Source organism: Ceratotherium simum, chromosome 11, assembly GCF_057802395.1.
Source record: "Ceratotherium simum simum isolate JZ-2026a chromosome 11, ASM5780239v1, whole genome shotgun sequence".
Classification (NCBI taxonomy): Eukaryota; Metazoa; Chordata; class Mammalia; order Perissodactyla; family Rhinocerotidae; genus Ceratotherium; species Ceratotherium simum.
In genome coordinates, this window is record NC_141910.1 from 53700337 (window position 1) to 53811617 (window position 111281).

The 111281-nt window shown below is 46.7% G+C and overlaps 4 protein-coding genes, 2 non-coding genes and 1 pseudogene across 16 annotated transcripts; 1 reads left to right on the forward strand and 6 right to left on the reverse strand.

Moving 5' to 3' along the window:
• Positions 1–288: 288 nt before the first annotated feature.
• On the reverse strand, positions 289–2021 carry LOC147916003 (uncharacterized; annotated as a pseudogene).
• A 499-nt stretch (positions 2022–2520) lies between these two features.
• Positions 2521–3551, forward strand: OST4 (oligosaccharyltransferase complex subunit 4, non-catalytic). Its single transcript, XM_004418246.3, has 2 exons — positions 2521–2658; positions 3310–3551. Exon 1 carries the CDS (start codon positions 2522–2524, stop codon positions 2633–2635), a length of 114 nt encoding a protein of 37 aa, XP_004418303.1. The 5' UTR covers position 2521; the 3' UTR covers positions 2636–2658; positions 3310–3551.
• On the reverse strand, positions 3503–24134 carry AGBL5 (AGBL carboxypeptidase 5). 7 transcript variants are annotated; one of them, XM_087437019.1, is made up of 15 exons: positions 23779–24134; positions 20540–20800; positions 20133–20304; positions 19650–19813; positions 18678–18855; positions 18213–18391; positions 17349–17805; positions 16685–16794; positions 16217–16352; positions 15344–15546; positions 14477–14691; positions 6664–6819; positions 5278–5390; positions 4314–4444; positions 3503–3942 (listed from the first exon to the last, which is right to left on the reverse strand). In XM_087437019.1, exons 1-15 carry the CDS (start codon positions 23811–23813, stop codon positions 3744–3746), a joined length of 2709 nt encoding a protein of 902 aa, XP_087293145.1. In that variant the 5' UTR covers positions 23814–24134; the 3' UTR covers positions 3503–3743. The 7 variants fall into 7 exon arrangements, with proteins under 7 accessions (XP_087293145.1, XP_087293143.1, XP_087293146.1 ...); XM_087437017.1 differs by having other exon boundaries at positions 16685–16854; positions 23779–24131; XM_087437020.1 differs by lacking the exon at positions 23779–24134 and adding an exon at positions 23420–23759 and having other exon boundaries at positions 16685–16854.
• TRNAA-AGC (transfer RNA alanine (anticodon AGC)) lies at positions 22476–22548 on the reverse strand. The gene has a single exon. It is a non-coding gene; the product is annotated as a tRNA-Ala (tRNA).
• TRNAY-GUA (transfer RNA tyrosine (anticodon GUA)) lies at positions 22894–22982 on the reverse strand. The gene is given in 2 exon segments: positions 22894–22929; positions 22946–22982. It is a non-coding gene; the product is annotated as a tRNA-Tyr (tRNA).
• A 4117-nt stretch (positions 24135–28251) lies between the features above and the next one.
• TMEM214 (transmembrane protein 214) lies at positions 28252–36730 on the reverse strand. 2 transcript variants are annotated; one of them, XM_014781751.1, is made up of 17 exons: positions 36571–36730; positions 35406–35605; positions 34691–34841; positions 34253–34387; positions 33922–34004; positions 33366–33471; positions 33173–33254; positions 32797–32898; positions 32275–32416; positions 31745–31836; positions 31400–31448; positions 31103–31216; positions 30750–30867; positions 30090–30186; positions 29720–29888; positions 29423–29568; positions 28252–29202 (listed from the first exon to the last, which is right to left on the reverse strand). In XM_014781751.1, exons 1-17 carry the CDS (start codon positions 36713–36715, stop codon positions 29076–29078), a joined length of 2058 nt encoding a protein of 685 aa, XP_014637237.1. In that variant the 5' UTR covers positions 36716–36730; the 3' UTR covers positions 28252–29075. The 2 variants fall into 2 exon arrangements, with proteins under 2 accessions (XP_014637237.1, XP_087293150.1); XM_087437024.1 differs by lacking the exon at positions 36571–36730 and adding an exon at positions 36335–36545.
• Positions 36731–41252: 4522 nt separating this feature from the next.
• Positions 41253–93364, reverse strand: MAPRE3 (microtubule associated protein RP/EB family member 3). 4 transcript variants are annotated; one of them, XM_004418249.3, is made up of 7 exons: positions 93245–93364; positions 45868–45995; positions 45056–45201; positions 44231–44432; positions 42765–42919; positions 42485–42637; positions 41253–42210 (listed from the first exon to the last, which is right to left on the reverse strand). In XM_004418249.3, the coding sequence occupies exons 2-7, from the start codon at positions 45986–45988 to the stop codon at positions 42142–42144; spliced, it is 846 nt and encodes a 281-aa protein (XP_004418306.1). In that variant the 5' UTR covers positions 45989–45995; positions 93245–93364; the 3' UTR covers positions 41253–42141. The 4 variants fall into 4 exon arrangements, with proteins under 4 accessions (XP_004418306.1, XP_087293153.1, XP_087293154.1 ...); XM_087437027.1 differs by lacking the exon at positions 93245–93364 and adding an exon at positions 58399–58492; XM_087437028.1 differs by lacking the exon at positions 93245–93364 and adding an exon at positions 55028–55127 and having other exon boundaries at positions 44276–44432.
• Positions 93365–111281: the final 17917 nt, after the last annotated feature.

The following is a 111281-nucleotide window of genomic DNA, read 5'->3' on the forward strand; positions in this document are numbered from 1 at the left end:
GATGGTAATTCAAGCTTGCAGAGACTCTTGAGCAAAGGTCCACTCCTGCTCAAATGCACACATTTTCCTTTTCCTTCCAACCCCTCCCACAGGGACAGTACTTTAGGAACCAACCTCCTTGGACTCAGGGCCCAGTCCCCTTTTCCCAGGTCAGGTTGCTTTTTCACTCCTGAACCTAATCCTGACCTCATGTCTTCTCCTTGACAATGTCACACTAATCACAGAGATTAGGCTCCACACGTGTCCCTGTCCCCCCCTCATCCTCTCTCTCCCCCAATTCCCCCCAGGATGAGGCTTGCCTGTCTCACTTCCCACATACTTCTCCACCCAAGCTTTGTTCAAGCTTTGTTAATTCTTAACTGAGTCTAGTTTAGTCCTGGAGACCATTTTTAATCTCAGTTCCTCCAGGCACTAGGCCAAATGACCCATTCAAGGCTGATAAAGACTGGCTGACCTAGGCACAGGAAGTTCTGGGACCTAGGCACAGGAAGTTCTGGGAGGTGAAGGACGTTTCAGGATGGTTCCAAAACAAATCCTGTTCCTCTTGTCCCTGACCTTAGGACAACCTGTTGAGTCCACAGTCTGTCGGGGAGTACGGAACAGAGAAAAGAGGACAAAGTGACACTGTCTCTAACCAGTTGTAGAACGTTGGTCAAATCAATTACTGCTGGGCCTCAGTTTCTTTCTTTATAAAATGATCTTGAAGGCCCCCTTCAGCTATAACAGTCTAGGGTACTTCATACCTGGGTCAGTTGGTTTCGGGACAACCTAGGAAATCTGAAGCACTTCCAAGGCCTTCCCTCATGTCATTTGCAGCCTAGAAATCTACTTTCCAGGGTCTAGTATTAGAGGTGTAGTTCTGTTTCAACAGCAAATCTAAGTGTCTGGTTGGACTTGGATCTGCTTCAAATTTCTGTGAGACACGAAGCACAATGTGTGTAATCCTTTAAGACCTAGACCCTCATTTTCCCAGAGCAGAGCTGGGAACAGACTGCTGGCTGAGGGACACATGAGGAAGACATGAGGGAGTCTGGGGATTCACCATCTAGAGGGGACATGGGCTTGGGATTCCAAATTTTGGGGAAATACTGGGTGGGGGCTGGGGGGTGAGGTGGGGGAGGCCAGGGGACTACAGACTGCTGAAGGCTGAGACTGAGCTTCAGGCACTGGGCTGGGGCATGGAAGACAAACTGCTGACGGTTCCGGGGCAGGGAAGCCCATTCTGGGCTAGTGCACCCCTAGCTCACGGTGCACACAGGCGGCAAGTTGGTCCCCCGACCCAGCTGTTCCAGCCCCATAGCAGCTCCTGTAGTTTTTTTTGGCTCAGAGAAGCAGAGGCGTCCCCTGAGCCCTGGCCCCCCTCTACCGCAAAGCAACTGGCTTCCATTACCCCTGACAGCTCCAGAGGAACAGCCCAGCCCCTGGCCCCAGCCTGGCTCAGTGCCGTTCCCTTTTATGGTGAAGCTGAGGGAAAGCAAGGAGTGAGCGGGGAGTAGGTTATGGCTGGGCAGAGGGTTGTAGAGCCCCAGAGTGCCTCTCCCCTCACCAGAGACCCTCGGACATCTACCCACAGTCATCTTTCTTCTTTCTCCTCGGTACCACACCCAGATCCGAAACCACGACCCCTCTTGCTTGTCCCAGTCCCTCCCCTCCCTCACATCCGGGGGGTGATTTCCCACTTGGCCCAGGTCCCACGGTTTGGGTTTTGATTCCGGGAGGGTCCGCCCAATTTCCGACGCCCACCTCCGGGGGTGGGGTGGAGGGAGGGAGCCCGGGTAAGGCAGGCACCAGTCAGATCACAGGCGGGATCGTTCTACTTGGCGGGTGTCGGGCAGAAAGGCTGGCGCCGAGGAGAGGAGCGCCCGGCCGCCCTAGCCCTGTCCCCATTCTGCACTGCCTCTCACCCCCTCCCCGCCGCTCCGGCCAGGGAGGCGACCCTGAGGGCAGGGCCCAGAGGAAGCACCTGGCTGGGCCGGGTCGGGAAGCGAAGGGTGGGCAGCAGCGCAGAGGGCCGGGGCAGGAAGAGGGGTCGGAGTCTAGGGGTCACGCCGAGCCTCCCGCCCGGTCCCGCACCCTCGCCCTAGCCCACTCTGCGGCTCCCGGGAGGCGGCCACAACGCTGCTAACCGCGTACGCGGCCGCGCCAGCTGCGGCCAGCTGCGCCTAGCCCGCCCCCCACGGCGGGCCTTGCCACCGCAGCCCCGCCCGAGACCCCGCCCCTTACGAGCGCGCGGCGGGGAGCAGGCGAGACGGCGCGGCTAGAGAGCCCGTTCCGGCCGAGCCGCACGGCCGGAAGTGCCTGGTTTGGGCCTGAGCTGGCCCTACAAACTTCCGGCCCAGGTCTCCTACCTCGAGCTGGTGCGCAGACCGTGGCGGAGCTGAGCCCAGCTGATCAGGTGAGAGGCACGCAGGCGCGGTCCACGGCCCACCCGGCAGTGGCTGGACCAGCGGGGCGAGGACCAGTCTCGGTCTGGGCGAGCAGGGCGCCGGCCCGAGGCTCAGTCCCTCCTCTTCTCTGCAGGATGATCACAGACGTACAGCTCGCCATCTTCGCCAACATGCTGGGCGTGTCGCTCTTCCTGCTTGTCGTTCTCTATCACTACGTGGCCGTCAACAATCCCAAGAAGCAGGAATGAAAGTGGCGCTTTCTCCGCCCCAGGTAACGGTCCGGGGCTGTAGCGCCCAGTCCCCGGACAGTGCAGTGGCGAGGCCGCGCCAGGGCCTGCAGGGTCAAAACTTCAAATCAGAAAGTGTCGGGCCAAGCATGATACAGTCCAGAACTGGGCCCCTTTATCCGCACAAAGTAGGGAGTGCCTTGCCTCCTCCCCCTTAGACTGCTGCCTGCTAGAATGGGGGTGGGTTTCCTAAATCCTCTTAGGTCCATCTTCATGTGGTGCCCAGATGCCCAAGTCCGGGATGTGGGTACAAGGAGGCACTGACACCGGTAGGAATAAAGTACTGAGGATGTCATCCAAGTATCAGGATTTGGGCTATCCACTTAAATAGTCTTCACTTTTCCGAGGTTGTTTAGGCTTTTATTTAGGCAGAATTTTTCTTGTGAGGGGTTGTAAAGATACAGAATTCTATTTCCACGTTCCGGGGCAAGGGGCACTGATTTAGGGGTTGGCTACTGTAGACCCAAGTCATAGAGAAAAAAGGGGTGGGGGTTGAAGGGCTTGGAAACCAACCTTAAGGGTGGGTCAAAAATGTAAAGGGGGAGCAGGCTGGATGGGAGTTGATTCCTGAAGGATTTCCCCTGAGGAAAGCTGCAGCATTTTCCTTACCTCAGGTCTTTCCCCCTCTTTTCTAGGGTTCCAGGACATAGTCTGAGGCAAGATGGAGGGTGTGAGGGGCCTTCACACTTCACTTCATCCCTTCTACCCATCACAACATACAAAGCAACTACACCTGGATTTTTCCAAACAACTTTTATTTCCTCAAAGTCTTCCTTAACCCTATGGAACAAGAAGCTGCCACTGAGTAGGGCCCAGCACAGGGGCTGCTTTCTTTTCTACTCCCTCCCCCCAGTATAAAAATATAGATTTTTCTTTTTGTGGTCCCAAAATCTTGTGCTGTGGAGGGAGGGAAGGGGTGGCAGGTCCCTGCTTTGTCCTTTCTCAAGGTGATGCTCTGCGATGCCTCAGAACAGTGTGGTTGGCATTCCAAGGAGTTATGGTTGTCACATGGAATCAGCAGCTGAAGGAGGGGACTAGCACATTTCTCACTGTGTTCCCCATCTTGGGGTTATATCCTGGGCATGAAGGTCAAGGCATCAGACCCGGGGAGAAACAGTGAGGGGGGAGATTTAGGGACAAAACAAACCTCAGGATGGCCCAGGGGCCCCCCGCTGTAACAAATCCAGGACTGGGAGTTAGAGAGACTACAGGAAATAGGAAAAAAGGCAGGGGCAGAGCGGGGCCGTGGGGGCCCAGCCTGAGGCAGCCTGCAACAGAGAAGAGAGAGGAGTTGGGGTTGTGCAAACTCTGCCCCTCTTCTGGTCTGTCAGCCAGGGGCTGGGAGATGAGAGGTGAGATGGGTAAGGATAGGAAGCTTGAGTACTGCACAAGTCTGATGGTGGAACCAGCCAGCTCCCAGACCTTAGGCCCTAACTAGAAGTTGTTTTCTTGCCTATTGGAGTGAAGACTGAGGCCATGATGGGGGAAAAAAATCAGGGACTAGATTCTTAATGAAAGTACATTTAGTCTTTTTGGGTCAAAGGAAGTAGGGAAGGAAGAAAATGATCCTGAATGGCAGAAATGGGAATGAGGGGATAGAAGTGAGAGGTAGGGTGAGGGACTGGACCTCGGTGCTCACCCTGGTGCAGAGCAGGGTCCCGGCTCCAGCTTACTGCTCTCCCTGGTCCAGGGGATAGGGGATGTGGGGCCTGAAGAGCCTCTCATCCCTCTGCAAGTCGGCGGTGAGCCCTGGCCCAACCTGGGCCTAGCCTGTGTGAATAGGGGGTGGGCTAAGAGGCTGGATTCTTCCATGAACCTTTTTGCTTCCACAGTTTCCATACATAAGAGGGTATTATAGGTGTCAACACAGGTACTGGGACCTTGAATTCCCTGAGCACTGTCCCCAGCTGAGAGAGTAAGGCAGAATAATAGCTAGAGAACTCTTGGTTTCAGTCTATGACTGTACACTCCAAGTCTTACTTAATTAAAGGAGGCAAAAGGATCCAGCATTTAATCTCCATGGTTATACCATGGCCAAGATCTGGCTGAGGAGAGAAGCACTGTGTGGAAAGATGCTGGAGGATTGGGAGATTTCCCTCAGAGCCTTCTGTGCCTCAGCCCCTGTCAGAGCAGCTTAAGCTTCACCCATCCAGTCATCTTCTGCCTGTACCCAACTTCAGCCAACCTAGCATAGGGATCTGGACTGAATCAGGGTTGGTGGCATAGCTGTTCCTAGGAGCAGCAACCAGATGTGTTACCTGGGGAATCCGGGACCCCTCCTGGCAGGAACTCTCCTCAGGCAGGTCTGGGCAGAAAGAGAGGAGAAGCTAAGGGCAGGGCAGGAAAAGCCAAAGCTAGCAGGCTGAGGTTGGGGTATATCTGGCAGGGACACGGGTTGGAAGCAAGCAAGAGACCTGGCTGAAGGGGATCGGGGACACTGGGCAGACAGGGACTCAGGCACCAGAGCAGCTCTCATATAGTTGGGGGGAGAGATTGTAAAGCAGTGCTGGGCATTTTTCCTCCCACTACCCAGATGAACAGTGCCTTGTTGGGCTCTGCCAGAGTTGTTATGCCGGGGACTAGGCAAGACCCAAAAATGTTACCTGCAGTCGGGTCCTGAAACAGGGACTGCGAGGTCCAGTCCCTAGCAGACCTTTCCCAATCACCATGACAGCCTCAGGCTTGTCCCCTGAGGATAAGAGTGAGCAACTGCTCCCTAGGGAACAAAGGACACTGGTATCAGGGTAGGGGCCATGGAGAAGAGGAGGTAGCTTCCTTTTTAAAATCAGGGTTTCTTGGTATTGGCAATATTGACATTTTGGGCTGGATAATTCTTTGTTGTGGGAGGGCTGTCTTGTGCACTATAGGATGTTTAGCAGCACCTTGGCCTCTACCCACTAGATGGCGTTTTTTCCCGTCCCCTCCCCATTGTAACAACCAAAAATGTCTCCAGGCATTGCCAAATGTCCCCTGATGGGCAAAATCGCCCCTGGTTGAGAAACGCAGCATGCTCTGCTCTGGTCCCAGGGGTGGAGCAGCAACTTGGACCTTGAATCAGAACCCACTCAAGCTGAAGTACTCTGAATTGATGGAGCTCAGAGCTATCCCAATCAAATGTGTAAGCATTTAAGGATTAAGTCAGCAGTACCAAGACTGGTGGATTGAGGGCTACCCACTGAAGAGAGTTAACAGGTTGGGAGTAGTGGGCTCTGAGGGAGGTAGAAGATGTTGGACTGGAGTCTTAGAAATCAATCTCATCCAGTCCTTTACACAGCTAGGTCTATAACTTAAAAGGGGAGCAGACGGCCTAGGTTTTATGTGGATGATATGGTCACACAACATTTGTACTGATGACAGGTAAAGGCCTATGCTTTTCATTCTTCAATTTTGTCTAATGTTTCCCAGCTCCTACAGTCAGGGAGCCTAAATAAGTAGCAGACAGGAAAAGTCCTCAGGTTTATCAACTATAAAAATGAGGATTAGGGGCCGGCTGGTGGCACAGCGGTTAAATGCCCGCGCTCCGCTTCGTTCAGATCCTGGGCGCGCACCGATGCGCCGCTTGTCAAGCCATGCCGTGGCGGCATCCCACATAAAGCAGAGGAAGATGGGCATGGATGTTAGCCCAGGGCCGATCTTCCTCAGCAAAAAAAAAAAAAGGATTAAATGAGATAATGTGCTTAGAGCAGTGCCTGCCACATAGTAAATGCTCAATAAATGGTAACATTTTATTAAACAAAGGCATTCATTAAATTCCAGCTTTCTGTACAAGGGCATGGGTGTTGGGCTTTAGGACAATCCAGGAGGATAACTGATGATGCCCCTGGTCTGGAGTGGTCTGTAATACATCAAGTCAAGAAGGAAGTCCAGGTCAGGTGGCAGCAGAGCTGAAGGGATTTCTTCAAGCCTAGTTGGGAGCCTGGGCTGCGCCCTGGGTGGTAGGGAAGGAAGGAGGTTGGCCAACCCAGATTTCAGTGGCCGCAGGTACAGACCTGATATGCTGAGTGAGTTGGGCAGTAGGCAGGAGCCCATGTTGCGTGAGGAGGCTGGGCTAGAACTAGCAGGAGTTGGGGATGGGGCCAGGCTGCTTGAAGTAGGGCGATGGGTCAGTGGCTGTTGCCGCCGTCTCCTGTCCTGGCTTCGGGGCTCTGAGTGGAAGGGACACAAGCAGATAAAAGGGCAAATGAGTGAGGCACAGTCACTCCACTGCCCTGCGGGCTCTCCTTGGTCAGGAGATTCCTGTTTTCAAGCTTGTCATCACACCAGCATCCCTCTTCTGAAGTAAATCTAAGATGGGTAGAAAGACCTCTAATATTTATTCCAGTTATCTGATTCTCAGCCAGCCCTCATCCTACTTCACCTCTCTGTACCTAACCAACCCACTCACCCACCAGTTCATTCTTCTGGCAAAGAAGTTATTGAGCTTGGTTTCTAAAACAGCTTTCCTAAGTTCTCCTCTTACCTCTAACTACTCCTCTTCCACTACTCCTCCTGCCCCTTAAATGTCAGAGTCCCCACCACTCTGTCCTTGGCCCTCTCCTGCTCTCCATACTCTAAACTCCCAAATCTGCCTCCTGCCCTTTCTTCCTGAACTGCAGTTCTCATTGTCTGCTGGACATTTCTACCTGGCAGTCTCTCATGACCCAAAAAAACTCATTTCCTCCCACCTTCCTTTTGTTCTCCCTGTCTTGGTGAAGGATCTGCTAGAAACCCTGTTTCATCTTTCGACTCCTCCCTCACATTTAGATTTATGTTTAACCAAATCTGGACTATTCTACCTCTGCCTTCACTTGAATTCCTCCTTTATTCTCCCTTGCCATTGCCGGTGTCCAGATACAGGTCTTGATCTCTCATTCAGGCTTTTGAAAAATATTCCCCATTGATCTCCCTAGTGGAATCTTTTTCCTTTTACAAGCCATCCTTCACACAGATGCCAGAAATTATTATTCTAAAACAGAGACCTGATCAAAAATCATTTTGGCTCAGGCAAGGGGGAGGTACTGAAGGTCTTTTAAAGGATAAAGTCTAATCCTTTTAATGTGGCCTTCAAAGCCCCGCCCACTGTCGTTCCAGTCTACACATCCTTATTAGGATGCCAACTTGACCCTCCCAACTTCACACCCTCTGCTATAGCCCCTGTGGCTTCTAGCTGTGTGGTTCCTCTGCAGTGTCTCTTTCTTCTAGTGAAACCTTGGTCATCTTACATGTCCCATCTCAAACATCACCTCTTTGAAGCCTCTTTGACCATTATAGGTAGAATTAATTGTTCTCCCTTCCTTCATTGTCCTTTGTTCACTTGGCTAGTAATTGTTTATGGTTTCTGACTCCTTAATTAAATAAGTTAGTACATGCAAAGTACCTGTAACAGTGCCTGGCACACAGTAAGTACTTCATAAATGTTAGCTAATATTCTAAGTGGGACTTAAGTCTCTTGAGGGTAGGGACCTTGTCTTCTCCAATACAATAGACCCCAGTGCCTATAAAATACTGCATAGAAAACCTGAGACCTTAATAAACGTTTTGTTTACCTGAATAGCAGACACCCACTACAGACCATGAGCTGGTTCACTAATGTCTATCTAAGGGCATATGGTTATAACCTGTGGGGGCAGCTCTCTCTGGCCCATTCCTTGTGGCTAGAGCCTCGATGCTGCATGTTCTGAAAGGTGGGTCCCAGTGGGGTAAAAGGGACTAGATGGGGTAGGGAGGCTTTCCGGTTTGGCGGGTCCTTATCACAGAGGGATAGCAGGTGCCAAATGCTCTCAAACCAAATGAGCTATTAACCTTCATGGAGCTGAATTCAATGGAGGTTCCAGGATGCCAGTTGACTCCTAACAAAGCAACATGTGTTACATGTGAAAAGCCTCTAACTGAGGAAGTAGGTGACAATAACTTCGTCTTGTCTAGCTACACTGAGCAGTAGCCAGCAGTAACAGGGCTACTTCTGGAAGGTCCCAAACCAAACTTTAAAAAATTGATACTTACATGAATATGGTTAGAAGAAAGGGAGAGATCTAAGGATGGAAGCTACTCTAGCTTTGAGGAGTTTGCTGAGATGCTGGGTACCAATAGAGTCTAAGACCATAGCAAAAATTCAAAAACAACCAGACCTTAGGGGGCTAGTAAGAGTTGGCATAGCAATGCCAGAAGACAACAGAAGTCAGAGACTCATGGCCACAATCAAATAACCTGAAACATTACCCACCACCAATGACTTAGAGATACTGTAGAGCCCAGACTTGGGTAATTCTTTGGTTAAAACAGGGATGTCAGGATGCTGTCCAAGTGACAGTGCACAGTATGCAGAAATAATTTGATAAAGGGAGAAATAGGTTGCCAGATGATATGAGAAACATCTGTACACAGAGGCACACTGAAACCATGTTAAAGGATGAATCTTCACCCCACTCCAGGAAATGATAAGGGAGAACAAGTAAGAAAGCAAATGAAAGCCTTTGGGACATTTGTAGGTTCTAGTGAGAAACTGAGTGACACTCAAGAAGGTATGAAGCGGGCCAGCTCTGGCGTAGTGGCTAAGTTCACACACTCTGCTTTGGTGGTCTGAGGTTCACAGGTTCGAATCTTGGGCACAGACCTATGCACCACTCATCAAGCCATGCTGTGGTGGCATCCCACATACAAAATAGAGGAGGATGGGCACAGATGTTAACTCAGAGCCAATCTTCCTCACCAAAAAAATAAACTAATTAAAAGTTTTGAAAAAAAGAAGGTATGAAGCAAAACAGGCAAATGATGCAAAAACGGTCAATGTGAAATGTAGGAAGCATGGGACAGATACTAAGGATACAACCCAGGAATCCTGCCCCTAAAGAGAGTTTCAGGATAGGAGACAAGGTCTGGTTTAGGAGAGAGGCCTGACCTAGAAAGTATAAGGCATTTAAAGATGGCATTTCAGTCACTTAAAGACCGTCTTAAGATCTGGCCAGGCTTGCCTGTAAATTTGGTGATATGAGCATACAGCTCAGTTTTTCACATTGACTTTTGGCCGCTGGTAGAATCCAGGCCTACTCAGTCCCCAGTGAGACAAGAATTAAATGGATTATTATATCTTGGTTCTGAGCTACAGAAACAGTGGCTTAAGGCTGAGTGCAAGAGTGATATGTGATCAGCTCTGCTTCCAGAGGTTACAAGATGATGTTTGATTGTAATCAGCCATAGGTACCATTTTGGGAGTGGCCTGGGGCAAAGGTCTGAGTGTAGAGCCAGGCGGACCTCACCACTGTATGAGTTAGAGTGAATATACTAAGGCCTCACAATTTAGAGGAGCAGTTATGTGACTTGTGCCTAGATCTTGCAACACCCTCCCAAAACATTTTTGGAACTGTCCCTACATATAACACCCAGATCTTACTGAATCCCTAGGATGATCACAGACCTGATTTCTGCCCTCTGAGGGGTGGAAAGGTGAGAAAAGCATTCATTCAGCTCTGAACTTCTTGCCTTTTATGAATTCAGTACCTATTTGCTGATGATTTAGTAAGTGCCAGGCACCGTGCTAGGTGCTAAGGGAATAAATGTGTTAGGAGACATTTCTTGCCATCAAATAAGTGTTAATCTGCTATTTAACATGCAACTGGTTTGCAGTGGAAAAATTAAACATGGTGATGGTGCTGGATTTACTCTTCGTATGTCCTGAGACTCACTACTCAGAGGAACCTCCACTCACCACTGGACTTGAGCTGCTCTACCAAAAGCTGCCTGTCAGCTGAGCCAAGGCACTGCAGAGGCCAGGAAAGAGTTCTGGTAACCTCAGGTTTAAGTGCCAGAGCTGGGAGGGATGCCAGTGGCGGTGGTAGGACAATAGCTGAAGGCTCCCACCTTTACACTTAAGTCCCTTGTCCTTTATACCAGCATCTCACTGGATAGGCTGGAGGGCCAGGAGGTATGTTTCTGGTATTGAGTGAAACCTGCTTGAATCTAGCGCCAGGACCAGCAGGAAGCGAGTGATGCCCCTAGGGTACGCAATTTAAGGAGGCCCTCACCTGACCCTGAGAGGGAGTGCCTTCTTAAATTGTGTGTCCTGGGCGCCTCACTGGCCTCAGCCTAGTCCTTGCCCTGCTTTCATCAGGAGAGAACCCACAGAAGGAGAAGCTGGTTTACTTATCCGCCCTTTCCCCAGTAGGCCCTCCTTTGAGCTCTGTTTGCATCTGCTTTTGCAGTTGTGTCGCACACTTCTGACTCCCTCACTCCGTCATTGTATTAGCTATTCCCCAGTGATCTCTCCTTCCTCCTCCGCAGCTGCTGATAGTGCTGTCTGCGCTTCTGAACCCAGTTGACAGGAACCTGACCACAAGCCTGGGAAGGCGGTGCTCAGGGCCTGTTTTGCAGAGGTAAAGAAGATCCTGGCACTATGCTCAGGGGGTGCTGGGAGTCAAGACTTAGAGGCTCCTCCAGCCTCTTGCCCCAGGAACATTCCTGTTCACCCCAAGTTGGCTACTTTTTTGGCCTTTTAAAATGTCATCACCCAGTGTCAGAGGACAGAACCTATCAGACTAGTTCCCTGAACCTCTGCCTTAAGCTTCCAGCTGGGCTGTCTAGATCTGTTCTGAAGTTTTCTGGATAGCCTAAGCTCATGTTTTGTTCTAGCCAACAAGGGATAGTCATTAATTAAATGTATAGTTAAATGTGACATAATTTTAATACATTAGTGGAAGTTTTCTTATAAGTTTACAAGTGAAAAAAAAAATCCTCTGTCAAATCACAATCCCAGTTTTAGGTTTGTAAAGTATAGCTGCTTTATAGTTAGGTCTCAGAGATACGGGGGTCGTGTTCTTCCTATCTCGGAAGATGAAGTATGCCTAGATGTGGCAGGGGCCAAAGAGTTAGATGTGTGGAACCAGGAAATGTCACAAAGTTACAGCACAGGACAGATGACTCTAAACAAAAAAACGAAAAAACAAAAAAAGTTTTTCCAAGAGTTGTTTGAAGATGCGAAATCCAATTACCACAGTCTGCATGATAGATCCCTGTCCCAAGCAGGGCCAGTCTCCCATCTTGGAGTCATATCAGGGACTTAAAGTCCCTGATGAAGTCCCTGATGAAGCAGCAAAAATTGTAGCACCAGCAAATGCCCAGGAGAACATAGGGGTCAAGATTCCCGGGATCTGACATTTCAACTCCTTACAGTATTCCTGTTTGATATTATTAGTGACCCTCTTCTTAACCCCTTGATTTTAGAGACATAGTTTCTTAGTTCTTAAAAATATTTATCCAAGTCCCTGGGGTGTCTCTGTACTCAAAACAGCTCTCTTTTTCTGCTTCTAAGCTCATTCAACTGGGGGAACATAGCTTCTCACTTGGCTGTACCTGAACCTGTATGTGGATGACTCCTAGATCCAACCCTGATGTCACCTTTTCTACAGGGTGGCCCTTTTTCTGCCTACAGGAGAACTGCATATAGATAGCCCATGACATCCAAGCATCTCTAAAATAGATAAACTCATCACTTTTTCTTTCAACAATGTCAATGTCACTATGATGTTTTCCTTTAGCTTGTAGCCTTGAAACTCTCTTAGTTCATTTCTCTTCCACCATCACTGAATCCTGCCATTTCCATTTCTAATATGTTTATTCATCTCTCCTTTTCAGACCCTGGTACAGGCACTAGTCATCTCATGTAAAAACTACTGCAAGAATCTCACCTTCCCTTCCCTGCCTTATATATACAGTTCCCAGACAGCTCTCTTAAATAAGTCTTTTGTTCCCATCATGCTCAGAAGCACAGTCGGGGCCATATGTCTCATTAACTCATAATCTTTGTTTTCAGGACATTTCAACTTCTTCCTCCCACCTCCTTCCACCTGATCTCCGTGGTGAAGGGCTTGGCCCTTTGAGCCAGCTAGTACACTTGCTTTTTGTCCTCTCTATGCAGCAGCTCTGGTCCTATCATTCCCACCTCGGGAATGTTTCTGTCAAACCACACACACTCATTCTTCAAAACCATTTCTCAATGGAATATTCTTTGGTTAATTACTCTGGTGTTTATCTATGACAGTGGCTCCGCAAGTCCCCTGTTTGTTTATAATATGTGTGCTTTTATGTTGTGTTTACTGTCCTGTGTCCCCTATTAAGTTTCAAGTCAATCGACCAGGAATTACTTTGTACTGACTATGCCTATTTTCTATTAGTTATTTGGGATAGTAACAAAGAAACAGAATACATGTCCCTCACTCAAGGAGCTTAATACAGCACTCTGCTTGTGAGTGGGGGTAGGGAAGATGTTAATAAAATATTGACTAAAAACTTCCTAGAATCTTCCAGTGAGGACCTAGAAAAGGCTCTTTACTATTTCCCTTTCATAGTCAGGGAAGGAGAATTTGTGATGCTGATATTCCTTCCCAGAAACTATGAGTTAAGAGGAAAAGAAATTAGAGGAAGGAAAAGTTTACCAGATATAAGTTGGGAAACTCAAGTATACTGAAGGATGAAAAGACGTAAGTTTGAATAACTCTGCCACTTAATATAATAGCTTTGCAGTCTTGGACAATTCACCCTTAAACAGCCTCAGTTTCTTCATCAGAAAAATGGAAATACCATCCATCCTGTGCACAGGGTCCTTGTGAGGATTAAATGAAATATATATGTGATACCGTTTTGTTCACTGTTTTATACTATTTAAATATAAGGCATTGTTACTTTAATACTCTCCTTCAAACACAGTGTGCAAAAGTGTCCTTTCCTGATGAACACAGAATCTCAAAGAATGGAGCTTAGAATATAAGCAGAGATAACTACGTTGCATATCAGGGATAGAACATCTTACTGGTCAAAGCTGGTAAGGACCATTGTTCTCTCCTCTGTGGCTACTCTAACCAGTACAGTCAGATTTCCATAGCCACTGACCCAGTGCATGTTTCTGGTCTGCACCAAAAGCTTTGTTGCAAGCTGAGTAGCAGGAAGTACGAACAAGGATGAGTGCAGCTTGAAGACCAGCAAAGTGCTTAGTTCCAGTTTACAACCCTCCATACTCTGGCACAATTTCGGTAGCCCAGAAGCCACATACAATATTGATTTGTGGTTTAGTGTATTTCCAGAAGTGGCAACGTAACAATTTCTCCCCATGACAATCTGGGTCACTCCCAAGGAATGGCTCCGTAGTCCCTTCTGCTTCTTTTTCCCTGAAGACCCATCTGTTTCTAGTATACGTTTTGACTCACAATCTCTTGTCTTATCAGGCAGGGTCTCATCAGGCCAAACCTAGGGGTACTGATGCACAGTTGAGCAACTGTGGCCACTGATGCAGAGGCCAGACTGTTGCTTTGGAAGCCTAGAACAGAAAGCTGTCTATAGTTGTTCCATTTTCCTTTGGAAAAGTTAGAATCCTTCTGCCATCACTTTCTGAATAGGCTCTGAAGCCGGAACAATTTTAGCCCCTAGAGACCTTGGAGAGGATTCTCCATCCTACAGTGCTCCCATTTGGATTGTGAGGAATTTCCTTATACTGGCCCGACAAGACAGACCAACCCTGTCCTTGATGTGGAGGCTCCAGGTCTCAGTGTGGCCCTGCTTTGGCTAGTGTTGCGTCCTTGGAAACCCCCCTGCCTCCCAGAATGTGCCGAAGCCCAGAGACCCAGAACTCCCGCCTGTGTCACACACAGTACTGCTCTGGAGCTCATGCCGCAGGGAACACCAAGGTCGCAGGAGAGGCTGAAGATTCTGCTATAAACTAACTTTATTGAGTCACCCCTTTGTCCCAGGCCAAGTGTATATCTTCAAGCTCTCACTTCCCCCAGCAATGCCCCAAACAACTGAACACCTGTTGCAGGGGCTCCCAGACTAGCTTACCTCTGACAGGGCCCAGCACCCGGTGGCTGACCTTTTGGGTGCTAGAGCCCAGGCCTGGCAGCCCTGCAGGCCGACTGCCATGAAAAGGAAAGCTGGGGGAGTTCTTCATCTGTGGAGAATTTTGTTGGCTGCTGCTGCTACCACCAGCACTTGTGCCAGTGCTAAAACTTCGGGCGCGGCTCAAGGTATTTTCAGAGCAGGAGACAGGCAATCCACTGCAAAGAAGCAGATGCCAGTTAACTCTGGGCCAGGGAGGTTGTGTCCCAAGTCCTTCCCCATGATTTGATGCTCAGTAGAGCTTCACCTCTGAGGTCAAAAGGCATAGGGACTCATTCCAAGGAAGAAGGGAGGAATCTGCGCACATGGATGAGGTGTCTAACCTGGGGCATACCAGCTGACCTTGGAATGCCAAGGAGCCCTTGTTCACACATACATGCTCCTGCAGAAAATACACTAAGAGCCATAAGGGCTGTCCCCGGGCAGCTTTAACTCCCAGGGAATTCCCCCCATATTGCCTTGGTGCCAGCCCCTGGGCCCCTCAATCGGTCACTCACAACCACTGGAAGCTGAGACCTGCCCCCACCTACATGCCCACCCCAATTATATTTGATTTTATGGAGGGCTCTGGAGCCGGGAGTCTCCTAGCCTGATTTTCAGATAGCTAGGAAGTATGTAGCTCCAGGTAAAAGGGAAGAGGATCCCATTCCCAGAAAATGAACTATTCTTACTAATTTTAATTTACCCTGAAAATATTCACCATGTGGTCCTTTTGGAAGTAGAGAAGGAACACAAATCCCTCGGAACTCCTCACTCCAGAGCCCTGTTTCACCTTCATACCCTTTCTCCCCTCCACTCTGCTGGTCTTACTTGTTACTTTTGGGTGGAGTTTGAGAGCCTCTCTTCTTGTTGACACCCACATTCGCAGTGCTGCTCAGGCCTCGGCTGCTGCGCACATGTTTTAGCATCCAGGCCCGGAGGTTCGTGAGGCTGCTGTGCTCTGACAGCACAATTCGGGGCCATGGATTGCATTCTGCCATGTCCAGAGCTGCAATGGCCATAGCGCGTCCCACCTGTGGGGGAGCCCGGGTTGGCTGAGTGTCTTGGGTCTTCCCACCCAGGCTACTGTGTTGGGGTGGGGTGCACAGCACAGTGGAAGGAAAGGAGAGGCCAGGCTTCAAATTTTCTCAATGGGTACCCCAACTTTTGTGCCCAGGCTATTTATCACAAGTGGATTTAGAGCTGTTCCCTAAACCCCTGCCCATTTTGAGGCCTTCACCCATTATGCAGAGGTGGGTGTGCTTTCTTGACTGGCGCCAGGATGGAGTTCTCCCAGCAGGAGAAGGCATCTGGATCTCTTCTACAACCCACAGCTCGTTCTACTCCTCATGTGCCCTAGGACACCGGGGATCATCAAGACCACTGTAGAGGGGGTGCTTTTAGCCCAGGAGTGAACAAACCCAACAGGAGGAGGAGACAAGCTCAGAGGCAAAGAACCTGACTCTGACTCAGATGTGCTAGCAGATTCTCTGTGGCGAGGGGTTAGAAATAGTGCCTGTTCATCCTCTCAACACCATTTTAGTCAGCAGCCTGTGCCTGTTGGCTGAGGAAAATAACCACAGTGGTGAGCTGGCAGCAGTGGGGAACCTCTGTTCAGAGGACCTTAAGAGTCAGGCGACAGGAGTGAAGGCCTTTCCAGACTTTGAGGTTCCCCTTTTCCCCACTAACCCCATGTATTCATACCTGCTCAAACAGTTCCACAGTGTATCTGGAGGGGAAAGCCGGCGGGGGAGGGGGGCTGGCACGCCCGTTGTCATGGCAGGCGGCAGGGATGCTGTTTACCGAGCGTCCAGTGTTGTAGTTGCATTCAAGTGTGTAGCTAAGACACAGAAATCTTTATTAGTGTCCTGCCTGGACAGAATCAGGACAGAACCATGGGAGACAGCCTAGGTGGTCTAAGAAGGTAATCACTTGGAAAAAAGTAGACACAAATAGAAAGTGCTAATCCCCAGCAACTAGCAACTGACCTCGGCATTTTACCATATATCCAAGAAGTCCCAAAGATAGAGTCCTGGACTAAAGACAGTAACACTAATTGTGAGTCTGTCTTTTGAGAAGATCTAGGTGGTCCCCTGCCCCTCAAACACCCTAGACTGGGTAGTTTTCTTTAGGGAAACTATTTCATCAACTATAGCCTAGTTTCCACCCAACCTGTGGATTATCCCTGAGGCTTTGTAGATTGCAACCCGGCCGCTTCCCTCCTTAGACTGGCCATCTCTGCGGTCTCGGGCATACATGTTCTTCTCTGAGAAATTGCAGCCCTGGAAGTCAAAGTGGGCTGAGTTCAAGGAGATGAGCTTTGGATACAGCATATTTTCCACCTGTTTGGGGAGGAAATAGGCAACTCAGAAGGAGAGACAGAGAGAAAGAAAGGACCAGGGCAAAGAAGAGATGGCAAGCATGGGGCCATGTGACGATACATGGCAGATACCTTCACAACCATCAGCAGTAGTCAGAGCTTAACTCTCACTGAATGTTTGACATTATTTCTAGGTGTAGGAAAGGTACAAGTCTCCCTCTTTTTAAGCTCTTAGCTTCTTCTCTCCAATAATGCAAAATTTTCCTTCTCCCCTGGTTTCCCAAACTCTAGAAAAGACTATGATGCTGACGGCTTGACTCTCTTTCAAAGGTCATGATGACGACTGAGACATAAGGGGCCCCAGTGCCATCCCTTGTTGGCCCTTTGAGGCTCATTCAGAAGTATTCTAGCTCTTGCAGCCACAGGCCTTCCTGCCTGAAGGCCACCTTCTCTCTGTTCATGGCCTAACCTTTTTGTAAGACTTCCCACACTCATATGACATTCTGCAATTCCTACCTGGGTGCTCTCATCACTAAAGCTGTTTCCATACATGAAGCAGCCCCTTTTGGAAGCATGTCCATGCAGATCCACATAGTAGGCAACACCACTCTCTCTGGGTGGGATGGTGTCAGGGGCTGGCTGCTCAACCTCAGGGGACTGTTGTGGCATAATCCACACCCTGTTGGGCTTCTGTTCTGCTGGCTCAGTCTGTGTCCACACCTTAGGGTTATCCCTGTCAGATGCATGCCCAAGGTGACCTTCATTTTGGAGATTGTTAGCTTTCTCAAGATCAGAGAGGGGAGCATCAGGAGGGAGATGAGGACTGTGCTGGTGCTCAGAGGGACTCTGGAAGTTCAGCCGGGAGTGCACGTGGTGGTAAAGAAGCACAGCTTTAGCCCCGTAGATGGCCGGGTGCAGAACCGCATCAGGCTTCAGGTACTGCCGGTTCAGGTTCACTCCACGAGAGTCTGTGCTGTAGGGAAACAAGGACGGAAGCAGGGTCTAGAGGGCTGGAGACACCAGAGTCGATGAAAAAGAGAGTGACTTATAAAATGAGAGGCTGAAGTTGCATTAGGAAAGAAAGAATTGACAACAGGCCCTCTCCTTGACTTGCTGTCACCCCTACCGTAGAAACCTAAGGATAGCTCCCTCTACCCAGATGGACCTGCAGTTATTCTAGCTCTGCTCCTTCTAGGGAGTGCCACTAGAGGGGATCACATTCCTTCTTGGGTCACTGGACAATTAGACGGGCTTGCCCTTGTTAGGGTGCAAGAGGACTGGGAACACAGGAGAAGTCAGGTGAGAGGCTGATAGTATTTCAGTGAGATCCACGGCATGAGGAGGATGGAGACAATCCAGACAGGCTGGGGAGCTTCTTACCGGTAGTGGCCCCGGACCACACCATCAGGGTTCAACATAGGAATCAGCTTAAAGACAAAGAGACGACGTAGGGTTTGGGCCCGGGGGTCATCAGGTCGAAGGATGAAGTCCAGAAAGCCATTGAAGACAAAGCTAGATGGTGTCTCCCCAGGGTGAACCCTACTGCTTAGAAAGAATATCTGGGTGGAGAGGAGAGCAGTCATTAGGTCAGTTACTCCATAGTTCCACTCTAACAGTAGATGGGCGGGGCGGGGTGGTGGTGGTGCGGGGGGCCAATGAGGTGGGACTAGCCACTGGATTTCCAGATGGCTGAATTTGCGAGTGGAGTAGGAGCTGTCACACTTGCCTCAGAATGCAGGCTGAGGCTGTGTCCAAGATGCCTAGAGATAGCATGGCCTTAAGCTACTAACAGTGCCTGGAGCTAAGGAAAGGCCAAGGTACTACCTTTATGCTATTCCCACTCACCCTCTTGCCTGTGAAACAGAATGGTCGGGGGGTGCCGGTATCAGGAAACAGCTGCTCGAGACGGGGCTCTCGATCTTCTCGAAGCCCATGGCAGGAACTGATTGTTAGCAGATCCACACGAAGTCCATCCAGAGAATAGCAAAGGATCTCCCGGTGGTAATAGATGGTATCCCGGGGGCTGTAGGGATAAAAATTATTAAGGGAGAAGTCTCTGAAGACCTAGCAAGAGGTGGGCCTTGCCCAGGATTTGGAGGATCTGGTCCTTCACCCTAACCTTTGGGGTCTTACAGTCTTACAGTCCCTCACAGTCTTAAATGAGGCTGAGGATTTGGGTGGGTCTGCATTGCCAGAATGCAGAGTACAGGACAAGATGACCTTACTGTTTTTTACCCAGTTTATGGCTCCCTAGTATAGATTACTTTGCATAGACAGAGAGAGTTGCCCTCTGTTGGGACAGAAAAAAAGGTGTGCTGAACAAAGGCAGTGCTGGCTAAATTCTGGATAATTGATGGGAGCTGGGATATTGAGGTCTGACCTGGGCAGGTGGATGAGTGGAGTGTAGGTGGTGGTATGCTGAGATCAAGGTCACATAGAAACATATTTGTCAGGGCCGGCCCTGTGGCTTGGTGGTTAAGTGCGCGCGCTGCAATGCTGGTGGCCCGGGTTCGGATCCCGGGTGCGCATCGAGGCACCACTTCTCCGTCCATCCTGAGGCCAAGTCCCACATACAGCAACTAGAAGGATGTGCAGCTATGACATACAACTATCTACTGGGGCTTTGGGGGGAAAAATTAAATAAATAAAATCTTTAAAAAAGAAACATATTTGTCAAAGGTACCCAAAGTCCCACATTCTGCACAGAGAAAAGAACTGATGAAGTTTTGGTTCAGGGCTCTTAGGGCAAGTTCCAGAAGCAGCAGAGGTACTGTCTGGTCCAAGATTGTGTGGCAGGAGTAAGAACGGTGTTGGCACCTGCTATGGGTAGGGTGGTTCTCCAGAAAGCGTTGGTCTAGCTGGTTTAGCAAATCCTGGCAGTCATGGTAGGAGAAGGGGTAGCAGAAGGCGAAGAAGGTGGTGGCCCCACGGCCCTCCACGAAACGGTGAACAAACGACAACACAAACTGCGTCTCTGTCATCTGAGGAGGAAGAAGAGGGAGGGTGACATGCCATCAGTGTCAGAGCTAAAAGCCTACTGGGCTCACCAGGAACTGACCTCATACCGTCATCACTTTGAGATGACCAACTTCCCTCCCTCTAAGACTTTCCCTATGACAGCCAGCTTCTCCTAGGTTTCCTGAGGCAGGGGCTTATCATGGACTCCAGCTAGTGCTGGAGGGAAAGCTGGTGGCACCAATGCTGCCTGCCTAGTCCTCTGTATCGAGGGTAACTCCTCTTTCCTGTCCCTCCTCTATGCTTAGCACCCAAGTCTTTCTTTTCTCCTCAAGGAGAACTTACCTCAAAGGTGGGCCGGTCTCGAATGCGTTCCCAGCGTGGCCGGGTGGGCAGTGTGCGCACAAAGGGGGCCATGCCCTGGGAATACAGCTTGCTTTGCTTGTTCATGTTCATAATGTTGATCTTGATGAGTTTCCCTGGAGTTCCTCCCCGGACACTGAAGTAGAACCATGACCTGAGGGCCAGAGTAGGAGAGACAGGTCATTACATATGGGAGGGTTGGAGCAAGGCAAAACTGTGAAAAGGCTATTTAGTAAGGAGAGAAGGAAGGAGAGAGGGAGGGTGGGTAGGGAGAGGAAGGGCAGTGTGCTGGTATGAACTGTAAGTCAAAGGGCTAACTGAAGAATGGACTTGGGGACGGGACATCCCCTCTCTTTTCCTTCTTCCACCCTCCACTACTTTCCTCTTACCTGTTCCCATTCTCAAATTCCGTTTCAGCACAGTCTGGTCGGGTCCACACGTTGAACTCGTAGTCAGGGGAAGAGGCAATGCTGCTGGTCGGGGCTGATGCCCCACCTGCCACTCCTTCCCCATCATTAGACACAGATTCCACCTTCTCCACGTGGGCTAGGTTCCCTGAATCAAAGCGAGAACTGAACAGCAATCCCCCACAGCGCAGCTCCATGGTGGGGCTGGGAAAGCATCCTCCTGCCCCACTCTGGCCCTGAGAGCTGGGGAAAAGTGGGAGGTGGGGTAGGGAGGAGAGGGAAGAAAAATGAGAATCAGTTTTTTTGGGTATCTCTGGATAAATGAGAGCTACTCTTAGGGAATGCCCTAAGAAGCAAGAGGCTCTCTCCCCCTTAGAAGGTAGAAGTGGCCTTCCAGCAAAGGTCAAGAGAAAGCAGTATTCTGTCCCCACAGTAAGGGTTATAAGTGACCTAAAAGGACCCCATTTTACTACAGCTTGCCTATTCCAAAATGAAATACTCAGTGGCTTAACTATGTTGAAATATTGGACTCTAAGCTTCTTTGCAGCCCAAAGATTAGAGAATATACTGAGGTCAGATTGGCCAAACCTAGCCCAGATACACCCACCACCACACACGGCCATCGGCCATCTTGAAAAATGGGCCATTCAGGAATTTTAGTTCCTCGATTGGCTGCCCACTCTCCAGCAGAGCAGAGCGGAGAGAACCATGTTTCTAAGTTTAAATGGGCAGCTTCCTCTCTCCACTCCTCTGTCCTCACAAGTACTGACCAGGCAGTCTTCTTTTGCTCCCCTGAGCCCTGGAAAGGCTGGTTCTTTCTTTTTTGTCATACCTTATGCCTATTACGGAAGACAACTAGAAAAGTGTGGCCTTTGCCCAGCCAAAGGCAACTGGGCAGAAGCCACCTGCTCACCTAGAGACTGCAGCTCAATTCCAGTTAGGGCACGGGTCTGTCCCCACCCCGCTCCCGCCCTGTAAGCACTGGAGCCCCTGAAAAAGCTACCCTGGTAGCTGTGGGTGAGTAATGGGTGTTCTAATCACCCCTAAAAAAAGTGGCTGGTAGAGACCCACTTGGGGGCCGGAGGGTGGCTTCTCGACTTTCCACTCTGAAGGACCCTCACACTGACGAGCTTGCCCTGGGCAGGGTGGGGTTTGGAGGCATGGCGTGGGTCGAGACAGACTCACACTCGAGGGAGGTCAGGAAGGCAGGGAGCAGGGGTCAGAGGTGAGGCCACAGGAGTGGGGGCAGGGCGGGAAAGCCCGGGCTGAGGGGCAGGGTGGGCCAGCCGGGCCTGGCCCTGGGGCGGGGTGGGATTCCAGAGGGGCTCCGGGCTGAAAGGGGCTGAGAAGGGGGCGGGGCCGGCGAGGCCCGCACTCCACGCAAAGCCCCTCACCTCTCTCCGGGCCGGTGATCCCGCTCCCTCTCCCGCTAGCGAGGCGCCACCTCGGGCCCCGGCACCCGGCCCTCCACCCAGGACCCAAACAAAACCCGAGCGCCGAACGCCGCGGTGCCGGGACCCCGCTCTGCCAGGAAACAACAAGTCTCTCGCCTATTGGCCGCGGGTACAGCTGGCTACCCGCCCAGTAAAGCTCGCTGCCATTGGTCAGCACGGAGGGGTTCCCTCGCACGTTAGCGGCTAGCTGAGCCAGTGCGGTTTAGGGGCTTGGCTGGCGGGCCGGGCTAGGGGGTTCCACCCGTGTTGTCTCAGAAGACGGTTAACGGCCTGCCGGCCGGGAGGAGAAAAAGACAAAGTGACCAAGAAGTAAACTGGAAAAATTCACCTGCAAAATAAAAGGATAACGTGTGAAGCTAATCATTGCTTGCCATGCTCCTCTGTGTATTACAGAACACTCACCCAGTTCAGCAGATTCTCGGCTGTTTAGGGATCGTGTAATGCGTGGGGCAAAAAAAACCGAGTGGAGGATGCGGGCATCGATCCCGCTACCTCTCGCATGCTAAGCGAGCGCTCTACCATTTGAGCTAATCCCCCAGCTGCTCCTGATTTCCTTCCCTTTGCCTTACAGGTTGTTCTGGGCAGTCCGCTGACCAGCGGACCAACCGCAATTCAGGACATTTATTCAGCACTTGAGTACAGTGGGACCAGGGGCAGGATTTTTAAAAGCAGGCATATAATAACTACACTTAAGCAATAGTAATAAAACCCTATTTAAAAACACATAGCATCTTGGTATCTAACCCACAAGAGAGCTGTATTGTACCTGACTACTTATTGCAGATGTGTTTAACCGAACATCGGTAGTGCTCAAGCATATTCTCTGAGTAAACCTTTCTCCCCATGGGGTAATTAAGAGAGGGCTAAAAATATTGCACGAAGTCCTTCGAGCCGGAATCGAACCAGCGACCTAAGGATTGCCACGGCTTATCCACTACAGTCCTCCGCTCTACCAACTGAGCTATCGAAGGCCTCGCTGGCTCTGGTTCCTACCGATTCCCCTCTAATGCTGACAGAGGCCGCACTCCGCCAAGACCTGAGAGGCTTTTGGTGAGCCTCGCTCCCCACTTTTTAAAGACGCTCGCCCCGGCCGAGCTCTTCTAGGCCGCACAAAACAGAGGAAGCGGGCGACAGAAGTGCGAGCAAAGGACTCTGCCGCAGGACCCACTTCCTAACCCTGGACGAAGGGAACAGGGGCAATACACTTCCCTTCCGTTTCCCTACTTTTAAAAAACAATACAACCCGCCCCATCCCCCCACTCCTTGGCGGCTTCTATAGGATTGCGGACGCTTAGAGATCCGGCCCACAACCCGGACCTTCTGGGCAGCATTTCCCCGGCGGGGCGGGTACGCACACGTGCTCTACAATTGCAAGGCGCAAGCCGGGCTTGCAAAGCCGATGGCTTACTTTTGCTATTTCGACTCCACATTTCCCTTCGGTTTCTCCGGGGGCGCCAATGAAATCCTACTGCTCTTCTGATGTGAAGGATATTCATTCAGTTTTGTCAGAATCTGTTCGTCCTGACTAGAGCAGAAAAAATACAAACCACAGAGCTGCTCGAAGCGAGCAGGAGGCCCAGGATCCGGCGGCGCCGAAACCCGGCGATTCACGACTGGCCGGCGGGGCCTGAGCAGGGCCACGCCCTTCCACCGGGCCCTGCCCCTATCCCGCTCACATCTTTACCTCTCTTTCCAGGGGCCTGGAATGCTGGCCCACAATCCTTTGCCCACCAGAAGCTCTCCGGGTTTTAAAACAAAGAAACAAACCTAAAACCCATCTCGTCTGTGAAACCTTGCTTCATAGTCTGGCGAGGTGGGCGTGCAGGGAGACCTGGCCTCCGTTTCCACCTCTGCGGCCAACTGCTTGTGCTACCTGGAGTCACAATCGCCCTGGGCAAATCCAGGTCAGGTGATGGTTTCGAGCCCCTCGCGGTTCCGGCATTTTATGGGTACTCTCAGGCTGCGCTTTCAATCCGAGGTCTCTGATGTCAAGCACAACACGACTTTACGCCCATCCACAAAGCGGGAGGTTAACATCTTGGTTTAACTTCACTCTGCTGCTGCTAATGCTACCACTGTGTCCAAGAGCGGCAGTTTGGGATAGTTTTCTTGGCACGGCATTTAGCGCGCGCTCTCTCTCTCTGTCTTGAGGGGAGGGGGGCGGGGAAGCAGAATATGTTTAATTATGTTGCTTTTTTTTTTTGAGGCGAAATTCACATAACATACAATTAACCATTTTAAAGTATGAACAATTCACTGGCATTTAGTGCATTTACAATGTTGTGCAAATTATCACCTCTCTAGTTTCAGAACTTTTTTTATTACCCTAGAAAAACACCTCCCACCCTTTAAGTAATCAATCCCCACTACTACTGCCCCCCGCCACGTCCGCTCCTGGAAACCATTAATCTGCTTTCTGTCTCTATGGATTTGCCTATTCTGGAGGTTTCATATAAAAGAAATCATAAAATAGGTGACCTTCTGTGTCTGATTTCTTTCACATCATTTTTTTGAGACTCATCCAAGTAGCATGTATGGGTACTTCCTCCCTTTTTATGGCTGAATAATATTCCATTGTATGGATATAACACTTTGTTTATCCATTCATCTCTGGCTGGACATTTGGGCTATTTCCACCTTTTGGCTTTTATGAATAATGGTGCTGTAAACATTGTATACAAGTTTCTGTGTGGATATATGTTTTCATTTCTCTTGGGTATATACATAGGTATGGAATTGCAGGGTTTTATGGTAATTACTTGTTTAACTCAGGAACCACCAAACTGTTTTCCAGTGGCTGAACCATTTTACATTTCCACTAGCAATGTAAGAGCGTTCCAATTTCTCCACATCCTTGCCAACACTTTTCTGTATTTTTCATTAGAGCCAACATTTCAATAAATTGAGCTCAGTTGATTAATTATAAGCATTTTCCTATGTCATTAAAGATTCTTTGAAATGACCATTTGAATAGCCATTTCCCATCATTTTGTTTTACAATTTATTGAAATATTCATCGTACTGTTAGACACAGTTTTATCCAAATTTTCACTATTAATACTGCTACAATAAGTATTCTTGTATATAAATCTTTGTCCATTTTTCTGTTTACTTCTCTATTATCTAGAATATATTTTTAAGAGCGGAATTACTTGGTAAAATAGTATGAAACTTTTAAGCCTTTTGATAAATACTACCAAATTACTTCCCAGAAAGAGTCTATCAATTTCTGTCATAGAATTCAGAGTATATTATCTCTTTTAAAATATCTTTGTTAATATGATAAGCAAAAGTATCTTATTTTAAATTTGTACTTCACCAATGAAATGCACTTTTTTCAACTCTACTGTTCACTTGCATTTCTTTCAGGAATTATGCCTTTTATCCATATTTTTATTATTGTGTTTAGTGCTTTTCTTATTGATTTGTAAGGGTTAACATTATTTATGATAAGCTCAGTAAGGAAACAGAGGCCTTGATCAACACACCAACTAGACCTAACAGACATACACAGAGCATTCCACCCAACAGCAGCAGAATACACATTCTTCTCACGCACACATGGCACATTCTCCAGGATAGCCCACGTTAGGCAACAAAACAAGTCTGAAAAAATTTAAGAAGACTGAAATCATACTAAGTATGATCAATGTAAACTATGGACTTTGGGTGATAGTGATGTGTCAGTGTAGGTTCACTGATGTTGACAGTGGGACAAGCTGTGAGAGGGTAGGGGTAAGGTGTATGTATGTACTTTTTGCTCAATTTTGATGTGAGCCTAAAACTGTTCTAAAAAACAAGTCCTAAAACATTAATAACTGGTGTGCTAACATACTAAAAAATTATATCAGAGCACACCCAACAACACATCTGAATTCAGTGTTTTTATTAATAGGCAGAATATTCAATATTCAGTAAATATTCACTCATATCCTGAATGGTGGAAGCTTCCCCCCATCCTCCACCCCCTGCCTCCAAATTCCTTGTTATACCACAAGTTTGGGGCAATGAAACTGCCCAGTAAAAATGGAATACCACATGGGGAAAGCAAGGTCCTTTGTCCCCTCAAGCCCTTTTGGGAGCAGACCCACAAAGAGTATGCAGAAAAACAGTGGATCACTCTACGTGTTCACTTAAATCCAAACTCTTTTAGGAGAGATAAGACATATGAAAATGCTCAGAGGTCATCCAACCATTGAAATTTCTGTGTAACTGACAACTGGGTCATTCTGGAATAGGGCAGGGCAGGCAGGGCAGGGGGAAACACTCCACCATTAAGGGTGGTGCCATTTGAAAACGGACCGGCAATGCCACAGGTGTGAGCCCAGCAACATTATCTATACGTAGTAAATCAGGCTACCCATCAAGCTGCCCCGCTCTAAAGCTGAAGCTGTAGATTGGGTACAAGCAACCAGAGGAATCCGGAAACGTGCTCTAAGACTTAGGAAAATCCTAAGAAGTGGTTCACATGAGTCACGTGATATAATTTGCAGGTCCATACAAGAATTGGTAATAACTAAAGTTAGTAAGATAACCATACTCAAAGTGTCCTTCAGTTTTACGGCATATTATCTGTAGAACTCCAGCTGTGTGAGACAAGTAAAGTTACCATGTCCAGGTGTGACACTCTGAGGTCAGTTTACTTCTGTTATTCCAATAACACCAATAGTCATGGTGTGATCGCCCATCTGCCAGCATCAGAGTGTTCTCTACTAGTCCACACTGGTTCAACTCACTGGCTCAGCTTAGATTCCTGTTTGTTGACAATTCTGCAAAAATGAAATATCTTGATGTCTGGCTTAGCTTTTGGACAGCAGATGCAATGTTGGACTACTCCTCTGACAGAGGAAAAATCTGGACAATTCCAATATTGGGTCAAAAAACTGTGTTTATCAAATAAAGCCAATTAAGGTGTTAGTGTCCCTGAGAGGCCCTGGAGACCCCAGTTAACCAAAGTTGATGAAGAGGAATGTACCCCAGCATTATACGTCAGGAATTACATGAACCCAAGGTAAATATAGTGGACATATTAGAAACCAATGCAGCACTTATAAGTGGCATCCTCTGAGTTGCTGGATTGAAAAAAAGCCAGCAGCCTCGGTGGGACTCCATGTCACTAGAGTCCCATCGGAGAATGGAGTGACATCATTTTACTTGTCCTGTTGCCAACCCAGGTTCCCACCAGCCCCCTTTCTTCAACTTGTCTTGAATACAGGCCAGTTACAAGGATTCACTATTCTTAAGAATTGAACCTGTTTGTTTCTAATTGGCATGGAAGAATCGAGGAAATGGAGCATGTCTTGGGACCCTTGGACAGTCCTGCCTAGCAGTCCTAGACCTTGGCCCTTTGCCAGGCAGGGTTTCTATTTTTCTGGCAAAAATAGCCATGGCTAACTGCCACTAGGAGACCCCAACGCAGGCGGTTTAATTTCTAAGAGGTAACATAATTATATCGTAACAAGGAAAGGGAACAAAAATGTGAGATGCTATAGTCCTCATGACCTCACTTTGTGTCAAGATTTTTCTACGCTTGCTACTTTATAATCTCATCACTGAAAAACTAAGGCAGCATTTCACAGCAGCATGTGAAAGGGAAAGTGGTAGCTGGCGATCATCACTGCCGGCCACCTCAGGCATTTATGATGGAAGCAGAAACCAGCCTGTGGAAGTGGGAGTGGGCAGCACACATCTAGTACTGTTTATATTTTGAAACATTCAAGGAAGGAAACCTGAGGTGAGAAATGAAAATGTGCGCAGTTCTCCAACTTATTATACTCTCAAGTCAAAAATAAAAAGGGACTTTGGTAATAAACCCTTGACTCATGTGTCTCTTGGAGTTCTAAATCTTTCACTCACTACCTTATAAAATGACCCAATTAATAAATTAAGGTCCTGGCAAGGAAGAGGATACCTCCTGATCACTGGCCAAGAATAACCCAAGGAGACTCCTGCTTTTCCAAGTAAAAAACATTCAAGCTATCAAGGCAAATCTTGGGACATGAATCACAGTAATAAGTGAGACAACATGATTAGGTGAGCAAGAGGAGGAGTGTGTCTAGAACCCTCAACAGGCCCAACTTTAGAATGATGGGTGGGCTTTCCCTGTAGAAGCTCAATTACAGCCAGTGGCTACCACCCACAGGAAGGCAGAGGCCCAAATGAAAACATGCAGATACCCTATATTTTGTTGTGTTGTCCACAACTATGGGACTTCCTAAACGAGGATGCAGAGAGGAAAGCTAGAAATCAAATCTGTGTCCTTTATTCCACCAGTAGGCATATCCTGTAGGCATATGCATATTCTACCAGCATAGCCATGCTGAATCCTGTCTTAACAGGCTACTGGAAGGTTCCCTGGGCCAGAGGCAAACAACTACCTAGGCTCTGCTCTCCAGATGGATAGTAGGAGTGGGCAGCAGAGAGAAGCTGAACCTTGAGGCAGAGCCCCCAGCATGGAGAGTGAGCAAGTAGGACCACCCATGGAGGGGGCAGTGAGGGGCCTCGAAGGACCTATGTTGGGCATTGTGAGGTGAGAGGCCTTTCCGCCCAGCTCTCCATGTCCACAGCCACACCCAGGTTGAGGGTAGAGGTGAAGCTGCTGTTGTCCACTGTGATGCTAGATTCTTCTGGAGGTCCCTTTCCTTTTTCTGCTGTGGTGCAAGTCTGGGAGCAGGAACCATTCGTCAGAATGCAGAAGCCACTTGCTGGAGTCCCACCTTTTTGGAGATGAGCTATTTGGGGCTTCAGGAATGAGATGGAAGGAAGTGGAGAGGACGAGACAGGAGAGGAGGCGAGATAGGCTACCAGCCCAAGGACAGAGGCTGGGAGCCACGTGCAACAGGGCAGAGAAGTGTTAGTGGAATGGTGGGTGGGAGGCTGAAATACCTCTGGGCTCAGCTGCCACCAAAGATGGAAGAACTGAGGCAGAGATAACCGGCCACTTGCCCAGGAAACAGAACTCAGGCACCAAGTAAAAAGACCCCCATGCAGAACTGCCACCCTCTACCCCCAGCAGTCTCAGATGGCCTGCCCCAGACAGAACTCAGTGGCCAGGGAGGCAGGGCCTATTGTTGGGATATCACGGCAAGTGCCCAGTCCAAGAAAGCCACTGTGATGTCCTGTAGGCGGAGCCAGGTCCAGCGGGCAGCCTCACTGAGCTGTGTCTTCATGCAGTCCCAGGTCACCTCACCTCTGAAAGGAAAGCAGACAATTTGTCAGGGTTGGGGAGTAGTGGTGTGCAGCTGCGTCAAGTCATAGGGCTGCAGCTTAGACCCACAAACCGCATCCTGGAGGGACCAAGGGATGAGCAAGGGGCAGGGCAGAGGGAGAGACTGAACAGAGGAGACTCGTCCCTGGAGAAAGGGCGTGGGGCCACTGGAGCTCCTGTAGGAGCCCTGAGTGAGGGTCTCACCTGCACGCCTCGTGGCAGTGCTCCTGGGCCCGGGCCAGGGTCTCAAGCAGCATGTGCCACAATGGCAGCAGCACGTTCTGGTAGAGAAGCAGGAGCAGCTCCCTTAGAGAATGGAGCAGCTGGTTCAGGGCATCAGGGAGCTGGATCTGTAGTGGGACCATGGAGAATGGATGGGGTTAGAAGGCCCAGGGAATGAATACTGGCCCTGAGGACCCAGTACACGTGGGGTTGTACCTTCCCAAGAACTCAGCCCCTGGGAAGACTAGACCTTCTCTGACCTCCTTGTCTCTGGCTTACCCTCTGGGAAAGGCTGGTGAGGCTGTCACTGAACCAGGCAAGGTGGGAGGTACAGTGGGCAGAAAGAAAGCTGACTATGGCATTGGTGCGGGCCCAGGCCACCTGCAAGCTGGGCCTCACCACGGTCAGCAGGTGGGAGCCCCAGGCTAGCACTGTCTCCTCTAGCCAGCTGTAGGAGAAGACAGAGGTGAGAAAGGATGGCTCTGAGTTTCCTCAGGCAGCTTGGCTCCCCAAGAATACTTGGGGGAAGGGAGGCCTTGGGAAAGGAAAACCACAATCACTTCCCACTGATTGTCAATGCTGTGACTACCCTGAACACCCAAGCCCGCCCTCTCACACCTCCCCTCTCCTTCCCCCGGGAGGTGCTCACCTGTAGCCTTGCAAGCTGTAGGAGTAGATCTTGGCACACGCTTGTTGGCCAGCAGGCAAGAAACCAGATGACTGAAGCAACCGGCCAGAAATGGAGGCTGAGTAAAGGGGGCCTCTGGTGAGCTGGGAGGTGAGGGGGCAGGGACTGGGGAGACAGACACTACAGGCCCCAGAGCAGGCCTGTTAGGGAGGCCGGGGCAGAACCGCATGTGCTCACAGGGCCTCAGAGCTGGCTCCAGTCTGCTCTAAGCACTCTTAGAGGGAGGGAAGCAGGCCCAGAGAGCTGCGCCCATTTCTCCTGCTGGGCCAGGTGAGCAAGACTGCTGCAGCCAGGTGGACTTCGGCGTCAGAAAGCCCTGGGTTTGAGAGTCTGCCCTTCTACTTACCAGTTCTGATCTTAAGCTAATTGGTAAATCTTTCTGAGCCTCGATTTCCTCAGGAGGTAAAAAGGAGATAACACCTACTCAAATGAGACCATGAATATACAAGCATTTCTATACTGCAGAGCACTAGTCAGATCTGAAGTGGTAATGTCATAGCTGTGGGCAGAAAAATCTGTCTGAAAAGTGTTTGTTCTGCAGCATCAGGGCAAAGCTGTGTGTGTCGGGGGCAGGGTGCCCCACCCCCATGCTATCTTCTTTGCCTGCCTATCGCTGCTTACCCTGGAAAGAGCTGTGTGACCGGAAGTCGTGGCACAGAAAACCTATGGCAAAGACCAGCATCAACAGGAGTAACCGTGTCCAGGGCAGCCGGCAGCCCCGTGCCTCCTGCAACAGAGTCTAGGAGGAGAGGGGGCAGGAAGCAGTGGTTAGAAGGGAGAGGGGCTGGTCCTCACCTCCTAGGCAGGCCTCAAGCTAGGCCTTCCATGAAGAGGAACAAGCCCTTACATTACCTCAGAGGTAGTGGGGGTTCCAGGGACAGGTGGGGCAGGAATGTGATAAAGGCCCAAACCAGGGTGTGCTGAGACAGAGATGCAGAGCAGTGTGTGGGCTGGGGAGGGCTGGGTGTCAGCACCTTGCAGGCCACATCACAGCTGGCGACATCCTGGTTGTTACAGCTACCCTTCCTTAGCAGGTCCTGGTTGGTAAGCTTGAAGGACTGAATGGTTTCTTGCAAAGACTTCTGCGTCTATAGGATAAGAAAAGTCTGGGTTGAGAACATAAGATTTGGCCCTGAGGAAACCCTGAGCCTCCATCCTGCTTCATTTTCCATGCCAAAAGCACTAACAGAACACCTTCTCAGAGAAGGGGGACAGTGGCTGAGGGGTACAAACCCAGCACCCAGACCAGACTCAGCCTGCTAGCTCCTCACCTTCTTGGGAATCCGCTCCCAGGACCTGAGCAAGTGCTCCAGTAGCAGGCTGTGGGGAAAGCACAACCCCTTCCAGTTAGGGGGCCCACTTGGCCCCTCCCATCCTCCTGTTCTCCATTAGGCTCCAGCTCCTTCAGGCTGAAAGACTCTTCACCCCCCCCCCCAACAAAGGGACTGCTTCCTCGAGGCCATCAAGCAGTGTTCCCACTCAACTTGAGAGGCACAGGCCCAAACAACAGTGACAAATGTTCCCCTTCTGCTCCTAAGACAGGGACGGGCTGGAAAGCATGAACTAAGGCTTCTCTGTGTGAATCAGAGGCAGGTGACCCCCTCACCCCCACCTGCCTGGATTGTGACAGGTGCTTAGGGTACAGCTGCCTCCAGACACTGGCACTGAGGGGGTCGACCGTCAGGCACTCAGTCAGGCTGCTCAGGAGCTGCACAGGGTACAGGAGAAGGGAGAGACTGCTGGCGCACAGGGCTAGTGGAAGGGGCGAGTGCTGAGAAGGAATCCCCCTCCCCTCAGTGAGGCCACCCAAGCAACACATCCACCCTAAAGGGTAGAGAAATCATGCCCGGACCCCAGAAATCTCTGAGAGCCTGTAAAGGGGGAGGCTGGGGCTCCCAAGCTACATCTTGAGCTCAACGATCACTTATCTACAAGGGGCAGGACATCAGAGACCAGCCAGACCTGAACGTGCTGTCCCTTCAGCTCTGTTCTTCTGAGAGGAGAGCATGAGGGAGTGGGCTGTCAGGAGAGAGCTACAGGGATGCCCAGGAAACGGGTTCCTTGAAGGCAGGGCCTTTGTCAGTAGATAGGGACCTCTGCAGCAGACCCCTGGAAAGGCAAAAGGAGCCTCCCACCACTTCCTCACCTCTTTCTTCATCTCAGGAGGGCAGCTAGGGGTGGCTCTGGACAGGAAGGAGGGGAAGTAGGTATGCAGGGTGGATTCCGGCTTTGCCCCAAATGCCAGCACCTTCAGTCGGGGGTAGAGCTGACACAGCTGCTCCTGCAGGCTGTGGTGGGAGTGGGGAGGAGAGCCAGGCATAAGCTCTAACTGGAGGCATGTGCTGTGTCCCTTTTGCCTGCCTCAGAGTCCATGCCCTGCCCGAGGGTGGAAGTCACTAAGGGCCTTGTAATGGCTCTGAATCTTTTTAGACTCAGAGACTCCTTGGAAAATCTGCTGAAGGTCATGGATCCTCTCCCCAGGAAAATGCCCATATGCCAATCACACTCAAGGGTCCATATAATTTCAGGGGGTTCACTGATCCCTTGAACTTGCAGGTTGATAATCTCAGATCTAGGGTGGCCAGGGAAGAAGGGACAGGAATATATTGCCTGCTTCTAACCCTCCGCCGGGATCCCTCACAGCAGGTATGCCCCGGGGCAGCCCTACCTGGGTGTCAGGGAGTTGTTGGGCATATAGGCAAAGTCCAGAAGTGGGAAGAAGTCCTTGGGGCCAATCATGCCAAAGCCCTTGGTGAGGTTGGGGTGCATCCTGTGGGGGAAGAAAGAAACAGGTTTGATGGTGACCACCACCCAGGCCATGATCCCAGCTAAGACCAATATCCAGGAAAAAGGGCATAAACTCTACCCTATCCCCACCCTTTAATGGCTCCCTCCCTTTCCTTCATCATGACATTCTGAGTTGGGAGGAGTGGTCCTAATTTTCCTCACATCTACGGAGACCAGGATCACAGCATCCCATTTTGCTGAAACAGCCACTTGTAGCACCCCCAGGCCTTCCCCTTGATGTCCCCCCCATTACTCACAGGAGCAGCCGATCCAGGTATGCAATGGCAAAGGGAGACAGAGACTTGATGCCTAGCACAGGCAGCATGATCCCCAGCCACACTGTGGAGACAAAGGTCAGGGAGAAAGCCTCAGGCTTGGACTCCCTGGGACATCAAATAGGAGCTTCCTGGCTCCGAGACCATCCCTCTTTCTTCCCCATTTCTTTGTTACCTTTCAGTCCCTCAGTGAGGTTGGCAAAACCTGCTTGACCCAGGGCCCACATGATGGTCAGACACTTTGCTGGTCGGCTTTGGTGGGACCTCAGAAGTTCCAGGAACTGAGAAGACCAGTGGGGGAGGCAGGTTGGGACAGGGCAAGGCACTAGGAGCAGCCCCAAAGCCAGGTAGGAAGAGAGATGTCAACTGGGAGAGAGGGACAGGCCGAGGGACAGTGGAGCACTATGGTAGTACAGTATAGTGATTCAGAGCATGGGCTCTGGCACCAGACTGTGGCCTTCGCCCATACTTGCCACTTACTAGTTGACTGACTCTAGGAAAGCTACTGAACCCCTCTGTGGTTCATTCTTCTCATCTATAAAATGGGAATAACAGGAGTACCTGCCTCGCGTACATACAAAGCAGACACACAGCAAGCACTAATAGCGTTAGCTATTTTTACTGGTCTTACAGGGTCTTCCACTATCCCTTAATTGGGTCCAACAGTGTAGATTCTACCCAGCCTCCCCAGCCCTGGAAGCCTGGTGTCCCCACCACCACCCTGAGCTCACCTTGCCCAGGTTCATGGTGGCAATCCTGGGCTTGTCTTGCAGAATTGCCTGGATACAGATGCGGTAACCGTGTAGTGACTCCCCTGGAGAGATACATGTTCTCAGACCTACACACACCACTCAGCGTCCCAAACCTGAAATCTCCCTTTTGGCAGCTATGAGCCCAGAACCCAGGCCCAGTGAGTCCTAACCTCCTCCTCCCTTTCCAACAGAGTGTTGGAATTAGCACATTTTTCTGCTGGAAACAGAACCACCCAGCCACTCTGGAAGCAGGAAAAAGGGAGTGGGCTCCCCAGATGGGGCTGGGCTATCCCTGACAGGCCCTTCTCACCTGGCGTCTTATCCAGCTCTTGCAGCATGGTGAACAGACAGTGGTCAAAAAAGAGCTCCAGAGACCCCGGTGCCTTTGCCAGTAGCCCTCGGATGATCCCGCGCAGCTCTCGGCTCACCAGGCTGTAGGGATAATCTGGGGCCATAGGCCTCCACATAAGTGCTAGGACCAGAAGCTTCTGCCAGCTCTGACAGCACTGGTGCTCTCCCTGAGAACGATGAGCAGAGGCAGAGGTCCCTGCAGTGAGGCTGGCATCCTGCCTATCCCAAGGAGGCCCAGAAACCTTCACAGCTGTGATGATTTGAGAACAGCTCAAATCACTCACATAAAATAGGACAGTGGTGGGCATTGGGCTCTGTTACTAAGTAATGAGCTTACACACAGCCCTTTCAGAATTTTCTTGAACTTGTCTGAGCTTGAGGAATTTGGGGAACTAACCGTGAGTATGCTGGCTTAGTGTGGGTTCACTTAGAGGTGCTTGGAGCTTGTAGTTGAGATAACTGGCTAGGTCTTTCAACCACACGGATGGGTTCCCAGAGAACACGCTCTGGCTCTTGTCCAGTTCCTTCTGCAGAGCTGCCACGTCCAGCTGCCAGGGACACAGGCCCCTCACGGTGAGTTGTGAGTTAGCATAGGGAAAGAGGGTAGAGGTGGGAAAATGATGCAACGAGGTGGTGGTAGGAAGAACAAAGGGCTTCTGCTTTTAAACCTAAGTACTCTATGGACTACCACAATTTTGCTACATCTAGATCTTTACGAAATATAGAATAGGACAGCTGGAATTGCTGATCTCAAGGCCCAATACCCTTAGGCCCTTCAAATGTTCAAGGGGAAAACCAAAGGACAAGATAGGAAATGAAAGATCACTTTTCCCATGGGGCAATGAACCAGTTTCTCTAACCCCTCCCTGCTATCCCTGGGTTTTCAAGGCTCTCCTCTCACTAATCTGCTTCCCTGTGAACTTATTTCCTATCTATCCTAAGCGCAAATGTACTATCCCTTGGGGTTTCCATCCTTTCCTGAACGCCTCCTCTCAACCAACAGTGTTCCAAATTCCACAGGTCTGTGAGCTGCCCGTCCCCGTCCCACTCCTTTCATCTTCTCTACACCTCAAGGCCTTGTTCTTTCCCACCTAAAGTACAGGCACACTCACAGCTTTCAGTGCCTCCTCCAGGCTGCGGAAGCGGCCGTGCTTCTGGTTTTGGTTGGTGACAGTCGCCACCTTCTTAGTCTGCTTCTTGTTCCCTGGTTTCTTAGGCTCCACAGCAGGGGGTGGGACCTGCTCCTTATTCTGCCGCTTCATGATTCTCTCAAAGCCCCGCTCATAAAGGGTGCTTGTCGTCTGGATTGGAGCTGGGGTAACGATAGGCAGAGAAAGGGGGCCATCCTTGAGTCATGAGGGCCTCACAGGAAGGGTAGTCCCTTCCCCCTCACTGTCACCTAATTCAACTCCAGGGAGGAATCTGCCTCAAAGCCCTTTCTTGCTGTCCTGCTTATGGAGCAGGGCCGGTGGCCCTCCTGGTTGCTTCTTTCAGTCATCACAGCTCTTGAGTTCATGGGCTCTTTCACAGATATGAGGCATTTCTTTATTAGTACATCAGAGTATGTCAGAACTAGTGGAGAGGTCTCATACAGAGGGCTGGCTTCTTTGGTGAGTGGTTACTGGTCTGGGAGGTCTGGATTTCTCCATCTTGGTTCTACCCCAGTTCCTCCTGGTTCAGATGTGACAACTCTATAAGCAACAAGTGGCAAGCTTTCTCCTGAGAGAGCCTCTGAGCAAACAGGCGCCACTTAGAATAATACCTGGTGGGTGTCGGGAGTGTGTGGTGGGTCATTTCTCCCACTGCTGGGTCTCCTGTCCGCCTCCCTTCCTGCTGGTTACTTAAGGAGGGGGCACCGTGTATAATGAACCAGGATGCCTCTTCCCAGCTCTCAGACACCTGCCCAGAGAGGCCAGGCTAGGGCCCGGGGACAGCTGGTAGAGTGTGCGGCTGTGAGCTGAGCATCCGAAGGCCGGAATCCTAGTCCTCTCTGACATGTGATCCTGGGAAAGGCATCTCACTTCACTGGGCCTCAGCTTACTCATCTGCGAGGCGAAGACAGCAACCTCCCTGGCGCTGTCTTCCTCTTGTGAGGCTCAAAGAGACACCGCGAAGGTAGCGCAGCTGAACTGGGAGGTACTGATCGGCAGGAGAGCTCGCGCCTCGAGGAGCGGGGGGTGCTCTGACTCTCTGGGCTCGGGCAGCTGCTCGCTCCCACCTGAAGGGGCAGGCCCGGGGTCGGGCGGCGGCGCTAGCGGCGGGCCGGTGGGTACTCACGGGTCAGGTCGTATTTCCACACTCCGTTCGCCTCCCCGAGCGCCCGGCGGTCCCCTCCGCCGCCTCTACCACTGCCGCCGGCCCCAGGCCGCCGCCCCCTCTTCACCACCTCCCAGCGCCCCCCACCCGCCGCCCTGGCCGCCATGGCTCCGACCCTCCCGCCAGTGCCACCTCCCTAGCCTTTCCGGTTCGGTGCGGTGGCGCCGCACTCTGCCACGTCTCCTCGCAGGGACTCGCGGCGCGTGACGCCACCCGCAAGGCAGCCTGGGACTTGTAGTCTTCCGTTTTTGCCAGGTTATAGCTAGCGACGAGTCGGAGCCTTAGTAGCAAAAAACATGCAGGCAAGGATGTTGAGATGAGAGGCTATTACATTCTGAAAACTTTTATTGAACACCTACTGCGTGAAGGCCACTGCACTGGGTGACTTCGTGGAAAAACTTTCAGTTTTTCTTTTTTTCTAGTAGTGCTAGAAGGATGAAACGGGAGTAGTTCTCCTTACCTCTGGGGAGAGTTTGAAGATTAAATGCTTCCTTCCTATTAGGAAAGTGCTAGTTTTTGTGTCGCTAGTGAGTAAACTTTGGGTGTAATGGGCTATAAAAATCTATCGTGAAAGAACAAGGAAGGGGGGCCAGCCCCATGGCTTAGCGGTTAAGTGTGCGCGCTCCGCTGCTGGGGGCCCAGGGTTTGGATCCCAGGCGCGCACGAACGCGCCGCTTGCCAGGCCGTGCTGTGGTGGCGTCCCATATAAAGTGGAGGAAGATAGGCACAGATGTTAGCTCAGGGCCAGTCTTCCTCAGCAAAAAGAGGAGGATTGGCATGGATGTTAGCTCAGGGCTGACCTTCCTCACAAGAAAAAAAAAAGAACAAGGAAGAGAATGGAACTTGAGGGAAGAGGCAGGGTTTGGAGGGCAGGGAGTGGAGAGTGGGGAGTCCTGATAGGAGGCAGAGAAAAGTCTGGGGTCTGGGACAGCCAGCGCTGTGTTTCCCCTTCCAGGCAATGGGAAAGAAATGGCTCTGGCTCCCACTGCAAGTGTCAGTCCCAAGTCCCAGATGTGGCAGGGAAGTGATCAAGAGCCCCAGACTTGAGGAACCACTCAAACAGGTTACTGTTCAGACATTCACTATCCCTGGAGGGCCTTCCACTATGCTTGTAGTACCACGTGAGACCTCAAAACGTGAAGCATCCCAGCAGGGGAAGATACAATGAAAGAGAAGGTGAAATGAAAGTAATTTATCACAATTAAGGAAATGTGCTATTTTGTGTACTCTCCTCCATTTGAGGATGAAATTCACACCTGCCCTGCTGACGTACAAGACAGGCAAGCCCTTATAGTAAGAACTAATAAAGTCCAAATTCCTACAGGATGAACGGCTTAGAGAGTGATGAATTCCTTAGGCAGGAGATTAGAGAAGGCTTCCTAAAGGAGATGGTATTTGAGATAAGTCGTGAGGAATGGGGGTATTTTCATTGGTTAGGGATCAGGACAGGTGGAGAGAATAGGCCAGTTGTACGGATTTATTGATTTAGGTAAAGACCTAGAGGTGGAACACGGTGGGGCAAGGCTGGGAAACTGGAAGTAGTTCAATGTGACAGTGCTTAATGGGATTTTGGAGGTGATGAGATTGGAAAGGGATCTGAGTCACTATGCCATGGGCCTTACCTGCCAAATTTGGACTTTATCCTGCAGACCCTGGGAAGCCAGTGGGAAAATGGCATGATCTAATATTTTGGAAAGGTAAATGGGGATATGTGAAGGAAGGGTTGGGGTGGGGGAAAGGCAGGAGGTGGGAGATGACCAGCTCTTGTTGCTTCCTTCGCCTCTCCTCCAGCCCCGTCAGGCCTGACCATGGCTGACTTTGCCTCAGGTAGCTCTGAGATGGAGCGCTTTTGCCAAGGACCATATCTGAGCTGATCATTAATCAATTCATTTTTCAGATCATTGGTTTAGCTCTACTCAGAGTCAAATAGCAATATCCCCTCTTTGCTCCACCCCTTCTGTGTCACATGTATGGTCAGAGAAGACATTGTTTTTGGAAGAGAAACAGAATGGGCCTTCCATAGAAGCAAAGGAGGGGGCTGCTCCATGGTGGAGACACATAGAAGGGTGGAGAGGGGCTTTCTTTCCTATCTTTCTTTAGAATAGTCTGGCAGGCTATCTGTTGTAACTTGGAATCGAGGGGATAGAAGTCATTCACTTGCTTTTCCTGCAGCATTTCCTAAGCATCTTCTCTACCTAAGCACCTAGCACTGTGCTAGATGGAGGTGGAGGATACATCTCACTTGCTTGCGAGGAACTCAGAGCTTGTGTGGGAGACAAGTATGTAAACAGAAAATTACAGTTCACCATCTTAAGTGTTCCATGAGAAAGACACACTTAGTTTGAAGTACTGGGAAGAGGTGGGGGAGGAGGCAGTGCCTTTACACCCTTGAGCTCTGGGTGTTTGAAGAGCCGCCTTGGACACTAGCCATGGAGGTGGGCTTGGGCAGGTAACCACATGGGGGTTGAGGGAAGAATCAAAGGATGTTGGGTCAAGGGGAACAGGTTGGTGTCTGTGTGGGGCTAAGAAGAAGGGGGAGCTCACTGGCACACTGTTTGAACCACTGTATTAGTTTTCTATTGCTGCTGTAACAAATTACCACAAACTTAGTGGCTTAAAACAACACAAATTTGGGGCCAGTCCCGTGGCTTAGCGGTTAAGTGCGCACGCTCCGCTACTGGCGGCCTGGGTCCAGATCCCAGGTGCGCACCGATGCACCGCTTGTCCAGCCATGCTGAGGCGGCGTCCCACATACAGCAACTAGAAGGATGTGCAGCTATGACATACAACTATCTACTGTGGCCTTGGGGAGAAAAAGGGGGAAAAAAAAAGGAGAAGGATTGGCAATAGATGTTAGCTCAGGGCCGGTCTTCCTCAGCAAAAAAAAGGAGGATTGGCATGGATGTTAGCTCACGGCTGATCTTCCTCACACACAAAAAAACACAAATTATCTTACAGTTCTGGAAGGAGCAAGTCTGACACGGGTCTCATTGGGCTAAAATAGGTGTCTGTAGCTTGTGTTCCTTTCTGGAGAATCTAGGGGAGAATCTGTTTCCTTGCCTTTTTTAGCATCAAGGCTGCCTGCATTCCTGGGTTCATGGTCCCCTTCCATCTTCAAAGCCAGCAATAGCAGATCTAGTCTTTCTCACATTGCATCACTCTGACCTCCTCTTCTGCCCCTCCTTCCACTTTTGGGGACCCTTGTGATTACATTGGGTCCACCTGGATAACCCATGATCCTTCCTATTTTAAGGTCGACTGATTAGCAACTTAATTCCATCTGCAACCTTCATTCTCCTCTGCCATATAACCTAACATAGTCACGGGTTCCAGGGATTATGATATAGACATTTTTAGGGGGAGGCATTATTCTGCCTGCCACATTCACTGTACCAGTAAGGTGAGGTCTTGGCCTGAAGATAAACATTGGGCAGTGCAGAACAACTACCTTATTCTTTTATGATATCTACCTGGAATAATGGAGGAAAAGCCTTTTAAAATTAGATATAGGCATTAAAAATCATAAAGATAAATAAAAGCAGGCAAGGAACTTGTTTGAGGAGAAAAACAGAATAAGGCCACAAATATCTGTATGTGGGGGTGGGAGTCAAAAGTAGGAGGTGAAGTGAAAGAGGAATGAACAGACATGAGTTGCTCATTTAAGGCTTATATCTGGGGTCATTGGAGAAATGGTGGTGGTCTGGAAGGAGGGCCACAGAGCAGGGCCACAGAAGAAAAACAATGCCAACTGTATCTGGGTCACACTCAAAATGGCAAGGAAACATCTACCAGGGGTAGCCTGAAGCTAGAGGGACATTCTGGGGGTCACCTCTCTGTGGTCTTTGGGGATGAGCGCTGAACCATGAGTCAGGGAGTCTGAATTCTAGTCCAGGTTTTTACCACTTTGAGCGAGTCATGTCACATGTGGGCCTCAGTGCCTTCACCAGTAAGTGGGGGGGCTGCTCTAGACGACCGCCAAGGCTGTCTCAATGGGCCTGGTACTCATATTCACTTTAGCACCCCAGGTCCCTGTTGGGCTTCGAGGACGCTGGTTGTCATGGCTCTTTGTCAGGGCACACCCAGGAATGCAGGGCTGTGTGAATGATATGAGAGGCTTCCTGACTCCCCGTTCCCATCAGAGCTTGTTTTCTACAGAAGGCACCATGCAGACACTGCCGTCCTGGGCTTAAGCACTCAGAGCTGCGTGCTCTTTGTAAACCCACTCAGCTCTCTCTGTCACGAGCCCTTGTTCCCAGCTGGATCACTGCTGTGAGGTGTGTGAGCTGTGACGAGGGGTAGGGACAACATGCAGTCTAAGTGGCCCAAAGGAGACTGAAACTGCCTCTTGGCCAGGCCACTGTTAGCCCACAGCCACTTCACTGGGCTGCCTATCACCACAGCTGTGGCCCTGAACTTTGTTCCCCCTCGGGGAATGGGGGTCGGGGCTTCCTGCCTTCCCTTAGCGCCTCGGCACCGGTGCTGGGAGATGGAGCTAGGCCAGAGCTGGGCTCTGAGGCCAAGTGCCCATGGCATGGCGGTTCCTGGGCATGAGGGAGGATGGCAATGGTGCTGAGCTCCGTGGCTATCACCTCTGGAGAGGGGAACACTCAGGAGGAGAAAAGCATTGAGACCCAGGCTGTGGCTCAGTTTAGGGAGACATGGCATGGACTTTTACCACACAAGTTTATTTAAATAAAAGTGAACACATATGCAGGCTGGGTGGCCCGTTGGGGCAGGGGTTGGGGGGGCGGGCGGATGGGAGGCAGACGTACTGGAGGGTCCAGGCAGAGTCTGTGTGGTATGAACCAAGCTGCAGAGGGAATGGCTGGGGGCCTCGGGGCAGTGCTGGCTTCGGTGCTGGGGGCGGGGGGCCGAGGGTGGGTGAGCCTGGTGTCAGGAGGTCATTTTCATCCCTCGCATGCTCCCCTCCCTCTTCCTGACCACCGGGGCGTAAGGCACCCCCCTCCTCAGTCCCCCTCTCCCTCTCCTGACATCAGCTTTCCCCTCAACTACTGGGAAATTAAAAGACAAAATAAATAAGAATTGGTGAGTCCTGCCACGGCCCCCGGCAACAGGGAAGGGAAGCCAAGCCAGGCACACTGCCCCGGAGCCCGTGCTGTCAGCCCTGGGAAAAGAACAGGTAAAGTGCAAGGAAAATCCAGTCAGTAAAAATATACCAATGACTTTGTCAAATATACAGCTGCTGGCTGTCAGGGGAGCAGGCGGCTGGCTGGGGCGGGTGGCAGCAGCACCCTGGGAAGTGCTGGCCGACACAGCATAGAGACAACGGAAATAAATAGGGGTGGGGAGTGGGCAGGGGTCCCACCCACTGGGCCAGTGCCACAGGAGGACAGGGCCTCTGCCTGCTCACCTGCCCCATCCCCCCAAGCCCTGCTTGCCGGGTTCCCCAATGCTGCGGCACTGACACAAAGCACCCGGCCGACAGGCTGTCAGGAAAGGATTATAATGTGGGGGTGGGAGCGGGGTGGGGAGGCACGGAAGCCGTGCAGTCAGCCAGGGCTGGAGCCGCCCTCAGTACTCGTCCTGGTCTTCTTGTTGGTGTTCCTCAATCTCATCGTCCTCAGGGGGTGCAAATCCTTCCTGGAGGGTGGGAAGGGAGAGGGAAGAGGTAAGCCAGGCAGGCCAGGCTGAGGGTGTGGACATCTACAGGTGATGGGAGCAAGGGCCCGAGTTCTAGTCCTGCTTTCCCTGCTAAGGCTCTATGTGACCTTGGACTCGTGACTTCAGCTCACTCTCTTCATCAGTCTGTGTTCTCTGAGGCCCCTCTGGTCCTACCCCTTCTGGTCTGAGGGCCAGGCTGGAATGGGGGAGGGCCCAGAGAGCATGGGACATTAGGGGTGAAGGCAGAGCTCACCTCAGTGGCATAGAGAATGCCAATGATGCCCGAGATGACAGGGCTGTTCTCGCTTTCATGTTCCTGGCAGATGAGCTCAATGTCTCGAAGTTTGCTGAAGTAGAAGTCACGTTCCTTCTCCAGCCCATCCACTGTCAGCTTCAAATCCAACAGCTGCTTGGGGAGAAGATGGTGATCAAGCCAGAGATCCCTGCCTCAGACTCCCCTTCCCGCCCTGACACCCCAAGGGCCTGGCTTTTGTGGCAGGGCTATCTCAGCTACCCTTGCCCACCCCACTCACCTGCTGGTTGAGTTCAAGAATTTGGGCATCAGTCTCATGGCCACCATTTCGGGCTGATGGAGGATTCTTCCGGAGGATGCAGGGTGGGGCCACGTTGCTCAGTCGGCCAGAGGTCTGCATATTTTTGGGGCCTGTGGGGGACGTCCTCTGTGGAACTGCCCAGAGGAGAAAAGTCAGATGGGGCCACGTAAGCCCATAGCTCACGTGGCATGAGACAGCCTGGTATGACAACTGCGGGGACAGGCCCATGCGAAAAGCAGGCATTCTTGCCCTCCCCTCCAGTCCCACTCAGAAGGGGCATCTACATCTAGGCCTCAAGCCATGGCCACACGTGACAGCACAGCAGCTGGGCAGCCCTTTGGCAAGGCTGGGAGAGCAGGGACTATAGGGACTAAAGAGAGTGTGAGCTGTGGGGAGGGAGGAGAGCTGGCCTGAGGGAGAGATGAGAGGAAAGTTTGGGAAGGGGGGCTGGAGGGGTTGGGGGCCCTCCTGTACTGACAGCTGGAGCCTGAGGAAAAGCAGCTGGTGCAGGGTCTCAGGTCTGGCTCTTGCTGGGTCTTTCTTAACAGAAGCCCCAGGCCAAAGTCACCCTCCCTGTGGGTGACCTCAGAGTCTCAGGCCTGGAGGGTACATAAGAAACCTGCCCCTGCCCCTGCTCCTCCTGGGCCCGCTACCTCAGGGTGGGCTCTGTGCCCTCTGCTGGGCCTGACTCAGGGACTCCAGCTCCTCCCCCACACACCCGGCATGCTGTGGCTACTTGTTCTCTAGCTACTGCAGCTCCCTAGACAGAGCTGGCTGCTTCTGATGCAAAGCAAGCAGGTGATGGAGGCAGGCCCAGGTGGGGCAGCAGCGCAAACAGAGGAGGGCTCTGCTATGACGGGTTCAGATGCGGGCTGGGGCTGCTCCTCTCTCCTTTTCTTCCTGACCCTCTCATCCCCCAAAGGCCCTACTGCTTCCTTCCCTTCTCTAGAACCCAGACAAAACCTAGTTTCCAGAGACTCATCTCTTGAGGACTTAGAGCTATGGGCCTTTGGAATGGGGGAAGATATGATCAAGCTTGGCAAACTCCTGTCCCTGGGTGTCCAGTGGGCAGGGGGCAAGAAAGGTGTGTAGTGCTGGCACCAGGCCCTTGGCCTGGATGGAGGAACCATGTCACGTGCTGCCCCATCATCTTGAGGCAAACAAGTTAGCTCATGCTATGGAAGGAAGTGCCCTGGGTCTCCCACTGCCAGCTGCCACCTTGCTGGTGCCAGTGGCTCTCCTCTTACAGCAATCTTTGGAGCCCTCTCCTCCCCACTGTGACTCCCCCTGGTCTGGGCAGGCAGCAGGTGGCGTCATCTGAACTCCGTGATAACAGTCTCCTCTAGGCTGGCAGGGCCGGGCCGGGTGGCCCAGGGGACACTCCTGGCTGTAGAGCCCTGCCGGCCCGGCCCCCCACACTCCCTCCCCCGGCTCGGGCACGTTACCTGCTGTGCCAATGAGTTTCTTGGATTTGTTGAAGATCTGATCACCTGGGTTAGGAGGTGGCGCTACGTCCTGGCCCTGCCGCGCCAGCAGAGGGTTGTAATCCTTTCCATCATAGTTTGCGTCAAAGAATTTCTTAAACCACTGAATAAACTCAAAATTATCTTGGAATTTTCCTTTCACTAATTTCTCTACAGGAATTATCTGAAATAGACCACATAAGCAGAGAACTTTAACCACCTGCTGCTGTGGGGCTGTCTTCCTCTGTGAGAGGGCCACTGCTCTCAGGAAAAGCCAGCTCTGGGCACAGCATCCTCCACCTTCTCCACCTGGCCCCCCTCCCATGGCACCAGAGCAGATGGGGAGGCTCCAGGCCCCCGCCTGGGATTCAGAGACAGTCCTTTCCTCTAGGCACAAGAGGAATTATGTGGGGCGGTATCCTTCGGTGCCACTGCATGAGTGTGGGGTGGGGACTGCTGGAACCACAGGCCTGGGGCTATCGAGGCAGTAGAGTGAGCCAAGAGACTTGTCTTGGCCCTTCAGAGAAGAAACAGTATATAGAGCAGTATACTGAGCCTCAATTGCTGGGATGGATAGGGTCCAAAGAGGAGGAGGGGACAGGAATGTTGTCAGGAAGGGATGTCAAGTGTGGGGTTTTCCACTGTGCCTTGAGCTGGGGGAACATTCCCTCTGGAGAGTCGAGGGGTGGAGAGAGAGGCAAGAGAGCTGGAATGCCCCCAGCAGCCCCTGTTGCCCCGGCTGGTAGACCATCTTCTTCCCCTGGGGTCACACAGCTCCTCAGGGCCCCCCGGAGCGCAAGCACCTACTTTGTCAACACCCATCTTCTTGAAAGCTGCTTGCAGCACCTTGAAGTTGTGGATGTATTCGTGCTCTAGCTTGGCCTGGAACTTCACCTTCCTCAAGTGCACACAGCCAGGGAAGAGCATGTCCATGAACTGGCAGTAGGCTGCCCCTGTGGAGAGCAGGCTGACTGAGGGGGCCTAGGCCACTCCCTTGCCTCGGCTGCTCGCCTTCACTGCCCCAGGCCCTCTGCTGGCCTACTCACTAAACTACCCCACCTCCTATTTTCTTTCCTTGTCCCAGAGCCTGGGCTAGTCATACTTGCAGGATAGACACGGCCAGAATCTCCCCACCTTTCCAAAAGTTAGAGCAATTACTATTTATCGTTGCAATTATGTACCAGCACCATACCAAACACTGCATGTATGTAATTTAACCCTAATAGCAACCCTCGTTAGATAGGTGATGTGATCTCCATTTTATGGATGGGAAAACTGAGACCTAGAAAAGTGGAGTGACTTGCCCAGGGTTGCACTATAAGAAGAGCTCAGATGTGGACCCAGAGTGGCTTCACTGCCTGTCCCAGCTCTTGATACCCCGCTGCCCTCCCCTGCTGCAGCCCTTCACTGTGCCTCTCCTGCTCTTCACTTTTTACTCTTCCAGTCCGTGGAGACCCCTATTCCTTACTTCAACTCCAAACACTGACTACTTTAGGGCTCTGCAGCTCTCCTCCTTAATCCTAATTACGAGCTGCATTCTCTGCTGTGGCTGTTCTGCCTCCCGCTTTCCTTCCCTATCCCTCCAGCAGGGCCCACTCCCCCCATTCCCAGCCTCCTACCTGAACAGAGCTGTTCTATCTTGGTATAGTTGAGGTGCAGGGAGTCATTGACCCATGCAAGCATATCATGGCGACTCAGATTCTCACTGGTCACGGATGTGGAGTACACATTGACGGCCATACCCCAGCTGCAAAGAAGGAAGAAAGGCTAGGTGAGCACCCGGCCCTCGTGTGTTCTGCAGCTGTAAGGAGGGGAGGGTCGGGAAGACCCCTGGGAAGTGAGAAGCATCTTCCTCCAGCCCAGCCTTACAGTTTACCCTCCTGGAGAAGGGGTACTGATTCATACTTTAAACATTTAATGAGTGTCTGCCATATGCTGGACGTGTGCTAAGAACTGGCAATACAAAGTTAACTAAGATGTGTTCTCTGCCTTTGAGGAGTTTATAGACAGGCAAGTCCCCACGGAAGGGGGTGACAGGGCAGTAAAAGCAGCACATACAAGTTAAAGGATGGCACAAGAAGGGAGTGATCTCTTCTGCTTGATAGGGCCAGCGAAGGCTTCAGAGCAGAGATGCTGGGGCCTGAAAGGAGCATGTACAAAGGGAGGGGGTAGGAGGGCGCTGCAGGACCCCAGGACTAGCAAGAACAAAGGCAGGGCTGATTCTGGGACTCTGAGGGGTTCAGCAGCCCGGGGAGCCAGCTTTTGTGTTGGGGTGTGGTGCAATGAAGCAGGTGGGGACAGACTGCCAAAGGCTTAGTTTACCATGAGGAGGAGTCTGGACTTTCTGTTTAGACAACGGGAAGCCATTAGAGGATTTTAAGCAGACAGTAACCTGACTAGATTTGTGTTTTAGAAAGCCGACTACCCTTCACCTCTCCTCTGACTTCAGACCCCACATTCCTGTGGCCTGCTGGCTGACCCACAAGCTTGTCCAGAAACTTCCCTTAAAACAGGCTTCTGCTCGTGTATTCATTATCCCAGTGAATGTCACCAGCAGTCACCCAATCACCCACGTTAGAAACCTGCGGGGTCACCCTAGACAGCCTACTCTCCCTCATCCTCATATCTAGATAATCAAGTCCTACACCTCTACCTTCCCAATATGCCCTGCTCTCTGCCACCTCTCCTGCTACCTCGGAGTTTATGCATACATTCTCTCTGGCCAAGGCTAGCAGAAACCTCCTAGAAGGCCTTCCACCCTCCAGTCTCTCTCTCCCCCTAGTCCATCCTTGACACTGCTGGGTCAGAATCTATCTAAAAGCAGCCCTGGCCACACCACTCCCCAGCTGAAAGCCCTTTCAGCCAGCAGTCATAAATGAGACACCCATTGGCTGAATTTGCCTTGCAGACTTGAATTATTTAGCACTCACAGTGTTGGAAACATTTTTTAATTAGTGCCTAATATTCTAAAGTTGGAATGTTTCACACAAACAAGTTGGGATTTCTGGCTTCTTTTGGCAACCATGGGCCTGTTCCTGCAAAACAACCTATGGCTGGAGCTGAGCAGAGGCGCCCCCCTCTGGCCAGCAGGTGTGAGCGCCTCTTTCCCCTGCCCGCTCCCCACACAGAGGCCAAGTGTCAGCCCCTGTTTATCACTGACTTGCACTGTTAAGAGAAGAGGGAAGTATTTCTTGTAACTAGTTCTTTATCAGAAACGGAGAAACAGAAGATAAATCAAAAGCATGTATTTCGAGACTATGAGAGTGCATATTTCTGGACTGAAGAATATTTCTCCAGGTTTAATCTACAAAGTGTCTCTGTGAAGAAAAAGTACACCCAGCCGACTTCCCTGTCCCCTGTAGGTATCTGCCTTTATAATGTGACCCCTCCCCATCACTTACCAAACTCCTAACTGGGCCCTACCTCTCCATCCCTATCTCTCATTTGCGCCCCCAGTCGGGAGCCACGGGCAGCTTCCTACTCACCCTCTGTCTGGAATGCTGCCCCCACCCCCAAGTCCACTCATTCTCTACTCCAGTGGTTCTCAAACTGTGGTCCCTGGAGCAGCAGCACTGGTTAGAAATTCCAATTCTTGAGCCCCACCCCAGATCTACTGAGTCAGAGTTTGCACTTGACCAAGATGCCCAGAGGGTCTGCAGGCACAGTCAAATTGGAGAAGCTGCTTTAAAGAGGAGGCTCCGCTGGCATCGCTCGGCTGTGCTCCCCCACGCCCCCCACTCCACGTATATATAATGGAACCTTATTGGATACATGCTTAACTTCAATGAAGTTTTTGAGAAAAATGGAGAGAGAAATCCTCTTGTTTATTTCTAGTCCTTCCTCCTTTTAAAAATAGACCTTGTCTTTCATTGCCCAAGGAAAGGGAGGCTAGGCAAAAAAGCCAAGAGAAACAAAAATTGTTGTCTTGGGGGCTTCTAAGGACTCAGGAGCTGGCAATTCCAGAGATTTCTGAGGATAATTTTGATTGCACTTGATCCTCCTCTTACATAATGGTTTTGAACCCTCTGCCTTGTAATCTGACCCTTGCACTAGCCACTGGACTTATTTAAATGCCTGCTTCCCTTTTCAGCAAGCACCTTGAAGCCAGGAGTAGTATTTCCAGGCCTGTCACAGGCAAGGTATTCAGCAAATTTGTTCAATGACTGAGTGACACCTCCTCACATCCTCTCCTCTTTCTGAATCATCTTTCATCACCTTCTGGCCTGGACCCCTCCACCTCAACCTCTATGACTCAGCTTTAGCAGCATCTCCTCCAGGAAACTTTCTCTGAACCCCTGCACAGGGAGACATGCCCCTCCTCTGTGTTTCTACAGCACCCTGAGCGTACTCAATCATGGCATTGATCACATTCTCTTGAAATCACCTATGCGTCTGTCCCTCCCACCTGACTATAAGCTCCTCAATGGCCAAGCTATGTTTCATTCACCTTTGGTTCCAGACCAATTCTCAGTGAACAATAATTGCAGAGACTGGAGTTAGGGGAGTGCTTCAGAGTTTCCAGGGAACTCACCTAAAGTAGCATCACTAGAAGTGGACGGGAGTAGATGGACACCAAACTTGATAAAGAGGCAGAACGGGTAGGGTCAAGCAAAGTGCACTGCATTTTGAAGAGTATTTATTTTGTTAGAGACTATGAGAAATATAAAAGATTTGCCCCTGTCCTCAAGGAGTTTATAGTCTTATTGGGGAGACAAACACACAGGAGAAGAGTATAACCAAATGCCCAGAAGTGTGATGAAAACAGTAAGTGCCACAGGCAGTCAGGAAAGAGAGAGCAGCGGAGTTAGAGAGAGGAGGATTCCAATGGCCCCAATATGAGTGGGCAGACCCTGCCAGGCCTCAGGGGTCTGCAGAGGACTGCTGGGAGCTGAGTACAGAGTACAAGCTATTCTGGTCACTGGCCTTCCACAGGCTCAGGACTCATTTCTCCCTGAGGCCGTGGGGCCCTCTGTCTCCAGGCCCCTGGGCAGGGTGATTCCTGGCCAGCTGGCTGCGGCTCTGTGCTCTGCTAGGCCTCAGAGGGTCTGGGCTGGTCTGGGCTGGTTCTCAGAGGTGTAGGGTGGTCTTAGCTTGGCCCTGGGAGTTCCTGAGCCACGTTAGGGTTTTTTTTTTCTGTTTACTGTGCATGAGTTTCAGGGGATGATTACTGAAGAAAAGCAGAGGCATTGGTCCTAGTCTAAACCAGTCCTCCAGTTTTTGACTGAAATCATTTGAGCTTCAAGAGCCTTTCAGCCTGAGAGCAGCCTTCCTGGGGTTCCACAGGAGAAGTGCTGAAGGTTCGGGCCTGCTCCGTGCACTCCAGAGGTTCTTTACTAGGAGAGCGCATCAGATTCTGCTGCAGAGACCTTCCAACAGGCTGGAGTGAAGCCCAAACACGTGTGCATGTGTGTATGTGTATAACTATACACATAATACACTCTATACAATATGTAACGCACTGTATAGAATATATACAGTGTGTTATATACAGTCATACACACACATATACACACACATATATTATATATGTAATTTAGAAAACTACTGCAGGCGATTGTGGTGCACAGTCAGGAATTAGAACACAGTCCTCATCTGATACTAGGGACAGAGCCCTTGTCTCCACTCAGGATTGGCTCAGGTTCTTCAGGTGATGCTACTTTCTGCCTCAGTTGGGGTCCATTTTGGCTCAGGAGGACTCATCCAAGGCACCCAGGAGTCTCTGCAAGGATTCTCTGTCACACTTGCCAGAGGGTCACAAAGAAACCAGCCTCCTAGTTCCCTTATCCCTCATCGATGGTAGGGCAGGATGCCCTTCTTTTAATTTTCCTCTTGTAGATTTGGCCCTGTAAATACAATTAAATTATGGCCAGCAGGTGGCACCCAGGTCCTGAGCAAAGACTCCTCTAAATGGTTCCCCCATTCCCAAATCCCCCTCTCTCTAGCTCAATTTAGAAAAGGAAAGCCCCAAACTTTGATCTGGTTCCCCAAAGAGGAAGCCTGGTTTGGTCAAAAGCTCGTGATGTCAAGGCAGGGGGTTGAGTGGAGTGCTTATTCCTGACCCGGATGTCCTCTAAGACCTGGACCAGCTGGAGTGGCCTGTGGCATTGGGTCTGCTCCAAGATTCTGACCTGAACTAAACCAACCTCCAAACCAACCCCCCAAGTGCACAAGTTAAACTCATCAACGGGTCCAACTTTTGATGACTTTTTGTGTTGGGGGTTCACTCAGGCCTAGACTCAAACCAGTCCAGCTTCTGGGGGGCAGAGGTATTATAAAGCATTTGCTAAATGGACCAGTCGCCTCCAATTACAGCAGAGACATCGTCTGAGAAAACTCTTAAAATTAACACATCTATTACTAAGGGGGGCTTCATCTCCGCTGAGAGAATGGTAGGCAACCACCCAGAGTGGGCAGGCTCTGTTCCAAGGGCTACAATAGCGGGGTCTCCCAACCCAGACTCCAGGTTTCTACCATCATCTTTGGCACATGGTAACTATCAGGAGAAACAGCCCCTGACTGGGTTGTGGCATGTCACCCTCCAGGTCAGCTGGAAACCCTATTTGAGAATCAGAATGAGGACATGGCCTTGGGAAAAGACTGCTCTGCAGGGTCTTGACTCCTGCTACCAGCTCTGAAGTCATGGGAAAGAAAAGTTGAGGAGATTTAATCTGGTGATTTTGCTAGATCACTTCCTAAGTTAGGACCATAAGGTTCATGGTGCATTCACTGGTAACAGGAAAGGCAGTTACAGCTCTCTCATCAGGAGAGGTAGAGCTGATGGTCATGCTGCAGGCTGAGGCCTTGAAAATGGTCATTATGACCACATCTCAACATGCCATGGTCAGAAGAGTTTCCAGAGACCATCCAGTTCCTTCCCAGATACCTAGGACTGCACTTAGATCTAGGCAATTATATTCCTAAATCATAAATAAGTCTGCATAACTCTGAAACCTCACATTTTTTTATTTTTATTTTTTGTGAGGAAGACCAGCCCTGAGCTAACATCCAATGCCAATCCTCCTCTTTTTTTTTTTTTTTTTTTTTGCTGAGGAAGACTGGCCCTGGGCCAACATCTGTGCCCATCTTCCTCTACTTTATATGGGACACCGCCACAGCATGGCTTAAACATGCGGTGTGTTGGTGCGTGCCCGGGATCCAAACCGGCGAACTCCGGGCTGCCGCAGCGAAGCGCGTGCACTTAACTGCTTGTGCCACCGGGCCGGCCCCTGAAATCTCACATTTTAATATTTAAAAACCTTATTACCAGCCTGAATCTAATTTTGGCTTTTTGTTTTTAAGTCTTCAGTGGAAATCTATCTTCCATATATATGTTTTGAAGATAATTCAAGGGTCTCCAGTCTTCTCTAATTCTCTGATCCCTAGAAGAACCCCCTGCAGTTCCCAGGCTTCTACCCTCTGCCCATCATTGCTATCAAAGACACATCAGGTCTTTCAGGCCTGCAGTGGGTATTGGGTCTGCTCCAGCAGGCTCCAAAAAGGTGCTGCTTTAAGACTATGGATCTCCAGTCAGACCACTTGGGTTTGAATCCTGGTTCTACCATTTCCTAGCTGTTTGACTTCGGGCCTCAGTTTCCTCATCTATAAAATGGGAACAGTAGCAGTCCCCACCTCATACAGCTGTTATGAGGATTAAGTGAGCCATGTATACAGAGTGCCGAGCAGAGCTTGGCACACAGTAAGTATCTGGTAAGTGTTATCAGCGTTACTGGGGCAGATATCAAGAATCCAAGGGCACTTGTTTGAGAAGAGGTGTCCAACACACATCACATCCAGCTTCAGGTCTCCTAGAAACCAGTGCAGGAGGGAGACAGACTACAAAACTGTGCTTTCTCTGCCCCTTCTGCTGGGGACAGCCATCTGGGCTTTCTGAAGCTGGGCCTCCAACCACGGTCCCTCCCCAACTCCAGATTTCCCATATACAGTCATGCACTGCATAATGACGTTTCAGTCAACAACAGACCGCATATATGACGGTGGTCTCATAAGAGTAGCACCACATAGCCTAGAGGTATAGTAGGCTATACCATCTAGGTTTGTGTAAGTACACTCTATGATGTTTGCACAATGACAGAAACACCTAATGCTGCATTTCTCAGAATGTATCTCCATCATTAAGCGACACATGACTGTATTCTGCTTTGTAGATGCCATCCTACCGGCCAGGAAAACTGGAACAGATGCTGTGGGATCAGAGGAGAGAGAACTCTGCGGAGCCTGCCAAAACGTTCCTGTTCCTGACGTGAGGCTATGCCCATTGTCACTGGGCTGCCCTTTCCTGCCCAGGCCCAGGGGGGCTGAAGTCACCTGTTTGGAAAATCTGCAAAATTGCTACCCCTTGACCCCTTGCATCACATATCCAGGTTATTCTGGGGTTGCATGAGGCAATATGTGCAGGCAGGGATGAAGGGTTGTGAGGGACGGGAGGAGTCCTGCTGGCGGGTCACAAAGCCCTGGCAGCACCAGCCAATCACCTTCTGCTCATGGCTGAGCAAGGAGCTGCCTCATAGGGAGGCTCAGCCTCTCAAAGCTGAATCAGTCAAAGGTAGAGATGGGGCAGGTGGAGTGGTGGGGCTGGCGGGGAACCAGCACGCACCCATGCCAGCAGATCCAGGACAGGGATCTAGATGGTGTAGGTTCGGGTAGGGACTGAAGCTTCTTCCCCAGAATTCTGTTCTCAACACTTTTAAGTCATGTAGCTCTTCCCGAAGATCCTGAATCCTGCTGAGGTCCCAGCCACTGGAGTCCTGGACAGATCCTGCTGAACAACGATCTGAACTCTTAAAGAGGCTTTCCCCAGGCTGGTCTAGATAATGCTGCCATACGTTTGCAGCTGCTGTCCAGGGAAGGAGCTCCTCAGGGAGTTCTGGCCAGATTGCTCTGTCTGACCATAACTAAAAGGTTAAAAGAAACCCAGGAGGGGAGTAAACAGAACTCCTCACATGCTAAAATTAATCCATTTTAGTAGGATGCATCTAGGTGGGCAGATAGGAAGGTAAACCTTTCTTTCTAAAGATTCTCCACTGGAGATTTTTAAGTTCCTCAAACATCTACTTTTTAAGCCAATAAACTTCCATGATGGGAGCCACCCCTCAATCACGGCTACCAGCAGCAGACTGCTGGAAGCTGTGCGGTGCGGTGAAGCGAGGTTTAATGGCCGAAGATGTGGACGGCTGCTCTTACTGCCTGTGAGACTTTGAGCAAGCAGTGTGAGGTATCCAAGCCTCAGTTTTCATGTCTAAAGAATCAGAATGACGATACTATTGAGCATGGCGTTGTTGTGAGGTTAATGAAGGACCCGTCTGTGGGAAGCAGAGGTTCATCACACTGCCTTTGGGGGCTCGGCAATCCATGCTATCCTGTGCTCTTTCCACACCACCACACTGTGGCAGGAAGAGTGACTTGATTTTTTTTTTTTTATAATTATTATTATTATTTTTTCCCCCCTCAAAGCCCCAGTAGATAGTTGTATGTCATAGCACATCCTTCTAGCTGCTGTATGTGGGATGCGGCCTCAGCGTGGCCGGAGAAGTGGTGCGTTGGTGCACGCCCGGGATCCGGGCCGCCAGCAGCGGAGCACGTGCACTTAACCGCTAAGCCACGGGGCCGGCCCAAGAGTGACTTGATTTTGCACAGCACTAGTGCATGATGACTTTCTCTGATATAGGCCCCTGGAAGGACTGGGAGGGAGAGTGAGGATTACAAACAGTTCACCCCAGAATGCACGTTGGGGGCAAAAGGAGATGTGGTTAAAAAGGTAGACAGAAGCTATACACCAGGAGCTCTGTAGGAGGTTAGGAGTTATTTCAACTTGGGGGAAACTCACCAAGGGATTTTTTTTCATGTATATAATACAGCATAGGAGAAGGGAAAGGAAATTTCAAAGGTTTTCTTCTTTATATTTTTCTTTCCAAGCTACTGCAACATTGCCTTGATCTCAATCAGCAAGTTTACTGACCACTGACACAATGTGCTAAACACTCCACGAGGCACCATGAGGACATGGGATCATTTTAAGGCATGGGTCTTGTCCTTAAGGAGCCTCTGGTTGAAGAAATAAGAGTAATTCCTAAAACAACAGGGGATCCCACAAATCAGAATATGTGAAGTACTAAATAGTGAAAGTACATTTGGCTTTTAAGAGCTCCAGGAGAGGATAAAAGGATGAGTGGGGGCTCAGCAGTTAGATGGTTTCTGGGGGAAGAGGGCACCTAATTTGGGCCTCTAAGGATGACAGGATGTCAGAAAGCAGAAAGAGAAAACGGGGAAATTTGGGACATGAAACATGTTTATTATTGCTTTTATTTTTAAAAATGAGCATAAGAACAATGATTAAATCTTAGAGGAATGTTAGGGGACTCGATCAAGAGAGGAGGTAGGAGAGGTAGGTGGTGTCTCAGGAGCCAAGGGAGGGACCAGTTTCAAGGAGGAGGTTATCTGCCCTGTTTAATGAAGTTACCAGAACTTGGATGGAGAAATGGTCATTAGTTTGTGCAAGAAGAAATGATGAAACTCTGAGTCATTTTGTTGGAGTGTGAGGACAGAAGCTCGACCTGCAGACAATTATGGAGTCCCAGATCATATCTGCCCATGAGAGGATGATTAGGGGGGAAATCAGGAGAGTTTGTCATCAAGGCCATTTATGCTCTGTTGCAGCATGGCAGGTACACTAGAGAGCGACCGCTTGCAAGGTGGAGAACACCTTATTTCTTTTAGTAAAATTTTGAAGCGATATACAGATTTCATGTAGGTTTGTGTTACCTTGATATCCCATCTCGTCCTCCTTCAGAATCCATATCTTATGCCTACGTTCTTATCTGTCCAAGGAGGCTCACGAGAGCAACCTCACAGGTTTTCTAAAGCTTCTTACAACACTGTGTCATGAATGAAAAGAAAGAATGGCAACAATTTTACATATAATAAAGTCTCAAGTAAGTTGAATGTTTGGAAAATGTTTTAAATATTAATTTACTATTCTGTTTAACTGTGGTTAATCAAAACCCCTTTTGATCTTTAGTTTTGTTCAAAATTACTCTATTAAGGCAGGGCAGAATAAACAAAATTTATTACTAAGGACTGTCCAGAGCCTCAGATTCACTCACTCGCTTATCACCATTTATGGTGTATTCCAGGCACTGAGCCAGGTATGGGGCCTATAGGAAGGAATGGGACCCAGTGTGGGCCCTCGAGGAATTCACAGACTAGGGTGGGAACCAGACAAGTGAACAAAATAACCAAAGGGCAACACATTACACTACAACCTCCAGATGCAGGAATGGCGTGCCGTTGGAGGGACTCTGCTTCTTGGGTCAGGGAAGGCTTCGTAGAGGAAGCAGAGTTTGAGTTGGGTCTTGAAAGAGAAGCTCATCAACCAAATAAGAGAAGCTCATCAACCAAATAAGAGCCAACAGGAAAGAGGAATGATGGACTGGGAGGAGGGCGAAGATTATAAATAGTTCACCTCAGAATGCATGTTGGGGGCAGAAGGAGACGTGGCTAAAAAGGTAGACAGAAGCCACGCACCAGGAGCTCTGTAAGGAGGTTAGGAGTTATTTCATCCTAGGGGAAACTCACCGAGGGATTTTTTTTTCATATATACAATATATTTGTATGAACATAAACATATTTGTAATAATACTATGGTTAAAACAACTGAGCATAATTTCCAAATGAAAATTACAGCAAATGAAATTACAATGCTTAGAAACTGCATTAAATTTATAATTCTTGAGGCTTTATATTACCTTTTCTAGTAAAAATTCAAGAGATTCCCAAGTGCTGCTTGCAGAAATCAGTGCCCCTCCAAATTTTTGTAAACTCTTTATTTTGAAATAATTTTATACTCACAATTGCAAAATAGGACAAAAAATTCCCATGTATCCTCATCCAGCTTCCCCAATAACATCTTACATAACAATTGTTAAGGCCAGGAAATTGAAATTGGTACATTATTAACGAAGCTACAGACCTTATTTGAAGTTCATCAGTTTTTACATGCACTCTTTTTTAAAGTCTATGAAATTTTATCACATCTATCGATTCATGTAGTCACCACCCTACTAGGACACAGAACTATTCTGTAACCTCAAAGAAGCTCCCTCGTGCTACCCCTTTGTAGCCATGCCCTCCCCCAACTCTAACCCCTGGCAACCACAGGTCTGTTTTCCATCACTATAACTCTGTAATCTTAAGAACGTTATATAAATGGAACCATACAAGTAACCTTTTGAAATTGGCTTTTTTTCCCCCTCAACATAATGCCTTTGAATTCCATCCAAGTTGTTGCATGGATTAATAGTTCTTTTTTATTGCTGAGTAGTATTCCAAACAACAGTACAAGTATGGATGTACCACAATTTATCCATTCACCCATTGAGGGACATCTGAGTTGTTTCCAGTTTTTGGCAATTACAAAAACCCTATGAGAACTTTCCTCAGGCTTCTCTTGCTTTGTCCATGAAAGTCTGGCTCTGGGAGAGATCTCTCCATACTCTTCTGTCCTCTGGAACTACAAATCTGGTTGGGGTCTACAGTTGGAAGGCCAAGGCATTAGGTTTGGCAGATAGGCTGAGACCCAGGTGCACGAGCAACTCTTTGGACTGACTATTCTCAAAATTATGGGTTTGTCTCAGTCTAAACCTAAGTCTGTGCCCCTCCAGGCCAGACTCCTGCTTCTTACATGCATTTACTATAATGCATTACTATATTACTATAACCCCAATTTGTGAACTTATTTTTCTAGATGGTACAATTTCACCAACGATAATTCAGAACTATAGTGGCCAGTGTGGGGAGCCTTCAATATGAACAAAATTGAGAAGCACTTTAGAACAAAAAGGAGACAAAGTTTCAAACATTCAATTGTTTGCAGGATTACTGGAGCTGAATACATTAAGGTTCAGAATGACCTGTCTAAATTTCTACCCAAACTTGCACAATACCTTCTTAAAGCCAAAGAAGGACTAAAATAAATCAACAAAAGCATAATAGAGAAAGGACTCAGCACACCTTGAACAGTCCTTGTAAGACCCCTACCCTCCCAGTCAAAAAACCCAATGGGTCTCCACCCATCTAAATATAGATTTACCCGGGACCTTGGGGCCATAAATAGAATAGTCATTCCTTGACCAGAACCAAATACTCTTTTATCTCTAGTGCCTCCTGAGGCTGCTTATTTTACAGTTGTAGATATATGTTCTGCTTTCTTTAGTGTTCCTTTAGATCAAAATAGTCGATATTTATTTGCCTTCTTCTGGGAAAATCAACATATACTGGACTGTTATGCCCCAAAGCTTTACTGAGGCCCACCCTACTTTTTATAATAAAAGTCCTTAACCACAACCTCAAGGACCTCAAATTTCCCTGTGATTATTCATGTGGAAGACCTTTTGTTGTGTTCTAGAGACAGGTAAGCTCTAAGACTGATTCCAGCTATCTATTGTTTTCTTTCAGAAAGGACACAAGGTTTTCAAAGAGAAGTTACAATTTTGTCAAAGTAAAGTTCATCATCCAGGACATGTTTTATCCCAAGGTGGTAAATCCTTTACTTCTGACAGACTATAAGCCAATCAAAACTTTCCAGCCGGGCTGGCCTGGTGGTGTAGTGGTTAAGTTCGCACGCTCCGCTTCAACAGCTTGGGGTTCGTAGGTTCAGATTGCCAGGGGTTCACAGGTTCGGATCCCAGGCGCAGACCTACACACCACTCATCAAGCCATGCTGTTGCGGCATCCCACATACAAAATAGAGGAAGACTGGGACAGATGTTAGCTCGGGGACAATCTTCCTTAGCAAAAAGAGGAAGATTGGCAACAGATGTTAGCTCAGGGCTAATCCTCCTCACCAAAACAAAACAAAATGAAACAAAAAAGCTTTCGAACTTTTCTGAAATTGTCACACTTATAACTTAACCAAGTCCTCAGTATGCAAACTTCTTCCTTAGGAATCTTTTGGGAGTTAAATTAGCCCTTCAACGACCTCCCACTTGGGGCTTACCTAATTATCACAAACCTTTCTATCTATTGTACATGGGAGATCTGGAAAAACCTTTGGTGATATGACTCAACTTCATGGGAATCATCAGACATCAACAGTATACTGCAGTCTCTCTTGATCTGTGGCAAAGCCTACTCACCTCTCCTAATGGCAATAGCCCAGCAGCTAAGCTAGTGGAGGCTTCTGCACACTTGGTTTTAGGGCTTCCTTTAAATGTGATGGTCCTTCATGGTGTACAATATTTGCAGCTCACTGAAAATACACAACATTTCTCAGTAAGTAGGCTTACCACCGTGAAGTCCTTTCTCCTCCACGTATATTCACTGCAGTAACACTCTGAATCCTGCTACCCTACTTTCAGATGCCGTGTTCTCAATGAGGTTATTTTGGCCCATTGGTTTCAGCTCTAGGAAAGAGATTCAAGAAGGAGAAAAACTGGGCCTTGATTTAAGAACCAAAACCCTAGCCACTCAAGGGGAGTCAGGGTTGCTTTCTTTTCTCCTTAAGCCTTTTCAGTTCATGCTTTACAAGAAGCCTGGAAAGTAGGGAAAATCCTACTGAAGGTGGAACTGAATGGTTGTGGGATGTGAAAGAGAGAGGTCAAGGATGACCCCAAGGTTTCTGGCCCAAGCCCTTGGAAGGATGGAGAAAACTACCAGAGGAGCAGGTTTGAGGGTGAGGTAAAGATCAGGAGCTCACTTAATATCATACTTTACACACCTCAAAGAATGGGTAAGGATAACAGTAAACATCATATTTAATGGGGAGTAATATTCCATGCTATTATTAAATCATTCTCCAATTGTTGGACATTTTTGATATTTAGATGGTGCTGGAATTAATATCTTCAAATATTCAATTTTTGTCTAAATATAATACTATCTCCTTGGGTAGGGAATTACTGTGTTAAAGAGCATGACATGTTTTTAAAGACCTAACACCTTTCCAAAAAGCTTTTATTTTTCTTCCAAAAGTTTGAGTGCTCATTTCAACACACTCTCACCAACACAGAGTGTTATTATTTTTTAAAACATGTTGATTTAACCAAAACCAATTTTTTTTGTTCTTTTAAATAATGCTGCTTTGACTACTAGTGAGAGAGAACATTATTTCCATTTTTATTACCCACATAAATTTATTCTTCTGTGAACCGTTTTGGGCTGTAGAGTGAGGAACCCACAAGTCATCCATGTGGTCTTGTCTAATAAACATCTGGAAATCCTGATGATAAATTCTCACTATTCACACCTTCTACTGAAGATCCAGTATCCTGGGATGAATTTGTACTGACCCCAGACATATCTGTGGCAGCTACTTTTTCACTAAATTCTGATATTCCATGTAATTAATTCTAAGCATGAGATACTAGAAAATGTCCTTATATGAAGGTTTTGAAGATTCACCTAAGGTAATTATAAAAAGAAAGCAAAATGATGTTAGCATACTCCAGCTATGATAAAATGTATTTTGAGATGGAAAACGTGGAAGTTTGGTAACAATGGAGAAAATGCACATCACCAGGGAACCATGATGAGGCTAGACATTACCCGATACCTCTCTCTCATATTTTTGCCTAGAAAATGGGGGAAAAGGGTTAAGAAAGGGAAAATGACTTAGAGTTTCCCAAGATTCTGCTGAATTAAAAAGGAAATTAAAAGGAAATTAGGAGAAGTAAAAAGGAAAACTTTAATTGCACTACCAAAATGGTAGACTTATGGTATATTTCCTAGGAAATATAGTGGCATATGGACAGGCAGCATGGTGCACAAAAACGGTGGTGAAAAAGACTACAAAGAGGGCCAGCCCCGTGGCTTGGCGGTTGAGTGCGCGCGCTCCGCTGCTGGCGGCCCGGGTTCAGATCCCGGGCGCGCACCGATGCACCGCTTCTCCGACCTTGCTGAGGCCGCGTCCCACACACAGCAACTGGAAGGATGTGCAGCTATGACATACAACTATCTACTGGGGCTTTGGGGAGAAAAATAAATAAATAAAACCTTAAAAAAAAAAAAAAAAAAAACTACAAAGAACCCAATTCCAGCTCTGCCTCTCATGATCTTCTGGGCTCTGGGCAAAGGCAGCCTCTCCAGGCCTCGGTTTCTTATTGTAAAATAGGAATGCCTTTTGGACATCACAATGTGTGTGGCTCATGGACACCCAAAACACAGATGCTCTGAACAGACACTTCATGGAAGAAGAAGTGCAAATGACTAACAAACACATGAAAAATGATCAACTTTACTAATAATTTTTAAATACCCATACTGCTGGACTGTCGTGAAGGTTAAAGCTAACCTGAGCGGGGCGCCCACACAGAACCCCATGTTAGTCAATCCAGTCAGTTATGGTTATTGGTCAGAGGTTGGTAATGCAATTCTGACAGTCAGAATTTTTAAGTCTTTGACAGAGCCAGTATCAACGTAATTAGATAGGAATAAGGTGATGGGGGACTGTAATATTGTCAAATACAGTGAGTTGTGTGTGGGGTTTATTTTGTGGGTATCTTACTGAAGCAGCATTCTGTAGTGGGGAAAACTGAGGGACCTGGGGAGCGGTCCTGGGCTGGACGTTTGACAGTAGGGACTGGCCACCGTATTACAATCCTGGCTGTAGCTGGATTCACAACAGGTGCTTCATAAATTTTAGTATCTCTTCCTTTCCTTTCCCTCGTGGCAGTAATAACTCACAGTAGCTTCAAACCATACCGTATAAGAAAAGCTCACAGAGAAGTCAGTCTCCTTAAGATGGTGCTTCTCACTTTGGGTGTCGCCTCTCTGGAGGTCAGGGTAAGGTCCTGAAGGGACCACTAAAATAGAATCCTTATTATTTCCTTCCTGGAATCAGAATTCTGGAATTTTCTTTTTCTTAGAGGGGTCATGGTGTGGTACTGGGATTTGGCCTATGTTCCTGCACTGAGCACAGTCTTGCTTAGATTCATCATTCACTCATTTGTTCACACATGAATATATGCCTACACACATGAATATTTAAGCACCTACTACGTGCATAGAGATGATTTAGCCAGAGGAATCCTCCTCTCATCCATGGATGAATCCTTGTTTGATGAGAAGGATGGTACATAGTGGCTAACTGCTGACTAATTAATAACTATTTCACAGCGTAGTGATGCCTAGGGATACTCTTTTGACCACCTCCCCGGGAAACTGCAGCATGTCTCAAAAGCAGCTTAATATGATTAAATACCCCCCAGAATCTACCGGTACTGTCTTCCCAGCCTTCTCTCTGTTACAGACGGTGAGGCAGACCTGTAAGGCTACCTCACCTCAGGCACATCAGGTCAGAGTAAATTGCGAGGATGTGGGAGGGCTGTTTCAAAAGGGGCCAGATCCCAGGTGCACTTCAATCCCAGACAAGCCAGGATGGCCTTGAATTAGGACTAATATGGGACAAATGATGACTCCACAGTGGCAGAGAGGACTTTCAAAATAAGGATAGAGGAGTGAGGTACGTGCTCACCAGAAACCTTACAAGTCCCCTGCACTGCCTGTCAGGACGACGACCCCACCAGACACCTGGGAGACACGACACCTACAGACCGGCACCTCCAGGCGGCCACGGAGAAGAGTGGGGCTGCCTGAGGTTCCCAGGGTCCTCGCTCTGGGCTCCCAGAGGCTGCTGGGTACTTCAGCGTCTGGTCAGAGCTAGTACAAAGTTAAATCTGCATAATGGTCATAGGATAATAGCTTAGTGACAAAAAAACAAGCAAACAAATCCTGTTGTTGCGAGTCTAGGAAATGTACTCTTTTAAAGACGGTTGGTGAGAGTAATTTAGCACAATATTTTTGGAGGGCAATTTGGTAAAAAAAAAAAAAAAGAAAGAAAGAAAGATTAAAAACCTTTACATTTTATATACTCTTTGATCTTAATTCTACTTCTAGAAATTTTATGCTAAAGCAATAATTATGGGTATGTATAAAACTTTAGACACAAGCATATTTATAATAATGAAAAGCTGGAAACAACTGAAATGATCAACAATAATGAACAGTTAAATAAATCATGGTACATCTAAACTCTGCAGCTGCTTAAGAGAGCAATATGATAGAAGAATATGTAATGACTCTTTGGCACCACTGGCTGGCTGACTCAGCACCTGTTCCCAACACCCTTCTCCCTTGCCTGTCTCCACTAGAGAGGCCAGAAAAACGAAATACTTGCTTCCCACCCTCTCTTACAGCTAAGAGCCACCTTGAGACAACAGGTAACGGTCAATAGGCTAAGGAGCTAGAGTGTCCTTGATGACGTCCTTGAGCTGTTTTACCAGCCTGCACCTCCCAATTCTAGACTCCTGTCATGTGAGAAAAATACCCCCTATTATTTGTTTCAGCCAGTATTAGTTTGGGTTAGGGTTTGCTGTTAACTAACACTGCTGGTTGTTATTACGGTTTGCTGTTACTTGTGCCAAAACACAATTTCAACTGATAAAGCCATGGAAATATGTTTACAACATATTTCATGGAGGAAAATATTACAGAGCAAAAATATATCAATAGGCATAGAAGAATAATGTAAAGGCATACGTATTCTAAAATAATAATTGTGGTTCTGTCTGATGATAGGGTTATAGGAGATTTTGAGCTTCTTCTTTGGGTTTACTGGATTCTCTAAATTTTTTACAATGAACATGTATAACTTTTGTGACAAGAAAAAAAAACAATAAAATATGTTAAAAAACAATATAACAGGGTAGAGAAGTAATGGAGAAAGCTCGTGGTCAGAGAGCAAGAAGTCCTTGACGCTAGTTACCAAAATAACCACTGTAAGGCTTCTGTTGCTCTTCGTCTGGGTGGTTCAGACTTCCCTGAAGTGGCGGTTCCAGCCTACCCTTGCTAGTTTCTCTGGTTTTAAAAGGTCCGCACTAGCTTCTAATCAGGCCTGCTGAGGTCCACGTCCACCAGCAGGGCGCTGTCCTCTGGGATGGCCCAGGGGATCACAGGGGGCTCTGAGCTCTTCCTAGTGCATCTCTCTCTCCTCTTCACTGTGGGTCTCGCTTCTCATCTTCTCCTCCCCGTCTCTCATTTCTTGCTCTCTCCTAAGCTTCTTGCAGAATCAAATGAGAGAACCTAACTGAAAGTACTTATGCATTATAGAGTGTAACGAAGGGTAAGTTATTTTTCTTGTACTTATCTCTGCTATTCCTCACTCTTTTTCCTCCCTGTTTGTAAATCTTTCACTCTTCTCCTTTCTCTTCCTCCCTCATTCCTTTTTCCATTCCCTCCTGCCTCATCTAGACACGATGGGCCTCCACAGCCCTGTACCCGCACGTCTGTCATATTCCACACGAGCCTGATTGTACTTATTTGTTCACGGGCTGCTCTCCCTTGCTCAGCAGTGAGCTCCTGGAGTGCAGACTACGTCTTTCAACCCCTAAGAACCTTCCATAACACCTGTTTCATGGTACACTCCTGGAAAATGGTTGCTTCGTATTACTGAAGTACATTTTTTTACTGTTTTGTTATCTGGATAAAGCACAATACCGACCTAAACACACACACTTATGTGTAAAATCAGCTATCCATATAGATAAGTGGCAATGTGCTACTTGCATCTTAAAAATTAAGTTCTTGTGCACGTCTCCAAAGAAGATATACAGATGGCCAACAGGCACATGAAAAGACGTTCAACATCACTAATTATCAGGGAAATGTAAATCAAAACAACACTAAGATATCACCTCACGCCCGTTAGAATGGCTATAATCACCAAGACAAAAAACAACAAATGTTGGAGAGGATGTGGAGAAACAGGAACCCTCATACACAGCTGGTGGGAATGCAAACTGGTGCAGCCTCTATGGAAAACGGTATGGAGATTCCTCAAAGAATTAAAAATAGAAATACCCTATGATCCAGCTATCCCATTACTGGGAACCTATCCAACGAACCTGAAATCAACAATCCAAAGAGGCTTATGCACCCCTATGTTCATTGCAGCCTTATTCACTATAGCCAAGAAGTGGAAGCAACCTAAATGTCCCTCAACTGATGATTGGACCAAGAAGATGGGGGGCCGGCCCTGTGGCTTAGCGGTTGGGTGCGCGCACTCCGCTACTGGTGGCCCGGGTTCGGATCCCGGGCGTGCACTGACGCACCACTTCTCTGGCCATGCTGAGGCCTCGTCCCACACACAGCAACTAGAAGGATGTGCAACTATGACATGCAACTATCTACTGGGGCTTTGGGGGAAAAAAAAGGAGGAGGATTGGCAATAGATGTTAGACCATCAGAGCTGGTCTTCCTCAGCAAAAAGAGGAGGATTGGCATGGATGTTAGCTCAGGGCTGATCTTCCTCACACACACACACACACAAAAATAAAAAATAAAAAAAAATAATAAAACAAAAGATGTGGTGTATATATACAATGGAATACTACTCAGCCATAAAAAAAGACAAAATCATCCCATTTGCAACTACATGGATGGGCCCGGATGGTATTATGTTAAGCGAAATAAGCCAGAAAGAGAAAGACAAACACTGTATGATCTCACTCATATGTGGAATATAAACCAACACATGGACAGAGAAAACTATATTGTGGTTACCAGGGGCAATGGGGGTAGGGGGTGGGCACAAGGGGTGAAGGGAGACATATATATGGTGATGGACAAACAAAAATGTACAACCCAAAATTTCACAATGTTATAAACTATTAAAACATCAATAAAAAAAATTAAGTTCTTGTGGAATCTTTATTTTTACGAACCAACAACTAAGAACTGGCAGAAGGATTTGTAGATTGGAAAAACTAATTTTTTCTTCCAAACTGCAGCTTAAAAATATTGAGAAACGTATTCAAAATTGAAATGGGATATTAATAATGATAATGTGGAAACAATTAAATGTTTTAATGGTAAAATATTAGAACTTATATTTTAAATCTGTATTATATCCTAAAATGCTAAAAAAAAATTTTCAAGGATCCATGAAATGCCACATTAAAAGTGCATGTAGTTGGAATCTAACCCCACTTCTCCCACTTCGGCCAAGTTGTCAAGTCATCGATATTTCTCATCCATCTCATCCCTTCCATTCTCACTGACATCATCCTTGTCCAGATTGTTGTCATTCTGTGACTCAACAGTATTACTGCCTCTAGTCTTCTTTCAACTTTTCTTGCCCCTCATTGCAAGATAAACTTTCCAAAAACACTGCTTTAATCCCATCCCCCCCAAATCTTCCAGGGGCTCTTTGTAACTATATAGATTCTACAGGATAAAGACCAAACTTCTTGGCCTGGTGTTCACAATTTCACTCCACTTCTTTCTCTCCATTCTTTTCTTTGACTTCTCCATCCCTCAACCCTCAGCTTCAGACTAGTGTTGTCCCTTCGCCAGTCTCCCCAATACTGAATCCCTCTCTGCCCTGACTTGTACCTGAATACCCTCCTCCTTTTAAGGTGAAGCTCATGTTCCACTATTTCCATGAGCACTGGCTGACAGAATCAGGATCCCAAACTGCTGTGACAGGCTATGGCAAGAGGCTAAACCACTCAAAAGAAATATATATGAACTTCTGCAAAGAAAGGAAGAGATGTGACTGAGACATCAGGATTTACAACAGAAGTGTGCAAAATACATAAGGAATTTAAGCTGATAGGAGCTTGATGTGAGTTGCCATTGTGATGGGAGTGACAAAAGGCTATGGTGACAGAGGCTGGGGAAGAGGACCACCACTGACTGAGCCCCTGTCATGGGCCTGACCCTACTGTGCATGTTATTCATCTCATCTACTCCTCACAACATGGTGAGGTACTCCTGTGCTGAAGGCACCACTAGCCCCATTTCACAGGCTTCATGTCCACTTCTTTGCAGACTATCATTAAAGCAACCCCTGATTCGATGTCCTCCCACTGCCCCCAGCACATGCCCCAGGACTGGTACCTGGCTGCCCTTCCAGCTTCCTCCTGTTACCACTCCCCCTTCCCACTCCAGGTTCCAGCTCTAAGGCACTGCACCAGGCTGAGTCACGCCTTGGAGCTTTCTGTTCATACTTTTCTTCTGCCAGAAATGCCTTCCCTTCCTTGCCACCGATCTTCACCTGGAAAATGCCACCTAATCTCAAGATTCACCTCAAGTGTCAGCTCCCCTGGAAAGTTCTCCCTGATTCCCATCCCCTTCCCCTGGGCTGGGTTAGGTTGGCCTTCTAGGTATTTCTGTAATACTGTGTGGATGCACTACTAACACAGACAGTACTTACCATATCTATTTCTTCCACTTCACTATGAGCTTCTTGAGGGGTAGATTAAGTCTTCGCATCCCTATTGTCTGGTATGGTGCCCAGCACATGGTATGTTCTCAGATACTAGCAGAACCAAACCGAGGCTCAGAGAGCTGAAGTAACTTACCCAAGGTAACATAGCTGGTAAGAGCCGAACTGGTTTGAAACCAGATATATGATTATAAAGTCCTTCTAGGACAAGGAAGGTGATAACTGCTCCTCTATGGGCTTACTAGACCACACCTGGAATAATGAGTTCAGTGCTGTGCAGCAAACTTTTGCAATAACATTCACGAGTGGGAGCATGTTCAGAGGAGAGCGACTGTGATAGTGAATGTGGTGAATATATTCAAATCCAGTTCATGTGAGGATCTGCTGGAGAAACTGGGGGTTTAGCTTAGAGATGGAAGAAAAACTCAGAGTGACCCGAGAACTATCTTTAATTACATGAAGGGCTACCAGGAGGAGAGTAAGGATTAGACTCCTTCTCTGTGGCCACAAGGGGTCAAACTATGACCCAAGTGTTGGAGGTAAAGAAAGACAAATTTTCACCAATTGAAGAAAAACTTTTCCAGCAGAGCCAGTTAAAGGCAGCATGGCTATCCCAGAAAGGGTGAGGTCCTATCATGGTAAGTTTTCAAGGTGATGACACCCTGTGGGGATGTCCTAGGGGGGTCAAGAACCAGACTGAAGGATGCACAAGGTGAGCTTTTATTTTTAGGTGACCTCTTAAGGTCCCTTCCAATAGATGCTGATTCTACTACTGTCTTCTCTGACCTCTCCAGCCTTCAGCAATCCCTTTACCCCTCTATATTTAGTGAATTTTATGAGTTTACATAAATTTGATTAAGTATACATATAGCTTGCCAAACAACATTTAAGTTACCAATCTATCCTTTATATTGTCATTTAACTTTTTTTCCAACATATTCCCAAATAGATAAGTGCCTTGAAGTCAGGAATCATATATGACTAATAAGCAGAGGTCTGCAATTATGAGCTAGAGCCACTTTTTTTTTTGTAAATAAAGCTTTATTGGAACACAGCCATGCTCACTCATTTACCTATTGTCTATGACTGCTTTCACATTCCAACAGAGTTGAGTAGTTTTGACTGAGACTGTATGGCTTGCAAAGTGTAAAATATTTACTATCTGGCCCTTACAGAAAATGTCTGCTGATCCCCGTTAACAAGTATCTATATGTTATAGACAGAATTACCTATTAGGAGGAATAGTGTGACTTGGAGATATTGTAAATAAGACTAACATATCTCCCTAGATGTCACAAGGCAGCCCCTTTATCAATGCAAAATAAGCTACAAGCTTGGAAAAACTGTAACGTGTTATGATGTAAAAGCTGGTTGTAAAGGCAATTATAAACAGAGAGGGTGGTTATTATGGAATATAGAAAAAAGGATGGCTAGAAAGTAAAACTATGTTACTGCAATTTTAACATAGTGCAGTGGAGTGGCAGTCTGTTGACATTGGTATTCTGGTCACTAGGATAGTGTCTCTTCTAGCAGAGAGGGGAGAATTAATCAAGCTTGACCACAGTGTGGATGATATATCATTTCTTAACATGTTCCAACTCTATTTGCCCTGATTTCGTGCTCACAAAGTGAGCTCTGATTACCTTTCTGATTTTCAGGGCACCACAATATAGGGAAGAAGTATATCCCTTGCTACATTAAATTTACTTTCTGGTACAAATGTGCCTGAGCAAATAAATGTAAGTCAGTTTTCTCAGGGCTCAGCAACGTTAAGGAGAGCTAATCATTAAAGTATCAGATCTAAAGACCTGAGAGGCTGGATCCTGAACTGTGTCAAATCCCTAAGAACATGGCACACAACAAAACAGTCAAACAGCCAGATCATCATTACATTTCTTTCAAAGTGGGCAGATGCAAAAGTATGCTGAAATGTTGGACAGCTCCCACCCACAAAGATTAGGGCTCTGGCCAAATCCGGGGTATCCTAGAAGCATTCCTTAAAGTCAATGTTCTCAATAAGTCTCTGTCTTGTAGGAAAAGCCCATCTACTTCTCGGGAGAGCATGGTTCTCAAGATTTCCATTACAGTTCTGGCTTTCCTTACAGATATGAACTTTCAGACCCGACCAGTGGTCAGGACCAAGCTGGGCCTACAGTAATAGAATAAAGGACCAGAACTGCCCTATTTACTAAATCTAGCAAACATCAGAGTTGTTAAGGCTGAGAAGGGGGCAGAGGGCTCACCAGCTGGTCTTCAACTGGCCATCTCACTGGGCAGGGAGTCACACCCACACACACTGAATGACTACAGCAGAGTATATTAAAACTGCAACATGAATTCAGGGGCAGGGGAAGTGTCTCATATTTGTATTTTTAACTCCAAAGCATGGCCCAAAGTAGGTGCTTAGTGTTTGCTGACTGACCTGTCTTCTCTTTCCCTCAAACAATCCATCCCCAACCCCTAGAATAGGTCAGTATTTAAAAAAAAAATTATCTAAGAACATTACTCAGTGAGAATGAGTGTCCTGTTTCCCCTAAACCGTGACTTTAAAATCACATTTTTGACAAAAAATATTGCTATAGCTTATAGATGTAAATATAATAAATATAAACATATCTCATTTATTTCTTCTCCCTTAGTCACAGAAGTAATAACAGCTTCTGATTCCCCAAATCATGAGAGTAAACAATTATACATATCTGCTTCTCACAGGAAGTTGGCACAAAGGAAGGATGTGTGTGGGACGGTGGTGGTGGTGTCAAAGGACAGGGAATAAATTCTCACATGTGTGGCCTAGGAAGGGCAAGGTGCAAGTCTAGCATGATTTATGACAGTGAGTTACTTCAGTAAGGGAAGGCGGGGAGGAATGCCCATTAATTTTAGTGGAATGGAGAGAACACAGACAGTTGTCATCTGTTTATATCTGGCCTAATTTAGAGTTTGAGAGTCTGACCTAGAAATTTAAGATTGGGAGTGGATGCCTAGAAGTTACCAGGGCCTTCTGGAGAGATCATTTAGGCAATTTCATGATTGTAGGATTCTGGAGGGATAGAGATAGAAACGAGATACTAAGGAAACTGGAAAATGAATCCATTTCTTTTTATTTCTGTAGGGCTCTACAAAGTGAACGGGGAATTTTATTCTGTTTTAAAAAAGAGTAGGGGTTACTCTGGAGCAGGTACACATGCATCATAACTAGGGAGTGGTGCCTTTTAATAAAGTGAATGGCAGTGACCCACAGACCATTTGTAGCCAGCTGCCACCCCCAAAGTCTTCTTCTCCCTACCACCACCATCAAGCTCTTTATTTCATGATCAAGGCTGTAGGCAGTGTTGGTTCAATCACCATTATCACTTCCTTTCTGCTATTGTCCTTCTACTAGGACGACACACCAACTGATGGATAGGCTGTGCCTCAGGAGCAGACCTGACAGTCCCTGGGGCTGATCAACCAAGCCTCCCTAGACTGTTTTAGATCTCTCAAATTCAGTGAGTATTCACTGCACACCCACCGAGTGCTGGGCACTGGTGATAGGCAGATGAACAGGACAAGGCCGCCATCAAGGAGCTCACAGCTGAACCGTGGAGACAGACAAACGCAATGATAACATCATATACTAGGGCTTGTAACATCAATCAATTCTTCTCTTATAATTATTTGAGCAATTACTCTCTTGCTAACTGTCATTGCATTCAAAAAATTACAAAAGTGGTATTCAAATTCAAATAATAAAGATGTGTATAAAATAAAAAAGGTTCCTGGTATCAGGTATGTGTATTCTTCAGACCTTTTAATATACACATTCAAACTACATACGCACATATTTATTTCATCATTTAAAGAAAAACAAAACCAAAATATATATATTGTAACTTTTTGTGTGTGTGTGAGGAAGACTGGCTCTGAGCTAACGTTCATTGCCAATCCCCCCTTTTTGAGGAAGATTAGCCCTGAGCTAACATCTGTGCCCATCTTTCCGTATTTTGTAGGTGGGATGCCGCCACAGCACGGCCTGATGAGCGGTGTGTCAGTCTGCGCTCGGGGTCCGAAACTGTGAACCCCGGGCCGCCGAAGCGGAGTGTGTGAACTTAACCACTATGCCACCGGGCCAGCCCCTATTGTGACTTTTTTTCCCTCTAAAAATGTCATGGTTACTTTTCCATGCTGTGTATAGTGATTCACTTCATTCTCTTTGATGGTTGCATATTCCTTTGTATCCAGAAATAATTATTTTCTCTAAAAAGGTTAGGGAACGTTATGGGCAAAAGGTGATATGTGATCTGGACCTTGAGAGAAGAGCTGGAGTTCAATTACAGTAAGCAAAGCCACGAAACAATGCTTATGATGCATGTGTGGAGGGACTGAGGGAGAGGCGGTTAGGGAGTTGGGACAGCCTGAGCACAGACGAGAGGTGTGGAAATACACAACCTCTTTGGGGACCATGTTTTTCCTCAAACTTTGATGTGCACTAGAATCACCTTAAGAATTTCTTAAAACTGCAGCTGCCCCACCCCCTACCTTGAGTTTCTGATTCAGTAGGTTGGTGACCCCAAAGTCTTTGCTCTTAACCACTGCACTAGGCTGCCTCTCCTTCTATGATAGTGTGTATTCATACCATCCTTCATAAGACAAGCAAGGCAAATGGAGGCCCAGAAAGTCCCCATGGCAGCACAGTAGAAAATCCTGACATCCTTACATTTTACTCTCACTTAGCCATCTTATTCTTAGTCTTCTAGCATTCTCTCCTACACCAACTCTTCACTTTGTAGTTTTATATCATCTTTCATCTGAGAATTTCAAAGTATTGCCAACGCTGACCTCATGGTTGAGCAATGGGAGTAGGTAATAACTTCATTTTATAGAAGGATAAATAGAGGCACTGGGGAACTCACTTTCCTACCATGGTGAGTCAACATTGAAGCTGAAAACAGAATTCAAGCCTGCCTTTCATTCCGTTCATGATATTATTGTCCTTTCCCCTGAATTACAGACTCTAGATCACTTTTCACATTAATCGAGGGAGTGTATGGAAAGCATCCTGCACAGGGCCCAGCTCAAGCGGAGACAAGTCACTTTTCTCCTTGACCACAACCAAGCAGGGGCTGCCCAGAAGCTCTGGAGCTTAGCGGGTGTTTCTTGATGTTCTGCAAAACAGCCGTCAGAAATTCCACATAGCCTTCTCTTCTAAGGATGCCACGAAAAACTCGAGAATGCCATCAAACAATGAAAAAGGCAAAGAAAGTTGTATCTCAAGGCTTTGCTTCTGTGTCAATTTGGGAGACGGTGCTGTGATTCCATAGCTGTTTATGAAAAAGTTGGGGTGGTGAAGCTGTGTGGCTGGCAGACAGCAAGAATGAATAAACCTAGGATCTTACAACACACAGTGGTGCTGAGCTAGTGCTCAGCTCTTTCCTATGCCCAAGGGGAAACACAAAGAGGGGCAGGATCCTTTTTATGCTAAGGAGTGGCAAGGGTCACATTTGGCTCTGCATGAAGCCCTGTAAGCCAAGATTGACCCCATGTACCTCAAGAAAGAAAACTCTCTAGAGCAGAGGTTCTCAAAATTTATGGTGCACAAGAATCACCTGACTGGTCTATTACTAATGCAGACTCCCAGAGAGGGACAGATCTGGGCTGGGGCTCAGGGGTCCACATTTTTTGCAGACTTTCCTGGTGAGTCAGTAGCAGGACCACACTCCAGACCATCCTGGTTTAAAGAACACGTGCAAATTTCCATTTACCAGCTCCCAGGCAGCACTGCTCCCCTCTCTGTCCATCAGGCAGTGACCTGACCAGCATTAAGCTGAGTCATGGGAAAAGCATGGTTTTTTACATTGCAGTTGTCCCTCATCTCTAAAAGCTTCAGTTTTCTTTCTGGTTGGATTCCAGAATGTTGTGATGGAGTAAAGCAACTTGGGGAACAAATACAAAGAAATATGCTGACTTCCTATATGGATGCTAAAAAAAATTTCAATGAAGGGTCACGGCTGTTAATGACCACTTAGCTAATTGGTTTCTTCTGCCTCTTCTGCCAACATTTAAAAAGCAGCTAAATGTACACAGTGTTCTTTTTTGATGATCACAGATGCAAACTGAAAAAAAAAAAGAGCTAGAGACTAGGACAGATATTACCTCACACCATCACAGAATGCTGAAATGCTGGAATGTTCTTGTATTAGAAACTGTCCAAGGGGCCGGCCCGGTGGTGCAAGTGGTTAAGTGCCTGCGCTCTGCTGCGGTGGCCCGGGGTTCGCCGGTTCGGATCCCGGGCGCGCACGGATGCACTGCTTGGCAAGCCATGCTGTAGCGGCGTCCCATATAAGGTGGAGGAAAATCGGCACGGATGTTAGCCCAGGGCCAGTCTTCCTCGGCAAAACAAAAAAGAGGAGGATTGGCAGATGTTAGCACAGGGCTGATCTCCTCACAAAAAAAAAAAAAAAAAGAAACTGTCCAAGAGGAGCCTCCCCTTCCACCAAGTCAGGATGCTGGTCCTATGAAAGACAAAGGTGCCACATTGCTGTGGCTGCTCATACTAGTGCGCAAGAGACACACCATGTAACAATGGCCCTGGTCGTTAGAATCTGGCCTCCAGCAGGCCTGCCTGCCTACGAGGGGGAGTAGTGTTGTCTACAGAGAGGTGGCCCCAGGATGATGGATTCTTTTTTGTCCCTTACCTTGGGCTTTAATCTCTAAACTAGAGCAAGTGTCAAACAAGCTGCTTCTTTTTAAAGTGAAATTTATTAATTGGAGTCTCAGACCTTTGGTTATAAGAAGAGGAGCTGAAGCAGAATTAAGCCGTTAATTATTTGGCAAGGTTCCGAGGCATTCACCGTAACTTCTCATCGTGTTTCACAAGCATGCAGGATACTTTTGTTTAATGCCTTGTCCTAGAAATGAGTTTGAGTGGTTAGGAACACAAACATTTCTATCCTAAGAGACTTTTCTCTGATCACTTTATTGGTTGTCAAATCAGTTTTTAAAATTCTCCAACTTTATATGCAACCATGAAAAACTTTTTCAAAATAGGCATGAGTGTTTTCTAGTAGATAATTTTAATGTCGAGAATTAATTCTCTTCCCCAGTCCCAACTCTACTTCTTTGAAGTCAGCATGCCTTTCATCTGTAAATATGAAAATAAACATTAATAATTAATGCTTTCTCATCCTCTCCAAGTAGGAAGTTTTATTTACTTCTGAGGAAGAAATCATTATTTCCCAGAGTTGGAGAGACAGGCAGGAGCAGAATGGGAACTCTGCTTTTGATGGTCTTAATGTAGATTCAAACTGCCTCAAGTAATTCCATCTGCCTTCAAGAGCAACAATTACTGGGTGGCTCCCTCCTGAGTTCTTGCCTCTAGCTGGAAATATGTTTCAAACAGTGGCTCTTGAGCTTCTCATTCTCCCTGCTGACCAACACTCACCACGAACCACTTCCATCTCTTTTTTTTTTAATTTTTATTTATTTAATTTTTTCCCCCAAAGCCCCAGTAGATAGTTGCATGTCATAGCTGCACATCCTTCCACCCACTGCATGTGGGACACAGCCTCAGCATGGCCGGAGAAGCGGTGCGTGGGTGCGCACCTGGGATCCGAACCTGGGCTGCCAGCAGCGGAGCACGCGCACTTAACCGCCAAGCCATGCGGCCGGCCCACCTTTTTTTTTTTTTTTTTTTTTTTTTTGTGAGGAAGATCGGCCCCGAGCCAACATCTGCCAATCCTCCTCTTTTTTTGCTGAAGAAGACTGGCCCTGGGCTAACACCCGTGCCCATCTTCCTCTACTCTACGTGGGACGCCGCCACAGCATGGCTTGACAAGCAGTGCGTCGGTGCGCGCCCGGGGTCCTAACCCACGAACCCTGGGCCACCGCAGCAGAGCGTGTGCAGTCAACCACTTGCGCCACCGGGCCGGCCCCCCACTTCCATCTTTTACGATGGGAGCCATAACATCTCCCAAATGCCCTGTAACTCTCCCACTACAATGAACTTGCCTCATTATCTCTAATCCCAGTACCACGTATACTTCTTGTGACTCACCCTTTGGCTCATCTCTAGGTGGCTGTCTCTCCACAGGCATCAGCTTTATGACTGATGGCTGCATGAAGTGCCCTTACAAATCCATTCAGCTAGTCTGCTTGATAAACACCAAAAATGAGTGTTGTAGAAGACCCCCTCACACACACACATTATCGTCATTATCACCACCTCAAAAGCTTACAGGGAGAACTTCACCCTGCCTAGCTCACATTCATACCCCTATCTTTTTACCACAGTTGACCTCGGCCCTTCCACATTTTCTGCCTAGAAGAACCCACGAGAGTAATGCATTCCACCTCTGCATCAAGAAGTGTTTCCTTTGATACTGCCTTTCTCACTTCAAGGAGTGGCATGTAATTTGAACACTCGGGGATGTGGTGAACAGATCCACCATTCCTATCCACACTCGTTAGGATTCTACAGACTGTGGTATGCCCCCAGAGATGTCCACGTCTTAATCCCTGGAACCTCTGAATATATGTTACCTTAAATGGTAAAAGGGGCTTTGCAGATGTAATTAAATTAAAGATTTTGTGATGGGAAGATTACCCTGGATTATCCAGGTGGATCTAATGTAATCACAAGGGTCCTTATAAGAGGGAAGCAGGAGGGTCAGAGAGAAGATACATGGCAGCAGAGGTCAGAGTGATGCCGGGCCACAAGCCAAGGAATGCAGGCAGCTTGAAAAGGCAAGGAAGAGATTTTTTTCTAGATACTCCAGGAGGAACACAGACTTGCCAACACCTTGCTTTTGGCCCACTGTATAAGTTTCCTGTGGCTGCTCTAACAAATTACCACAAATTAGGTGGCTTAACACAATGAAAATTTATTCTCTCACTGTTCTGGAGGCCAGAAGTCCAAAATCAAGGTGTCAGCAGGCTGCACTCCCTCCGAAGGCTCTAGGGGGAATATACCTTGCCTCTTCCAGTTTCCGGTGGCTCCAAGCATTCCTTGGCTTGTGACCATATCACTCCAGTCTCTGCCTCTGTGGTCACACTGTCTCCTCCTCCTCTCTCTCTAAAAACTCCCTCTAGGGCCGGCCCCGTGGCTTAGCGGTTAAGTGCGTGCTCTCCGCTGCCGGCGGCCCGGGTTCGGATCCCGGGTGCGCACCGAGGCACCACTCCTCCAGCCATGCTGAGGCCGCATCCCACATACAGCAACTAGAAGGATGTGCAGCTATGACAGACAACCATGTACTGGGGCTTTGGGGGAAAAATAAATAAATAAAATCTTTAAAAAAAAAAAAAATAAAATAAAAAATAAAAAAAAAATAAAAATAAAAACTCCCTCTGCCTCCCTTTTATAAGAGTACATGTGATTGCACTTAGGGTCCACCCAGATAATCTAGGATAAGCTCCTCTTCTCAAGATTCTTAACTTAAATCACATCTTTTGTCATAGAAGATAACAGTCATTCTTTTGTTATATAAGGTAATATTCACAGGCTCTGGGGATTAGCACTTTTGGGGAGCTACTGTTCAGCTCACTATACCCACTGACACTGATTTTGGATTTCTGACCTCCAGGACTGTAAAATGATAGACTTGTGTTGTTCTAAGCCACTAAATTCATGGTAATTTGTTACAGCAGCAATAGGAAACTAATACATAGACTGATCCTATCTCCTCTCACTTGGACTTTCTAAGCTGGAGTGTCCCTCTTTGTTTTCTCACTCATGGAGGTCACTCTGGGTTATATAGATTGCTCTGTGGCCTTGGCATTGGTCTGGGCCAGACCTGAGTGGTGGAGTGGGCTTCCGGAGCATACTTCTGCCATGTTCCTTCAACGAGAATGGCTTCACCCACTCAGATCTACACTGTCAGAACTCTCCCTGGCTAAGTGTTTGCAAATGGACAAATGAGATGTGCAAAGAGAATCTAGAACTAAAATATTGTGAAACATCTCATGAACTGGGAGGATGGGCCAGGTGGGATTCCATCTGACTCTGAGGAAGGACCAACATCTTTCCCCAAAGGAAAGAAAAGAGTTTCAACAGCACATGTCTTAACAACCTTTCTCATGGCTGTAGCACATCTATCTAAATGGTACCAAGCAGCTGATATCCAAGCTGGAGAAGGAAGAATTCAGGACTAGAAATGTCCCTTCTACTCCTTTCCAAATGTTTCAGTAAACTTAGGCAGATCAGCCAGTGAGCCCAGGCATTTAGACACCTACAGGGAAGTCCAGGTAAGGCAGAGCTTTATTTTGATCTTAAATAAGTCCTTGTCCCTATGTTTCAGCTTCTCCACTAGCACAGCGATCTCCCAGGGGTGAGTTCAAAACCAAGTTCCCTGACATTTTATTTCAGCGTCTTGGAAACAGTGCTACTGGGGACAAAACCACAACCAAATATAACATTATCTGGGGCAACGGGAAGTGCTTTCCACACATATCTTGCACTGGGACTTGAACATGATGACTGGAAAAAATATAAATGGATATGACTCTAATTTAGTTAAAAGCTGGAAGAAAATGCAGCAATATGTTTACCATAGTAAACAGCAATGGTGGCAACAGGTTTTCTGTATTGAGGGGCTTAGGGCTGGTAATCAGGTGTGAAGAGGGAGACAGAAGAGGGTCTTGAAGCTGCATTTGCATAACTAGTGCACATTCGTATCTGGATTGTAGGTTGACCTGGGGCGGCTCTGGGAGAGGGGGCAGCACTAAAGCCCACCCAAGCCACCCCTTGATGGGACTACTGTTTTGAGTGTAGAATTACAACAGGTTCTAATGTTCTCATGACTCTTTTCTATCTTTTCCAGTTTTTCTATAAATGAAAAATAGTAAGATACCATGTTTTTAAAAAGAAATAATATGTTAGCATGTGTGTAGAAAAAAAGTTGGGCTATTCAACAAAATAGTGGCAGTGATTCTTTTTGGGAGATAAAGTTATGGAAGACTTCTACTTTCTGCTTTATGAATTTCTGTAATGTTTTAATCTGTTTTTTCTTGGCAAGGAAGATTGGCCCTGAGCTAACATCTGTGCCAATCTTCAACTATTTTGTATGTGGGTCGCTGCCACAGCATGGCTGATGAGTGGTGTAGGTTTGCACCCAGGATCCGAACCTGTGAACCTGGGCCGCTGAAGTGGAGCGTGCTGAACTTAACCTCTATGCCACTGGGTCAGCCCCTGTAATGTTTTAATCTTAAAAGGCAATTCTGACTTACATTTGTTATCCAAAAAAGGTTTTTTGATGACTACTACACACTACAGGCATTAGTTAAACACACATTGCTCTTAGAAGTTTCTCTGAAAATATGGGCAAGGTAATAGTGATTTTTGAGAATATACTTTTTTTAATTCATGAGAAAGCTAATAAATGGATGCAAATTAGGATGCACGGATTATTAGGGTGAGAGTGAGACAAGTGATACAAAGAGTATTCTTCAGAGGAATAACTGAGGACCTGAGCCATTTGAGGAATCCCTTTCCAAACCCCAAATCCCCAACACAGGGAAGGGACCAGAGGTGAGGCAGCTGCTGCTGAGGGACACCTTGGAGTCAAAAGCTTCTCAGTCGTTTCTCTCAGCTCACCTCCTGCCTCCAACAACCCAACCACGGCTTCGGTACCTGGGAAAGCTTCTTAAAGAAGCTGACAGGCAGCCTTTGGAGAAACTGTTAGAATGGGCTGTCAATTCCAGAACACCAAGCTGAACGCAGTGTATAAATTAAGATGTTTCAGCTAACAGTTCTGGGAGCTCTAAAACAACTAGTTATTCCCTCGTCCCTCCCAAAGAGGTCATCTGCTCCAGGCAGCAAGCAATGTAATTTCAGAAAAGCTAGATGCTGGCAGAACCAAATGATGAGCTTTAAAGATAAAGGGGCAAATTAGACCTTCTTAAATACTCCTGACAGGGCCTGTGTTATCATTGGGTTCTCAACACCCTCAAGAGGACCTCTGACACACAAGTCCTCCTGAGTTCTGACCTTTAGCACATCCCGGAACAGCTCTGGGCCAGAGCAGTGCCAGCTGGGCCTTGCTAATGGAGCCTTCCAGGCCATGGGATGTTCTCTGGGCTACAATCAGAGGCTTGTTACATCTGGAAAAGCACAGAGTACTCATTCTGCCTGCTGTTTGACTGGCTAGGTCCAGAAAGATACCTCAGGTAGCAGAGCAGTTCTCCAGAAGTGTTGGTGGGCATGCTGGGGGGTGCTGCAGGGAGAAAAGGAGTTCCCAAATCTACCCTGGGAACCCAGTGGGCTCCTGGGCCAGGGTCTAGTCGCCCATACCCGGGAGAGTACGAAATCGGCCCTTGGGAGAGATTACCCTAGACAAGCCGACTTTCTCTTTATGTAAGCACAGATTATGTGGTGGGCTCGGTCTCTGAAAGTCCTGTCCCTGTCCTACTGGAGAGTCACCTCTGCCCAAGTGAGGCAGGGTATTGTTGAACAGGGTATGGTAGTGGTTCCTCTTCTTCCCATCTCCCTCTGGGAGGGGCTGCTGTGGACCTTCTCAGTTTCCAGGGCCACTCCAACCTGGAGACTGAGAAGTCAGAGAACTGCTCTTCCCGGTCCTCTTGTCCACTAGGGATGAAGGTGAGGGCTGTTCAGTGTATTACTGCAGTCACTGTCTACTCAGTCCTAGGCACCACTCACAGAACCAAGGACTGACAGCAGCAAAATACCCCAGAAATCCACCCATTCGGCTCTTTGTTGAGCCTCAACTATTTCTAGGTCTTCTGTGGATGAGTAAGTCAGTCTTGGTCCTTGACTCATGGAGCTTGTTCTCTAGTGAAATGGATAAACAGTAATAAAATAATCATACAAATAACTATATAATTCTAATCACACTAAGTGCTATGGAGGAAAAATACAGGATGAGAGTGTTTGGAAAGCAATGGCTTTCAACCTTTTAGTAAAAGATACATTTTACATTACAATCCAACATATATACACACACACACATACAGATATACATAATAAAACAAAAGTTTAAACAATCCTTACTCTTACCATGAGCCATGCACTCTGATATTTTCTGGTCTATTCGTTTAAAAAATGCTGGTTACAAGCCAACAAATTGATCTCACAACCAATTAGTGGTTGTGATCTACAATTTGAAAAACCCCGTTATCAGGGCCCCAGCCTGGAGTGGAGCCGGGGTGCAGGTCATGGAACACTTCCCTGAGGGAAGAACATTTAGGCCAAGACATGTGACGTTAAGGAGAGTTAGCCCAAAAAGACCAGGAAAGAATGTTCCAGGCAGAGGGAACAGCATCTGCAAAGACCCCTTATTTAACAGAAAAGGAAACGGAATCAAGGAGGAGATGCGATTTTTTCAAGGTCACACAACTCCAAGCCCAGGTCTCCTAATTCCAAGTTCAAGGTTCCCTAGTGCACTGCAGCCTATCAGTTGTAGTCTTCCTCTTCATTCTACTCATTATGGGCCAAGGGCTAATTATTCTCACCTAGGCTGACTAGGAGAAAAGAGAAGAGAACAATAGCAGGAGGCTAAGTTGACAAAAAGCCGGTTTAATTCTATGTGCAAAACAATGCACCTTAGCTCCCACCCCACCTGGCTTGAGACTTGCACCGCAAGCTGTTTGTTCCTTCCTGGTAGGGACTGGCAGGGAGCCATACTCCTGCTTAGTCCTGGCTTTAATAAAACGGCATTTACAAAATGTCCAGGCAAGGTTCAGACTCAGCTGAAGGCCCTGGAAAGAATGCAGAGCACTGGGCCCGGCTTTTCCACTCTCCCCACATTGATGACGGCACGTGACTTTCCATGTGTTTCCATTGTGCCCCGTTCCGTGCTATCAGCCCCTGTGACTGCTGTGCATGGTTAGCTACGTAAATGGCTTCAATTGTGCAACATAAAGGTAATGTGAATCTGGCAAGTGAAATTATAGGCCACAACCAAGGGTGTCAGTCAGGGTCAGGGTCAAAGTGGATGATCTAGGAGGACATAAGGAGAGGGGTCAGAGGAGGCCAAGTGTGAAAACAGACAAGAGAGAAACAGGGCTGCTATATGCAGTTGTACAGTTTGCACACTGCACATAGCACCCAGGGAGGGGATGAATGAGGCTGAGATGGCACCCACACTCCACTCACAAAACTGCATTCCTGGGAGGGGGCTGTATCTGCCTGGAGAAGAACCTTCACTCGCAGAGGCCAGAGAGGAACAGCTCAGCAGGGCACCTGGCCAGAGATGGAAACAGCCAGACCCACATAACGGCACATCGAAAATATGACTGTCACGCTTAGAGAAGGCCGGCCTCAGGTTTTAAACACTACTGGTGTGTGAGTGGATAAGGGCTGGTGGGTGGGTGCTGCTCTGCAGTGACAAGCTGTAACCACAGGAGCTATTGGCTGACAAGCAGAGACACCTCACAGTTCTCACACCTTATCAAGCCAGACTCTGTGATCCTCCTCCATTTCTCCTTCATCGATCTCAGAGTAACCGAGGCTCACCCTGGAAGTGCAGCTCTACTCCTGAGATTTTAATTATTAGTTTAAAAAATGTTACTGGTGGGGCTGGCCCGGTGGTGTAGTGGTTAAGTTTGCACGCTCTGCTTTGGTGGCCCTGGGTTCGTGGGTTTGGATCTCGGGTGCAGACCCTACGCACTGCTCATCAAGCCATCTGTGGCGGCATCCCATATACAAAATAGAGGAAGGTGAGCACAGATGTTAGCTCCGGCTAACCTTCCTCAGCAAAAAGAGGAGGATTGTCAACAGATGTTAGCTCAGAGCCAATCTTCCTCACACACACACAAAAAAGTTATTGGTAATACATGCTCATGTAAAAAAAAAAATCCACATTTTTGTGTAAAAACATTTCACAAAAGTAAATAAATAAAAGTAAAAACAGCCTCTTCCAAATTTTAAAATTAAAATCTTCCTCTGTCAATAACCTCCTTATTGCTCATCCCTCATATTCCAAACCTCTCTGTTCCCAGTGGAGCCTGCAATTACTCTGTCCCCTCATTCCGCTGACAACCAGTGCCACTCTTAGATCTGCAGCGCTTCCCTCCACCTCTGACCTTAGGGCCAGCTGCTTCACTGCCACCTTACATTCTGCCTCCTCAGAAACCTTGCCCCGAACATGCCAAGCAATCTCCCCATCCTGGTGCTCCCCACTCACTGCTGCTTCTCCAGGCTACAGGACTTCAGAGACTTAGCCCATTATGAATTCATGGGTCCAACTCAGCCCTCACCCCAGCGCAACAAGACTTTTATTCATCTCTCATACGCCCAGGCTCATTTCTCACAGTGGTTAATTCAGACCTTTAAGACCTCACCCCCAACCTCAGCAAGTGGCCTTGGCTCTATTTTACTGAGGAAAAGGTCTTTTCTTAGCAGGAACTCCAATCATGTCCCCTGGACTTCACCCTGCAAGTCAGGGGTAGAAAGAGCCATACCCTTTCCTCCTACCAGTCTCAGAGGAAGGGAGCCCTTCCCTTCCCTGCAAGGTTACTCCTTCCCTGCTGTCCTCAAGATCATTCCTATCTGCTCCCTTTCTCTCTTGCACCTGGATTATTTTCCTCAAGTAACTCCTTTTCTCTTCTGCCATCAAACATGCTCAGGTCTCCTTATTATCAGAAATCATTCTAAGTTAATACCAAACTCTCATTCTAATTGTAAGTTGGTCGGATCACCATGGAGAACAATGCATAATAAGCCTATTAAAAAAACAACAACATGGAAGCAACCTAAGTGTCCATTGATGGATGAATGGACACAGAAAACATGGTCTATACACAATGGAATATTATTCAGCCATAAAAAAGGCAATCCTGCCATTTGCAACAATATGGATGGAGCTTGACGGCATTATGCTAACTCAAGTAAGTCAGACAGAGAAAGACAAATACCGTATCATCTCACTTATATGTGGAATCTAAAAGCACTGAACTCATAGATATTACAGGGAACAGAGTGGTGGTTGCCAGAGGCAGAGGGATGGACAGTGGGACAAATGGGTGAAGGTGGTCAAAAGGCACAAACTTCCAGTTATAAAATAAATAAGTCCTGGGGACGTAATGTAGAGCAGGGCGAGTATGGTTAAGAATACTGTATTGTATATTTGAAAGTTGCTAAGAGAGCAGATCTTAAAAGTTATCATAACAAAAAAAATTTGTAACTATGTGTGGTGATGGATATTAACTAGACTCACTGTGGTGATCATTCTGCAATATACACAAATATCAACTCATTATGTTGTATACCTGAAACCAATATAATGTTATATGTCAATTATATTTCAATAAAAAAAAACCAACACTGTTTGTACCCTTTGCCTCTGTAATTCCACTTTATGGGATATAAAGGATCCTCAAGGAATAAGCCACAAAAGAAAAAAAGTAACTTGTACAGTGATGTTCCGAGCAGAGATTTTTACACTTGCAAAATGTTGGAAATACCCCAATTGCTCAATAATAGGTTGATGGTTAAGCACATTTTGGTATCAATATGATGGGATACCACAGAAGGAATGGGATACTTGAAGTGAGAAATATACGAATTATGTTGATACAGAGAAATCTGCAGATGAGGCACATTTTATTACACAAAAATTACATAAACAAAAATATACAGGTTAAAATTATATATATGTTTGCTAATAAAGAATGGAATTATAATAATAAAAAATTTGAGGGGCCCGCCAGGTGGTGCAAGTGGTTAAGTGCACGCGCTCCGCTGCAGTGGCCCGGGGTTCGCCGGTTCGGATCTCGGGCGCGCACCGACACACTGCTTGTCAAGCCATGCTGTGGTGGCGTCCCATATAAAGTAGAGGAAGATGGGCATGGATGTTAGCTCAGGGCCAATCTTCCTCAGAAAAAAGAGGAGGATTGGCATCAGATGTTAGCCCAGGGCTGATCCTCCCCACAAAAAAAAAAAAAAAAATTTGATCCTGGGGCTGGCCCAGTGGCTAGCGGTTAAGTGCATGTGCTCCACTGTAGTGGCCCAGGGTTCGCAGGTTTGGATCTGGGGTGTGCACCGACGCACCGCTTGTCAAGCCATGCTGTGGCAGCGTCCCATATAAAGTGGAGGAAGATGGGCACCGGTGTTAGCCCAGGGCCAATCTTCCTAAGCAAAAAAGAAGACGATTGGCGTTGGATGTTAGCTCAGGGCTGATCTTCCTCACCAAAAAAAAAAAAAAAAATGATCCTGCTGCTTCTTCAGTTACTCCTTTTCCCCTCTTCCCTGTTGCCGTTCTCTGGTGACTATCCATTGCCTCTATTTTCTCTCTACCCAGTTCCCACCTTATCCCTACCCAATCTGGCTTCCATCTCCAGTGTTTTACTGGACTGACACCCTTAGCAATCATCATGATTTTTTTCTGGATAAATCCTTAATCTAGTTAAACCAGCAGCACTGAAGCTCTCTCCTTGACATCTTCTCTTCCGTTGCTGCTGAACGACCTAACTTTCCGACATTTCTTCACTTTTTTTCCTAATTATGGACAATTCTCAAAGCCTATTATTTGGAGCTCTGGTCTTTGTACTCAGCACTCAAGACCTCAGCTTCTGGTTCTATGTGATCACTCGACTTGGATGTCTCCAATTGTCACCTCTAGTTCTCCATGGCTAGGATGAAACTTATCTCCAAACTCCCTTTTCAACTTCCTAATTTCTGGTTAATGTCACCAATGTTGTCCCAAACTCTCACATCCTCAGTTTGGTAATGGTGACCTGCTTATGGTTCATGTCACACTCGTTCCCAGTCATTCCTTTGTGGACGGTGCACCTTGCCTCACAGAAAGCCCTCTCTGGTGTCCTGTCTACTCAAAGCCTGCACATCTTCAGGGCAAGCTCAGGGTCTGCTTCCTTTGTGAAGTCTTTTCCGATTACTCCAATTCACAATGATTATTTTCCTCTCAGAATCCCTTTTGAATTTAGACTCTATGTACTAACAACATGCAATACGCTGTTCACTTTCATTTCTTTTGCCTGAACTCCCTTACTCATCTGTCCTCTGGTGGGCAGGATCCGCACCATCCTGCACACCCTGCTCCAGTGTGTCTCCCTCTCTGAAGCCTTCCCCAGTTCTCACAGGCGCAGGGTCACTCTTCCTTCCGGGTTACCAAAGCACCCCTTCTCATCACTGCTGAAGTTCCCATCCCTTTGTATTGTAGCAACTTATATAATTTTGTGTCCATTTCTCTCGCCAGAATGTTAGCTGAGTTCCTTCAGGGCAAAGACCACGTCTTATATAATAAAGCACCACAGATGTATTACTGACATCCAATGTTGTCATACACACCAATCACTCCACACATCCATCTTATCTTCCAAACCAGAGTACAATCTCCTCGTGGCTAGGGGCTGAATCTCATTTCTTTTATATCCCATAGTGACTAAGAATACAAAACAGAAAGGACTTGGAGAGTACACTTAGAATAAAGCCTTGAGAAGACAATATGCATATTTATATGAATAACCTATAAACCTGGAAACTATACTTTCTGGGGAATACAAGTCTTATCAGGTCTCAAAACACTGCACCTTGCTATTTTGGGGCCAGCATAACACATCTCTGTACTTAGCAGTGGTTTTGTCACTTAAAGGTGTTAATAGGATGCCCAAACTGGGAGCTTTCAGCTGTGAACTCTACTCATCTAAAATCAGAACAAATCAGAGACTAAATCAGAGTCCCCGATAAGTGGCAATAATCTGCAGGGAAGGGGACGGGGGGTGGCGGCTGTCTGCCAAGAGTCTGGTGCTGCAGAAAAGCCTGGCTACACAGTACATACTACGCCACCGGAGATAAGCCTTCAGTGAAACACTCCCCATATGGGAAGGGATATTGAATTTCATCCAGTGGTCCAAGGCCTGGCTCTCTCACATGGTGCAACACACGTTGGTCCAACTATGATCTTGCTGACTCAGAGGAGCTAAGATTTCATTTCTTACCAGTCAGGAAACACCATTTAAATTACAAGGTGACCAAGACAACAACGTCCTCGAGAGAAGAGGAACGCTTCTCTGACAATCACTCTCTCCAAGTGGTGGAGCGTCTCCAGCTAGCCATACCCAAAGACTTATTCACTAATAAACCCAGGTGTCAGGGAAGGCCTCCACCCTATCTCACAAATGTTTGGGTAGTCAGAACCACTTGGAAGAAGAGGCAGATCCTGCTTAGCAAACATTTGTTGTCGCACAGGCCGAGCTGTGTGACAGGCCCTATGTCCCTCAACTCTAAGTCCTGGATCCCCAGTGCTTGGAGCTGGGAAGACACCACCACTGATAGAAGGCAGGTATCAGTCCGCTGAACTGGGCCATGGAGGCGATGTACAATGTGTGTGTGGATGGGAAAGATTAGGCGAGAGGACAGCTGCCGCGCCAGCCCCTCCCTTCACAGCCAGCAGCTCCAGGGACCTGGTATAGCAAAGAGGGAGCTGCCCAGCCCACCTCTGCAGAGGGCTTCTGCCTGGCAGGTGGCCACTGGCAGGCACCCAACCTTCTCCATCCCTGGAAAAAAAAGTGCCTCTGAGCTGCTGGCTGAACAGAATATTGCCAAGGGCAAAGGGAGGAAGGAGGCTGCAGCAGGCCTGGGCTGTCTTTCAAAACAGATAGTTCTCAGAGGTACACAACCACCAAAACAGGGAGAAATTCTCAAATAAGGCCCCCAAGACACCAGAGAACTGGGAATCAGAGAATCTGAAGACGTGGAGAAAGAAAGCCCACCTTAAACAGAGCCCTATGGTAAACAAGGTTTTACTGAAATCTTCTGATAAATTTGAACAGCAAAGGTTAAGAGGCAAAGAAGACTATCTTAAGATACTTTCTTAAGATACTTTCTTTTCATAAGTTTTTTTACATCTCCTTTAAGTCAAGAGAGATTACTTCATTTGGATGGATGAACTCGGGAGTTTCTAGGCTATGTTTTCAAGTCACACGCCCACAAAATAATTCTCCAGGCATGCTCTCTCTTAAAGAAGAAATGAAGTAGGATCTAAAGAAACACCTTTGAGAAGTGTTTATCATTAATCACGACAACAGTGAAACAAAATAATCATAAAAAATATTAAATACCTTGTGATTTTCTTAGAGATTGCTCTACTATGTGGAATCTATAAATCACTGGTTTAAAAATTTTCTAATAAAAGCTATAATTGCTTAACGCAGAAAAGTTTGGAAAACACTGAGAAGCACTAAGAAAAAAAGCCATTCATTTTTAATCCCATTACTTAAAGATAATCACTTATAGTTTCGCATATGCTCTCCTAGTACCTTTTCATACTTTTCTTTATAAAAATGGTATCAGTCTCGACATACTATTTTGCATCATTTTTTCATTGATTACATCAAAAGTTTCTGATATCAATAAATATTCTTCTACGAGATTTTTAATGCCTGTGCAGCATTTTACCTAGGTGAACTTGACCAATCCCTAACTGTTGACTGTTTTGGTTAACTGTTTGATATTATTAATAATTATGCATTAATAAAAATCCTTGTATAAGTATTTTTTTATTGATGTTTTAATAGTTTATAACATTGTGAAATTTTGGGTTGTAAATTTTTGTTTGTCCATCACCATATATATGTCTCCCTTCACCCCTTGTGCCTACCCCCTATCCCCATTGCCCCTGGTAACCACAATACAGTTTTCTCTGTCCATGTGTTGGTTTATATTCCACATATGAATGAGATCATCCTTGTATAAGTATTTTTATATACCCCTCTAATTTTCTAAATATCCCTAGAACAGCAATTTCTGATCTAAGGATATGTGTCCTTTTAAGGTTTTTGATATACATTGTCAAAATTACTGGGCATATTTGAAGCCATGCTTCTTGCTTGGTTATTTTAAAGATATCACACAAGTGGTATGTATTTCCTATATATAGGAAATAGCTTCAGGAAAAAAAAATCATTTTACATGGATTCAAAACATTTTAGATAGGCCAAATCTTTATTTACTTCAGGCAAATGAAGCGTCCAGAGCTCAAAACACTGATGTTATGTTATGCCAGTTTAGCAAAGCTGGTAGGGTGTGATGCTAGTGAGAACACCACACAGGGCTTAGGCCAGTACTGGCCAGTCAACTCTACACAGAGGAAAAACCATCTTTGGCCAACTGTCACACAAATTTGTACTCTTGGCCAAAGGGAAGACTGGATGATGGAATGTGGATTACTCAGCATAACCCATCCTAGCTTCTGGGTAAACAAGCCAAAGCACGTGTCCAAATGATAGGTGTGTCATCTTTCTATAATAAACAGGGCATCTGGCTAGGAAACACAACTGACCAACTTATGAGAAAATTAAAGCTCAATAATACTCAATAATTGTATCATAAATATCAGTAATTCCTAAGAGAAGCAGTTAATAAATTACCGTGTGAAAGGTGTGCTCCATCAGCCAGGTCTGATCTAAAACGCAGCTACCGTAAGAGAGTGCGTCAGCATTTCGGCTGGAGTTCCTTTCAACGTCAAGCCCTTTTGATGTTGAGTAGCGGCATGGATTTTTCACAAAGGTCATTTGGCTAGGTGCCATTTTTGTCAACAGTTGAAAATTAAATTAGTTATTAGAATAGTAATGATTACTTCAACTGGTCAAGAGAAGGAGGGGACTATTCTCAAGAAGGGAATGAAAAGACTAGGCAGAGGCCGTGAGGCAGGAGGTCAATGAAGTATCCTGGGTGCCAGGGAAGCAGCCACTTTGGAGGGTCCTGCCCTCACTTAGGAGCCTGGTTTGGTGCAAACTGGCTTGGCCTGCTTGAAGGAAGCAGTCTAGCCCTATCTGCCCCATGCACTGAGGGCTCCAAGTAAAGGCAACTGCTTCTTTTGTACCAAAATGCATTTACTGAAAAACAACCACTACCAGCTTTATTGGTCTTCATTAAACTACAAGAGCATACATGCTTCTTGTAACAATTCATATATAGAAGTATTTTAAGTAAAAGTTCCCCTTTGAGTCTCCTTTTCCCTTTTCCACACACCCAAATCCCACTTCCCAGAGGTAAACACTATTGTGTTTATCTTTTCAGTGTTTAGATGCCTATACATAGGTATTTTCTTCTCTAATTAAACTTATAGGAATTTAAATTCATTTGTGTTCTCCCACCTGAATGGCTTGCCCTGGCTCCTTAATTACTTGGTAGTCTCTGCCTTGAGCCCATCTGGAACTGTAGCCATCCAAAATGACCTCCCTTCACCGCTCCTCACTAGCGAGGAGGTGCTAGTGATGGATAGCTCCTTCCCCTGGCCCTCCAGATGTCCTGGACGCAGAAGCTGACCTGAGCAAAGTTACCAATTAAAGCTACACCTCTAGTAGTAGAGGAAGTGAATGAAGGCCATGTGAGCTTTACTCACAAGCAAGAGCTCAGCAGCTTTTCCATTTCAAATTAAGATCACTCCCCAGACTGGCCTCCCCAACTGGAGGACGAACCGCCCCCACAACATACACAAACACACTGAGTCTGTGCTCTCCTAGTCAACTAACTGCTCCCACCCTGCCAGTCTTTCAGATATCCAGGTCAGCTGAATACATGGAGACAAAGGGGCATTTCATATACTCCTATTTTGGCAGTTGAAATAACACTGCAAGTGCCAGGTCCTCACAAGACAAATCTTCTCTCTGTGCACGTCCAACACGCTGAGAGCTCCTGCGAGACGGGGGCTGCTGAACTGAGGGTCCAAGATGGGCTTAAGTCACGATAAAATTTTCACAGCATTATTTTTTATTTTATACTTTAGTAAACATAAAATAACGATTGCCATCTCTTATTAAGCAGGTACTCTATATACTTTCTTTCACTAAATCCTCACAACCACCCTGTGAAACAGATGGTTATCATTCCAAGCTTGCCCTTGAGGACACTGGCATTCAGAGGTTACACAACTCGCCCACGTACACGTGGCCAGGAAGTGGCAGGACTGCGATCTGAACTCAGGTCTTTCTTCTTCCAGAAGCCAGACCGCCTCACTTTCCCAAGGAGAGGGATTAGAAATCCCTACGGTTTCCAGGAATTACAGAAGGTTACAATCTGGGAGTTGGAGGACAATCTAGCTTTCTCCTCTTGGCCCCCTTTCAGCCCTCTCCACCTTGCTTTCTGGAATGCAATAGCCTCACAGATAAGAAGTTGAGAGGACTTCAAACACCCACCTTCACATTTGCCTTATGTTAGATGATGCAAATTTAAAAAAGAAAAACCTTCTTCAAGTCAGAACGTGTGAAGAAAAATTATTATTTTTAAGGTGGCAAGAATAAATATTTAATTAGACAGCGTGACACTAAATTTTGCCTGGCTTTGCAACATCTCAGACAATAAAACAAGCCCTTGTCTACAGGGCTAATTACAGATTACTAAATTATTTTTATTAAAACCCTCTGGAATATTAACATGAGGGATGAGGCAACATGCTATTATAGAAAACAATACCAGCTCTAGTCTGGGAATCTGGGTTCTAATCCTGACTCAGTCACTAATAACCACCAACATTCATTTGCATTGTGTACACAGTTTACAAAGTGTTTTTACATATTTTCTACATTAGTTGGGTGACCTCAGGCAAGCTTCTTAACTCTTGGGGTCTCATGTCAAAATCCGGAAATGAGGACATTAACTGAATTATACCATCTGAAATCCACTCCACTTCTAACATCCTAAGGGAGGAGGACATGTACCTTAGAATCTTTACAAATGTGTCTGTAAACAAATCAGGGCAGATGTATTCTGGTTTAAAAAATTTATAGGGGGCTGGCCTGGTAGCACAGTTGTTAAGTTCATGCGCTCTGCTTCGGTGGCCTGGGGTTCACAGGTTCACAACCTGGTGAACCATGCTGTGGCAGCATCCTATATACAAAACAGGGGAAGATGGACATGGATGTTAGCTCAGCACTAATCTTCCGCAGCAAAATGAGGAAGACTGGCAACGGATGTTAGCTCAGGGCTGATCTTCCTCACACACACACACAAAAAAAACCAAACAAACAAAAAAACACTTGAATGGTGTTGTAAGGCAAAAAAAAAAAAAAAAAAAAAAAAATTATATATTCTGTTCAGCTTCTGAAAGATGTTAGTTGGCTAAATTCACATTTAGCTCATAAGATGTTTGCTGCCAGCTAGTTGGCTCAGCTTCTGGAGGGTACCATATTAAGGCCTTGAGTGGATTCCCACATAGGAACTTTCCTCTGTCCAACAGCCAACTACAATGCCTAACTCCAGCCAATCATCTTACAAACATAACCCCATAAAGTAGGCTGGCTTGGGGGAAGGACTTGAACAAACCCATCCTCACAATGCATGCACTCTCAGGACGGTAAGTCAGTCATGGCATCATCACACACACAGGAATATTATAAATACCATTCTTTCTTAGCCCAAGACACACAAATCCCCGCTTCAAGTGTTGCCACTTCCAGGCTGTTTTCATGTTCCTAAAATTAGGATGCACATTAGAATGAGCATATATATTTTGATCCGGTAGTGTTAAATTATTTTAAAAGCTGTTGGTAAATTGCTGGTGTGTCTTAGAATCAAGGAACACAGTGCTACAAACCCACAACATAGATTACACAGATTTAGGTCTAATTTGGTTCAAATCATGTCCCTCTCCCTGATCTTAACAATTATATTCAGTAACAACTGGATAGGCAATGTATAAGACACAGGTATTAGTCCTGTTTTCCAACAATAGCAGTTTAAAATGCATTCCATCATTATCTCATAAAACACTGGTATGGATTTCAAAGGCAAATTAACCCATATAAAAACCACTGTGATGCTCTGAAAATGTACTATCCCACAGCAAACTGGAAAGGGAACATTTTACTCACACCCTCCTGATCTGTCTAGCCTTGACACATTTTCCTGCTTCTTAATTCACAACCCTCCACCCCAGTAATATCGCTGATTCCCAAAATACACTCACCCCAGGAGGAGCAGCTCTCCAGCACAGCTGTCTGCTCCTGCCCTGCTCGGGTATTTCGGTGAGCTATGCAACACAGAGAGGACCACACAGAAGGAATGTAACTCTCAGGCCCCACAGTTCCCATGGCCCCACAGGCAGGTGCATCCCGCCAAACCCCAGACTGGCATTCGAAACAGAAGAAACTGCACTGCTGCATGGGGGCTGTAGTTTTCCCGAACTTCATCTCTATGTTTAAAACTAGGGCGACAGCCGTCTTTGCTACTGTAAACTAATCTGATGGGCATGGGGGTGGGGAGTGGCTCTGAGGAGGCTGCCAATAGGCCATGATTGAGCAAAGTCAAGGAGCAAAATCGTTATTTCTCACTGTTGGCAATCCCAGAAACTCCAAACTAGTCCTTCACCAAGATTTTTAGAAGTGAACTATCTACCCCTTTTGCAGCCAGGAGTAAAAAACCCAAAGCCTCTTGTACGGTTTAACTGGCTGATATTTAAACATATTTTCTAACAGTAAACTGAAATCTAGAAGCCAAAAAAAAAAAAAAAAGAATCAAAGGAAGTTGGCAATGAGGTACACACACACTAGTTGGGAGCCCTCGAGTTGAGGCACGTTTATTAAGAGACAGCTTCTGGCTGTGGGCACCAACTCTGACATCAGCTCAATTTCTGCTGGAAAAACAAAACAGTTTGGGATCCCCCTCCATTCCAAGATCAGGGAATGCAAGACGTGCAGGTGGATGGGTGGCAAACATAATCCAGGGAATTGTCCAAATACGCTAGAAGCCCTATCAGGCGACAGCCCCCACAAAGACTCACAGCTGCAGGAGAGAGCCAGTACAGGCCTCAGATCTACACCATGGAGAAACCTCAGTTCTTCCCCTTCCTCTCCACTCTGCAGGTATGATGTTAAAACTCACTATTACCCAGAGGTGACCACATGGAATTTACAGGTATCACAGACCAAGTCCTGCCACAACCCCTCAACATACAAACAGTAACTACTTGCTATGGATGATATCAGGCCTGTTTCCAAACCCCACATTATACCAGGATTGTACTACCGGGGGGGGGGGCGTATTTTAATAAGTATTAAATAAGTATTTTAATAAGTACTTGCAGTATTTTAATAAGTACTGCAAGATGCTTATTCACAACAACACGCGGAAGCGCAGGAACTTCAGCTCCCAAACGCAACTCTGTTTTTCCCTTCCTCCACTACCTCTAGTCCCTCTCCACAGCACCGGCCAAGGCAACAGCTCAACCCACTAGAAGGCCACCACGCACTGGCGGGTGTTCACTAAACAGTAGCTGATCATGATGGGGCTGAATCCTTCTCAGCAAAATCTATTCTGAAAGCCCAGAAGCTCTTAGCCAGACAGAACTGTCCAGATCTGCTTCCCCTCACCAGCCAGGGCAGGAGCCTGTGGGTAAACCTGAGGCCCCAAGGTTTGGGCAGGAAGAATGTCCCCCTCCCCCAAGTCTCCCCTCGCTCTCTCCCTTGTCACTCTTTTTCTGGCATATCATTGGGGAAAAACCAGAGAGGCCGGAGATGTCAGGCCCAAGAGGAGAAAGGAGAAGGGACAAGGGCGGACGGTAGGCAGTTTGGGGGGAAAAAATCAGTCCAGGGCGGAGGTGCGGTAGCGCCGCATCTAGTGGGGAAGGATCCCTGAGGTGGGTCTGGAGGGAGAGAAGGGGAGGGGGAGTGGCTCGGGGAGGCCTGATGGCTGAGGTCGCAGGAAGCCCCAGAGAGAGGGATGCAGGGAGGAAGGTGGGCGGGGGTGAGACGCGGTTGGGGGGCGGGGGCGCGGATGGGGAGGCGAGGGGGCAGCCCGTTCCCCTCCCCCAGCCCGGGCCCCGACCTCCCGCTGACTCAGCCCTACGGCGTCCGTCGCCTCGGCTCGGACTCACAGTGCGCGAGGCGGCTCCGGCGGAGGCGGCGGGGGAGGGGGACAGGCGGCAGAGGCGCTGCGGCTGCGGCTCCGGCCGGAGGCTCCGGGGCGGAGGGTCCTAGCAGAGGCCGCCGCGGTCTCCGGCTTCAACGCACAGAGACTGCGGGGGGAAGAGAGCACTGCGCAGGCGCGCTGCGGCCACCGCTGTCAGTCCGAGTGGGGCGGGGCCAGGGCACCCGCCGTCTCCAAGGCAACTGGGTGGCGAGGGAAGGACAGCCCCTACCTCCACCTTGTCTTAGCAACCGCGGCGGGAGGTGGGGGGCGACCAGAACAGTCCTTCTAGATTGCCATAGCAACAAGGAGAAAAAACCGCCTCAGATATTTATGGCGGTACCGAGGGAACGCTCTTACCTTGTCACCATGGCAACTGGGAACAGCCCCTTCCTTTTTCCTTAGCAACAGGGTAACAATTCCTCCACCCTGTCCAACTAATCACAGAAGGAACAACCGTTTACACCTGATTCCACAGCAGCCAGATGACAGATTCTTATCTGTCTGATGGCTACCGCGAAGGAAAAAGTGGAGAATATTTCTTCTCTTTCAGCGACACGAGAGAGCTAAGGCTGGATTTTATCTCCTCTCCCGGTTTATAGCTTTCAATCACAGTCTGTTACTCTAATCCCCAAGTTCAATTTTCCTCTACCTATGTTAAACATTCTGTTTTGTTTCTTTCCAGACAGTCTATACCTTTACGCCTAAATCAAGCTAACAAAATCGCCTATACACGAATCGCTGGAGTTGTTATCAACATTCTTGTCTCTCTCCCAATGCATTTGTAAACAATTCTTGTTTCTTTATCTTGCCCACTAGCTGGTTTAGATTCTACCTCCTTGTAACTAGCTCCCTCCTTGATATGTTCACTGGTGTTCCCAAATTCCCTATTCCAAGTCTGCTTTTATGGATCTTCCCAGTTCTTCTAGATCCCTCCTCTTCCTCTTCTTGTCCTCCAGTGCTCTGCCCAGGGCTCCACTATGTCACCTTCTTTGTGATTTCAGCAGCTTGCTTCTCTGTGTGCAGACGACTTCTGGCTCTCCTTCCCTCAGCCCTGACTCCCATGGATGTCTTGAGGTCACCTCTGTACCCACCTTGTACCCAACAACTTTATTACACACATTCTACAGCACTGTCCTTGGTTTACATGCCTGTCTCCCCAATCAGACTATGTGCCCCTTGAGCGCAGGAATTTTGCCTTATTCATCAGCCCCCTCAGCAGCTAGCACAAAATGTGACACATAGTAGAGTTCCACTAAGTGTTTATGTAACTGAATCAAGTGAAGACAAAGATTTTTCTCCAAAGATTCTTCAAAGATTTTCTTTGACTCCAAAGAAATGGGTGAAGGGGGTCAAAAGATAAAAACAAAAAGATTTTCATTCTTCCTCACTTTCTCTGACCTTACTGCCTCAGAGTCTCAATCAACATTTTCCTTATGATCTTTACACATATATATATATATTTTTTGGTGAGGGAGATCAGCCCTGAGCTAACATCCGATGCTGATCCTCCCCCTTTTTGCCGAGGAAGACTGGCTCTGAGCTAACATCTGTGCCCATCTTCCTCTACTTTATATGGGACGTCGCCATAGCATGGCGTGACAAGTGGTGCGTCAGTGTGCACCCAAGATCTGAACCTGTGGACCCGGGCCGCCAAAGCAGAGCACGCGCACTTAACCGCTTGCGCCACCAGGCCGGCTCCCTTTACACATATTTAATCTTTAAGTACTACTGCTCCTTTTATAACTCTCCCAGTCCCTTAGCTCTCCATCTTAATGCCTAATCTCTAGTCATCTGTTAATTGAGACTCTGGCAGTCTCTATTTCCTGAATCCTCACCTCTAGCTAGTGTCTCTTGGACACTATCCCAAATGTTTCCACTAAAGTAAATTTCCTCACTGGGTACTGACCTCCTCCACAACTCCTGTCACCCTCTATAATCAGTGTAAGCTCTTTACACCTTACCATTCTATCATCTCCTCACCCAGCTGGGATCAAACATCTTGTTGAACATCACTGGATTCTGCTGGGCTTGTTGACATGCTGGAGATGCTGCATTCTCTTCGAATGACTCAGAAGTAAGAGTTCATAGGCTAGGATTCTTTTCCAAGTCTCGCTGTCTAGCTCCCAGAGATTCCACCCCAGGACTATTGGTGTCAAAGCACTCTGACTGAGCCCGTTTTCTCAAGGGAGAAGGGGAAGGCAGCCAATTACAAATAGAGTGAGTAAGAAAAGAGAGGGGCACCACATATGCTGAGTCAAGACCCTGTCTTCACATCCAAGGCAACTCTCAGAAAGGAGAGAGTTCTTTATAGAGGCTAATTCCCAGGATGAGTCAAGAAGTTAGGAGAGTGAAAACACAGGCTACACTTTTTCCTGCCACAGAGTTGGAGAGCTGAAGCTGTTCCTAACTGTATCTACAGGGTGCCTGGGTGCTACAAAGACAAGGGGAAAATTTCAGACTCGATTTATTTTTCCTCCCCATCCTGAAGTTCCAGCTCCACTCCATGGTTGTAGGTGTAGACTTAGGTGTCATAGACTGCCCTGAGCAATCCTGAGAAGAGACTTTGATCCTTGTAGCCCCACCCATTCGTCACACGTGGGATAGAGGACTGTTCTACAAAGAGCTCCCGCAGACCCTTCACCCAGATTGTCCACATGTTAGCATTTCACTGTGTGCCGGTTATCTGTTGCTACAAAACATATCACTCCAACTTAGTGGTTTAAAACAACGGCCATTTTATTATCTGTTTCTGTGGGATGGGAACTCAGGAAGAGCTCAGCTAGGTGGTTCTGGCTCACGGTTTCTCATGTGATTGCAGTCAGATGGCAGCTGGAGCTTAAACAGCAGGGGGCTGGCTAGACAACCTTCTCTCTTCATGTTGTCTCAGAGCTAGCTTCCACATAACATGGCAGCTTCAGGGCAGTTGGACTATTTATACGGTAGTTGAAGGTTTCAAGGGTGAATATGATGGTGAATAAGAGAAAAGCTGCATCTCCTTTTATAACCTAGCCTCAGACATCACTTCTGCCATATCCTATTGGTTGAAAAAAGTCACAAAAGTCCACGTAATATCAAGCAGAGGGAACAGAGACCCCACCTCCTATTGGGAGGAATGGGCAAGTCAGGTACTAAGAGCATGTGGATGGGAAATATTGTTGAAGTCATCTTTGGAAAGTACCATCTGCAACACCCTACCCTCTGATGACAACAATTCACATCCCACTCAATGTAAAATACACTCATCCTGTGCCTCAAGACCTCTAAAGTCTCATTCCATGATAGCATCAACTTGAAGTCCAGGATCTCATCCTTTCACTTGGAGCCCAGTGTGGATATGGCTCCTCAGGTCCAGTTCCTTGGGTGTAACTCCTTGAGTAGCAGTCCTCTTGATCTGAAGATCTGTGAATAAAGAGACACCTCATCTGCCTTATACACACCCAGCATACACTAGTGGCATAAGCATAGGAGTATGGGTACGATCATTTCAAAAAGGAGAAAAACAGAAAGCACACACAGCAGTTACTAGTTCATAGCGATTCTGAAATCCAGCCAGGCACATGTTGCCAGTTCCTGATTTAGGGCTGGGACCCATTCCCGTTTATTTATAGCAGGGTTGACGTGGATTTTTCCCCCAATGGGTTATAATGCTTTCCTATGATTATTTGTTTTGATGCTCAATATGTCACAGATTTAGCCAGTGGAAGAAACTTCAAGTTGGCTCCTGTGTCCTTTGAATTTGTCCCCATCATGCTTTGAACATTTCCTTGCTTTCTGGCACAAAATGTTCCAGGCTCATCTTGTACCTTCTCCGTCTCAGCCCTGGAACTGGCCATTCACCAGGGAGCCATTACTTTTTGACCTCCTTTTTCCATTCTCCCCTGCTCCCTAAATCTGCCCTTAAACACTGACAATTCCCAGGGTTCCTGTCTCATTTTCCTTTCTCCTCCCTCTACACATACTCCCTGAGTGGCCTCATCTATTCCCATGACTCTGGATCTGTATCTCCATCCCAATCCGGTTTCCCAACTGTCAGACCTGTATATGTAGTTGCCTTGTAGATAACTCCTGTGTCTCATAAGCACCTCAAACTCAGTGGGCTTAAATTAAATGTATTTACCCCTCCCCCCAAAAACCTACTCTTCCTATATTCCCTATTATTGGCAATGGCGTCACTATCCAAGAAAAATCTGAAGGTGATCCTAACCCATACCTTCTCCCCAACTCCCTATACTGGAACAGTTTTCCAATACTATCCATTCCACTTTTAAATGTCTGTCAGATCTGTTCCCCTTCTTCATCTCCATCACCTTTACCAGATCTTGCCTGGGTTATTACAGAGCCTCCCACCTGGTTTCTCTGCCTCCAGTCTCTCCCACCTCCAACTCATCCTCAACACCACTGCTAGAAGGCTCTTTGTAGAAGATAAATCTTATCACATGACTTCTCTGCTTAAATTCCTATGGCTGTCCTTCTCAAACTGGCTGAAGTAACTTCTGGGCATGGGGGATTCATGTAAGGAAACAAAATGGAGGAGCTATAGAATAGTTACATCTTACTCAAGTCTAAATTTTATTTAGAGATTCAGGAAAACAACATTTTAAAATAGTAAAACAGATACGTGATGAAGTAGAATGCAAGAACCACATGATTTTAAAGACAAGATTTTTAAAGAGAGTTTGAACTCAAGACACCTCCATGCCTATACTATCCACACCGCCTTTTAGGGGTATTTTAGTGGGAAGTTTGAGAAACACTGGCTTAAAGGATAAAAGTTCAGACTCCTTCACATGGTGGACAAGCTCTATTATAATCTGGTCCCTGCCAACATTTCCGTTTCACCTCCCACTCGTTTTCTGCCCCCCAACCTCATTACCTCTCGCCATATACGTCAGCCACAAAGAGCAAGCACTTGGAGTTGGCCAAACAAGCAGTTCTGTTTCATGGCCGAGCCTGGGTTACAGGGTTTGCCCTGCTTGGAGTCTTTCCTTTCCCTTTGTTAGGCAAACTTCTACTCATTCTTCAAGACCAGCTTTAGTGTCATCTCTTCTATGACACCATCATGGACGTCCCCCAGGGAGCTGACATGTTCTCTTTGGTACCAGCTACATTCTTTACTATGGTCCGCCATCGCCTTGTGTTAGCATGCTTGTTCACATCTCTCCCCACCAGAAAAGTCTGTGCACTCAAAGACCATATCTTATTTACCTTTGTGTTCTTAGCATCTCACATGGGACTAAAAACAGCCAAGTAGGTTAAAAGCAATTTGACCTTTCTGCACTTTTCCCAGGGTGACTGGGAAAGCCAAGTGGTGGAGGAGCTCTAAGAGTGGGTTAACTCTGGCCGGTGGGGGACTAGATTTCAGATCAAACCATGCAGGTTGTGAGGTGGAGGCAGGGAGGACTTGTGATGCTGGTAGCTGTTACCAACAGAGTTCATTTTTCATTTGAAACTAGCTAAAAGTAGAAAAGGGGGCTCAGGGCCGGCCCTGTGGCTTGGTGGTTAAGTGCGCGCGCTGCAATGCTGGTGGCCCGGGTTCGGATCCCGGGTGCGCATCGAGGCACCACTTCTCCGTCCATCCTAAGGCCGAGTCCCACGTACAGCAACTAGAAGGATGTTCAGCTATGACATACAACTATCTACTGGGGCTTTGGGGGGAAAAAATAAAATAAATAAAATCTTTAAAAAAAAAAAAAGAAAAGGGGGCTGAAATAGGACCGACTCCCACATATAGGAAACCATTGACATGGTTTTAAAATTTACAAGGGACCCGTGTAAACAATATGTAATTTTGCTGAGGAATGAATTTTAATCACATGACTTGAAGCAGGTGAGTCCTTATCTAGAGAGTGAATCTAACCCTCCACCCTGCTGGAGCCATACAAGCACTGGGTCCAGTACTTCCTGCCTATGCGACCTTGGGCCTTGGTTTTTCTTATCTGATGTTGTGATGGTTAAATGAGACAATGTGTGAAAAATGATAAGCAGTGCCTGATACATGGTAAATACCCAATAAATGGTAAGTATCAATAATAACCAAACTCTCATTAGAGTCAAGAGGTCACTTGATTTTCCCCCTCAGTTATACCCTGTTACATTACATAGGAACAAATATATAAATTTAGAATTTGAAAAAGTCATAGGACAAACCTGAGAATGTTAATGACCTAGTGTATCCGGAATGAACAGCCGCTCTAGACCAGTAGCTTAGATTGCAGGACGTTATCCTGCTTTCTGTGGAGAATGCCCACCATGATGATCAGGTGGGTGATAAAGGCTTGGATTAACTGAGGTGGCCTCAGGGCCCCAAGACGCTTCTCTTTCACCCCTCGCAGCTTTTGCATCCGCATCAGCTACTCCTGCTCCTCAGTGGGCACAACTCATGCTTCTCTTCTTAACGATCACCAACTCAGATTGTCAGGGGCCAATTCATGCAAAAGCACATTAGACTGAGGTCAGGAGCATGGGTTAGGGGGCTACATGGACTTGAGCCAAAATAGTCTGTCACTCACTAGCTCTACGGCAAGCTATTTAACTCAGTTTCTTCATCTGTAAAGTGGGAATAATAATAGTAAAAACCCAAGAGAATTAATGTAGGCATTAAATGGGATCAAGTGCTTAGGACAATGCTCGGCATGTTGTGGACGTTCAATAAACAGTATCAGCTATTATCTTTATTGAAAAAGTGAAGGGTTACAATCTTTGTAGAGACCTTCCCAAAGCAGGTAAAGTTCGTTGCTACCATGGCACTTTTAGTTGTCTCCCTCTCATAGTACTTCTTATGTATAAAGGGGAAACTGGCATTAATTCAGCTCCTACTACAGCTAGGCATGAAGTACATACCATTTTCTACAACCTCCCTGATCACCTCCTGAGGTTGGTATTATTATTATTTCCATTTTCACAATAAACAACAAAGGCACAGAGAGGTTAACTAACTTGCCAAGATCACAAAGCTAGTGACCATCATAAGCATGATTTGAATCTAAGGCCAAAACCAAAATCCAAACTTCTTCCATTATCCCATGCTTCCTACATTTTCTGTTGTAATTATTTGTCAATATTCCTTTTCCTCAGATTAAGCTCTAAATGCAGGAGCTGCACTTGATTCGTGTTTGTAGTATTTAGCACATACCTGGCAGATATTCCATAAACGTACATTAAATTGCAGGTGGAAAACTTACGTAGTAAACCTAAACTAGAGCTGCCAGATAAATACGATGCCTAGCTAAATTTGAATTTCAGATAAACAACAAATAATTTTTTAGTATAAATATGCCACAGACACTATTTGAGACGTATCTACACTACAAATTATTTGTTACCTGAAATTGAAATTTAATTGAGCATCCTGTATTTTTATTTGCTCAATCTGGCAAATTTAACCTAAACCCTGAGATAGGCCTTGAAAGGGACAACTTCCCCAGAAGTTCTCCCGGTAGGAGAAGGGCTGCTATGGCCCCTCACTCGCACTCAAGGCTGACCTGATCCCAAGATACTCTGGGGGCTGGCGTTTAGGCCATCGTAACACGACATATCTGCCTTTCTTGGGCTTTACTGGTTCATCTAGGTTAGGTGGGCTTTGGCACTTTTTTTTTTTGACAAAGTGGGAAAATGTTTATTTCATAAAGAACTAATTTCCTTAATATGTAAAGAATTTTTACAATTAATAAAACCAACTATACAACAGGAAAACAGGCAGAAGTTGCAAACAAACATTTAATACATTTTCTAAAAGGAAATGCAAATGGCATTTAAGCATCAAAAAATTGTTCAATCTTAGTAAGAGAAATGAAAATTAAAATGACAAGAACTCAAAAAATAAGAAAATGAACAGCTCAATTAAAAAACGGGCAAAAGATCTGAACAGACACCTTGCCAAAGAAGATATACAGATTGCAAATAAGCATATGAAAAGATGCTCCACATCATAGGCCATAAGGGAATTGCAAATTAAAGCAATGATAAGATGTACCACTATATACCACTACATACCTATTAGAAGGGTGAAAATCCAAAACGCTGACAGTACTAAATGCTGGCAAGGATGTGGAGCAGTAGGTAGGAATGCAAAATGGTACAGCCACTTTGGAAGACAGTTTGGCAGTTTCTTATAAAACTAAACATACTCTGACCATATGGTCCAGTACTCATGCTCCTTGGTGTTTATCCAAAGGAATTGAAAACTTATGTCCACTCAAAAACCTGCACACGGATGTTTATGGCAGCTTTATTCATAATTACCAACCTTGGAAGCAACCAAGATGTCCCTCAGTAGGTGAACTGATAAATAAGCTATGGTACATCTGAACAGTGGAATATTATTTAGTGCTAAAAAGAAATAAGCTAGCGAGCCATTGAAAGACATAGAGGAAACTTAAATGCATGTTACTAAGTGAAAGAAGCCAATCTGAAAAGGCAAAACTATGGAGACAGTAAAAGGATAAGTGGTTGCCAGGGATTGGGAGGAGAGAGGGATGAATAGGCAGAGCATAGAGGATGTTTAGAGCAGTAAAACTTTTCTGTGTGATACCGTAATGGTGGATACATGTCATTTTACATTTGTCCAAACCGATAGAATGCACAACACTGAGAGTGAACCCTAATGTAAACTAGGGCCTCTGGGTGATAATGATGTGTTAATGTACCGTCATGAATTGTGACAAATGTACTATTCTGGTGCAAGATGTTGATGGGGGTGCGGTGCTGTGCATATGTGAGGTAAGGGGGTATGTGGGAACTCTGTACTTTCTGCTCAGTTTTGCTGTGAAGCTAAAACTGCTCTAAAAAAATATATTTAAAAAATGACAAGGAGTTACCATTTTAAAATGATCTAAATATTTGACAACACGCTGTATTCCTGAGGGTAGGGAAGTAGGCATGATTTTTGCTGGGGCACGGAGGGGGCATCATATTAATCCAATTTAAACATGTATATTCTCTGATTTAGCAGTTGTACTTCTAGGAATGTATCTACCTGAAGGAAAAGGTATATGTCAGAAAATACGTTGCATCATTGTTTATAATAAGAAAAGATTGGAAACATTCTAAATACCCTACAAAAGGGAATAGGTTAAATATAGGGCATTCATATAATGGCATACTCTGTAGGTATCAAAAGAAAAACTGGAAGGATAATTCAGTCTTTGATCGATTGCATTTTTTAATGGTTCAGAAGAGTTTGAGCTTTGCAATTCATTATTGGTAATACCATGTACATTTTTAAGATTTTGATGTTAAATTTGCTGAAACTTCCCTCAGGTTTCCTTCCTGTACGATCATTTCATGTTTTCTTGGGCCAGGGTAATCATGAATATTCATTAAATCTAGGACACTTGTTATTAAACAGTTTGTCGTCGATGTCTTCATAACAGTGGCAATTATGAGTTTCATTTTACCTTTAAATTGCTTTTTTATGAAAAATTCAGCAAAAAATTCAGTATTTTCCCTTCTCTTCATTAATTGCATTAGCAAAAACTCCAAGAGCCTATTCGTTCTGTTTGAAATTTATCCCTACACTTTAATTACTGCTTTTATTGAGATCTGAAAAATTCTCTCTTACAATTTGCTTCCTGATGTCAGAATAATTTCTTTCTTTTTTTCTTTTTTTTTAATTTTTTGTTTATTGCAGTAACATTGGTTTATGACATGCTTTGGCACTTTTAAGCCAAAGAAGCAGCCACTGATGAGCTTAAAGCGCCACCTGGAGGCCTTTATGGATAGTATTGTGGCCAGAGACCATGCCATGGACTTAGGACTTTGGGGAGCAGAAAAAGGCCAAACAAGGCAGAGACAGGGTAGAAGAGGAGGCCAGCCTAGCAGTGGAGAGGGACAGGGGAAGATATACGTTCCTGGCATTGTCAGTTGTCAGCTGCTGCTCTGGCTGCCCGGGAACCGAAGGCTCTCACTCTCCAAAAGGGGTCACTGCTTAGGGCTTCAATTTCCTGGGACCCTCTGCCTCTCTAGCTGTTCCTTGCTTGTCCCCCTGGTGGAAGTCATTGCCTTATGAGAAGCACCATCATCTCCATTCTGGAGGTGTGGTGCTGTGTGGAGGATGATTGGCATGAAAGCAATGCCATGGACTGACAATTGAAAGAATGGGAGCTGTTTGCTCAGAGCAGTGGTTCTTCAAGTTTGGTTCTCAGCACACCTGAGAACTTGTTACAGATGCAGATTCTTGGGCCTCACACCAGATCTACTGAATCAGAATCTGTGGGGGTAGGGCCTGGCAATCTGTGTTTAAATAAGCCCTCTGGGTGATTCTGATGTGTGTTGGAGTTCAAGAACTACTGGCTTAGACGAAAGATGAGTGGGATGGGCAGGGGTGAAGGCCACAATAAAGTGCGTATATTGGAAGAGCTGTCACATGAATGAGATGGCTCTTTGTTCTGTGTGCTTCCAGAGGAAAGAGCTAGGACAAATGGGCACAAGTTGCAAAGAGACAGAATTCAGTTTTAATTAAGGAAGTAATATTAAACAAATAGAGCTTTTGGGGAGTGGGATAGTGTGACTGGTGAAGGCACTTCTCTGTCATTGGACTAAATGTCCTGTGTTCTTGGCTAGACGACCTGTCAGGGATGTGGTAGACATTTCTGCAGAGGTTAAATTAAATGTGTGTGGGGCCAGTCTGGTGGCACAGCAGTTAAGTGCTCACACTCTGCTTTAGCGGCCTGGGCTTTGCAGGTTCGGATCCTGGGTGCGCACCGACGCAACGTTTGTCAAGCCATGCTGTGGCGGCATCCCATAAAAAGTAGAGGAAGATGGGCATGGATGTTAGCTCAGGGCCAATCTTCCTCAGCAAAAAGAGGAGGATTGGCATCGGATGTTAGCTCAGGGCTGATCTTCCTCACACAGACAAAAAATAATAAATAAATAAATAAATTAATTAATTAATTAATTAAATGTGTCTAAGGAAGCGCCAAACTCAGAGACTCCATGATTCATTCTTGCAAATCCTCTTTTCTTCTTTAGTTCTTTTTTATCAAGAGCTAGGGCAATACTTTCTGGCTGTTCTGCCACTTCCGAGAACATCTTTCAGCTAAGTATTTATAGCACATTGTTACAAATGAGCAAATACTAGACCCAATGGCTGGTCTATCCTCCTGGTCGGGATTTTCTCAGCAGTGCTCCATTCTGGGCCAGTTGTTCTCCAGGCTGCTGCATGGCTGCCTTCCAGGGGTTTCCTTCTACTACCATTCCTTATCCTCTTACCTATGTTGAATCTATTTCCTCCATCCTAGTCTATTTTTTATTATTAGTTTAATATGTTAGGACATACCTTAAGTGGATTCCCAAGAAAGAGTACAAGGAAGGTCAATCTTTTCAATCTTGCGTGTCTGAAAATGACTTTTCATTGATAGTTGGTTGACAGTTTGGTTGGGTATAGAATTCTAGTTTGGAAATTCTTTTCCCTCAAAATTTAGAAAACATGATCTTCTATCTACTAGTATTTTTGTTGACAAATCAGATGACATCAATTTCCAATCATTTGTATGCAGCTCGTGTTTTTTTCTCTTGCTAGCTCTTGAAACATGATTTCCATTGTTTAGAAATGTCATGATGATGTCCCTTCAATCTGGAAACTCATGTCTTTCAGTTTGGGAAATTTTCTTGTATTATCTCTTTGATAAATTCCCTTTCATTGATTTTCCTGTACTCTTATTTCTGGAACTGCTATTTAGACAGATTGATCATCTAATTTTCTTGTCTTTCTCTTCTATTTATTTTTGTCTTTTTTACAAGTCTATACTCTCTGGGAGAATTCTTTATCTTTGAAGTTTTCATTTACTCCTTTTTTTTTTTTTTAATTCCCCCCCACCAAAGCCCCAGTAGATAGTTGTACATCATAGTCGCACATGCTTCCAGTTGCTGCATGTGGGATGTGGCCTCAGCATGGCCAGAGAAGTGGTGCGTCAGTGTGCCCCGGGATCTGAACCCAGGCTGCCAGCAGTGGAGCGCGCGCATCCAACCGCTAAGCCACGGGGCCGGCCCTCTTCATTTACTCCTTGAATCATCTCAGTTTTCTCTGAGATAACTTGTTCTTATGTTTGTTTTGGACTGTCTTTCTTTTTGGAGATTTTCCTCATCTTTAAGAGTAAGATACACACTTCCAGGCTGACTGGAAGATTTGGGCTCATGGGTACAGCATGTTGGCTGGGGTGTCTTAGGATTGGATAGGAATTGGCCAAATCATTGCAGGACCCTCCAAATATAGAATATAGGTGTTTTCTCCTTGACCAATCAGCTTTCCCAGAGAAGAATCCTCAGATTTCTTGTCTGGGGGTATAAATCCTCTATACTGGTTATAGTAGATGACATGGAAAGGAGGCTGGGGTAGGCTGATCTCACCATTCACTGCTCTGCCCTACACTAAATCCACCTAAGTTCATCCTCTCCCCTTGGTAGCCTGGAAAGAAGTGGGACAGTTTCAGGAGCTGGAGAATCAATGGGTCTAATTGCTGCTCATGGAGAATTTTAGCCAGTCCTCCTGCTTCCACTCCTTGGCCTTTGGAGACCCCTAGAGTCTCTACTCGATTGCTTCCTGGGTGCTGGGGTGTGAAATGGCTTCTTACTGGCTGTTCTCACTGCGGGCAGAAATTTCAACTTTCCCTGCACTGCAATGTTAGTTACCCCTCATCCATTTGCTTTATATCTTCCAAATTTTTGTTGATATCCTTCACATGCTGTCATGTCATTTCCCATCTCATTTTCCTTTGTGGTTTAATACTCCTTTTTAAGTGCCATTTTAGTGAGGATTTGAGAGGGGATAAAGAAAAATAGGTTTGGGCCGGCCCTGTGGCTTGGTGGTTAAGTGCGCGCGCTGCGATGCTGGCGGCCCGGGTTCGGATCCCGGGTGCGCATCGAGGCACCACTTCTCTGTCCATCCTGAGGCCGAGTCCCACATACAGCAACTAGAAGGGTGTGCAGCTATGACATACAACTATCTACTGGGGCTTTGGGGGCAAAAAATAAAAATAAATAAAATCTTTAAAAAAAAAAAAAAAAAAAAAAAAAGAAAAATAGGTTTGCTAATCTGCCATATTTAACTATTAATCTACTTATTGATTTTAAATTTCTCATTTTGTTTTAAAAGCATCTAATGTTATAAATTTAGTCCTAAATGCCACTTTATCTAAATACCACAATTGTTATATTTTGTACTAAAATATTTGTATTTTTTATAAACACATCACAACTTACTTGTATTTTTCTCTTTAACGGGTAAGTGATTCAACAGCTTAAAGCAGTTTCTAAACATACGGGTTTATTGATGTAGTTTATTTACTTCTAATTTAATTGCAATGTGGACAGAGAACAAGATCTGTGCAATATTGGTCCTTTGGAATTTTTTGAATCTTGTTTTGAGTTATAGTAAATGGTCATTTTTATAATAATTATTTTTTATTGTGGTAAAAGACATATATCATAAAATTTACTATCTTAACTATTTTTAAATGTACAATTCAGTAGTGTTAAATATATTTACACTGTTGTGAAATAGATCTCCAGAACTTTTTCATCTTGCTGAACTGAAACTCTATTTCCATTAAACAACAACTCCCCTTTTCCCCCTCCCCTGAGCCCCTGGTACCCACCATTCTACTTTCTATTTCTATGAGTTTGACCAATTTAGATACTTCATATAAGTGGAATCATGTGATATTTGTCCTTTTGTGGCTGGCTTAATTCACTTAGCATAATGTCCTCAAGGTTCATCCAGGTTGAGGCATGTGACAGGATTTCCTTCGTTTTTAAGGCTGCATAGTATTCCATTGTATACATATGTCACATTTTGTTTATCCATTCATCTGTCAATGGACATTTGGCTTGCTTCTACATTTTGGCTATTATGAGTAATGCTGCTATGAATATGAGTGTGCAAATATTTCTTCGAGATCCTTCTTTCAGTTCTTTTGGATATATACTCAGAAGTGGGATTGCTGGATCATATGGCCCAATTATTTTTTGAGAATTTTCTTACTTTCTGGCATCATAAGATATTTCATACTGGTTATCATTGTTGTAGCACGTATCAGTACTTTGTTACTTTTTATGGCTGATATTCCATTGTATGGATATACCACATTTTGTTTATCCATTTATCATTTGATGAATATTTGGATTATTTCCACCTTTTGGCTATTATAATAATGCTGCTATAAGTATTTATTTATTTATTTATTTTTTTTTTTTTAAAGATTTTATTTATTTTATTTTTTCCCCCCAAAGCCCCAGTGGATAGTTGTGTGTCGTAGCTGCACATCCTTCTAGTTGCTGCATGTGGGACTCGGCCTCAGGATGAACGGAGAAGTGGTGCCTCGATGCGCACCCGGGATCCGAACCCGGGCCGCCAGCATCGCAGCGCGCACACTTAACCACCAAGCCACAGGGCCGGCCCTGCTATAAGTATTTATATACAAGTTTCTGTGTAGACATACATCTTCATTTCTTTTAGGTATATACCTAAGTGTGGAATTGCTGGATCATATGGTAAATCTATGTTTAACTTTTTCAGAGACTGCCAGACCATTTTCCAAAGTGGCCACATTATTTTACATTCCTGCCAGCAGTGTATGAGGGTTCCAATTTTCCATTACCTTGCTAACACTTGTTATGATCTGACTTTTTGATTATAGCCATCCTAGTGGGTGTGAAGTGAAATCTCATTGTGGTTTTGATTTGCATCTTCCTAATGACTAATGATGTTGAGCTTCTTTTCATATGCTTATTTGTATATCTTCTTTGAAGAAATGTCTATTCAGATCTTTTGCCCATTATTTAATTGGGTTATTTATCTTTTTATTAGTGAATCATAAGAGTTCTTTATATAGTCCAGATACAAATCTCTTATCAAATATATGATTTGCATATATTTTCTCCCATTCTGTGGGTTATCATTTTGCTTTTTTTTGATTTGTGAGGAGGACTAGCCCTGAGCTAACATCCGATGCCAATCCTCCCCTTTTTTCTTGAGGAAGATTGGCTCTGGGCTAACATCCGTGCCATCCTCCTCCACTTTATATGGGACGGACGCAGCCACAGCATGGCTTGGCAAGCAGTGCGTTGGTGCGTGCCCGGGATCCGAACCTGCAAACCCCGGGCCGCCGAAGCTGAGCGCATGCACTTAACCGCTGCACCACTGGGCTGGCCCCTCATTTCACTTTCTTGATAGTATCCTTTGAAGCCCAAACATTTTTTAATTTTAATGAAATCAAATTTATCTATTTTTTCTTTTGTTGTTCATGCTTTTGGTGTCATATTTATGAATTCATTGTCAAATCTAAGATCATGAAGATTTACCCCATGTTTTCTTCTAAGAGTTTTATTGTTTTAGCTCTCACATGTGAGTCTCTGATCCATTTTGAGTTAATTTTTATACACGGTGTGAAGTAAAGTTCCAATTTTATTCTTTTCCATGTGGAAATTCAGTTGTTCAAGTACCATTTGTTGAAAACACTATTTTCCCCCATTAAATCCTCTTGGCATCTTGATAAAAAATCAGTTGATTATAGACACTTGGTTTTTTTTTTTTATGGACTCTCAATTCTATTCAGTTGATCTACACGTCTGTTCTTAATAGTAGTGTCTTTTTATTTATTTATTTATCCCAAAGCCCCAGCAGACAGTTGTATGTCATAGTTGCATAGCTTTCTAGTTGCTGTATGTGGGACACGGCCTCAGCATGGCCGGAGAAGCGGTGCGTCGGTGCGCGCCCGGGATTGGAACCCAGGCCGCCAGCAGCACAGCGCGCGCACTTAACCGCTAAGCCACGGGGCTGGCCCAATAGTACTGTCTTGATTACTGTTTCTTCACAGTAGTTTTTGAAGTCAGGAAGCGTGATCCCTCCAACTTTATCCTGGTCTCTCTTTCAAATCTTGGGGGACAGTGGTTTACCCTGTGTCTTTCCCTTTCTTATGGATCCAAGAAGAGTTGTCGATATTCCAGTCTGTTCAGCTTTTTTACTTGTTGTTAGGATGGGATGGCGACTTCCAAGCTCCTTACATGCAGAACAGGAAACAGCTGTATACACTTTATTGTATACCTTTTACATTCAAAGTAAAGCATTTGAATTGAGAAAAAAAGACACATCCTTAATATTTTACTGGACAAACACTGTGACCCTTTACAGATATATATTATGTCACTCCTTCATATAGCCTTTTCAAATTTTGCTTATAGCCAGAATGCCCACCCTCCCTTCCCCAACTGAGTATCATAAAGTCTTCTTTCCCTTCCCTGGGTTTTAAGAAGCCTCCTTCTTCTACTGGCTAGCAGGCAATTCCTGGAGAGGGTCCTAGTTTACACCCAGGGGTAAAAGAAAGGCTATACTTTTGATTGTTAAGGAATTGAGACGTGACAGTCATCAAACTGGCGCTTGGTAAGTGCTTAACCTCCTTCGTTCCTGCATGCAGTCTCAGTAAACGACAAAACCTGATTTTAAATTCTGCATCTGTGGTCTTTTATTTTCTGCAACATTTTAATATAGTTGTGGCAGGATCTGGCACAACATGGACCTTAATAATGGTGGCAGAGGGTTGCCAGATGAGGCCTGGGCGTACACATGGTAAGATCCATCGATATCTTGCTCTCCGGGCACCTTCCTTACCTCCCCTGTGCTGCCCGGGGATGCTGTGATTCAGCCCCACCCCCGGAGTGTTTTTTGTTCAAAAAACTTTGCCACATAAGGTAGGCATCATAAACTGAGCTACCTCTCCCCATCTCTTAAATTTTTCCCATATGATTTTTTAAAATGATCACATGTCCTGTTTTCACTCTTAGGCTAGACCAGAGTTTCTCAAGCTTGGGGCTATTGACATTTGGGGCCAAACGATTCTTTATTGTGGGGGGCTGTCCTGAGCATTGTAGGATGTTTAGCAGCATCTGTGACCTCTACCTACTAGATTCTAGTAGCAGCCACCTCCTAGTTTTGACAATCAAAAATTGTGTCCAGACATTGCCAGATGTCTCCTGGGGGACAAAAATCGCCCCTGGTTGAGAACCACTGGGCTAGACTCACTTAATGGGTTATCTCAGCTCAAGGGTTTGGAAGGGAGCCCCACTCCTGTTCAGATCATGTTAAACCACTGTGAACCCCAATCTATTGAGTTTGCTTGAAAAATGGAACTGGTATAGCAGAGATGTCCAAAATTACAATTTAATCTTGATAGTTCCTGTGACCGTGATGCCAGATGAAGGTGTGATATCTGTGAAAAAGTGAGACTTACAAAAGAAAGGCAAAATCCTTTCATAGCTTCCCATACAGATACCCAGGAGAAATTACAAAACCGTCTTATGGACATTAAGCGAAAACCATAAAGTGCTCCCAAAGCACAAGCTCAAATCCTCACAACTTAGAAAAGTTACAGGCCCTGACTGTCCACCAGACCGCATCAGAGAAAATTTAACTATAAAAGCCGGGCCGTTGAAAAAGTGAGTGTCTGAATAAACCTCAGCAATTCCACACGTGGCGCCTAGTCCTAAAACACCCTTGATGGAGCTCCACCTCTCCCCCTCTGTGGACACCAGGAATTCTTTGGATGACTGTGAGACAGGCACAGGCCCTCGAAGCTCTGCCATTGAAGTCTCCTTTCCCTTAGGGCTCAAAGAGCCACGGTCCTCCCCTGAAGACATTGTTCCCCAGCGGCTTCTGCTCCCACAGCAGCCAAGGGACCAAAGACTAACCCCAGGAGAAGTCTAGTTTATTGGAAAGAACTGCTCCAGTGTCTTGAAACTTGGTGTCTTTGCGAACTGATCAAAGGTGACAACTCCCCTCAAGGTAAGCCTAGAATGTAATCCTTCAAAGACAGCTTAAAACCAAGAATTTTAATTAAAAAAAGAGGCACTGAGTAGGCAATGAAATTTAAATAAGCATAACTGTAAGCAACTGTCTTTTATTGTGATGCAATCTTTGATTTATAGGTGAAGAATCGGTTCCCCCCAAAGGGGCTTGGAGGGCTGTAATTCATATAACATGTTGTCAATCTGTAGAAAGAAAAAGTGCTCAG

What these genes read in the sequence shown, in the direction of transcription:
- OST4 (XM_004418246.3), top strand. Translation starts at nt 2,522, where the DNA reads ATGATCACAGACGTACAGCTCGCCATCTTCGCCAACATGCTGGGCGTG.
- AGBL5 (XM_087437017.1), bottom strand. Translation starts at nt 23,813, where the DNA reads ATGAAGCAAGGTTTCACAGACGAGATGGGTTTTAG. An exon ending in TTAGTGATGAGAGCACCCAG is followed by an intron (nt 16,855 to 17,348) that starts GTAGGAATTGCA and finishes CTCCCCAAACAG; the next exon opens with GTGGAAAATATGCTGTATCC. An exon ending in GGACCCTGCTCTGCACCAGG is followed by an intron (nt 3,943 to 4,313) that starts GTGAGCACCGAG and finishes TCTCTGTTGCAG; the next exon opens with GCTGCCTCAGGCTGGGCCCC.
- TMEM214 (XM_014781751.1), bottom strand. Translation starts at nt 36,715, where the DNA reads ATGGCGGCCAGGGCGGCGGGTGGGGGGCGCTGGGAGGTGGTGAAGAGG. An exon ending in GTCACACAGCTCTTTCCAGG is followed by an intron (nt 30,187 to 30,749) that starts GTAAGCAGCGAT and finishes CCCTTTACTCAG; the next exon opens with CCTCCATTTCTGGCCGGTTG. An exon ending in CACTGCCACGAGGCGTGCAG is followed by an intron (nt 29,203 to 29,422) that starts GTGAGACCCTCA and finishes CTTTCCTTTCAG; the next exon opens with AGGTGAGGTGACCTGGGACT.
- MAPRE3 (XM_087437026.1), bottom strand. Translation starts at nt 55,062, where the DNA reads ATGGATTCTGAAGGAGGACGAGATGGGATATCAAG. An exon ending in GGACGAGATGGGATATCAAG is followed by an intron (nt 45,996 to 55,027) that starts GTAACACAAACC and finishes CCTTCTTTGCAG; the next exon opens with CTGGGGTATGGCCGTCAATG. An exon ending in TTCTTGAACTCAACCAGCAG is followed by an intron (nt 42,638 to 42,764) that starts GTGAGTGGGGTG and finishes CTCCCCAAGCAG; the next exon opens with CTGTTGGATTTGAAGCTGAC.